We start from the raw sequence: 105,513 nt of genomic DNA, 5'->3' as shown, positions 1-105,513 counted from the left end.
GTCTGCCACCTTCTGTTTCAAGGGCTGCAAATTCTGGCAGTGTGCTGTAGGATGACCGGTCTGCTGAAGGCCTGTTAATGCTGGTTGTGTGGTGCGTTCTGTGCCTCATGTCTCCAAAAGCCACGTGCTGCTGTGTCGTCCTGGGCCTCCTCCTGCTGCTGTGTCGTCCTGGGCCGCCTCCTGCTGCTGTGTCGTCCTGGGCCTCCTCCTGCTGCCATGCCGCTGCTGTCTGGTCCTGGCCCTTCACTGCTGTAGCCAGACCCTTCATGTGTTTGCCTGCTGCCTTCATGCTGAACCGCTGGATACCTTGTCTGCTGGCTGGACTTTCACTCTGCTGGCTGGCCTCTCAGGCTGTCCTCTTTCAGTGCACTCTTTCAACATGGACTGCCTGGGGCCTGGACTTTCACTCTGCTGGCTGGCCTGTCAGGCTGTCCTCTTTCAGTGCACTCTTTCAACATGGACTGCCTGGGGCCTGGACTTTCACTCTGCTGGCTGGCCTCTCAGGCTGTCCTCTTTCAGTGCACTCTTTCAACATGGACTGCCTGGGGCCTGGACTTTCACTCTGCTGGCTGGCCTCTCAGGCTGTCCTCTTTCAGTGCACTCTTTCAACATGGACTGCCTGGGGCCTGGACTTTCACTCTGCTGGCTGGCCTGTCAGGCTGTCCTCTTTCAGTGCACTCTTTCAACATGGACTGCCTGGGGCCTATGCCTGTCTACTCATTGTATACTGACCAGCGGTAATCTATGTATTACAGTATCCAAGCTATTGGGGTGCCACTTCCTGTTTCTCCGTTCCTAGGTAATCATGCTTTGCCAGTACTGATAACACCCACTACCTGCATATGTGTAAATACTGCTGCTGGTGGAGTGATGTAGTCCGGAATTGGATCACTTTTGATCTATTAGCTATCTAGTACTTGCAGATAATGAATACCTAGGAACATCAATTGTATGCTGTTACTGCTGACATAATACTTGACTATACCCTGCAGAATGTTGTCAGGAGCTAAATATCCTGTTTAACCTGCCACCTATTGTGTCCTTGTTATGTTCCTAATGTGCTGTTGGTGTACCCCCACCACACCTTGCATGCTGTATCCCACATTGCACCAATACTGAGTGTTCAAACTGGCCCCTGCCTGAGGTTCAGTATTGCAACATGTGCACCTGTCTTTCACATACCTTACAGAGTAAAACATAGGGGAGTACCTGACATGTCCCTGACAGTAGAAGAGGTATTGTTCCTCAGTACAGGGAATGTACAGTAATGGAGTGTGCTGATGTATGCCAGCACTCCTGATCTGTGAGGAAAGGGGAAGGGGTGGCCAGCTGTGTATTGCAATAGCACTGCTCATGTCATGCACTGTTGTCAGTGAGGAGTCCAGACATGGATATCTGACCAGGGTTCAGTATTGTACCTATCTCTGCATGACAAACACCACGTAAGTAAGGCTAACTGATGCTAAGGTACTAGCCGACGTTGCTTCCTAGATAGTCTCTCACCTGTGCAGGTAAATGGAAGATTGCTTCCACCACTGCTGGGTGACTGACCGAGAGGTTGCCATGCACGACATCCATGATAGTGGTAGCGCATGCACACTCTTCATTTCCAGGCACCATTGGCATACAATACTGTGTAGGCCTTTCCAGCTGTACATGCTAAGCATGTACCCTGTGCAATCTCATATATCGTTGTACATCCCCACCATGGCAGCATGGTTGTGTGCCAGGAAAGCCATCCTATAGTCACGCTTTTAGCATTAAGGTTGTGGGCCCCTGACAAGTGTGGCAGGGGAAGGGTAATGTTGCTATCTGCATGCTGTGTATTAAAGCAGTTGCACAGACTGTCAGCAGCCAGCTAAGTGGGCTGTTAGTCGTATGGAGAGGGGACAATATTAATGCAAATCTGTCATACCTGTTTCCAGGGTGCAAGCGGTGTAAGGCATGGTCAACAGGCCTTAAGTGTGTTTAGCGGGTGTCCATGTGCACACAGATGTGGTGACTGCTGGTGTGCAGTCACTGTTACTCACCCATATAGGATTTTGGGGGTCTGAAAAGTGCAAAGATCGCAAGAAGGGGTCCCATCCGTAGTGGCACACATCCCTCTGGTGCCCTCTCCTAGCTGTGGGGTGTGCATGGAGCCTCCATTAACTGTTCACATGGTGGACATGGGCCACCATCTGATGCCCACACTGTGTGGTCCACAGTCCTACAGTGTCTTCACATATGTAAGGTCGCTACACACACATATGCAAGCCACTCCCCAAGGTTGACTGTCCTTGGTGATAGGGCATGTTGATTGGCCAACCAGTACAGGGCAGTCACAGGTATCGGTCACTTGTGACAGATATTCGTTAGACATAACTGTCCCTCAACAGTACAACAATCATTCACATGCTGCAGAACTCCAGTGGACTTTCCTTCCTACAGGTGTGCAGTTGCGACGGTTACAGGTAAACAATGTTGCTCACACACATCATTATCAGCAGACATTTTACACAGACTGTGTGACCTGTGTCACCATCAGGTTATGTACCCACCTCACCCCCGTTGTGCTACATACTCTGTCGTGAAGCTCCTGTACCTGCAAGCCTTTCTTGAGGGACATCATGTGGATGGGACGCCTACCCTCCCAACGTAGCAATATGGGTGCATCTATGTCACGCGGAGGGACATGTAGGCCCATGTGTGGCCCATATTCCCTATATGCTTGCACACAGCGCAGTTAGCAGTACTGGTAAAACCACTGTGCACTATATACTTGGGAAGCAAGGTAAAGGGGTCTTCTACACATATAATCTGTCAGGCAGTGCCACAGGTCATTCAGCATGTGGAAACAGTAATGTTCTGCTGATAATGATGTGTGTGCAACATTGGTTAGCTGTAACCTTCTGACCAGCACACCTGTAGGGAGGGAAGTACACTGGGGTTCTGCAGCATGTGAATGATTGTTGTCCTGTTATAATTCAGTAAATTATAATGAAGATCTGTATCACTGGGTGTCACACACTTCTGTACTCATGTCATTACTAAGGACTCTGTTGGTGCACCCATGGAGGACACAATCCATGACTGATGGTCTGCCACTGTACGTGGACATCAGGAAGCTCTCACCTGTCGAACTCTTGCCATACATGGTGTACGGTGTTGCCTCCATGTCCATGCCACTGTGTGGCCTGTGTATGTACTGATTCAGAGGCCAAGTGCAACACTGAACACTGTAATGGTATTTGTCAGCGCCCTTAGGCACATCTTGCTTCTCTGACACATTCCACCTCATTAAGAACAGGTAGCCATGTCAGAAGATATAGCATGTACCGTTCAGCCTGTTTAACGTCTGCGCACCCAGCTAGTGGAAATCCAGGACCACACAACTGTGGTGCAGCAGGTAGCACAATTGTTAAGGATGCACATGTGCTTGGCCAAGTGTGAGGTATTTGAACACTGTGGCCAGCCATGGCAGGGGCTCATGGCACCGTTGGCCCTCCTTATATACCCTTGTGGAGGACATCGCTGGGTGCAGCCAGGTCGCATGCTGCCAGACGGGTGCACCCTCATAAGGTACAGTACATGTAGGCTCCAGGTGTACATTTGCATGGTATCATGGTTGAGGGGCAAAGCAAGAGTGGATGGTGGTGAGGGAGGGTGTGTTCTGCAGAGCCTAGGTACCACCTGTACCCCGAGATGCCATCCTGGTATGGGCTGGTGCAGTGGGCAGCACCATCATTGTCATATAGTGGCAACACACCAACCTGTGCCATTCACACAAGCTGGGTGGGATGGGTTTGCATATATTGTGGCCAGACTGGGGGGGAGGTAGGGTTGTGGTCAGAGTGCAGACCGAACATCATCCCAATTGGTCACCTTCCTGCCCAGTGTACCATTGTACCGTACAGTATGAGGGCGACAGTGCAGTGTATCCTACATACCTTATGAGCCACAAATGCTTCCAGTATTATGATAGAGCCAGCCATTAGTTTATCACCCTGCCTGACCCGCTGTCGTCCTCATCACTGCAAGTAGCAAGCGTGGAAACCGCTGTGGCTGTACAGTCATGGGTACCAACTAGTCCATCATCACTCACACCCATGCACGTGCTGGTGTACCCAAGAGCTCTGGAATATGGTGCGCATAGGTTGTGTGCTGAAAGCCTGGTCGCCTCTATCCAGACACATAGCAGACGGTCATTGTTCCCGCTCATTGTTCACCGATTCCTCCTATTCCACACCCAAGTTTGTTGCCGCACAGGGGTCGTACACATGTTAGGAAAGGAGAGTGGCCCGTACATCAATAGACCTCATCACCTGCTTAGCCGTACATCGGAACCCCTTCATGCACACATTGCACCCTGTGCAACCTCCATCAGCATTCTGCAACCTCCATATGGGCAAGATATGGGTAATGTGGATTCAGCCACAGCCTTCGGCTCTATGGACAGTTTCACATGTGTGTATTGACGGCCTTTCTTGCCAATCAGGCCCTGTGCTGGAGGTCTGTGTGATCATCTGTCATTAGTGACATTAGTTAGTCATCATAAGCAGTACGGCAGCTGTGATGAGGGCATTGGTAGAGCCTATATGATTATGATGATCTGTGTTTGCACGAGCGTCAATGACTGTGTGTCTGCTCACCAGGAGCGTGCTGTAGGGGTACAAATGGATGGTCCGAGGTGCTTCCACTGTCCACAACATGCCTTATGTGCTATTGAACAAACTGCAGTGGGTTACGTGGTAGCAGCCACACCCACATCAGCACCTTGTGTAGCTGTGACCCATTTGTGGGTGGTTGTGCAGGCCATCTGTTGAGGCCCTGCCCGAAGAGGCACTCTGTTACAGTCCAGAGAGCCGCATAGCCATTTGGCCCAGATCCCTATGTTTGACTACATTGCAGCCTGCTACTTTCTGCACCTTATATACATTGGAAGGGCACCTGACACCACATTGAGGGGCACTGCATCATAGTGCCTTCTACCTGTCAGTCCTCTTGTGAGGGCTCACACTTCAGTAATGGCCATCTATCACTCAATAGAGCAGTATACACATGCATGCATCCTTCCTCTGCTAGCCTGGCCGATCAGCTGTGTTGCTGGTCACGGGCCATCCGCAAGGTGGCTGCCAACAGTCAGGCCATCACCTTTGTAGCAAACAATGCGTAATGTGGCTGGGTAGCCCCATGCCACAGCTCCGTGCAGCCAGCACTGCTGACACTTTCTTCAGGTGAGATGTCATGACAGGAGTATGTCCGGCATGCATTACATGGTGGCTGTGTGTCCCAACAGGGGACATCTATATAATGAGGAGTCTGACAGCATGTGTGTGTGCTGCTTCCAGGAGCATGCATGGCCAGGTGGCTCTTCCTTGCTTCTCAGGTGCACTGTGTTGATCAGTAACTCCATCAGATAATGTGTGCCATATCTGGCATGACACAGGTGTGTGGTACGCCTTGGATGGCAGAAGTGCACTGCACAGCAACCCAGAGTATGTAGCAAGTGCTTAGCCCAATGGCACAGAATAGGTATCACACATACAGCACCTCAGCAGAGGCTTGAGCCAGCCCTTCGCCACCCTATTATGGCCTAAACCCTCTGTGGTAGGGCATCACCCCAAACAGTTGTTGGCTGGACACACGTAACAGGTGAGGCACGTAGCAGACTGAAAGGAGGTCTGCACATTAAACTATGTCCTAACCCATCGGTGGGCAAAAAAGGCTTCTGGGGCAGGGTTCTGTCCCATGCCAACCTTAAAAGTGTGTCTGTATAAGGTGTTGGCGAACCTGGCTGCCCCTGAGTGTGTTTTCATGCCTTCGTGCACACGCACATGGGGGATCAGGTCTGAGGTCTGGATCTATAGCCACAGGTATACCATGGCGAAGAGCCACATTATGGAACACACAGCAAAGCAGGATGATCCGAGCAACCTTGGGGGGGCATACAGTAACGCTCCCCCACTCTTGTCCAAACATCGGAAGCGGCTCTTCAAAAGGCCGATGGTACGTTCGATGACCGAGCGGGTAGCACGTAAGGCCTCATTATAGGCCAGCTGTCGCGCTGTGGCAGGCTGGAGGATTGGGGTCAGAAGCCAGGGCCTGCATCCATAGGCTGCGTATGCATATATGTGTATTTCATGGCACGAAGGACATAGATGTACTATGGAATTCTGGTGATAAATGACTTATAATGTATGTACATAGGGAAGAGATTACAAATACTGATGTTTGTGTCCCATGGGTGTATGTGCTCAATACAAACATGCAGTAGAACCGGATGGCACGAGACAGCCCATTCCAGTTTCCCTACACCTTATGTGTCTGGCTTCAGGATTGCTTTGGCACACAGCTGGTGTGTGGCTATTAGGCGTTATAGCACGTGAAGGACCCCTAAACAGTGAGATGTATGTCAGCTCTGTGTATGCGGTTGGTGCATTACCCCACTGTCCTTACAGATGACATCCCTGTGTTCAAATCATATGCATTATGCACTCCAGTCATTGTGTACTGACATATGTGCTCAAGTACACCTTCTCTGTAGGTATGCATACCCAACAACATACATGGTGTCAACTGGCTGCCCCTCAATGTGCACAACTGAGTAGAAGTGTTCATGCAAAGTCTCAGGAACGTCAGGAGCTCACTAACACCTGTGGATGTGAGCTGCCCTTACATGACAAGTCTCGATTCATCTTGCACACTGCCAGTAGCCATGGCTACACCCAATATGTGTAGGCTGTCCACCTGTGCAGTGAGGTGACCAAGCCATGCCACATACAGGCCTTACAGGGGCTTCTGTATAGTTTGTGCTTGGCAGCCAATAGTAAGTGGTTGGGTGCATGAGCCATTCCACCACTTTCGCTAACACAATGTGCCACTCAGGTCTGTTGTGATGGGGACCTGTGACTCCATCCCGACAGGCGTCTACATCACCTTTGTGTGCCATTACAGAGATGACCATTGCAAATATGTTATATGTATGTTAACGTGGATCTTACCTACAAGCCAACCATCGCCATACAGGCCATCTTCGAATTTGCGAAACAGAGCTGATTGCCTGAGTATGAAGTAATCGTGCGCTGATCCCGGAAAGCTGGACATCACCGAGAGGATCTGCCTTCCAGCATCACACACCACTTGCACGTTGAGGGAGTGGAACTGCTTTCTGTTGCGGTAGGCTGCCTCCGTCTCACGGGGTGGAACGATGGCCACATGAGTGCAGTCAATAGCTCCAATGACATTCGGAAAGCGGGCAATGTCATGGAAACCACGCTTGAGCTCCATCAGGTCCTGCTGTTGCACGGGAATGCTATGTAGCAAGGCATGCGGTCCATAACAGCTTCAATGACCTGGTGCAGACACCGGGAAAAGGTGCTCTGTGACATCCCACCCACAACAGCTACCGTGGATTGGAAGGAGCCACTTGCTGTGAAGTGCAGGGCGGCCAAGAGTTTGGTCAGGCCGGGGACAGCACGGCTCTTTCGGGTTCGAGGCTCAAGGGCACGTCGTATGTCTTCATATATTTCCATGATGGCACGAGCGCTGAGGCCATATCTGCTGATCACAACATCCTCTGGCATACCCAGCAATGAGGTTCGTGGAAGATAGATCCGCTGCCTGTACCCACGGCGACGTCGACCAACGTCCTGGTGTCTGCGTCGGGCCTGCTCAGCCATGGGGTGCACCTGCCCCATACACTGTGAATGTGTGAAGCAGATAGACCTACTAAGAACAGGCCTTTTTATTGGGCAGCTGTACCTTTGTAGGTCTGTGGGGATTGGTTTTCCACATTTTCGTTCAACGCGATACTAGCATGGTGCGCGCTGTGCGCCACGATACACTGTATCGCATTTGAAAGGGTTGTAGTTATTGGCCGCGTTAGGAGCCGCGCTAACACCGCAGCTGTTTTCGCGCCACGCGATACGTCCTCCCTACTTTATATTTGCCCCGCCCCAACTCCGCCCCCTGAATACACTCTCTCAAGAGCTGCCTCAGGAGCTACAGAGGGCGAAATTTTTTAAATATTTTTAAAAACAAGATACACATATATATAACATATGTAAGTGAATACATGAAACAGTTAGTGACATACATAAATTGAAAGGAAGCCAAATAGTGTGCACATATTTTCCACAACACCCTCATCAATAAAATAAACAATTTTTGTGTAAACAAATCCTATACAACAAAACAAAATGTATGTCTAATATTATTTGAATCATTTATTCACCAGATTCAAAGCAAGCCAACATCTTTGGTAATCATATTCTGGAAGGACAAGATATCAAGTAGCACATTGTAGCTGAAATGACCAACACATTTAGTCGAAACATGCATATAAGGTGTTAGAAATGGCAACATAACATATTCTGTATTATGATCTTATCCTTTTGCAAAATCATGATTACTGCAAAGAACCTAGAAAGCGGAAGAGGCAACCCAATAGCTATGGTACAGCTTTAATGTTAGAGCTGATGTCAGCACAACTATGTGATGGCAAATGAAGACCCAGGCAAACCATGTTGAAAGAGTGCACTCTCAGGGGGACAGCCTAAGGACCATGGCAGCAAAGTTCAAATAGCAGGCAGCAGGACCAGGACCAGACAATACAGCATGGAGGTAGCAGGACCAGGACCAGAGAGTGCAGCAGGGTAGGGGTGTGCATTCGTTTTCGACGTATTGGCAATCCGCAATGTATATGTCCCTATTAATTGTATTTGTGGGGTCACGAAATGTATGGCGAAACCTCACGAATACAACGTATCTAATAAATAAACCTCCCACCCTCCTGAACCAACCCAAGACTTTCCAAAAGTCCCTGGTGGTCCAGCGGGGGTCCTGGAGCTATATCCTGCACGCGGGCTGTCGGCTGCCGGTATTCAAAATGGCGCCGATAGCCTTTGCCCTCACTATGTCACAGGGGCTACCAGTGCCATTGGTCAGCTCCTGTCACATGGTAGGAGCAATGGCCGGTCGGCGCCATCTTGTGCTTCTACCATGTGACAGGGGCCGACCAATGGCACCATACTTTTCGCCATTTGTTTCGTCTCCCCCAAGACTTGCCAAAAGTCCCTGGTGGTCCAGCGGGGGGTCCTGGAGTGATCTCTTGCACTCGGGCCGTCAGCTGCCAGTATTCAAAATGGCGCCGATAGCCTTTGCCCTTACTATGTCTCAGGTGCTATCGGTGCCATTGGTCGGCCCCTGTCACATGGTAGGAGCACAAAATGGTGCCGGCCGTCCATTGCTCCTACCATGTGACAGGGGCCGACTAATGGCACCAGTAGCTCCTGTGACATAGCGAGGGCAAAGGCTATCGGCGCCATTTTGAATACTGGCAGCCGACAGCCCGAGTGCAGGAGATCGCGCCAGGACCCCCGCTGGACCACCAGGGATTTTTGGTAAGTCTTGGGAGGTCAGGAGGGTGGGGGGTTGTAGTTAATTAAATGTAAAGAGTTGATGGGGGGGGGGGGGGGTTTTGGGAAACGAATACATACGTAACTAATGAAAGGATCAGGGTCCCCCGAGAACGGATGCAATGGATTTGGCACCCCACGAATACGAATATCAAATGGGACGAATCCGTCCCTGCTGCACATCCCTACAGCAGAGAGGCAGCAGGATTAGGACCGGAGACTAGAGCATGAAGGCAGGAGCCCCAGGACTGGAGAGTGCAGCATGGAGGCAGGAGATAAGACACCAGCATGAAGGCAGCAGCAGGATAATATGAGAAGAGACACCAGCAGGACTATGACTGGAGACCACATCAAGAAGGCAGGACTACCTGCAGAGCATGGAGGAGGGCATTACAAGTAAGCAGCAGGACAGTACAGGTGGACAGACCATCCACATCAGCAAGCCAGCACAGGAACTCTATAGACAAGATGGGCTCAGCAGTCTTCTTCCATCTAGCCAGCATAGAACTCTGGACAGTGGATAGGCCTGGCTTGTTGGACAAGTCATCTTTGAGTGACATTTTAGAGCCTTTACAACTTGGGGCCTCATGGCCATTTTCCTCATCTGGGTTTTTGGATGGTTGGGGGTGGCATATTTTTGCTGAACCTACCCCTGGGGCTTCCCGAGAGTCAGGGACTGTTGCATGGAGTGAACTCCTGGAAGGATGGGAATGGCACGGGTGCAGGCTCTGGTAATCATAGAAATGAAACATAGAAACATAGAAATTATGGCAGAAGAAGACCAATAGGCTCATCCAGTCTGCCCAGCAAGCTTTCACATTTATTTTCTCATACTTATCTGTTACTCCGACCACTGAGTTCAGGGCCCTTATTGGTAGCTTTTTTATTCTAATTTCCTTCCACCCCCACCATTGATGCAGAGAGCAGTGTTGGAGCTCTATCAAAGTGAAGTATAAGGTTTAATGTTTGAGGGTAGAATCCGTTGTATCGAGCAAATTACCCCGATGTTTGTATACTCATATTGCTCAGATCAATGCCTTGTTAAATGTTGGCTGGATGTAAATCCTATTTCTTCATTCCCCCCCGCCGTTGAAGCAGTGAGCTGCACTGGATATGCATTCAAAGTGAAGTATCAGGCTTACTTTGTTAGGGGTAGTAACCGCTGCAATAAGCAAGCTACTCCCACGCTTATTTGTTTACCCAGACTGTGCAATTCAGTCCTTGTTAGTTGTTGACTGAATATAAATCCTCTTATCTTCATTCCCCCCTGTCGTTGAAGCAGAGATAACGTTGAAGCAGAGATTTATGCTGGATATGCATTGAAAGTGAAGTATGAGGCTTAATTGGTTTGGGGTAGTAACCACCAAAACAAGCAAGCTACTCCCATGCTTATTTGTTTACCCAAACTGTGCTAACTTGTTGGTTGTTGCCTAAATGCAAATCCTCTTTTCCACATTTCCTCTTGCCATTGAAGCATAGAGCAATGTTGCAGTCGCATTAACCGTGTGAACATTTATTGAATAAGGGTATTATTCACCAGATAGTAGCCATCATTCCCGCAAGCCACCCCCATACCTCTTCTCTTCATTCCCATCCTCCAGGCTTTATGGATCCACAGTGTTTATCCCATGCCCCTTTGAAATCATTCACAGTTTGGTCTTCACCACTTCCTCTGGAAGGGCGTTCCAGGCATCCACCACCCTCTCCGTGAAGAAATACTTCTTGACATTGGTTTTGAGTCTTCCTCCCTGGAGTTTTAAATCGTGACCCCTGGTTCTGCTGATTTATTTCCAACGGAAAAGGTTTGTTGTTGTCTTTGGATCATTAAAACCTTTCAAGTATCTGAACATCTGTATCATATCACCCCTGCTCCTCCTTTCCTCCAGGGTATACATATTTAGATTCTTCAATCTCTTCTCATAAGTCATTTATTTTATTTATTTATTTAAAATTTTTATATACCGGCATTCATGTTGCAAACACATCATGCCGGTTTACATATAACAGGGGTGTACAATGAACAGTTGAATAACCTATTAGTGTAGAAGGAAGCAGTTACAAATAACAAGGTAATAGAACTGGGAGAAGAGAAGAAAAGGGAGAGAATTAGGTATAGGTATTTACATTAGTAATAACATTTTTACATGTGGAAGTGGTAGATCTGGCTGAATAGAATTAATCGGTGTCCGGGAACGCTTTTTTAAATAGCCAGGTCTTAAGTCTCTTCCTGAAGGTTGGGAGGCTGGGCTCCTGTCTTAGGTCCGGTGGGATGGAGTTCCACAGAAGGGGGCCGGCTGTTGAAAAGGTCCGATCTCTCAAGGTAATGTGTCTGGTAGTTTTGGCTGGGGGCACTTGAAGAGATCCTCTGAGTGCGTCTCTTGTTGGTCTGGAGGAGTTATAAATTTGGAATGGGACTTGTAAGTCGAGTGGGGTGTGTTGATGGATGGTTTTGTATATTATGGAAAGAGATTTGTAGAGGATTCTAAAGTGAACAGGCAACCAGTGGAGATCTTTTAGGATTGGAGATATATGGTCCCTCCTTCTGGAATTTGTCAGTAATCTTGCCGCAGCGTTTTGTAACATCTGAAGGGGTTTAGTGTAGGAGGAAGGAAGGCCCAGAAGGATAGAGTTACAGTAATCGATCTTAGAAAAAATGATAGCTTGTAGAATGGTTCTGAAATCCTGAGTGTGGAAGAGTGGTCTAATTCTTTTTAGAACTTGGAGTTTGTGGAAACAGTCCTTGGTGGTTCTGTTGATGGAAGCTTTGAGGTTCATCCGGTTATCAATTAATACTTCTAGATCTCTCACCTGTGTAGTAGTTGGGATAGTTGGAGGATTAGAGATGGAAAAGTTATCTGGGGAGATGAGTAGCAGTTCTGTTTTAGAGGAGTTTAAAACTAGGTTTAGGTTAGACAGGAGATGTTTAATTTCGAAGAGACAACATTTGATGAAGACCATCCACCTTATTGGTCGCCCTTCTCTGGATTGCCTCCATCCTGTCTCTGTCCCTTCGGAGATACAGTCTCCAGAACTGAGCACAGTACTCCAGGTGAGGCCTCACCAAGGACCTGTACAAGGGGATAATCACTTCCCTTTTCTTACTCAATATTCCTCTCTCTATGCAGCTCAGCATTCTTCTGGCTTTAGCTATCGCCTTGTCACATTGTTTCGCTGACTTCAGATCGTTAGACAGTATCACCCCAAGGTCTCTCTCCTGCTCTGTGCACATCAGCCCTTCACCCCCCATCGAATACATTTCTTTCGGATTTCCACACCCCAAATGCATGACTCTGCACTTCTTGGCATTGAATCTCAGCTAATAATATCAACTGACTCAATCGTTATTCGTTAACCAACGAGCTCAATAATAGATATATCTAAGTACGTTAGGTTATTGAAATTTCTCCAATAGACATAAATGGTACCGATTCATAAATGTGCTCATGAGTAAGTGACTCTCACATTGATTCTCATAAGGGAAGTATCTCTGTCATTTTTACTTAAAAAGAAAAAAAGAAAAAAGTAAAATAAGCAAAATATAAATTGAAAATACATGGGTAAAATAGTGACCAATGATTAAAGATGATCCCTAATGCGGCTTGAGAGCAGATATGCCAAAAGCTAGCGGGATGGTATGAGAGTCACTTACTCATGAGCACATTTATGAATCGGTACCATTTATGTCTATTGGAGAAATTTCAAAAACCTAACATACTTAGATATATCTCATATATTGAATTCAGCTGCCATAACTTCGACCAGTCTTCCAGCTTCCTTAAATCCCGTCTCATTCTCTCCACTCCTTCTGGCGTGTCCACTCTGTGGCAGATCTTAGTATCATCCACAAATAGACAAACCTTACCTTCTATCCCATCCGTGACGTCGCTCACAAAGATAATGAACAGGACCGGTCCCAACACCGACCCCTGCGGCACTCCACTCATCACCACTCTCTCTTTAGAGTAATTTCTATTTACCATCACACATTGTCTTGTCCTTCAACCAGTTTGCTATCCAGGCCATCACCTTGGCACTCACACCCAAGCTTCTCATTTTATTCACAAGCCTCTTGTGTGGGGACCATATCAAAAGCTTTGCTAAAATCCAAGTAGATGACATCAAGCGCTCTTTCTCGATCCAATTCCTTAGTCACCCAATCAAAAAAGTCGATCAGATTTGTCTGACAGGACCTTCCCTTGCTGAAACCATGCTGCCTCTGGTCCATCAATTCTGCTGCTTGTAGATAGTTCACTATTCTTTCCTTCAACAGTGACTCCAATATTTTTCCCACCACCGAGGTGAGGCTAACCAGCCTGTAGTTTCCAGCCTCTTCTCTGCTCCCACTCTTGTGACACAGGACCACCGTTGCTCTTCTCCAATCACTCGGCACCACTCCTGTTTCTAGGGATCTATTAAACAGGTCTCACAGCGGAGCCGCCAGCACATCTCTGAGCTCCCTCAGTATCCTGGGATGAACCTCATCAGGCCCCATGGCTTTGTCCACCTTCAGTTTTCCTAGCTCTTCCCATACATTCTCTTCCATAAATGGAGTTTCATCCATTCCACTCCCCTCCAGTTTCTTGTTAACTAGCGACGGTCCTTCTCCGAAGTCTTCTTTAGTGAACACCGAACTGAAGTATTCGTTTAATATTTCTGCCATTTCTTCATCTGTTTCCATCCATTGATCCTTTTCACCTTTCAATTTCAGTATACCACTTTGGACTTTTCTCCTTTCACTGATGTATCTGAAAATTTTTTGTCACCTTGCTTTACCTCTTTGGCAATCCTTTCTTCCGCTTGACTTTTCGCTTTCTTGATTACTTTCTTCGTCTCCCTCAGTTCCACCAGATATTCTTCCTTGTGATCCTCCCTTTGGGATCCTTTATATTTCTTAAATGCTGTTCTTATATCTTTTATTTTATCAGCCACCTCCTTTGTGAACCAGATAGGTTTCATTCTTTTCTTTACTTTTCTAGCATATATATTAGTCGCTTCGGTAATTGCTCCTTTTAGTTTGGCCCACTGTTGTTCCACATCTCTCATTTTCTCCCAGCCTTCTAGTTCTTCCTCCAGGTACTTTCCCATTTCAACAAAGTCTGTGTTTTTGAAACACAAAACCTGGGTCTTTGTGCGACTTCTCCGTATCTTATTAGTGATATGAAACCATACCATTTGATGATCACTGGTGCTGAGGTGGGCACCCACCTGGATGTTAGAGACATTATCTCCATTAGTGAGCACTAAATCGAGTTTAGCTCCCTCATAGGTTCCATTACCATTTGTTTGAACAGAGCCCCTTGCAGGGTATCCACTAATTCTCTACTACTGTTAGATTCCGCAGAAGGGATTCTCCATTCTACATCCGGCAGATTAAAATCTCCAACAATCACCACTTCTCCCTTCTTCCCCATGTTTTGAATGTCCTCAACTAGATCTCTGTCTAGTACTTCCATTTGATTTGGAGGTCTGTAAACCACTCCAATAAAAACAGATGCCCCATCATTCTTTTTTAGGACGGCCCATAAAGCTTCTTCTTTGCCCCATCTTCCTTGCAGCTCGGATGCTTGGATATTGTTTTTGACATAAAGAGCCACTCCTCCCCCTTTTCTGTCCTCTCTGTCCTTCCTTAATAAGTTATATCCCGGTATGGCCGTATCCCAATCATGTGAATCCATGAACCACGTCTCCATGACAGCAACAATGACAAGTCCGCCTCCACCATTAGGGCTTGCAGAGCTGGGATTTTATTGCCTAAATTATGAGCATTTGTGCTCATAGCTTTCCAGCTATTCTGGTACAGGTTACTGCTTTTCTTGGACTCCCTTTGTGATTTATTTAGCTGGCTTTTGTTATCTCCTTTGCCCTTTTTTATTGCATTTGTATTTGGGGGGTGACATTTTAATGTCCTACTGTCACCCCCGTCCTCTAGTTTAAATGCCTTATGACATAGGATTTGAATTTATCTCTTAGGATCCTTTTTCCCTCCACAGACAGATGTAAGCCATCTTTGACAAAGAGCTTTTTTCTGTTCCATATACGGCCCCAGCCCCCAATATATCCAAAACATTTTTCTTTACACCAGGATTTGAGCCATACATTGAAATTATCAATATGGCTTAGCCTCTCCTTCCCCTTACCATGAACAGGTAACACATCTGAAAAGGTAATGGTTGTCGCCATGTGACTAATCTGCTTCGCTAGAGGTGGAAATCTCTCTGTACTGCTTGGATGCTGTTACTAGCAAGATCGTTGGTTCCCAGATGGATGATAATATCAGCTTTAGAATCTTTGCTTTCTTCTTGGATCGTTTTGACTATCTGAATAGCATTTCTGCCGGCCGATGATCCTGGAAGGCATTTGACTGTAGTATTTCCCTCTAGAAGAGTTCCCAAATTAGTGCCTCTGATGATAGAGTCACCCAGCACAATGAGCTTTTTTCTTTGGTTATTGATTGTATTTTGGAATTTCTGTATGCATTGGGTTTCTTCTTTCTTTTCAGATACTACGTCTATCTCTTTCACCAGAGCTTTATACTTATGTGATACAGATAAGGCGTTTTGTACTTGTGTCACTTGAGAGAGCGTGTGTTTCCGCATCACCGGTCTTACTCTAGCAGAGCCCACTGTGATCATGTTTATTTTTGGGTTCCTTCTTGCCCTGTGTAAGTGTGTGTGTTGGGGGGGACGGGGACATGTGGGCTGCGCAGTTGTGTAGAATGGGTGTCTGTGGGTCACAGGACTTATCCTATCTGAGCCCACTGTAAACCTCTTTTTTCTTGAGTATTGTGTTTTGGTTTTTTTTTTTGCGGTAATGAGGAATTAATTTTGGATTACTGTGAAGTGGGTGAAACTTTCTTTATTGTAGCTAATTCTGCTTTAGCTTTAGCCAGCTCCTTTTTGAGGGAAGAGAGTTCTGAACAAATGGGGCAAGCCCTAAGTTTCCAGATAACTTTCCTCAGTATAAAGGCTCCACAATTGTTGCATAGGATAGTTTTCATTTTGGTAAATTTGATAGATAACACCTGAGGAATTACCAAATTTCCACCCTATATTGTTGCCAATTATGTATTCAGGCAGACTATAACATTAAACCAACCCCAGGGGTGGGTGGGTACAGGGGCAGGGAGGGAGGGAGTTAAATAGTTAACCCTTGGTCAAGGTTGTTCTCAGGACCTTGTATCTGCAATTGAGTTTGAAAGACCCTCCCCCTGATTGACTTACTTAGCTAAACTTAAACTTTTTACTTAAACGTTTTTACTTAGCTGTCTTCTGGCTGAGCACAGCCCACAAGGGATCTGATTGCCTCTGATTGTACCCTGCTGGCTATATGAGTCAGCAGCCCCCAAGCTAGTTACAGCAGAACTCTTTCTGGAATTTTTTGTCCTTTGCTTTAAATTTATGCCCCCCAAATAATATCTAAACAGAGATTATTAGTGACAGCTAAATCCAAATAAAGAGAGATCTAGAAGTTTTTTTTTCTTTTTTCTTGAATATTAAATAAACCCACAGCAAATGAATAAAACAATGTCAATATCTAGAAAGAGAGAGATAATAATGAAAGCACAAACAGCAATATATTATTCATAGAAGCCCTAAAAAATAATTATAAATTAATAAAACAGTTATTCCTTAGCTGGACACTGGAACAGTCTGTCCTGGCTGAGCACAGCCCACAAAGGATCTGATTGCCTCTGACTGTCCCCTGCCTGCTCTATGAGTCAGCAGCTCCCAAGCTAGTTACAGCAGGACTCTTTCTGGAATTTTTGTCCTTTGCTTTAAATGAACCCCCAGCAAATTTATGCCTCAAAAATAATATCTAAACAGAGATTATTAGTGACAGCTAAATCCAAATAAAGAGAGATTTAGAAGTTTTTTCTTCTTTTTTCTTAATCTTTGAATAAGTTATGTAATGGCAGATTTATTTATTTATTTATTTATTTATTTAGAATTTTTATATACCGAATTTCCTGTTAGGAAACAAATCAATCCGGTTTACAGGTAACAGCAAAAATGCCTCGGCACGGGAAACAGTGCCCTTGGCTTTACAAGAAACATATTAAACAAGGCTTTACATATTAAACAAGGCTTTACATGTAACATAATGAAACAGTACCTATTCGAAGAATCAACAAAAGGCTTTGCATGTAACATAATGAAACAGTCATGTTGTGGATGGAGGTGGAGATGGTGGTTACGCCCTGCATAAGGGCTGATGTCTGCGCTTGCAGGGCATTGGTGTGGGTAACCTGAGCCCTCTTCAACTGCACCAGCTCTGCTCATATATGGTGCAGATGGAGTCCATGCCTCCTCTCGATGCAGTCGAGCGTGTCGTGGACTGTGCACTCCAGTGCTGCCAGTCTTGTGGTTGGGGATGGCTGGGGTGCTCTCTGTGGCTCCGAGGCTGGCATGTCTGGGCTGATGAGCTGATATTGCTGAGTGTCCAATGCATCCCGCTGGTGACGTGGTATGCTGGAGGCAGGTGGAGACTGCCAACTTGGTCCCATGGCATCAGGCTGGAGAGGTTTAGGCTCATGTCAAGGTGGAGGGGTGGGCCAAGGGTTGGAAGTAGCTGGGGCTCTTCTGGTAGCTGCTGCTGCAGCTGCTCCTCCTCTTTTCTTGCTCCACCGTGTCTGAGCATCCACTTGCAAGGCTGCACTTATAGCTGGTGCTGGGCTGCTGGATCCTGGGGCTGTGCTGCTGGTCCCTGGGGGCTTCATAGCTGGCACCACCAGTTTCCTGAGCTAGAGCTGCATAAACAAAGACATAAGGTATGACTGCTAAGAAGTGCACATGTACTGTTTGGAGTAAGATATGCGCTTTGCATCAATCAATTTATATGAGCATCTTATGCCAAAATATGTGGACATCTGTAGCCAACTTGACATTTACAGGTGATGTGAACTTACCAGCCCTGACTCACGTGGAGCCCAGGGCCTCGTCCATCCCCTTGAAGAAGTCTGGTCCCAGCCGTTGAATGAGGCGCTCCTCCATGGGGCTCAAGGCTATCAGGCAAGGGGCTCCTCCTCCCGTCTTGCACAGATTCTTGTTCCAATTTGCCACCTTGCTGTTCAGCTGTGCCTTTATGTCATGGTAGTGGTAGGCCACCTGCTCTCCGGTCCTTTTCATTCTGCTGTGCTGGAATATAGCCTGGGCAATGGTGCGCCATATCTGGCCTTTGGCTGCCCTGGATGTCTTCACGGCACGATTCCCAAACAGCATGCTGTAATTCTCAAGGACCTCGGTGATGAGCATCTCATTGTCTTCAATGCTGAACATGTATGTATGAAGATGAGTCCAACCTGCTGCCTGGATGCCAGATGAGCAGGTTGCCACTTCCGCCTATGGAGAGATGTCACTTTCCTTGCACTCACTCCCACTTCCTGCTCCTCTCCTTTGCTCCCCCCCCCCCCCCCCCCGCACCACCCTGCCAACTCCCCCCTCCCCTCTTTGTCTATCCTTACCTTGCCATCCTCCTCCCGCCACACTTGCCTGCCTATCCCTTTCCTCCTCCCTATCTCTACTTCTTTCCCTTTTCCTACTCCTCCTACTACAACTCCTGCCTTCCTCCCCCCTCCTTCCTCCTCCTCCTCTCCCTTCTCTCCTTACACCTTGCCTCTCCTCTCTCCTCATGCCTTCTAAGCTCAATCCTCTCCAGCACTCTGCACTCCTCACCACCAATTCTCCCCACTGCCACACCCCTCACCATCACGCCTTCTTGCCACCACTTCACCATCACCACCAAACGAAGACAAGCTGACAAACTTGACAAACCAAAACATCCACATAAGATATAGACAAGAGACAAAGGTTAAGGTAAACAGATGGGAACAGAAGACATGACAACTCACTCAGAAATCGCTATCCACTAAATCCACTAAACTCCAACCAAGAACTCACCTCCTCTCCTCTCTTTCCCACTCCTGACACCCTCAAAGAGACAGCTGCAGGAAGCCAGTATATATATATATATAAAGAAAGAAAATAACTTGCCAAATGTAAAATGACTTGCAATGTATAAAATGACGTGTGTGCATTAATGCAACACTTAACGTGATACTGCATCACACAACGTGATAAATTATCATGAGCTGTGCAACTTACCTACGCGATGCGGTACAGCTGTAATTTCCCTAACCATTTGTTTTCCATTTGTTTTATCATGGATGATAACGTGCCATATTTCTGCTTTATTTATAATAGCATTTTGATTATTCTAGGCTTTAGTTTGCTGCATCCTGCAACTATTCTGGCCAGCTACAAAAGTTGCAGCAGAGTCTTAGGTTCCCAGCCAATCTGGAAGGTCTGTGGCTCCTGTAAACATAAGCTACAATCTATTCAGAATTCCAGTCTGGGCTTCATTTAGGTTTGCACTCAACTGATATAGAAGTCTGTTCTGGTTTATATTTTGTAGAAGACACAGGTTCCCTTCCTTCAGGGATAAACAGGAATTTATAAATCAAACAACTTATGCAAGTTCAATTGCAGTACTTACAGTTCAGATATACAATAATCCAATTCTACACCTTTATAGGCACAAATACACTCAAATAGTTACAAATGCCTTCCTGGAGTCCCAATATCATAAGCCCATGACTCAAGTAGTGAGCGAAAAGAAGTATATTGTAGAAGAGATGAGAAACAGCTGTTGGTGTTTGAGATAGTTGTGAGTGGATTCTTGGGCCGGTGGCAGATGACCACGCCCCCGGGGGAAGATCCCAAGAGGGACCACCGGTCAGGCTCAGAGTATGGAGACAGACACACACTAGTTCTTTTATTAAACAGTATATTGAACCACTAGAGGTGGCAGTAGTGAGCTGGAAGTGCCCGGCAGGGCTGTAGTCCCTCAGGTACTGGAACAGCGATCCTGGATAACTGAGCTGTAGAGAAACTAAGTATAGTGAGTAGGCAGAATATGCAGAGTTCAGGAACAGAACCTTGACGGTAACACTCACATAATAGTCTCTAGAAGTAGTCCAGGTGTTGGAATGAGTTAGGCCCTCGAGGAGCGAGTACCTGGTTCCAGGGAAAGCTCTGAGAGAGAGGTGGTAACTCACTGGTGTAGTAGGCAGCGATGACTTCCAGGCAGAATAAGTATTCAACAACCAGTCTGGGAACATGGGCCCTCAAGGAGTGAGTACCAGTTCCAGACTGTGACCTGAAAAACAAAGAGAGAGCGAGGCCCCCGAGGAGCGGGTACCCCTGGTAAGTTCGAGGAGGCAGAGTAGCTTAGGTAGAGTAACCCTTGCTAACTCGATTAGTTAGCGATTTCTAAGACCTTATATATCTGGTACTACTGACGTCATCTCAGGGGGATGCCCCTAAGGTTCGCGCCTTTGCCGGTACATCAGTCGGGGCCACGCCGCACGCGCATCCTTAGGCCCTTGTGAAACATGGCAGATTGCAGCGTCGAGCCGCTCCGGAGACGCCAGAGGAAGACGGCAGAATGACGCCACGGCAGCCAATTCCACTGGAGCAAGAGGGAGTTGCCAAGGAGGTGAGGAGGGCGGAGTGGAGACCTCGGGCAGTGACGGTCACAATAGTATCCCCCTTCAAAGGGCAACTTCCTCTTCAGGTACCAGGCTTAGATCTTGAAGGATGCGCGAGGTGGAACTGATGAAGCATCTCCTGTCCAGTTTATTGGTCTGAAGCTCCCAAGAATCTTCTTTGGGGCCGAAACCTTCCACTTCAGAAGGTATTCAAATGTCTTGCCTCATACGAACATCCAGATCCTCTTCGACCTAAGTCGTCTTCTGCATTGATGACAGGTGGATCTTTTGGAAGACATTTTGCTGCGTATTAGTGGTTTCAGATGAAAACGTGGAAACCGTTATGAATATCAGCAGCAGTGGATGAGCTGCTAGGACGTCACTGAGCTTCAGTGGAAGTGGCGGTGTTGGGAAAGGTCCATAGACCACTTCAAAAGATGACACAGTAGTGGATCTTACAGCTTGCTGGAGGGACTCCTCACATCTTCCACTAGATGTATGAGATTGAAGTTGCCTTCTGCTCCTGGGTCCATTGGGGCAGGAGTCTGAACCATGACAGGTCCGTGAGTCCAAGGGACTGGAAGAGAAAGCGGAGGACTGGGCATGGTATGGCCTAAGAACAGTCCTCCTGTAGGACTTAGGCCCATCTGTTTTCCGGACAAATAGAGCATGTAGAGACATCATGGTCGGGCTGACCACAGTACATGCAAAGACCGCGCTTATTCCGAAGTCTTTTTTCTTTGGAAGTTAAATGTCCACGACCAAGTTGCATCGGTTCATCTTTATCTACAGCAGGAATTACTGGAACCATCCGAGGTGCAGATATTGCACTAGCCTGTTTCAACCCAGGTAACATCTTGGGCTGGAGTTCCTTCACCTTGACCTGGAGCCGATGATCAATCCGAGTGGCCAAGCGAGTCAGGCGTTTCGCAAGCAGCCAGCTCTTCTTTTAAACGGGTATCCAGGCCTCTCCAAAAGAGTGTCTTGAGACATTTGGAGTCACAGCGAAGTTCTGCCGCAAGAGTTTTGAACTCGATGGCAAATTCAGCCAATGATCTGCTGCCTTGCTTCAATTCCACCAAAGCAGAACCGGCTACAGCAGTACAAGCGGGGTAGTTGAAAACGGATTTAAACAAGTCCATAAATCCTTCTATGTCCTGAAAAATGGGATTCTTGTGCTCCCACAAGGTAGATGCCCAAGACAAGGCCCTACCATCCAGGTATGAAAGGATGTAGGTGGACTTGAAAAGAGCCGTTGGAAATAAAGATGGCTGTAAAGCAAAGTGCATGCAGCACTGGTTTAAGAAGCCCCGAGCCTTCTGAATTTTACCAGAAAAGTGGATAGGAGCCGCCAGTAATACAGCAGGTTTTAAAGTTACCTCCTGTAACTGACCTTCTTGGTTGGAAGCTGTGCCTTGAATCTTCTGTGTGTGTAGCTGATGAAACGCTGGAGTAAGTTTCTCCAAGGCGTCTTGCTGCTCCACAATGCGCTGGGCCAGGCCCGGTATGGCCTGCAAAGCACTGCGTTGTGCCGGATCCATGGAGTTAGCAATCTGTTGGTGTTTGAGGTAGCTGTGGGTGGATCCTTGGGCCGGTGGCAGATGACCACGCCCCCGGGGGAAGATCCCAAGAGGGACCACCGTTCAGGCTCAGAGTATGGAGACAGACACACACTAGTTCTTTTATTAAACAATATATTGAACCACCAGAGGTGGCAGTAGTAAGTTGGAAGTGCCCTGCAGGGCTGTAGTCCCTCAGGTACTGGAATAGTGATCCTGGATAACTGAGCTGTAGAGAAACTGAATATAGTGAGTAGGCAGAGTATACAGAGTTCAGGAACAGAACCTTGACGGTAACACTCACATAATAGTCTCTAGAAGTAGTCCAGGTGTTGGAATGAGTTAGGCCCTCGAGGATCGAGTACCTGGTTCCAGGGAAAGCTCTGAGAGAGAGATGGTAACTCACTGGTGTAGTAGGCAGCAATGACTTCCAGGCAGAATAAGTATTCAGCAACCAATCTGGGAACATGGGCCCTCGAGGAGCGAGTACCGGTTCCAGACTGTGACCTGAAAAACAAAGAGAGAGCGAGGCCCCCGAGGAGCGGGTACCCCTGGTAAGTTCAAGGAGGCAGAGTAGTTTAGGTAGAGTAACCCTTGCTAACTCGATTAGTTAGCGATTTCTAAGACCTTATATATCCGGTACTGCTGATGTCATCTCAGGGGGACGCCCCTGAGGTTCGCGCCCTTGCTGGTACATCAGTTGGGGCCGCGCCACGCGTGCGCCCTTAGGCCCTTGTGAAACATGGCGGATTGCAGCGTCGAGCCGCTCCGGAGACGCCGGAGGAAGATGGCAGAATGACGCCGCGGCAGCCAACCTTCCACTGGATCAAGAGGGAGTCGCCAAGGAGATGAGGAGTGCGGAGTAGAGACATCGGGCAGTGACAGTTGCAACAACAGCTACCCCAACAGGTTCTAGAAGCACCCAGGGAGGAGAAGGGTTACCTTCCCTGAAGAGCTAAACTGTTGGAGAAAAGAGGGACGAGACTCATAATGGGATGAAGTGTGCCATCTTGGAAAAATGATCAATTACTACCCATATTACGGTGGTGCCATTAGAGACGGAGAGATCCATGATAAAGTCAATGGACAAGTGGGTCCAGGGTTCCCTAAGAGTTGGCAACAGCTGTAACAGCCCCCAGGGTCAGTCATACAATGATTTTTGCTATGCACAAGTAGGACATGACTTGATATAGGCCTTGATGTCTTGCTTTATCTGGGATTACGTATATTAATCTCTGCTAGGGTAAGACAAAAAATCTCAAAATCTATTCCTAACAAAATCTCACCCTAGAGTGTATTTAAACAATTTTAACTATTTTGGGAAAAAAAACAATTTTGAAATTTATTTTTTTTTATTAAAACTTTTTTATGCAGGATGGGGTAAGTTTCATACATTTTGATGCATGCCTCCATGGCCTTGCTTCAAAAAAAATTGTTGAATAAAATAGTGAGTAGGAGGGTGGTAAGTTGATGATTATAATATAAGAAAATTGAAGCAAGGCCGTGGAGGCATGCATCAAAATGTATGAAACTTACCCTATCCTGCATAAAAATTAAAAAAAAAAAAATCCATACTATGAGACTACCCAAGGAAAAGGAGCTCCTCTAGCTCAAAGAGACATTTTGCCAGTTTAGCATAGAGACTATTCTCTCATAGGCTTTGCAGGATGATACAAACGTCTCTTCAGTAGGAACTCAAGGTTTTAGAAAAAATCATTATGTCATTCAAGTAGAAGATAACATAAGTATACAGTAGATCATGAAAGATCTTGTTGCCTATTTTCTGGTGTTGCAAAGCCCAAAGGGTATGACCAAATTGTTACGCTTGGGCTCCGGACAGGAGTCGTGCACACCACCCAGCAGCGTGGCTCCAGGTGGAGAGAGACAGGAAGCTCGAACAGAGTCAGGTACCAGGCTGGGTCAGGGCAGGCAGCAAGAATCAGAGTCTGGGTTCAGGCTGGGTCAGGGCAGGCGGCAAGTGGCAGTGTCAAGTACAGGCTGGGTCAGGGCAGGCGGCAGTCAGCAGGGTCTGGGTCCAGGCTGGGTCAGGGCAAGGCAGGTCAGAAGGCCCGTAGGCCACACACACACACACACACGGAAGGCCCGTAGGCCACACACCAATAGCGGGGCAAGGCAGGTCAGGAGGCCCGTAGGCCACACACACACAGAAGGCCCGTAGGCCACACACCATAGACGGGGCAAGGCAAGTCAGAAGGCCCGTAGGCCACACACACACACACGGAAGGCCCGTAGGCCACACACCATAGACGGGGCAAGGCAGGTCAGAAGGCCCGTAGGCCACACACACACACACGGAAGGCCCGTAGGCCACACACCATAGACGGGGCAAGGCAGGTCAGAAGGCCCGTAGGCCACACACACACACACGGAAGGCCCGTAGGCCACACACCATAGACGGGGCAAGGCAGGTCAGAAGGCCCGTAGGCCACACACACACACACGGAAGGCCCGTAGGCCACACACCATAGACGGGGCAAGGCAGGTCAGAAGGCCCGAAGGCCACACACACACACACGGAAGGCCCGTAGGCCAGGTATGGAAATCAAGGAAGAAGGCCAAAAGGCCGCACAAGGCAAGGCAAGGAAAGGAAAGGCCCGAAGGCCACGCAAGGCAAGGCAAGGCAAGGATAGGCCCGAAGGCCGCGCAAGGCAAGGCAAGGCAAGGATAGGCCCGAAGGCCACGCAAGGCAAGGCAAGGCAAGGATAGGCCCGAAGGCCGCGCAAGGCAAGGCAAGGCAAGGATAGGCCCGAAGGCCGCGCAAGGCAAGGCAAGGCAAGGATAGGCCCGAAGGCCGCGCAAGGCAGGCTAGAGCAGGGAGCCCAGGTGAGCTCGATGCCGAAGCACCGAGGCAACTGTCAGGCAGGGTTAAGAGGGCACACCCAGAGCATAGAGTGGACATAGGAGATGGACTGGGCCTGTCAGGAAAGCCAGCACTAGAGGGACCCCTGGTGGTGAGGCGGTAGCACAGCAGCCACAGCCGAAACAGACTGGGCCTGTCAGGAAAGCCAGCACTAGAGGGACCCCTGGTGGTGAGGCGGTAGCACAGCAGCCACAGCCGTAACAGTACCCCCCCCCTCAAGGCCTCCCCCTCCTCCTGGATCCCATCTGTGCAGGAGGTAATCAAGAATAACGGGAGACCACTCCGGGGGTGATGCGGCAGGGTCAACTCCTTCCCGAGGAAATAAGGCAGTCCATAACCCCACCTGGGGTGATAAGGCAGACACAACCCCAACCTGGGGCAGAAAAATAGTCCATAACCCCTCCTGGGACAAGGCGGCAGGGTTAGACCCCTCCTGGGGTAGCAGAGGCGGTGCAGATTTCCATAACCCCTCCTGGGGTGACAAGGGGAACACAAACCCCACCTGGGGCAGAGAAATAGTCCGTAACCCTTCTTGAGGCGATAGTAGGACCGGTCCGGACCCTTCCAAGGTCGGCATTAAGACCGGTACAGGCCCCTCCAGGGGCGGCAGCTGGGCCAGTACAGCAGGCTCGGATCCTACTCGGGCAATTGTAGCAGGCTCGGACCCCTCTCGGGGCGTTGTAGCAGGCTCGGACCCCTCTCGGGGCGATGAAGCAGGCTCGGACCCCTCTCGGGGCGATGAAGCAGGCTCGGACCCCTCTCGGGGCATTGTAGCAGGCTCGGACCCCTCTCGGGGCGTTGTAGCAGGCTCGGACCCCTCTCGGGGCGATGAAGCAGGCTCGGACCCCTCTCGGGGCGTTGTAACAGGCTTGGACCCCTCTCGGGGCGATGAAGCAGGCTCGGACCCCTCTCGGGGCATTGTAGCAGGCTCGGACCCCTCTCGGGGCGTTGTAGCAGGCTCGGACCCCTCTCGGGGCGTTGTAGCAGGCTCGAACCCCTCTCGGAGCGATGAAGCAGGCTCGGACCCCTCTCGGGGCGATGAAGCAGGCTCGGACCCCTCTCGGGGCATTGTAGCAGGCTCGGACCCCTCTCGGGGCGTTGTAGCAGGCTCGGACCCCTCTCGGGGCGATGTAACAGGCTCGGACCCCTCTCGGGGCGATGAAGCAGGCTCGAACCCCTCTCGGGGCGATGAAGCAGGCTCGGACCCCTCTCGGGGCGTCAGCAGGACCGGTATGGACCCCTCCAGGGGTGGCAGCAGGACCGGTATGGACCCCTCCCGGGGTGGCAGCAGGACCAGTTCAGCAGACTCCGATGGCTGACTCAGGAAGTCTGTCAGTAGGACTGGTTCGGACCCCTCTGAAGACGGCAGCAGGGCCGGTTCGGCAGGCTCAGATGGCAGAGTTAGAAAGTCTGTCAGCAGGGCTGGTGCGGACCCCTCCGAGGACGGCAGCAGGGCCGGCTCAGCAGACTCAGGCTCTTCTCGGGGTAGTGCAGCAGGTTCAGATGGCAGAGTAGCATGGTTAAAGGTAGTGTGCATGGAAGACACAGATTGTACTGCCGTGGGCTTGATACCTCGAGCCAAAGTCTGATGCTCCTGATTTTGTTTCTGGAGGAGCAGTTTAGAGAAGGCACAGGCAGTTCTAGGACGTCTAGGGAAGGTGCTCGTTAGTGTCCACTTGGCAGCTGTGGGAAGCTGAGCCCTGCTAGAGTTAATCAGCTCTCTCCGTTGTAGAGAAACCTGTTCCCGAGGCTCTAGCACTGGTCTCACAGAAGCCTTCTTGGCCAGGTAAGTCCTGGGTTTTTCTACCCACAAACTGCCAGCAAAAATGTCTGTTTTAGTTGAGCCAGAAACAGAATACTGGTTAGGAGAGCTGATAGCTTTTTCTAATTGCACAGCTGGTCCTAGAGCAGAACAACAGGGGCAGGGTTTGCCTGGAGGTAACAAACACGGGAGACAGGAGCATTTCCACCACCCTGGTTTAGGAGCCAGACAGTTCAAACACTCCTGATAGACAGAGACATTTTTCTTGTTGCAGTTATTGCATGACCAGTGTTCCTGACCAACAAGTTCACAGGCTAGACAGTTCTGATAGCTAGGATAATTCAAAGTTTGACAGGAATTGCAGGTATAAAACTTTAAAGAAGGAGGCATCTTGAATTAGTGAAAAGTTGACTCACCGGCAGGACACAGACCTATCTCTTCCCCTGGAAAATGTGATGGCTTCGGCATACTGTTACGCTTGGGCTCCGGTCAGGAGTCGTGCACACCACCCAGCAGGGTGGCTCCAGGTGGAGAGAGACAGGAAGCTCGAACAGAGTCAGGTACCAGGCTGGGTCAGGGCAGGCAGCAAGAATCAGAGTCTGGGTTCAGGCTGGGTCAGGGCAGGCGGCAAGTGGCAGTGTCAAGTACAGGCTGGGTCAGGGCAGGCGGCAGTCAGCAGGGTCTGGGTCCAGGCTGGGTCAGGGCAAGGCAGGTCAGAAGGCCCGTAGGCCACACACACACACACACACGGAAGGCCCGTAGGCCACACACCAATAGCGGGGCAAGGCAGGTCAGGAGGCCCGTAGGCCACACACACACAGAAGGCCCGTAGGCCACACACCATAGACGGGGCAAGGCAAGTCAGAAGGCCCGTAGGCCACACACACACACACGGAAGGCCCGTAGGCCACACACCATAGACGGGGCAAGGCAGGTCAGAAGGCCCGTAGGCCACACACACACACACGGAAGGCCCGTAGGCCACACACCATAGACGGGGCAAGGCAGGTCAGAAGGCCCGTAGGCCACACACACACACACGGAAGGCCCGTAGGCCACACACCATAGACGGGGCAAGGCAGGTCAGAAGGCCCGTAGGCCACACACACACACACGGAAGGCCCGTAGGCCACACACCATAGACGGGGCAAGGCAGGTCAGAAGGCCCGAAGGCCACACACACACACACGGAAGGCCCGTAGGCCAGGTATGGAAATCAAGGAAGAAGGCCAAAAGGCCGCACAAGGCAAGGCAAGGAAAGGAAAGGCCCGAAGGCCACGCAAGGCAAGGCAAGGCAAGGATAGGCCCGAAGGCCGCGCAAGGCAAGGCAAGGCAAGGATAGGCCCGAAGGCCGCGCAAGGCAAGGCAAGGATAGGCCCGAAGGCCGCGCAAGGCAGGCTAGAGCAGGGAGCCCAGGTGAGCTCGATGCCGAAGCACCGAGGCAACTGTCAGGCAGGGTTAAGAGGGCACACCCAGAGCATAGAGTGGACATAGGAGATGGACTGGGCCTGTCAGGAAAGCCAGCACTAGAGGGACCCCTGGTGGTGAGGCGGTAGCACAGCAGCCACAGCCGAAACAGACTGGGCCTGTCAGGAAAGCCAGCACTAGAGGGACCCCTGGTGGTGAGGCGGTAGCACAGCAGCCACAGCCGTAACACAAATACTCATAACGTCCCTCGCGAGTGTTAAATGCTGTTTCTCTATCCATTACCAGACTTCATGCAGATGGGGTTGTATGCACCCCTGAGATCCAACTTTGGCACTCTGTAGGCGATCAAAGAGATCCAACCTTGGCACTCTGTAGGCGATCAAAGAGTTCCTTTATTAGGGGTAATGGATAATGGTCCTTCTTAGTGATGACATTCAGGCTGTGGAAATCTATGCACGGCCTGAGTGATCTGTCTTTCTTCACAATGAAGAAAAACCCAGCCCCTGCCAGAGAAGAAGAAGGGTGGATACATCCCAATTATAGATTCTTCTGAATGTAGGTAGACATGGCCTTGGTTTCTGGGAGAGGCAATGGATAAACCTGTCTGTGTGGAGGCATAGTCCCTGGGATGAGTTCAATGTCACAACCGTATGTGCAATAGGGAGGGGAAACTTCAGCATTCTTTTTTGAGAAGACATCCTTGTAACCCACATACTGAGGAGGGAGTCCTGAGCGTATAGACGCCATGGTGAGTGGATGAAGTGGGTCTACCAGCATCAAACAGGAGTCTGTACATTCGCAGCCCCATCGAGCAAGTTGTAAGGCAGACCAAACAAAGTGTGGTTGATGCTGCTGGAGCCATGTCAGACCCAGGATGATAGGGTGGATGGCTCTGAAAATCACGAGAAGACTGATTTTTTCCACATGCAGGAGGCCAATGCGTAAGGTCACAGGTACTATGGTCATGGTGACCTGGCCAGGCAGTAGGTCTCCGTAAATAGAAGAGATCACCAAATGAGGGGTCCTGTGGACTGAGGGTATCTGGAGTTGGTTGACTAGTTCTTTTAAGATGTCGTTTCCTCTGGAGCTGAAATCGACAAAAGCCTGGGTGGAGAAACAAGTGGAGCCCAATTCCAGTGTGACTGGTAGAAGCAGTTGGGGAGCCGGAATGGTAAGGCCTAGGGTCATCTGCCCGAAAGATCCTAGGCATTGAGTTTTCCCAACCTCTGTGACATTGAGCTAGGACATGACCTCAGATAGCACAGTAAAGACAGAGTCCCTGCTGTCTGTAAAGGAGCCAAGCAGGAGCACCCCAGCTGCATTGGCTCCTTTGGAAGCGAAGAGGTTGGAGGTGTGGCAGCTGGGGGTGAGAGTGAATATTGAAATTGATGCGCTGAGACATTCCTATGTACAGCATGGGTTTCTCAAGCCCTCTGCTGCAAGTGGTAATCTATTTTGCTGATTAGGGCAATGAGGGCCTCTAGTGAGGTGGGAAGATCCCGGGTGGTAAGTTTGTCTAATCTTCCCTAAGAGGCTTTCCAAATATATGGCAACTAGAGAATCCTCAAGCTAGTTCAGCTTGGATGTCAGAATTCGGAATTCTACCGCATATTCCCCTAGAGTTCATGAGCATTGGCAGAAGTGGAGCAAATCAGAAGCCATCGCTGCTGCGTGACCTAGCTCCTTGAAGATGGTGTGGAACTCCTCCATGAATTATTGAAGGTCAAGCAAGAGGGGGGTCCCTTCACTTCCAGAGGGGAGATGCCCGTGCCAGTGCTGTTCAATGAAGCAGGGAGAGGATATACGTAGTTTTAGCTTGATTATTAGGGAATAGCGGTGCTGCCATTGGAAGTGCATTCTGGCCGTCAGTTTAATCCCTGCTTGGGGTCCCTGGCATACTGGGCGGCTGGATGTGGCAGCGGTGCTGGCACAGTGGAAGTGTCATCTTGTTAGACTTGCAGCAGGTAGGCTAAACTGGGGATAGCCTGCAGAGAAGTCAAATCCGCTGAGTTCATGGCCTCAGCAACCTGTTGTATTTGTGGACCCTTTATCCAAGGCAGGATTGTCTCTACCTGCAGGGAGGAGCCCTGAAGGTTCTCATCATTGGCAGACAGACCTAGGTAGAGCAAAGACCAGTCAAGACCTTCACCTATACCTGCCCATATTCCCCTCGGGTTGAGCCTTTGGTTGGCAGGGCCAGCAGGACTTAGGTGGGGGTCTTTGCTGATGGCAGGGGCTAAGGTCCATAGTAAGCTGAGTCCAGCCAGGCAATAGACATATATATCCGGGGTACAAGGCATTGGTCAGAGGCAGACAGCGGTCAGTCGTATTCAAGGTCCAGGCAATAGTCAGAGGCAGACAGCGGTCAGTCATATTCAAGGTCCAGGCAAGGGTCAGAGGTAAGCAGCAGTCAGTCATATTCAAGGTCCAGGCCGAGGTCAAACCAGGTATCCGTCTGAGGGAGGAGAAGAGGGATGGATAGGCATGATGGGCAGATAAGGATTGGAACAGGCAGGCAACATGGACGGAGCAGACAGAGGTGAAGACTGAAGACAAACTAGAGACAGCTGAATGAGGACTGAAGCAAAGCTGGAAAGAAGATTGAAGATAAGGCTGGAACAAAAACTGGGATGCTGTGAAGCAACACGCACTACCTAGGAAGTAGTTATACCTGTGGCTGAGGCGGTGAGGGAGAGGCAATAAAAGCTTTATATAGTCCAGAGCATGGCTTGTCATGCGCTGCAGAGGTTTTCCCACCTTTGGCCCTTTAAATGGAATGAGTTCAGGCGTGTGCGCACCTAAGGGGGAGCATGGCTCAGCGGCGTTGGCAGCTTCCTGCTGAAAGGATCATTGGCGGCATCTTGCTGTGTTGAAGTTCAGCGTCCCATCACAAGAATGACTGGAAAAGCCCGGCAGCATCAGGAGCCAGCGGGGATGGCCTGGCCAGGAGAGTGAGTGCAGCGGTTCATGGGAGAAGCCCGTGGTCTGCCAAGTGTAACAACGGGTGTATAAATTATATCATTTTACAATATGCACATCAGCAAATTATAATCATATACCTGTGCCAAAAAATGTATGTTGGAAAAACACAATGGACTTTACGAACTTGCTTGGCTGAACATAAAAGCTGTGTCTACAATAAGAAGAAAATGTTCCCATGGTGTAACATTGCATATCTAATAGACATCAAGTCCAGGGTCTAGGCAGTTCACGATTGATCTTGTTCCACAGCATCCAAAGGGGGCGACAGAAATCAAAATTTATACAGACTAGAACAAAAATGGATTGGCCCAAAATATGTTGATCAAGAGACAAGCTATGACGTGAATAATCCCATCAAGAACATTGGTCATGCAAATTCGCAGGAAGCACATCACATATAGGAGACCAATCTCTTTAAAGGTTTAAGGAGAAACATGACTGGATACATTTTAAAACCTTCAATGAGCGTATAAACGCAACATCATGCTGTGATTCCTTGTGTGCCAGCATAGCTGTTTGGAATATATGAGGCTTTATTGATACTGGATGCTTTAAGTAAGTGTTTATAATTAACAGTATTGAATTTTAAACGTTTGAAACTACATATTATGTTGGCATTGCAGAAACTACTTAACAGGAGTAATCTTGTTCAATCACTCCTGATTTCCGTCACTGTTTGCATTTTGCATGTAGCAGAAAATTCAAACTTCTTTCTGGAGTCACATAGCCCTTTTTAGTCCTGACTGCCAGTCACTTTGGAATCTCACCCCAGTCAGGACAACAGACAATGCAGAAAATGGATCATATTTCCTTTCTATAGATATCAACCAAATCTGCAGGTGGCAGAATGAGATCTCTTGGGTTCAAGCTAGCCACGAGGCAAACATCATAGCTATCATGCATAAGAACCTTTGGGGCTGCCACATTCTACTGGTTGTATCCCACTCTTGGTTGTTTTTCATAATGATTTCATGGCAGTCTAAACAGTGAACAAACAAATTAATCAAAAGAGAAAAAGAATAGCTCAATAGAAGCAAGAATATTTCATGTGGCTTGATGGCTCAGTGGTAGGGTATAGGAGATAGGGATTCAAACTCTTGATGTTTGCATCAGCCAGAGCTAGGAATAATGTGGGTGTTAGCATATATGCTGGCCAGCCATGAACATGGAGAAACAAAAATTATTGCAAACATTTTAAGCAAGTAGAACAAGTTCTTCATGATCACTACAAATCTGTTATGCCCAAAGGGAATTCCTCTGTATTATAGGGAAATGATGACAAAGCATAAACAGGGTTTTGTTTGAATTTCAGTTGCAGTAGTGGAGTTCTCCCCATTTTTTAGGCCCCATAGCCTAAATCAAGGGAAGTGGCATTCTTTTTTGAGGATCTGGCACAGAAGTAGAGTGGCAAGAGACATTTCCCATCCTGGGCCCCCAGCCTGGAACAAGAATAGACTCTGCCATGACCAGCACCTCACAGTCTGGAAGAGATTTGTCTTGGAGGTGGGGAAGAGGAGTTTATGAGAAGAATTGTTGTTTTTTTCCTTTGTGAGATATTTGTTTTCTTGGGAGCCTGCTCCTGTCTAAGAAGGATTGTCACTTCTACCTTGGAAAGTCAGGAAAGGGCTGTGATTCCCTCCATCCAGCTAAGAAGGGACAGCAGTGACCTGACAGTGAACATTAAAGAGGAAAGTAGTACTTTTTGCAGAAAGTCTTGTTCCTGTTTGTTGTGAGAGGTTTTTTGCCAACGGTTTCTGGCCGCTAAGTTTGGATTTTGAACACCTTTTGGGACTTTTTACCCCCAGAAGTCCAGCTTTTATCATCCTAGAAAGAAAGAGGAGAACCCGGCTTTACTAGGAGACAACTCTCTATCACCCAGTTCTGTTTGCCATCCAAAGGGACACTGACTCAGCTAACAAAACTGAGAAAGAGGCACTTTTGAACTGTTTATTTATGTGTGAAGATTATCTGGAGAAATTTTGTTGTGAATTGGACTTTCAGTATTTCTGGTCTGTAGTACCAGAAATTGCAGCATTTTTCTTCAGTGTTATGGATGCCTTCAAACAAGGACATCCCAAGCATCAGTATTGTGAATCAAAAGAATTGAAAGGAAGTGAGAGACTACGGGTGGGTCCCCACCCACCGTGAGCCTAGGACCCCGGAGGTTTATTCTCATCGCCGGATCGAAACCCTGGCACCCCCGGTGGCCTGCTGTGAACTGTGTGCAATGGGAATAAAAGTCTAATGTGCACGGACTGGGATAGAGACCTCAAGATGATAGCGTCTGACGATCTGAGGACGGCAAAGCAATGTGACAAGGCAGTGGCTAAGGCCAGAGAGATGCTGGGCTGAACAAAAAAGAAACATTACCATCAGGAAAAAGAGGGCGATGCTGCCCTTGTACAGGTCATCAGTGAGGAGGCCTCATCTGGAGTACTGTGTTCAGTTCTGGAGACCATATCTGAAAAAGGACAGAGAGAGGATGAAGGCGGTTCAGAGAAGGGTGACCAAAATGGTGCTGGGCTTGCACCTAAAGAGATATGAGAAGAGACTGAAGGACCTAACTATGTATACCCTAGAGAGGAGAGAAGAGACAGCAGGGATATGATACAGACTTTTAAATACCTGAGAGGTATTAATAATACACAGGAATCAAACCTTTTTTTGATGGAAGGAATAGTGTAAAACAAAAGGTCATAATATGAAGCCCCAAGAAGGCAGAGTAAGGACTTAACATCAGGAAGTATTTTTTCACAGAAAGGGTGGTGGATACATGGAATGCCCTCCCGGAAGTGGTAGTGAAGACAAAGACAGTAAAGAAATTCAAAAGGGCATGGGATAAACACAGAGGATCCAGGTGGCTAAAGAATGGAGATAAAAAAAAAGGGGGGTAACTCCTGTGGACTAGGGTAATCTGCTCAGAGCAGCAGGTGCCCTAAGAATGAAATAATACATAAATAAATAAAAATAGTTTGCTGGGCCCACTGGTTGGCAGACATCTACTAATTTACTATGACCTGGTGTGAACTGAGATGAGACAGGGAACTGGGAGCAGGACAACCGTATGCCCCTGTATTCTGGGAATTCTCCAAAGAGGGATTACAATAGTAATCTACATGTATGTGCTGTGTTTGTTTATCTTATTTCTAGGTATCCTCCCTATGCTAGGAAATCAGTATGTTCCAAGTATTGCTGTCTTTAGAATCCTGCCTCCTGATGCTAAGCTGTTTTAGCTGAGACATGGCTTTCTACTTTTGCAGGTTTGCATTTGTTCCCTGAGGTTCTATCTCCGTTTAATGTTACTCCACCCCTAGCCCTGCCCCCTTGATGACATCACAGGCTGGCAGAATTTAACTCTCCCCTGCTGATGCAGGACAGCATTTGTTAGTCAGCCCTGCTGTTCCTGTGTGACTCTGCCTCCTGATAACCAAGCTGTTTCAGCTAAGACATTGCTTTCTAACTTTGCAGGTTTGCATTTGTTCCCTGTAGTTCTGTCTGCCTGTTTGCTGTTGCTCCACCCTAGCCCTGCTCCCTTAATGACATCCCCTGTTCATGCCAGAAGCGCCATGCACATATTCATCATGCGCTCAAAGGAGCACAAAAAGAAGCAGCTTCTTTATGTGCAAGTTTGTGTGCGATTGTGTGACCCCATGGGATGCTGTTATATTTAGACCTTAGATAGTAAGGGAAATATGTTTTTGTGAATTTTTTAATTTGATGTTTTTTGTACCCAGAATATTCCTGTAATAGTTGGACAGGTGAGCTAAGGGTTATTACTGAAATTATGTCATGATTATGCCTGTGATAAATGTTTGATATATCCATCATTAATGAAATATGAGGATATTGTGGTTGACACATATAATCTTACTATTGCTTATTTAAATGCATGATCTATGAATAAAAGGGATATTGAAGTGGTTGACTTATTGATACAATTTAATGTGAATGCTTTATTTACAACAGAATCATGGCATGCGGCAACAGATGTTATGCTATTAAATAATGTGTACCCTCCTGGATAAACTCACTTATGAGGGAGTGTCTAGGGAAGCAAAGTATGAGGGTGGTGTGTTAATCATTTTTAAGAAAGAGCTTAGGATATCGAAATAAGCATTAAATGATGTCAATTGTTTTAAAAGTCTGCTTATTTAGATCCAGGAGTGGACCTTCTGTTTTTATTTGTATGCCACCTGGTGAATTAGTATCTGATTTAGATGTAATAGCTGTTATTACTTTGTTGCAATTGCAGTACTGTAATTTTATTAGGTGATTTTTAACTTGAATTATGATGATATACAATTCTCAAATGCGTAAAAAATTAAATTGTCAGTTGACATATTCGGTAGGATCCAGCTAGTTACTGCTGTACTTGTGGACAGTTGGACCAAGGCAGGATTTGCTCTACCTGCAGGGAGAAGCCCTGCAGGTTTCCACCGTCAGCATGTGGACCCAGGCAAAGCAGAGACCAGTGAGGGTCTTCACCTTTGTATACCAGCCCACGTTCCCTCGGGTTGAGCCTTTGGGTGCAAGGGCTGGCAGGACTTAGATGGGGTCTCTGCTGATGGCAGGGGCGAATGTCTGTGGTAAGCTGGGTCATAGGCAGGTAACAGTCAGCCGTATCCGAGGTCTAGGCAACAGTCAGAGGCAGGCAGCAGTCAGTCATATCCAGAGTCCAGGCCGAGGTCAAACCAGGTATCCGAGGGAGGAAAAGACGGATGGCTAGGCAGGATGGGCAGGCGAGGAAAGGAACAAGCAGATAACTTGGATGGAGCAGTCAGAGACAAAGAAAGACGACAAACCAGAGACAGCTGGATGAGGACTGAAGACCAGGTTGGAATGAAGACAGAGATACAGGGAAGCAGCACGCACTACTTAGCAAGTAGTTGGACCTGTTGCTTAGTGTCAGGCAGAGATCCGGGCTAGCCTTTTACAGGGCAGGCTTGGTAATGACATCTAAGGGCGCCACAAGGGTTTTCCCACAGCGGGCCCTATAAATTTTGTAGTGTTGGCGCACACATGCCCTAGGGAAGCCATCGGTATCTTTGTCTGACAGCGGGATGTGGCATCATGCAACCACGTCGATGAGGGAGGAAGTGGCTGGTGAGACCACACCTTGAATACTGTGTACAATTCTGGTCGCCGCATCTCAAAAAAGATATAGTTGCGATGGAGAAGGTACAGAGAAGGGCAACCAAAATGATAAAGGGGATGGAACAGCTTCCCTATGAAGAAAGGCTGAAGAGATTAGCGCTGTTCAGCTTGGAGAAGAGACGGCTGAGGGGGGATATGATAGAGGTCTTTAAGATCATGAGAGGTCTTGAACGAGTAGATGTGACTCGGTTATTTTCACTTTCGAATAATAGAAGGACTAGGGGGCATTCCATGAAGTTAGCAAGTAGCACATTTAAGACTAATCGGAGAAAATTCTTTTTCACTCAATGCACAATAAAGCTCTGGAATTTGTTGCCAGAGGATGTGGTTAGTGCAGTTAGTGTAGCTGGGTTCAAAAAAGGATTGGATAAGTTCTTGGAGGAGGTCCATTAATGGCTATTAATCAATTTTACTTAGGGAATAGCCACTGCTATTAATTGCATCAGTAGCATTGGATCTTCTTAGTGTTTGGGTAATTGCCAGGTTCTTGTGGCCTGGTTTTGGCCTCTGTTGGAAACAGGATGCTGGGCTTGATGGACCCTTGGTCTGACCCAGCATGGCAATTTCTTATGTTCTTATGTTCAGCCAAGGATGTGAGAGTGGAGGTTCAAGGGGGTAGCCCATGGACCGCCAAACATAATGGTTACTAGTGCTACTCATCAGGTGGATCATATCTTAGATTGGATTTTGGTTGATGATCAAACTGTGGTTTACAATTTGATGTCCAATGTTAGAAGTATATTTCTTATTGTACAAAACGTTGATTACAAAAAATGTGATAGATTTAATAATCCTCTTTCGTTTATTTTTTATTTTTCTTTTTTTAAAATCCCAGTTACCATATCTGTGTTCTTATTTTCTACTTCACGGACCTTCATAACACCCCGTGGATGGAAAGCACTATCACTCAATATTTTTACCGCTTCGGGGTTATTTTTAATAATTGGTTCAAAAGTCCACAATTTTTCTAAATTTTACTCATTTTTCCATTTCTATAATGCCTGTAAGCCTTTTCTTAAAAAGTCCCACATAGATTAAATGCAGAATAAAGAATGAATCACTTCCCTTTCAATGAAGTTGTTGTGTCCGTCGGTTCTCGCCGCCCTCTCTCCGCCCTCCTTACCTCTTTGGTGACTCCCTCTTCGCCCGTGGGAATTTTGGCTGCCGCAGCGTCCTTCTGCCAAAGTTCTCCAGCATCCCCGGACCGGCTAGATGCTGCAACCCGCCATGTTTCCTGGAGGCCTAGGGGCGCGCATGCAGCACGGCCCTGACTGAAGTACCAGCGATGGCGCAAACCTCAGGGGCATCCCCCTGAGATGATGTCACCCGTGACGGATATATAGGGTCTTAGAATTTGCTAACAGATTAGTTAGCAAGGGTTCGGGTTACTCTACCTAAGCTACTCTGCCTCCTCGGACTTACCAGGGATATTCGTTCCTCGGGGGCCTCGCTCTCTCCTTTGTTTTTCAGGTGACAGTCTGGAACCGGTACTCGCTCCTCGAGGGCCCTTGTTCCCAGACTTGCTCCGTATTCTCTTCTGCCTGGAAGTCATCACTGCCAATTACATCAGTGAATTACCATCTCTCTCTCAGAGCTTTCTCTGGAACTAGGTACTCGCTCCTCGAGGGCCTTTACATTCCAGCTCCTGGGCTTCTATGAGACATTTTGTGAGTGTTACCATCAGGTTCGGTACATGAACTCTGCATACTCACTATAATTCAGTTTCTCTACAGTTCAGCTTCCAGGGATCGCTGTTCCAGTATCTGAGGGACTACAGCCCAGCTGGGCATTCCAGCTCACTACTGCCACCTCTGGTGGTTCAGTATACTGTCTAATAAAAGAACTAGTGTGTGTCTGTCTCCATACTCTGAGCCTGACCGGTGGTCCCTCATGGGATCTTCCCCCCAGGGGCATGGTCATCTGCCACTGGTCCAAGGATCCACCCACAACTCTCCTAAATAACAGCAGAAGTTCCAGCATTCAAAGTCTAATCCAGAGTCTAGTCTGACATGATCATGTTTCGCTTCATCAGGAACCCTCCGGTATCGAAACTTGGTATCAGGGATTGTTCTCCTTCATGACTTCAACTTCTCCTAGAAGAAAAATTCATATCACCACCACGCATTTCGGGGACCCAGTACCTTCACTTTGCAAATTGAATGCTTACCCTCGCGCGGCCATCTCACTGTGCTTACATGGCCTGGGAAATCACCTTTCCCAGATCACCTCTATGTACCTTTTATACGCATGCTTGCAGCTTAACAAGTAATTGGCTAGATGAAAGCCCTACACTCGTCCCTAATCATGGCACTAATTATATGCATTCAAATGAAAAGAGCCCATTCAATCTCACGGTTTAATCCATTCGGGGAGACTGATTGCAGCTGGAAAATCCAGCATTGCTCATGTTGCTTCAATTGCTTAACGCGGTCTCCACCCCACCAATGAGATTGTATGAGTTCCAAAATTGTCCATCTTATATCTTCAAAACTGTGATGGAATTCATTAAAATGGGCAACTAAGGGAGCCTCTATCTTTCCTGTTTTCAAACAGTTCTGGTGCTCGATTAGCCTAGTTCTGATTAGCTGCTTTGTCATCTCCACATAGATCAATTTACACGGACAGAAAATTGCGTATACAGCAAAACTCGATTGACATGTGGCTTCACTAGGTAACATAACCTGTTGGCCCATATGTAACTCAATCATTGTAATAGAAGATCTCAATAGACAAAGTCCACATCCATCACATTAAGTACCAGTATTCATCACGAGAAAAATGAAAGGAATAATCTTCTACGTTATGACAGCTTCCATCCTGTTAATTTTAAGAAAAATTTGCCTGTAGGTCAGTTTCTACGGTTGCGACATCTATGCACGAAACAAACAGATTTTAACATCCAAGCCAAACAAATGGCTGAACGGTTTTTACAAAGGGGGTACCCTGTGTCATTTATTTATTTTTTATTTAAAAAATTTTCTATACCATCGTTTAGTAATATACCATCACAACGGTTTACACTTCGGCACAAAATAGGTTGGTTTGGTTTCTAAGTTATCCATGGTGTGCCAATATTTTACGGTTACATAGTTCAGTAATATACTCTAAATGAGAGATGGGTTGGGGTTACCATTTATATGATTTTGGGAAATCATATGTGTATACTGTTTCAATTTAATATTTAATAATGGGGAACAAATAATAAAATTGTCAATTTTCTGTTTGTTGGTGACTTTCAGCTGTATGTCTTGTTAGTCATTGCTCTCATTGTGAAATGCTTTTTTGAAAAGCCAAGTTTTTAGGTCTTTTTTGAAAAGCTTTAATTCTTTTATTAATCTCAGTTCAAGTGGTAATGTGTTCCATAATAACGGTCCTGCCAAAGATAGAGCTCTATCTCTCATCTGGGTCAACTTTGCTGTTCTGACTGAGGATATGGTTAGCAGTGCTTTATTGGCCGACCTGAGATTTCTTTGAGGGACATGTAATCGTAAAGTGGTGTTTAGCCAGTCGGCGTTTTCGTCATTGATTAATTTATGAATTGTGCAAAGTGTTTTGAATTGTACTCTCTGTTCTATTGGGAGCCAGTGTAAATCCGCAAGTGTTTGGGTAATATGATCTCTTCTGCCTTTTCCAGTAAGTATTCTGGCAGCCGAGTTCTGTAGTATTTGCAGTGGCCTGATTGTGGTGTATGGTAAACCTAGGAAGAGTGTGTTGCAGTAGTCTGTGCTGGCAAATATTAGTGCTTGTAGTACTGTACGAAAGTGTTCCTGTGTTAGTAATGGTTTTAGTCTTCTAAGGACCATTAGTTTGGCATAGCCTTCTCTTACTTTTGTTGATATGTGTTGTTTAAGGCTGATTTCGGTGTCCATAATAACTCCTAGATTTCTAACCTTATCGTTGAACTCCACTAATTTATCATTTTTAAGTTTGATGGGATTTTGAATTCTTACAATGTTTTTTCATTCCAGGTGTATAAATTCCGTTTTTTCTATGTTAATTACTAGCTCCATTTGAGATAATAGTTGTTTTATTATGTCTAGATACATCATTGCAAAGTTCAGTGTTTTCTCAATTGACTCTTCTACTGGTAGAATTAGTTGGATGTCGTCAGCATATATGTAGTGTATGATACCTACCTAGCCCTGCTAGTAGGTGGCAGAGGGGGAGCATGTAAATGTTAAATAGAGTTGCTGAGAGTGCTGAGCCCTGGGGGACTCCTGTTTTTAGGCCAATCTTGTCTGATATTGTGTTTTTTATCTTTACCTGATAGGATTTGTTTGTAAGATAGGATGTGAACCAGTCAATTGGTTTTTTTTGTAATCCAGTTTCTTCCAGTCTTTTTAATAGTATGTTATGGTTCACTGTGTCAAATGCTGCGGACAGATCCAGTAGTATTAAAATGTAGTGTTCGCCGCTATCAAATCCGCGTAGTACAGTATCTGTCAGTGAGATTAGTAATGTTTCAGTGCTATAGTGTTTTCTGAAACCATGTTGTGATGGGTAGAGTATGTTATTGTTGTCTAGATGTTCTGCTAATTGCTTTTGTACTGCTTTTTCTATTAATTTAGCAAGCATAGGCAGGTTTGAAACCGGTCTATAGTTACATAGGACGTTAGGGTCATTATTTCTTTTTTTCAGAATTGGTTTGATTATTGCATTCTTCAGTAGGTCTGGCATTACTCCTTCATTGAGTGATAGATTAATTATTTTTGTTAATGTGTAGGAGGTTATGTCAGCTAGTTTTTTTATGTCTGTGGTTGGAATGGTGTCAATTATATGTGGAGCAGGGTTTAATTTTTTTATCAAGGATTCTACTTCGGTTTGTGATACCTCGTCAAATGTGGAGAACTGTGTCACATCTCTTTTTTGCATTTTGATTTCTTGTTTATTTAGGATTGGAATCTTAGTCCTAAGGTTAGTGATTTTGTCTGAGAAAAAGTGTGCTAATTCATTGCATTTGCTTTCTTGTGGTGTTTGGGGTGTTTCTGCTTTATCATTGGTCAGATTTTTTACTATGTTGAATAGTGTTCTTGGGTTATTTGAAAATGTTTCAATTTTTGAACTAAAGAATTGTTTTTTTGTGTCAAGAATTACTTTTTTATAATAAGCTAGTTGTTTCCTAAATTTAGTTAGGTTATCTGTAGATTTGTCTTTTTTCCACTTTTTTTCTTTTTTCCTTAGATTTTGTCTGATTTCCTTTATTTTTTCGTTAAACCAGGGTTTTTTTTTGTTTGGGCTCGTGTATTTGCATTAGAGATATGAGAGGAACAATACTACTCATCTGCTCCAATCTTGGTCGATCTCACTCATGTTTAAATTCAAATAATAGCAAATTCAAATAATAGCAATCTATGATCTGACTATGGAAGAAATATACTTCTATTATAAAAATGTAATTCTCCCTAATGAATCCAAAAGTTATCATACAAAACGTAGATTACAAAAAATGTGATAGATTTAATAATCGTCTTTCGTTTATTTTTTATTTTTCTTTTTTTAAAATCCCTGTTACTATATGTGTGTTCTTATTTTCTACTTCACGAACCTTCATAATACCCCGTGGATGGAGAGCACTATCACTCAATATTTTTACCGCTTCAGGGTCATTTTTAATCATTGGTCCAAAAGTCCATAATTTTTCTAAATTTTACTCATTTTTCCCTAGGGAGAGCGAGATCGACCAAGATTGGAGCAGATGAGTAGTATTGTTCCTCTCGTATCTCTAAATACTGTGATAAAAGCGATCATTGAATATATTGACAGAGACTGGGAAGTTTTAACATAAAAGCAAAATCTAAAAAAATGATGTTATAATTAAAGCAAGTTGACCCCATACCGCATTGGAGTCTGTGATACTATACAGACCCTTAGATTGAGGGGCCTACATATATACTTGGCGAAAAGCTTTCATATTAATTATTGACCGGTGGTACTATTGGTTTGAAATTGTGTGTATACATTTAAGGTACACTGGAATACAGTGGTGTGTGGGTAAAAGGTTGTGATTAACTCTTCAAATAAACCATTGGTTTTGGTTTAGTTAAATCTGCTTTGGCTAAACCAAAGATTAAATCAGTTATAGTCCCTGAGAGTAATGCCCTTGCAAACTATATATTGAAAAGTTAAAATTTTTAAAGAATTGTTTAAAGGAGATAGCATTGGATAGTAATGGTGTTGATTTACTTTGTGAAGCTGCAGTAAAATGGAAAAGTTTTCATTTAATTCCTGTTAAGGGCTTAGAAGATGTAATAACAAAGGTGAAGGTGAAGAGATGCAGTTTAGATCTATGGCCTTTCTAGAGAGGTAGAAATATGTTAAATATCTTTGCTGAACATAAGACGTTCCACATTCTTTAAAAAGGGTGCAGTGCAGAAAGATGTCACTCTCTCCCCTGCTTTACTGACAAATTACCACCCTATTTCAAATCTGTGTCCTTTACCTAAACTCTTAGAGAAATGGATACTTTTACAGTTAGATGATTACCTTAAAGATAATATTATATATAAAAGCTGATTTGGTTTTAGGAAACAGCATGGTACTGAGGCATTAATATTGTCTTTTTTGGATGAGTTATATTGTAGCCTAGAAAGCAAGAAAACTGTAATATTTGATTGGATATATAAGAACATAAGAAATTGCCATACTGGGTCGGACCAAGGGTCCATCAAGCCCAGCATCCTGTTTCTAACAGTGGCCAATCCAGGCCTCAAGAACCTGGCAAGTACCCAAACACTAACAAGATCCCATGCTACTGATGCCAGTAATAGCAGAGGCCATTACTTAACTCAACTTGATTAATAGCAGTTAATGGACTTCTCCTCCAAGAACTTATCCAAACCTTTTTTAAACCCAGCTACACTAACTGCACTAACCACATACTCTGGCAACAAATTCCAGAGCTTAATTGTGCATTGAGTGAAAAAATAATTTTCTCCGATTAGTCTTAAATGTGCCTCTTGCTAACTTCATGGATTGCCCCCTAGTCCTTCTATTAATCAAAAGTGTAAATAACCGATTCACATCTACTCATTCAAGACCTCTCATGATCTCATATCCCCCCTCAGCCGTCTCTTCTCCAAGCCGCACAGCCCTAATCTCTTCAGCCTTTCCTCATAAGGGAGCTGTTCCATCCCCTTTATGATTTTGGTCACCCTTCTCTGTACCTTTTCCAGTGCAACTATATCTTTTTTGAGATGCAGTGACCAGAACTGTACACAGAACTCAAGGTGTGGTCTCACCATGAAGCGATACAGAGGCATTATGACATTTTCCATTTTATTAGCCATTCCTTTCCTAATAATTCCTAAGCTTTTGATATGATCTGTCACAGAAAGCTGTTGGATATGTTTTGTTCTATTGTTTCTGGTGGAGTAATATTAGAATGCTTACATCATACTAGCAAGATAGTAAGCAACAAGTTTGTATGGATGGAAACAGTTCTGCTTGGATTTTGAATCCCACTGGGGTACCAAAAGGCTCTGCTCTATCGGCTGTGCTATTTATATCTTTATGCAGCCTTTGGGAGAGATTTTGTACTCTCCGGGTTTGATATACTAGATATATGCAGATGATATCCAATTTTACATACCAAGTGAATCTAGGGGAGTACTGCCAACACACCAATTTGTTCATAGTTTTGGGGCAGTGAAAAAATGGTGTGATAATGGGCTAGGGCTTCATTGTGGTAAGGTTTCTGTTCTCTGGCTAGGTAACAAATCTGTTTTAGACATGCCATTTTCAGTAAAGGTCAAGAATTCATCTATTTGTCTTGTTGAGGAGACTCATAACTTGGGAGTAGTATTGGACTCTAGTTTGTCCTTATTAGTGCAGGTTAGGAAGGTTGTCAAGTTGTTTAATCAGGCCATTAAGGAATTTGCTCCCATTTCAAGAGTTTAGGCTAATGGTTCAAGCAATTATTCTACTTAATTTGGATTATTGTAATTCTTTACATGTAGAGATTCCAAAATAAATGACCCAAGTAGTACATTTGGCAGTACAAAATGCAGCTGTGAGGTTAATTTCTGGTTTACAGTGAGACGTGAATATTAAACCATATTTAAAGAGCTTCAATTGGTTACCAATTGACCAGAGAGTACAGTTTAGGATTTTGACTTTACTTCATACAGCTATCTATTCTGATGTATACTGTCTAGCAGATAAAGTTTCTAAATATACTGCTTCACCAGCATTGTGCTCATCCTCACAACAGTTTCTTTTTGTACCTGCTGTAACGTCTCATTTGAGCTGAACGAGGACTAGGGCCTTTTTGATAAGGGGCCTGAATTTATGGAATACCTTGCCTCTTGATGTCCATAGTGAGCAAGATTATTTAAAATTTTATAAGAAAGTGAAAACTGCTCTTTTTGCAAAGGCATTTGCTGATTCAGAAGATTTTGGTATGTCAGTTGATTTTCTCGCTGGTTTTAAGTGTTTGTCTTTCTTTTAGAAGATCTGTTTTTATTGGCTGGTTTTTTTTTTTATGTATTGTTATGTACGTATATTGTAATCTGCAATGAATAAATACATAAATAAATTGCCAGTTTTAAGTTCTTATGTCCCATTCTTCCACCCTCAGTCATATGCTGCAAGTTACATTTTTCTGTGTAAACTATCTTGTGGCTTTCCTAGTAAAAGGCAAACTATCACATGACAATAAATAAGTAAATAAAAACTATTTTTATTTGGGGCAAGGGGCAGAATCTCAGTTATAAGTCAATGCTATGCATGCAGCATTACAGGTTTAAGAACATGTCATACTGGGTCAGACCAAGGGTCCATCAAGCCCAGCATCCTGCTTCCAACAGAGGCCAAAACCAGGCCACAAGAACCTGGCAAGTACCCAAAAACTAAGTCTATTCCATGTTACCATTGCTAATGGCAGTGGCTATTCTCTAGGTGAACTTAATAGTAGGTAATGGACTTCTCCTCCAAGAACTTATCCAATCCTTTTTTAAACACAGTTATACTAACTGCACTAACCACATCCTCTGGCAACAAATTCCAGAGTTTAATTGTGCGTTGAGTAAAAAAGAACTTTCTCCGATTAGTTTTAAATGTGCCCCATGCTAACTTCATGGAGTGCCCCCTAGTCTTTCTACTATCCGAAAGAGTAAATAACCGATTCACATCTACCCATTCTAGAACTCTCATGATTTTAAACACCTCTATCATATCCCCCCTCAGTCGTCTCTTCTCCAAGCTGAAAAGTCCTAACCTCTTTAGTCTTTCCTCATAGGGGAGTTGTTCCATTCCCCTTATCATTTTGGTAGCCCTTCTCTGTACCTTCTCCATCGCAATTATATCTTTTTTGAGATGCGGCGACCAGAATTGTACACAGTATTCAAGGTGCGGTCTCACCATGGAGCGATACAGAGGCATTATGACATTTTCCGTTTTATTCACCATTCCCTTTCTAATAATTCCCAACATTCTGTTTGCTTTTTTGACTGCCGCAGCACACTGAACCGACGATTTCAATGTGTTATCCACTATGACACCTATATCTCTTTCTTGGGTTGTAGCACCTAATATGGAACCCAAATTGTGTAATTATAGCATGGGTTATTTTTCCCTATATGCACCACCTTGCACTTATCCACATTAAATTTCATCTGCCATTTGGATGCCAAATTTTCCAGTCTCACAAGATCTTCCTGCAATTTATCACAATCTGCTTGTGATTTAACTATTCTGAACAATTTGTGTCATCTGCAAATTTGATTATCTCACTCGTCGTATTTCTTTCCAGATCATTTATAAATATATTGAAAAGTAAGGGTCCCAATACAGATCCCTGAGGCACTCCACTGTCCACTCCCTTCCACTGAGAAAATTGTCCATTTAATCCTACTCTCTGTTTCCTGTCTTTTAGCCAGTTTGCAATCCACGAAAGGACATCGCCACCTATCCCATGACTTTTTACTTTTCCTAGAAGCCTCTCATGAGGGACTTTGTCAAACGCCTTCTCAAAATCCAAATATACTATATCTACCGGTTCACCTTTATCCACAAGTTAATTAACTCCTTCAAAAAAGTGAAGCAGATTTGTGAGGCAAGACTTGCCTTGGGTAAAGCCATGCTGACTTTGTTCCATTAAACCATGTCTTTCTATACGTTCTGTGATTTTGATGTTTAGAACACTTTCCACTATTTTTCCTGGCACTGAAGTCAAGCTAACCGGTCTGTAGTTTCCCGGATCTCCCCTGGAGCCCTTTTTAAATATTGGGGTTACATTTGCTATCCTCCAGTCTTCAGGTACAATGGATGATTTTAATGATAAGTTACAAATTTTTACTAATAAGTCTGATATTTCATTTTTTAGTTCCTTCAGAACTCTGGGGTGTATACCATCCGGTCCGGGTGATTTACTACTCTTCAGTTTGTCAATCAGGCCTACCACATCTTCTAGGTTCACCGTGATTTGATTCAGTCCATCTGAATCATTACCCTTGAAAACCTTCTCCATTACGGGTACCTCCCCAACATCCTCTTCAGTAAACACCGAAGCAAAGAAATCATTTAATCTTTCCGTGATGGCATCTTTCTAAGTGCCCCTTTAACCCCTCGATCATCTAACGATCCAACTGACTCCCTCACAGGCTTTCTGCTTTGGATATATTTTAAAAAGTTTTTACTGTGAGTTTTTGCCTCTACTGCCAACTTCTTTTCAAATTCTCTCTTAACCTGTCTTATCAATGTCTTACATTTAACTTGCCAATGTTTATGCTTTATCCTATTTTCTTCTGTTGGATCCTTCTTCCAATTTTTGAATGAAGATCTTTTGGCTAAAATAGCTTCTTTCACCTCCCCTTTTAACCATGCCGGTAATCGTTTTGCCTTCTTTCCACCTTTCTTAATGTGTGGAATACATCTGGACTGTGCTTCGAGAATTGTATTTTTTAACAATGACCATGCCTCTTGGACATTTTTTACTTTTGTAGCTGCTCCTTTCAGTTTTTTTCTAACAATTTTTCTCATTTTATCAAAGTTTCCCTTTTGAAAGTTTAGCACGAGAGCCGTGGATTTGCACATTGTTCCTCTTCCAGTCATTAAATTAAATTTGATCATATTATGATCACTATTGCCAAGCAGCCCCACCATCGTTACCTCTCTCACCAAGTCCTGTGCTCCACTGAGAATTAGATCTAAAATTGCTCCCTCTCTTGTCGGTTCCTGAACCAATTGCTCCATAAAGCTATCATTTATTCCATCCAGGAACGTTATATCTCTAGCGTGATCCGATGATACATTTACCCAGTCAATATTGGGGTAATTGAAGTCTCCCATTATTACTGCACTACCAATTTGGTTAGCTTCCCTAATTTCTCTTAGCATTTCACTGTCCATCTCACCATCTTGACCAGGTGGATGGTAGTATACCACTATCACTATAGTCTTCCCCGACACACAAGGGATTTCTACCCATAAAGATTCAATTTTGTATTTAGTCTCATGCAGGATGTTTATCCTGTTGGACTCTATGCCATCCCGGACATAAAGCGCCACACCTCCTCCCGAGTGCTCCTCTCTGTCATTGCGATATAATTTGTACCCCGGTATAGCACTGTCCCATTGGTTTCATGTACAGAAACTATTTTCACTAACCTGTACTATTACTATATTTAACTTGAAGAGTGCTTACGATTGACTACATATGAACTTTTTATGAGAGATATTCATTCACCTTTTCTGTTCTAAAGGATGGAAGATTCAACAGTGGAAACGAATAATACTACTGGAATAAAACAAAATAGAGTAATGGCTGTTGAAGAATGGATAATGAAATGGGAGCAAAATGAGATTGGATTTCATGACAAGCAAGTGCACAGGTAAGAAGATATTATCAGATCACTTTTTCGAAATAATTAAATTGAATTTTCATTAAAAGCATTTATAGATCATGTTGCGTTTGGCAGTCTGCATGTGTCCCCCGCAAACTGCTGCCCTTACCTCTGGGCCTGACATCACCAAGGAACAGCCGTGCAGCCGCACAGCAGGTCAGCACACTTCTCCAGGCCCGACACTTCTGATGCGACGCACAGCAGGACGCTGCCAAGGAGCAGCCATGCAGTTATACAATAGGCCGCCACACTTCTCCAAGCCTGATGCCCCTGATGCGACGCATGTCTTGACACCACCAAATATTCCCCAGTCTCCCTTAGGCATGCACGTGCCCGATGTCTCTAGATTTAAAGGGCCCATGGCAGGAAATCCCCTGTGGCACCTAGTGATGATGTCATAGCCTCTGGCATATAAAAGACCCTTTTCTTACTTCAGTTCTTGCCTCAGTAATAGGTCTCCCTAGTGCCTAAGTAAAGTGTGTTGCCTCTGTGTTCCTTTCTCTGCATCCTCCAGCTTCTGAGTCTTTGTCTCCAGTTCCTATGTCTTCAGTTCCAGTATCTTCATACTTTAGTTCCAGTGTCTTTGTCTCCCATTCTAGTGGTCTTGTCTTGTTCATCAGTCCCAGTGGTTTTCTCTTCAGTGCTTCAGTTTGCCTTGCTTCCTATGTTGTTCCTTGCCCAAATCTCCTGCCTCTCTGTCCCACCTTTCCTATGGACAGATTCCCGATATTGACCTTGGCTTGACTTCTGGACATCTTTGAATGCCGGCTGCCACTGACCGCTGCCTGCCTCCTGGACATCCTAGAATGCCATTGACCATTGCCTGTCTCTTGGACATTCTTGAACAATGCCTGAAACTGACCCTAGACTGCGTCCAGATTTGCCTGAAACTGACCCTAGACTGCGTCCAGATTTGCCAGTGACCTCAACAGAACTTCTGACCATCAGCAGAGGCCTTCACCTAAGTACTGCTGGCCCCACCACCCAAAGGCTCAATCTGAGGGGAACATGGATTGGTACAGACGAAGCTCCAGTTGGGCCTCTGCCTCATCCAACTCCACCTGCTGATGGTGGGGACCTGAAGGGCTCATCCTTGCAGGTTGTGCCAACTCCACCTTGGTCCATGGGTCCAACAGCTGGCCTATACTGCAATTGCCAGTCCCTACTTGATTCGCCGGGGATTCCCGGCAATGCCATGGCTTCCTGAATCAGTGCCATATGCACTTTACCTTGCAGACATCATTGTTCCCAGATGATCTCACAAAGACCACCTACATCCTCTCACTTTTGGATGAGAAGACCTTAGCATGAGTGTCCCCCCTCTGAGAGGATGCAGGCCCTCTGTTGCGCAACTTGCAGCAATTTACAGATCTGTTCAAAACAGTCTTTGAGGAACCTGGCCAAATGCATACTGTGGGTTCAGACTTACTCCACCACTGCCAAGGTACCAGAACTCTGGCCAAATATGCCATTGCCAGACCAAACTCAACTGGTGGGAGAACTGTCTTGTTTCTATATTTCTGGAAGACGTTTCTTCGAAAATCAAGATTAGCTCGCTGCTCGGGACCTTCCAGCCTCACTGAAAGGGCTCATTAAATTAACTGGGAAAACTGACTGATGACTTGTTAGGCGGCCCGGCCATGGGAGACCATAGCCGGCTCCTCCTACCTCCTTTTCCGGTGTCGGAAGTTTGAGCGGCCTCTGCATGGCCCCCTCAAGGAAGGCACCTAGTTCCGTCGGGTTCCGCAGCTACTGCCGCCGACCCTGCACTATCCTCTGTGGCAGGGGGGCCAACCCCTGACTGCTTCTTCACGGCATTAGGCCGCAGGATGATGCTTCCTGCAATCCTCTCGGGGCAGGGCCTTCCTTACACGTGCAGCCACGCCTCCTGCATTCTTTTAAAGAGTCAGATGTACCAAATTTAGTCCAGCTCTCTGGATGACGTCTGAGGCCTGGGACTATTTAAGGGAGCTTCCCCCTCCAGTTCCTTGACTTGGCCACGAGTCTGCTCACCTTGGTGAAGTCTTCTGTGCTTCATAGTGCTCTGAGACCTGTTCCTGCCTTCCGAGCCTTGTTCTTGTTCCTGCTCCTTCCCTTGGCTCCCACGGATGGATCTTCTGGCTTCTGACTTTGGACTGGCTATCGGCGACTCTCTGGCTTCTGACCCCGGACTGGCTCCCAATGACTCTCTGACTTCCGATCTTGGACTGAACATTGGCAATTCCATCATCTCCACAAGGGCCCACCTAAGACCAGCTGGCCCCATGCCCCCAAGGGCTCAACCCGCGGGGAATGGGGTTGGTATTGGTGAAGCTCCAGCCGGCCCTTGCTTCAGTTCAGCCTCGCCTCCTGACGGTGGGGACCTGTGGGGGTTCGCCTCCTCATATAGCGCCAACTGCCCCTCGGGCAAGGGGTCCACATTCTCCTCCGGCTACACAACATGACTACAGTAGAGGGCATGGAAGGTTCATCCTCTGCATCAAAACATTACTGTGGTGCCCTGGTTCCAATGGCCAAGCTCACCTCCAGCCCCAGTTTCCTCAACCTCATCCAGAGAACCTATTCAGATGGGCTGCAGCTGCCTGGCCCCTGAAGAGATGCTCCGCTGTAGGCAGTAGGGCTTGTGTTTATATTGTGCTGGCTGGGGCCATCTCATGGCCAAATGCCAGCTGAAAGTGGGAAACTCCAACGCCTAGGGTCTGGTTTGGAGATGACCCTGGACCTTACTGATCCAGCTCCCTAGCTACTGTTCCAGCTCCCCAGCTACTCCGGATTCCATTATTTTCTCCACCCAAGCATTTGTGGACTCAGGTTCAGTTGGGAACTTCATAATGAGGAGCTGATGGATCAGCTCCTCATTCCCACCACACGAAGGAACTCTTCTTTAATAATCTCTTCTATAAATGGAAATCCTCATCCTGGCCAGATTACCTTAAGTACCACACTGATAACATTAGGCACAGACCTCCTGCACCATGAAAGAATCACCTTCCACAATTCAAATGGGCCACCCTACAGCTCTCCAGATGGGACCAGAATACATGAATTTCTGCCTAAAGTAAGTGAGACCTCCTCGCCACCTGGTTTTGACAACAGCACTAGCAAGGCTGCCTCTGCACTATGCCAACTTCAAGGACATCTTTTCCAAGCAAAAAGCTGAGTCACTGCCTCCTCACCGCTCATACAACTGTGGGATTGAACTCCATGAGGAAAGGTTTACTCCTTGTCTCTCCCCAAGACTCAGACCATGACAGAAGGAGTTTTACAAAGGATGATCAATGACATTTTCCGCGACCTAATTTAGATTTGTGTAGTCGTGTATTTAGATGACATATTAATTTTTTCTCAAGACCTCAGCACCCACCGCCGAGATGTGCACACAATCCTGCAGCGCCTGCGAGAGAGCAACTTGTTCGCCAAGCTGGAAAAGTGTATTTTGGAGTGTGAAGAACTCCTGGTATTAATAGGGATAGGGCACTGTGTGCAGGAAGATCACAACACTCCTGGTATTAATAGGGATAGGGCACTGTGTGCAGGAAGATCACAACACCCCTGGTGTCAGGGTTAGGGCACTGTGTGCAGGAAGATCACAACACTCCTGGTATTAATAGGGATAGGGCACTGTGTGCAGAAAGATCACAACACCCCTGGTATCAGGGTTAGGGCACTGTGTACAGGAAGATCACAACACCCCTGGTGTCAGGGTTAGGGCACTGTGTGCAGGAAGATCACAACACCCCTGGTATCAGGGTTAGGGCACAAGTTCTAGTCACATTGACTGATCACATTACTTTTTTTGTCAAGCTACCAACTGTTTCCATTTCCCATCCCCCATATATTGTCAGTGGGAACCTTGGTAACATGAATAAATAAGAGGGCAGCCAATAGGAATACATATTCATTCCTAAACTGACCTTAACTGACCTGAAAAGTGTCAAATTGTATCATTTTCTGTTAGTGCGCACTAACTCCAATTAGTGCGCAATAATCGGAAAAAACGATTTTTTAACTAAAAAATCGTGCCAAACATGATTTTCTTCTCCTGCTAGATGATTTCAATCGTTAAGACTATAGGGCACACAATTCACATCTCTAGTATTTTCCACCTATTGTTTCGATGTAAACCGATATGATGTGCATTCTAATATTGGTATAGAAAAGCTGTTAAATAATAAATAAATAAAATAAATATTGGGTTCCGTGATAGGAGTCGCCATCCAGCATACATTTTTGGGCAATACCTTGAAATCTTCAGCTCAGTGTGTGGCAGAGGTCAAAAAGGCAAAGAGTATGTTAGGAATTATTTGGAAAGGAATAGAGAACAAAATTGAGAATGCCTTTGTATAAATCCGCGGTGCTACCACACCTTGAGTTTTGTGTACAGTTCCAGTCCTCCCAAAAAGACAGCAGACATGGAAAAGGTTCAGAGAAGGGTACAAAAAAAAAAATTAAGGGGATGGAAAAGCTCCCTAATGGAGAAAAGCTAAACAGATTAGGGCTCTTTAGTTTGGAAAAGAGATAACTAAGAGAGAGCTATGACAGAGATTTATAAATCATGAGTGGGGTAGAAGGATAAACTGAAAATGGCCATTTATCCTTTGAAACAAAACTTGGATTAGGGGACACTCCATGAAATTAGCAGCCAGCAGAATTAAACCAATCCTAGGAAGTATTTTTTCACTCAGCGCATAGTCAAGCTACAGAATCTGGTGCTAGAGCATCTGTTCAAGGCAATTAACATAGTGGGGTTCAAAAGAGGATTGGACAATAGAGATGTGAATCATGTGCCCTATCGTCTTAACGATTGAAATCGTCTAGCAGGAGAAGAAAATCGTGTTTGGAACGATTTTTTAGTTAAAAAATCGTTTTTTCCGATTAGTGCGCACTAATCGGAGTTAGTGCACACTAACCGGGAGTTAGTGCGCACTAACTCCTGGTATCAGGAATAGGGCACTGTGTGCAGGAAGATCACAACACTCCTGGTATTAATAGAGATAGGGCACTGCATGCAGGAAGATCACAACACCCCTGGTATCAGGGATAGGGCACTGTGTGCAGGAAGATCACAACACCCCTGGTATCAGGGATAGGGCACTGTGTGCAGGAAGATCACAACACCCCAGAGGAGTGAGGGTCAGGCAGCTCCCCCCTGTTTGTGAAGCCAGCCTCTCACTAGTAATGCAGGGAGGGAGCTGTCTCAGCCTTCACCATCCTCCCCCCCCCCTCACCCACACACCATTCACTGGCTGGGTCATGGGGGAGGGGAGGAGTGAGGGTCAGGCAGCTCCCCCCTGTCTGTGAAGCCAGCCTCTCACTAGTAATGCAGGGAAGGAGCTGTTTCAGCCTCACCATCCTCCCCCCCCCCCTCACCCACACACCATTCACTGGCTGGGACATGGGGGAGGGGAGGAGTGAGGGTCAGGAAGCTCCCCCCTGTCTGTGAAGCCAGCCTCTCACTAGTAATGCAGGGAGGGAGCTGTCTCAGACTTCACCATCCTCCCCCTCCCCTCACCCACACACCATTCACTGGCTGGGACATGGGGGAAGTCAGGAGTGAGGGTCAGGCAGCTTCCCCCTGTCTGTGAAGCCAGCTTCTCACTAGTAATGCAGGCGGGATAGGGCACTGCATGCAGGAAGATCACAACACCCCTGGTATCAAGGTTAGGGCACTGTGTGCAGGAAGATCACAACACCCCTGGTATCAGGGTTAGGGCACTGTGTGCAGGAAGATCACAACACTCCTGGTATTAATAGGGATAGGGCACTGTGTGCAGGAAGATCACAACACCCCTGGTGTCAGGGTTAGGGCACTGTGTGCAGGAAGATCACAACACCCCTGTTATCAGGGATAGGGCACTGAGTGCAGGAAGATCACAACACCCCTGGTATCAGGAATAGGGCACAAGTTCTAGTCATATTGACTGATCACATTACTTTTTTTGTCAACTACCAACAGTTTCCATTTCCCATCCCCCCAACCATCACCTCAGTTGGAACCTTGGTAACATCAATAGATAAGAGGGCAGCCAGCCAATAGGAATACATATTCATTCCTAACTGACCTGGAAAGTGTCAATAATTTGTATCATTTTCTGTTAGTGTTCCTGAGTTTCCATTTCCATTTCCCATCCCCCCAACCATCACCTCAGTGGAAACCTTGGTAACATCAATAGATAAGAGGGCAGCCAGCCAATAGGAATACATATTCATTCCTAACTGACCTTTACTGACCTGGAAAGTGTCAATTTGTATCATTTTCTGTTAGTGCGCACTAACTGGAGTTAGTGCGCACTAACACGATTTAACGATTTTTAACGATAAATCGTTAGAATTTCTATTGTATTGTGTTCTATAACGATTTAAGACGATATTAAAATTATCGGACGATAATTTTAATCGTTGAAAAACGATTCACAGAGTTGATGGGCATTAATTGATGTTACTGGCTAACTTTGCCTCAGGAATTACAATGCTATTTTCCCTCTTGTATTTGGAAAAACATACAACATATTATATAAATGCTGACTTCTGCAAAGGAATTTTATCAATAACAAAAAAATAAAAATATTTTTTTCTACTCTGGGACATGTAAAATACTGCAGTTCTTTCTACAATACCAATCGCCTTACCAGGAAGACATGGAGGCCGATATTCAGGAGCCATTTAGATGGATAACAGTAAAGTTATCTGTCTAAATGGCTAGCCAACGATATTGCCATATGCATCTAAATTCTAGCATACAACAAGATGTGCGCTTACAATTTAGGCGTATAAGTTGAAGGTGTTCCAGGGGTGGGAGGTGTTTCTGGGTGACTCAGAATTTCAGAGTTAGCCACATAAATTATGCGGCTAACTCTGGATGGCCCATAGGGCTGTGCTAAAGTTAGCCAGTCAGACATAATCGGCTAACTTTAGGGTAGCTGAGAACTTCAGTGGCGCAGACCCCGTTAAGTTAGCCGTGGCTGAATATCGGCTTTTAGTTTTTGTACTTCATTCACGCTGGCAGTTACTGTGGTATATTTCATACAGTAAATAATGAATATTGTTTGCCCACTACCCTATTGAATAAAAGGTCAAAATGCAAGTGATGGTGAGTAAGACATGATTGGATGGTAAGTTAAGTTTAGCTGCTTACAATTTTTTTTATCTGCAGGTTATTAGAAAGGAACTTGGATGCTTTCCTGAACAACAGGACCAAACTCAGGATATTTTTCCCACTTTGTGGAAAAGCAGTTGACATGAAATGGTAAATTCAATTTTCTTTTTCTCATTAGTTCTGTTTCTCTTTGCAGTTTTTTCCCACCTTATCAGTTCAAAAGAACTACCCAAAGCAGCTTAGATTTTCTGTATTACATAACAAACACAGAACGGAAGTATAGTCTATATCAAACTAAACTTATATTCACATACTTATTTATTTGTTTTTAAAGTTTATATACTGCTACCTCCAAACTTTTGTCCAGAATGGATTTACAAAAAAAAAATGCATCCATAATCATTACATACATGTTCAAGATAAAAATTAATAAAACAATATTTACAATTAAGAGAAGGCTTCACAAAAATAAAAAGCTTTAACCTTTTTCCTAAAGCGTTTTAGGTCATGTTCAGAACTCATTTCAACAGGTAATACGTTCCATAAAGTGGGACCAATATTCGAAAAAGCACAGTCCCGAGATTGCTTCCATTTAAAATCCTAAGTAGCAGATACTGACAGCATTTGTGTTCCTGATGTCTTTAATGAGTGAGTAGGGGTGTACCATTTTAACCATTCAGCCACAATGCAAGTTTTCTCAGAATGCAAAAGTATATATATCACAATGAGAATTTTGAAAGCCAATATAGTCCCCGCAATATGAACTAACCTATACCAACACCACTTAACTTATGAAGCGCAGCATCCTGAACAATCTGTAAGACCTGCAGAAGCTTAGCCAATAATCCCATGAAGAAGCTGCTGCAGTAGTCCAAATGACCAAGCACCAAAACCTGGAGAGTAGTTCTAAACAAGTCATCAGCAGAAATTTCAGAGGCCTTAATTTGACTTAGAAAAAGCCACCCGTGGTACTTGCTGCACATGAGGCTTCAAAGTTTACTCCAAATCTATTTTAACTCCTAGAATAGCTGAATCTTTATTTGACAGAGGCCTTAAGCCTTCTTTGGGTAGACCCATTCCAACTTATAATACCTTGGTCTTATTAACAATAAGGGACAATCCATTGTCTGCTGTCCGATCCTGGATATTATGTAAGCAATCTTGAAAATACAAAATTGATAAGCTACCATTTTTATCACAAGAAATGAGCAATTGCATATCATCTGCATATATGAAATAGAATACCCCAGGAATCTTAGCGGTGCACTTTGGGGATGCATTTTATATGTTGAACAGAACAGAGGACAACGGGAACTCCTGTGGAACTCCAGAATTCAAGCTACACCACGAAGAAGAGGAGGCATTGTCTTCTGTCCTGAAAAAAAGAAGAAAATCAAACTAAAACAACTCCTGAAATACCAGCACCACATGGCAGTGATAATAATAATACTTCATGGCTAATGGTGTCAGATGCAGCTGATATGTCGAGTTGATCATTTAGATTTCCAAAGAACCATTCAACCAGCAAAATCTTCCATGATTTTAAAGTGATAGCACTTTGAAGGGATACATGCAGCCAACCTGGAGGATCAGATTGCCCAGTGCTTTGCACGCACTTCCTACACAGTAAATCACCTTTGTTTGAAAGGTATTCCATCTACTCATAGAGGCAGTTTTCAGATTGTCCACAGGTCACATGCCCCTGCTCTTTCTGTGGGGGTAGATTTTTGCTGCAAAAGCAGACATGAAGAGCTGTAAATGCCATCTCTGTGCGAACTTGTCCCCCGCCTGACCTGAACATGTGCCCAGGAAAGCCTTCTCTTGAGATGGGTGTGTATGTGGGTGAATAGTGCATGGACTTCTAGTCGCATTGAGAAAAGGCAGTTTTCAGGCTGCCGATGTATGCTAGTAAAACACTTTTATTGCAATAAAGTAAAGCATTTATTGCTTTGAGACTTGCCCTCTAAACATCAATCCTTGAGCATGTTTATAAATGAAGTCCAGATTTTGCAGATGGAAGTGTACTGCTGGTCTTTTAATGTTTCAGGTTGGCGGACATGGGACACAGCATTACTGGGGTGGACATAAGCGAAACTGGACTGAAGGGATTTTTCATTGAACAGAATATTTCTTACATTGAAGAACAAGTACCGGAGATTCCTGGAGCCAAAGTATTTAAGGTTTGAGTCTTGATTCAGTCTTACACAGCTAAAGCCTTGCTGAAGTGTAGCTAATAATTAACCTATGGATAAGCCAAGCTTTTGGCAGATATTGGAAAGAAGAAAGACAGGGTCATTTGTAGAGTTTTAGGCATCTTTATATTTTCTCCGTGCTTCAGGTATTGAACTGAAAAGCTGAAAGAATCAAATGTATTTATTTGATTTATATTCTGCCTTTCAGGCACTTCAAAGTGGATTACATTCAGGTATTGTAGGTATTCATCTTTTTTTATTTTTTCAGAGTGGCTATTGCTTTATTACTGTGAGACTATATGTTCTTAAGTGCCTTGGAGCAGTGGTTCTTAACCCAGTCCTCAGAGACTGCCTGATGAGGATGTGCATTCATTTGTTTTGTTTCATTTCAATTAGTGTGCACTAAAAAAAATGTAATGCATATATAATTCCACCTTCCCAGGTGGTCACCTTCCCAGCCCTTGAAAGCAATTTCCCAGCTCCGTTAGGGTGGGGAACACGCTCTCTCACAGGCCGATACAGTACAGTGCGCTCCAGTGGAGCGCACTGTTAACCTGCATTTGGACGCGCGTTTTGGACGCCCTAGCTTTACCCCTTATTCAGTAAGGGGTAATAGCGCGTCGAAAACGCGCGTCCAAACCCTCCCCCCCCCCCCGAGACTAATAGCGCCCGCAACATGCAAATGCATGTTGATGGCGCTATTAGTCATTCCCATGCGATACAGAAAGTAAAATGTGCAGCCAAGCCGCACATTTTACTTTCAGAAATTAGCGCCTACCCAAAGGTAGGCGCTAATTTCTGCCAGCACCGGGAAAGTGCACAGAAAAGTAGTAAAAACTGCTTTTCTGTGCACCCTCTGACTTAATATCATGGCGATATTAAGTCAGAGGTCCCGAAAGCTAAAAAAAGTTTTAAAAAAATTTGAAATTGGCTCGCAGGTTGAAAACCGGACGCTCAATTTTGCTGGCGTCCGGTTTCTGAACCCGTGGCTGTCAGCGGGCTCAAGAACCGACGCCGGCAAAATTGAGCATCGGCTGTCAAACCCGCTGACAGCCGCCGCTTCTGTCCAAAGAGAGGCACTAGGGACGCGCTAGTGTCCCTAGCGCCTCTTTTTACCGCGGCCCTAATTTAAATATTTTAGTTTACTGAATCGCGCGCACAGGACACTAGCGGTGTTCCCCCCCGCAAACTTTACTGTATCGGCCTGAAAGTTTGTGCGCGGGGGGCAGGCTCACTTACAATGCCAAACCAGTCTGAGAATAACATAAGATGCAATATCCACACCAAAAATTGTCCTTCAAAGAAAAACCAGTTTAATGAAAATCAACCAGTTCAGCAAAAGAGGGGAAAAAGTAACCTACAGCCCACAGTTCTCAGTTCCATTCAAAAATACAAAATGTCAGAAACCCTTCTGTCATGGTCAGTAAGGCTGGAGGTCAGGGAGCACCCCCACAGAAGCTGCAGGACAGGACTGGAGCTGGTCTTCTGCCTATCCAACCCCCTCCCCTTCATGTTGAGCCCTCTAGGGGCTTGTGTTCTGTGGAACTTCATGGTACCGATGGAGTTGAGTACAGGCATAGGCTGGACAAGGCAAGGCAGGCTGCAAGCTGAGGACAGGCACGGGCTGGAAGCTGGATACAGATACTGTCTGGGAGCTGCGCACTGGTGGTGGCTGGGAGCTGGACACAGGGCACAGACTGGGGCTGGATACAGAGCACAGACTAGACCAAAGACAAGGACAAGGACAGGGAAACAGACAAGGGACTGGACAGGGCGGCACAAGACAGAACAAGGACAGGACTAGACAGGGATAGGATTGGACTAGCAAGAACAGGCAACAGAAAACAGGGAAGTCCTCCAGGCAATGTTTGGGTTGAGTAACAGCATTACACACATAAAAACAATGTTATGGTATGGACACAAACTGAACAATAAAATAGCTTTAAGCAGATTTCTGTTTGTTACACTTAATACCTGCAAAACTGGATGGTCAAAAGGTAAGTCTTTTGTCTTTTCACTGCTGCTGGGTGTGCTGTGGACCAGCCAAACAGGTGAGGGTTGAGCTGGGGATTGGGGATTGGGGAAAACAAGGAAAAGCCCATTTGGGAGAAGAGAGAAGCCAAGAAGGGGTCATGGGGTATTAGGGACAGAGGAGGGACAAAGATCATGGAGGGGAGAGGAATAGGAGACAGAGGGGCCATAGGGATAGGAGGGAAAGGGCCATGAAGGTTTAGGAGGAAGAAGACTCAGGAAGTGGCCATAGGGGGGAGGGGAAAGTTGGGAAGAGGAAAGAGCAGGCCCGCTGGAAGAAGAGCCAGGATTGGAGGCCTTCTCCCACATTTCTGCCCTGGGACCCTGTAGGCCTAATTTCAGACCCCACCACAACACCCGTTCAGGCCATGCCACCACCTTTAACACTAAATGTTAAAGCACATCAGCTAAATTTCACTTCTTCCTCCCATACAACTGTTTTATGTGCTGGTGCCAATTATTTTTAAGATGTCAGTATATGGCTTGACAGTCTGAATCTTTAAGGTCTTGTTTTGAAAAGATTCCAGTGCTTTACCATTATCCAGAACTATGCACTTGTACAGCATGTACCAAAAATCTATATTTCCAAGCCTGCTCAAACTTTTCAAACCTATGTTGAAAACTACCAAGGATGCATATTTTTTAAAACTCATTTGGAGAAGAAACTTACAGAATGGTGCCTACTACTGTTTAGAAGAAAAATAAGAAGATAAAACTTGCCATTCTGGGTCAGACCAAAGGTCCATCAAGCCCAGCATCCTGTTTCCAACAGTGGCCTATCAAGTCACTGGTGTCTGTGGGCTGCTCCTTATGTGGTTAGTCTTAGATCTATACAATGGTATCTTATGAGAGAGGCAGCAAAAAGGAGAGGGACTTTTAATGGCAGAGCACCTTTCACACAAAAGAGGTTGGGATCATAGTAACTGGGACCAGGATTATTCCGGATAGTGAATATTTCCACATAATGGAAGTTCCCCCAAATGTTAAAAAATAGGCAGAGGAACAACGACTATACAAAGTGCAACTGTTTATTGTGTAATACATAATACTAGTCATAAAAGCTGGTCCAAGGACTGTGAAATACTATGAAGTATAGGAAATGCGTAATTGAGATGTGTGGTACTAGAAAGTGCATGCTGAGCTTGGTGTGTACTGTGTGGTAGTTAAGGAATGAATTTAGAAAGAAGGGACCAGAGCCAAAGAGTAGAACCAGAGAGAGAGAGAGGCAGAGTTCAGTTCCCATACAGAGAGAGAGAGAGAGACAGGGGCAGAACTGGAAAGTACTGGGAGGGAGAGGGGTGGAGTTCAGTTCTGAGTTCAGTTTGCATACCTGCAATGCAGGTGCAGAGCAAAATCCCTCTTTAATCTAGCTAGAAATAATGGTTCAGCTTGCATGTCATGAGGGTAATTTTATAACTCTTGCAAAGCAGGAAAGTCTACATGCATGTCATATACACAGACGTTTCCCAGGAGTTTCAAAGCAAAGTTAACATGCATTCATTTGCTTTGAAAATCCTTAATTGGCCAGCTATTCATGAAATTGTCCATGCACAAAACTATACCTGCTTCAAGTAGGGTATAATTTGTGGCTGATAGCTTATGAGAATAGAAAAGTACTTATAAACTACTTTCGAAAATACAAAAGTATCCCTGCCCCAGCTGCTTACAGTTCAGAAAAGTACTTGCAAAACCGGACTACATGTGTGCTTTTATGTACTCAACCCCACACACCCCAGCTGATTTTCAAAGCTCCACTTAGGTGCATAAAAAAAGTTCCTCTTCATCCAGTCAGACCAGTCCAGAGAAATGGGTTTATGCTCACCAACAAGCATATGGAATCAAAGAGCAAAAGGTTTGCTGAGGTCACCTTTTATATGCATCCGTGCTGACCTCAGCCTGCCAGTATTCTCTGTCTCCAGCAGATGGTAGGTAAGATCCTGTGCTGGAAGCACAAAAATACTATCCCTGCAGCTTGTTCTGATGTTGATGATTTTAATAATTATTGACCAATCTCAAATTTGTTCTTTCTCTCTAAAATTTTGGAGCGAGTTGTTAGGGGGCTAGGGTTAGGGACAGGGAGTACTTTTTAGTGCTCCTGGACCTGACAGCGACCTTTGATACAATTGATCACACTTTACTGTTGAAAAGATTACAGCAAATGGGAATTGGGAAAATTCTGTTGAAATGGTTTCAGTGTAGGTCATACTCAGGAAATTGTGGTTGGTGGTTATAAGTCTTCTCTCTTCTCATTAAAAGCAGGTGTACCACAGGGTTCTGCCTTGTCAGCTATGCGCTTTAATCTTTACATTGTTCCCATAAGTAAACTTTACATGGATGAAATCCAGTTTTCTATCCCTTCAACAGAATTTCTGCAAGTTTAATAAGGTTGAGATCTTGGTTAATGGAGAATAGATTATTATTAAATTAAAAAAAAACACAGAAGTTCTTTACCTTGTGAGAATATCTTCTGAACAAATTCCATTCCCATTGTTTCCAAAGCTTATAATTGGGTGATCCTTATTTATTTATTTATTTATTTATTTAACATTTTTTTATATACCGAAGTTCTAGTAACAATGTTACTAATCACTTCGGTTTACATATAACATTGGAGTGACTTAACATGTGTGTCTTACATAGAACAGGAAAATGAACTTGGAGAAAAATTGAATAAATAACAAATAACATTAAAACAACAACAATAAATAACAGCAATCTTATAGACAGGCGATTAAAATGAATCAATTATGAATAAGGTGTCTGCAAAATTGACATGAGGGATTGGAAAATTAATTCTAGAGTTGTTGAACTAAGTGGTATGATATGAGATTGACCTGGAGGGGGGAGTTGTGAAGACAGCTCAATCGTAGGCTTGAGAGAAAAGCCAGGTTTTAAGTCTTTTTTTAAAAGTGAGGGGGCATTGTTCAAGCCTGAGATCAGATGGTAGAGAGTTCCAGTGGATCGGACCTGCAGTGGAGAAGGCTCTTTTGTTTGATGAAATTTTGAGTGGGGGGGGGGGGTTTTAGAGAGCCTTTTTGCGCTGATCTCAGCGGACGGGAGGAAGAATGTAGCTGGAATGGGATCCTGAGGTCTAGGTATGAGGCTTTGTAAATGGATTTATGAATGGATGAGAGGGTTTTGTAGGTGATTCTGTATTTTATAGGGAGGCAATGGAGATTTTTTAAAATTGGAGTTATGTGGTCCCTTTTTTTTGCTTTGGTTAAAATCCTGGCAGTGGCATTTTGGAGCATTTGTAGAGGTTTTAGGGAGATAGCTGGGAGCCCAAGTAACAGAGAGTTGCAGTAATCAATTTTAGAAAATATGATTGCTTGCAAAACTGATCTGAAATCCTGGGGGTGCAGTAAGGGTCTGAGTCTTTTTAGAACCTGGAGTTTGAAGAAGCATTCTTTCACGGTGTTACTGATAAAGCTTTTGAAATTCAGTTGGTTATCCATAGTGACTCCTAGGTTTCTGACCCGGGTAGATAGAGGTGGTGGTGCCAAAGGATGTGTGGTGGAGAGTTGGTAGTTGCCTTCTTGGGTGATTAGGAGGTATTCAGTTTTGTTGGTATTCAGAACTAGGCAGAGATCAGCAAGGAGATTGGATATGGAGAGGAAGCATGAATTCCAAAAGTGAAGAGTTTCTTGCAAGGATTTGGTGATAGGAATAAGAATTTGGACATTGTCAGCATAAAGGTAGTGGGTTAGATTTAGCTTAGAAAGTAGGTTACAGAGAGGGAGCAGGTAAATGTTGAATAAGGTCGGGGATAAAGAGGATCCTTGAAGGACGCCAAGGTTAGAACTGATCGGTTGAGATTCATAGTTGTTGATCTTAACTTTATAGAACCTGTCTTGTAGGAAGGATTTGAACCAGTTGAGTGCTGTGTTTTTTATACCAATCTCTGCTAGTCGGTCTAAGAGGATCTTGTGGTTTACAGTGTCAAAATTAGATGTCCTTCTGGACATCTAATTGACCATGAACCCCCAAATTGCTAGAGTGGTAAATGTGGCATTCTATAAATTGCATCTTTTACGTAGACTGCAACCGTTTTTGAGTGAAGTGGATTTAAAAATCAAGTTGCACTCTCTTGTGATTGCTTCTTTTGATTATTGGAATTCCCTTTATTTGGGTTTACCTAATTCTACTGTGTGTGCCATGAAATTGGTACAAAATACGGCTGCTCATATTTCTGGGACTGCTCTTTGTCACCATATCACTCCTGTTCTGGCCAAGCTTCACTGGCTTCCCATAATTTGGCACTTCAAATTCAAAACCGCTATGCTTGTGTTTAAAGGAATTCATGAATTGGTCCTCCTTCCTTTAATGCAGTCTATGGTCTGATTCTCGAAACTTGCTTTGTATTCCCTCATTCAAAGCAATTAGGTGGATGAATTTGGGGAATGCTTATTCTATGTGCAAGGATCAATTTGGAATTCTCTTCTGAATATGGTCAAGGTAGAACCTTCACTATTGAATTTTAGAAAACTTGTAAAAGCATTCTTTTTTGTGCAAGCCTTTTCTAATGTGAGGGGATGACTTTTGTCTTGCCATTATACTTGGTACTTAATTTTTAACTCCATGTTATGGTTTTAAATGGTTTTATTTGTTTTGTTTTGTTTTTCTCTTTCCTCCTGGTGTACGGAGCTCAGGTTGGGGTTAATAATATATATAAATAGATGAAGGGAGGTCCGGAAAGGAACGAATGAGAGGGATAAAGGGAAGGCAGGGGAGGGGTGAGGTGAAAAGAAAGAAAACAGGAAAAAAAGAGAAAACAAAGGTAGTGATTAACTTTGAAGGATTAGTAAAGAAGGGGATGTGACTGTACTTAGTTATGTTAAGAATTTGATTACATTACCAACGGGATGATTGTAATGGGCACTGGGAAGACAATTGATAATTGATTGTAGTACTGTCTGTATAATTTGTCTGTTCGCATTTTATGATTATGAACGTTACACCATAACTGCCAAGAAATGGTGATTGGTGGCCTAGAAATGTTTTAAATAAATAAAACCGGTCTTAAAGCAGGCCTTGCCTGGCACTTCAGATAGTGGCTTGCAGCAGTGTCATGGAAAGATCAGTTTTGCACTTGTTGAGGCATTTTTAAATAATACCGTGGAAACTGGTAATTCAATTTTGGAAGCAGTGTCTCTGCTAGAACCTGACCCTAGAACCAAATTTCCCACTATGTGCACTGAATATTGCAAAGGATAAGAAAGAGAAGGTTTCTCTCTTGAATTTTAAAAAAATAGTTTTAGGAGGCAGCTCCTGAGGCGAAAGTCCAGCTCTCACTCCCTCAATTGAGCAGGGCCTTTAGATAAGAAAGTAAGGAGGGATCCTCAGGGACAGGTACCTCTTGAGGCACCTAATTAATTTTTTGGGGATACAACCTTTGGTTTTAGAGATAAGCAGCATCTATCACAATTTTATCAAAGTTGGGTCCAAATTATGTCAGATCAGTGGGTCTTAGAGATCATGCAAGAGGTTTATGCCCTGAAATTCTCCCGTCCAGTTTCAGATGCTTTTATGGCTTCCCCTGGTCACTCTGCCTAGAAGCAAGAATCTGCAAGAATGATGCTTGGGTGCCTCCTCTGCTTGAAAGCTATGGTAACAGTTCCAAAGGCACAATGGGAGCTAGATGAGTATTCCATTTGTTGGAAGGGTCTCTGGGGACTAAAGACGCCTGCCGGCAGATACAAGGGCTCTCAGAGTCCAGCAGCATCTTAGTTCGTCTTAACCGAATGTCCTGGCTTGGTAGTACAGCAGTCGCTTATGTAAAGCGTGGCAGCTCTAGCCTCACTCCAAAAAAAAGAAAACAAAAACAAGAAGAGCAAGGAAAGGGGAAAAACCCCAAAAGGCTAAACTGAATTCCATGCAGTCACTGCATTGCACAGCTCCATATATAAGGAGTTCCTCTCCCACTTACAAGGGAGAATTTGTCTAACTCACAATACACACCACCAAAACACCAGACAGGGCAAAAGACCTGTTCCAGGGTCACCTTGCAAACTCCTAGCCACTATTACTGGGAAGGTACCCAGAACAACTCTCCTCTCTCTCCACCTCGAGTTATTCTTACCATCCAGAAGCTGCATAACATCTTTTCCTCAATCCCAGGGTACCCAGAAAACAAACAAACAAACAAACAAAACTGAAAAACAAAATGTGTGTATCCTTAAGCCTGAGGTTGTATATCGACTAGGGATGTGAATCGTTTTCCATATCGTCTTAACGATAGAAATTGTGTGGCAGGAGAAGAAAATCGTGTTTGGCACGATTATTTCATTGAAAAATCGTTAAAAATCGTTTTTTCCGATTAGTGCGCACTAACTCGAGTTAGTGCGCACTAACTCCCCGTTAGTGCGCACTAACTCGAGTTAGTGCGCACTAACTCAAAATGATACAAATAGACACTTTCCAGGTCACTGAAGGTCAGTTAGGAATGAATATGTGTTCCTATTGGCTGGCAGCCCTCTTATCTATTGATGTTACCAAGGTTTCCACTGAGGTGATGGTTGGGGGGATGGGAAATGGAACTGGAAACTCATGAACACCAACAGAAAATGAAACAAAGTGTTCACACTTCCCAGGTCAGTAAAGGTCACTTAGGAATGAATATGTATTCCTATTGGCTGGCTGTGCTCTTATCTATTGATGTTACCAAGGTTACCACTGAGGTAATGGTTGGGGGGATGTGAAATGGAAACAGTTGGAAGCTTGACATTTGATGATCAGCACTCACGTGACTAGAACTTCTTTGTTTATTATTTTTGTTAGCAGGCACCTGAAATGCTAGTGCATGTTGAATTTGCCAATCACTGTGCATTTTAGAAAGGTGGTCCTGGCTGGAACTGTACACAGTTCAAATATATGTAATTGATTGTTGGTAAGTGTATTTTTTAAGTAGCCACACTGGCACAAGTATGTTTACTTTTCCTCCTACTTAACTCACTAACTCAGCTTTGTAAGAAGGGCTTCTCTGCTTGAGTGAGGGTCAGGCAGCTCCCCCCTGTCTGTGAAGCCAGCCTCTCACTAGTAATGCAGGGAGGGAGCTGTCTCAGACTTCACCATCCTCCCCCCCCCCCTCACCCACACACCATTCACTAGCTGGGACATGGGGGAAGTCAGGAGTGAGGGTCAGGCAGCTCCCCCCTGTCTGTGAAGCCAGCCTCTCACTAGTAATGCAGGGAGGGAGCTGTCTCAGACTTCACCATCCTCCCCCCCCCCCCTCACCCACACACCCTTCACTAGCTGGGACATGGGGGAAGTCAGGAGTGAGGGTCAGGCAGCTCCCCCCTGTCTGTGAAGCCAGCCTCTCACTAGTAATGCAGGGAGGGAGCTGTCTCAGACTTCACCATCCTCCTCCCCCCCCCCCTCACCCACACACCATTCACTAGCTGGGACATGGGGGAAGTCAGGAGTGAGGGTCAGGCAGCTCCCCCCTGTCTGTGAAGCCAGCCTCTCACTAGTAATGCAGGGAGGGAGCTGTCTCAGACTTCACCATCCTCCCCCCCCCCCCTCACCCACACACCATTCACTAGCTGGGACATGGGGGAAGTCAGGAGTGAGGGTCAGGCAGCTCCCCCCTGTCTGTGAAGCCAGCCTCTCACTAGTAATGCAGGGAGGGAGCTGTCTCAGACTTCACCATCCTCCCCCCCCCCCCTCACCCACACACCATTCACTAGCTGGGACATGGGGGAAGTCAGGAGTGAGGGTCAGGCAGCTCCCCCCTGTCTGTGAAGCCAGCCTCTCACTAGTAATGCAGGGAGGGAGCTGTCTCAGACTTCACCATCCTCCTCCCCCCCCCCCCCTCACCCACACACCATTCACTAGCTGGGACATGGGGGAAGTCAGGAGTGAGGGTCAGGCAGCTCCCCCCTGTCTGTGAAGCCAGCCTCTCACTAGTAATGCAGGGAGGGAGCTGTCTCAGACTGGTATCAGGGTTAGGGCACTGTGTGCAGGAAGATCACAACACTCCTGGTATTAATAGGGATAGGGCACTGTAAGAGATGACTGTAGTAGATTGAATAAAGATCTGATGTTTCTGCTCTCCTCACACCAAACAAAAACAACACACAAGCAGAGAAGCCCTTCTTACAAAGCTGAGCTAGTGAGTTAAGTAGGAGGAAAAGTAAACATACTTGTGCCAGTGTGGCTACTTAAAAAATACACTTACCAACAATCAATTACATATATTTGAACTGTGTACAGTTCCAGCCAGGACCACCGTTCTAAAATGCACAGTGATTGGCAAATTCAACATGCACTAGCATTTCAGGTGCCTGCTAACAAAAATAATAAACAAACAAGTTCTAGTCACGTGAGTGCTGATCATTACATTACTTTTTTTTGTCAAGCTTCCAACTGTTTCCATTTCACATCCCTCCAACCATTACCTCAGTGTTAGCCTTGGTAACATCAATAGATAAGAGCACAGCCAGCCAATAGGAATACATACATACATATTCATTCCTAAGTGACCTTTACTGACCTGGGAAGTGTGAACACTTTGTTTCATTTTCTGTTGGTGTTCGTTAGTTTCCAGTTCCATTTCCCATCCCCCCAACCATCACCTCAGTGGTAACCTTGGTAACATCAATAGATAAGAGGGCAGCCAGCCAATAGGAACACATATTCATTCCTAACTGACCTTCAGTGACCTGGAAAGTGTTTATTTGTATCATTTTCAGTTAGTGCGCACTAAATCGAGTTAGTGCGCACTAACGGGGAGTTAGTGCGCACTAACTCGATTTAGTGCGCACTAACACGATTTAACGATTTTTAACGATAAATCGTTAGAATTTCTATTGTATCGTGTTCTATAACGATTTAAGACGATATAAACATTATCGGACGATAATTTTAATCGTTGAAAAACGATTCACATCCCTAATATCGACTGCCTTGGAATTCCTCTAATTCCCAGCTAGCCAAAATCATCAAAAGCTGACCTTAGTCAATGTCCATCTCACAGTTTGTTGTTGAGTCTACCTCCATCTCTTCCATAGTGAGCTCGGCCTGCTGCTGTATGGGTTTATAAGCCTCGGTTTCAGGGAAGGGCATAGCCCAGGATTGGTTGGGCCCTAATTCCCTGCCTGCTGCTGCAGGTGGATTGCCTAGGGGTGATCAGATCCACCACCTTGAGCTTGTTCCTGACCTAGATACAGCCTCATTGACTTAGACTCCACTGGTGTCTTGTGTTGGAGCCCAGCCCTGGATTCCCTTTTCTTGAGTCTGGCTTTATGTTTCTGTGTGTCTTGCTGTATTATGCATTACAGCAGGACCCTACCAAGTCACACATTTCTTTTGTGGTTTCCGAGGTAGAGAGATCTTTCCGTCCCAATCTGAATGTGAAGCAGGTCAACAAGTTCATGTGAAAGTCTAATTTCTGAATGGCGACATTGAAACTGGTTAATATGGCAGTAAGGAAAGGAGTCTTTCTGACCTCCTTGGATCTTACAGAGGCTTATCTTTATGCTTCAATAAAGAGAGATTATCAGCGCTTCCATTGTGTTGTGGTGCTGGGGTGACACCTTCAGTTTCCAGCCTTGCCCTTTGGGTTAGCTACTGCTCCAAGAATATGATGGTGGTCATAGTGACAGCAATGTGAAAGGAAAGGATTTTGGTGCATTTTTATCTAGACGATTTGCTGAAAAGGGGAAATGTCAATACAGGAAAATACAGTGACCACCCAGAGGGTAGTTCAGCTTTTACAGGACTTGGACTAGATAGTCAACTTCTCCAAGATTGGAATGGAGAAGTAGCCTAATGGTTAGAGCAGTGGGTTGGAAACAAGAGAAGCCAGGATTCAAATCCCATTGCTGCTCCTTGTGACCTTGGGCAAGTCATTCCCATTGCCTCAGGTTCAAACTAAGGGGGTCATTTACTAAGCATTTTTTTCCCATAGACACAGAATGTGAAAAAATAAACTTTTGAAAATAGGCCTTTTAGATTATAAACCCTCTGGGGATAGGGAAATTCCCACAGTGCCGGAATGTAATCTACTTTGAAAGTGACTGAAATGTGTAATATAAATCAAATAAACAAATACAATAAAGAACAATTTATAACCTTCTCTGACCCTGGAATATCTAGGAGCCCTATTCAACACAAAGACAGGCCATATTCATTTGACAGAGCAAAGGATTCCAAAATTGAATCAGCTGAACCTTTCATTGCTATCAGTCAGGAGTCCAACAATGTGCGGTTTTCTCTGCATAGCATTGGATCTGGTACTTTGGATGAGGATGTGCCTGAGACCCCTTCAGAGAGCTATGCTTCTAGATAGGATTTTCAGTCTAAAAAATGTACGCCAAAAGACTGCCAGTGCCAGTCCGGATATGTTTGTGACGGTGGTTAAATTCCAAAATTTGGAATTAGGAATGGATCTCAAACCCCCAGTCTGGGTGTCTTTGACAATAGATGCCAGCCTGGTGGACTGGGGAGCATATTGTGTGGGACAGATGGCTCAGTGATCACAAGAGGAAGCAAAGTGGACCATCAGTTGTTTGGAGGCCAGAGCAATTTGGTTGGCTCTGCTGCTATTTGCACCTCTGCTAAGAGGTCAGGCAGTCAAGATAATGCCTGACAATACCACAGTGTGAACCATCAGGGAGGCACCAAAAGTCCTCGGGTGTAACAAGAGGTGGTTTTACTGTTCCAGTGGGCAGGAAGGAATCTGAAGATAAATTGCAGCCTTGCATATATAGCAGGTGTGGAGAATATTCAAACAGACTTTCTCACTTGCAATTTATTTATTTATTTATTTATTTATTTTTCTATACCGGTGTTTGATTTTACATATCACATTGGTTTACATTCAACCAAAAAATGTAGGAAATCGGGCATTTCCTTTGTTTAATACATTGAACATTTGTCTAATACATTGAACAATTGTAACATGGAAGTGGTTAACAAGAGATATGAATGGAACATGGAAATGGTTAACCAGAGAGAGGAACATTAATGGAGGTCAAAGTGAAAGGAACTCATCATATTGTAGTCAGGCGTAGGATTTACGTCTTACAGTTAGGACAAGGTAGAAGAGCTTCTATTTTACAGTGGTCGAGAACGAACGCTATCACTTGCCGGACCCACCCTGTGGAAAAAGCTCTCCACAGATCTCAGAACAGACCCATCATCCCAATCCTTCAAGAAAAAGCTTAAAACCTGGCTATTTCTCAAAGCCTTCGCTGCAATAACATGACCAAACTCCCACACGAGAACAAACCCCTACAGCCCAGTCAACAACCAGCCCCCTATCAACCGACATATACCCTTACTATTCTATTAACCTCTCACTAACCACTGAGACTCCAATGTAAGATATTACTTCTGGGCCTGACCACTGACTTGCAATGTTGTCAGCCCTGGGGAATGGCTATTGTATCAGACAGCATTCTATCAAATAGTAGCCAGGTGGGGAATTCCACTATTGGATCTCATGTGACCATCAGGAATGTGAACGTGGAAAGATTTTTCATCCAGAAAAGGGAAAAATGCTAGTCTGGACTCAATGCTCTGATTCAGAATTGGCCGACAGAGGCAGTTCTGTACATGTTTCCTTCATGGCCCTTGAAAAGGAGAGTGATTCAGAGGATTTTGGGACTTTCAGGCCTGGTAATTCTTGTGGTTCTGGACTCGCCAAGGCACCCTTGGAATGTGGAGCTTGTACAATTATTGAACAGAAAATTGTTGAGGCTTCCTCATCACAGAGAGCTGCTCTCTCAGGGACCAGTTTTGCATGAAGATCTAGCTTGGTTTGGTCTTAAGGCCTGGACCTTGAGATGGCTTGTCTAGTTACAAAGTTTGTTCTCAGGGGATGATGAATATTCTTTTAAAGACTGGGAAGTCTTCTACTTCATTAACGTATGTGAGAATTTGGAAAGTTTTGAACATTGATACACTAGTAAACTGCTGAGTCCCAGCAAGATGTCAGTGTCAGTGGTTCTGTAATTTTTGCAGGAAGGTTCTTCTAAGAGCTTGGGATTTAATTTCTTGAAGGTACAGGGGGCAGCTTTTGCCTGCTAAAGGGGGCATGTATATGGGGTAGACTTATGTGCTAGCATTAAAAGGGCATTAAGCTCATTAGATCTCTAGTAAGGATTCCTGTCCCATCTTGGGATCTGAATTTGATGTTGACCTTTTTTCTCAGGGTCACAGTTTGAGTCTATTAGGGGAATTTCACTGAATGTGCTAACCATGAAGGCAGTTTCCCTAGTGGCTATTTGCTCAGTTAGAATGATATAGGAGTTACATGCACTTTCTTGCAGAGAACCTTTTTATGTCGGTAATAAAAGATATAGTCTAGATTCATTCAGTGCTTTCTTTTTGCCAAAAGCAGTTACAGCTTTTCATTTGAATTAGGCTGTCTGTTTGCCTATGCTTAGTAAACATACGGATGTGGCAGCAAATTGATTGCTTCACAATGTGGATGAAAAGAGGGTTCTTTTGAGATATCTTAAGAGTTCAAATGCCTTTAGAATGTCAGATCACTAATTGTGTTGTGCAGTGCAGTTAGGAAAGATGAGGCAGCTCTCAAGACTTTGATAGCACATTGAATTAAGGCAATCATTCCAGCAGCATATATGAATAGCAGGAGGCCCATACCCAAACAAATTATAGCGCATTCCATTAGGACTCAGGGGCAGAGCTGCAGTTAGTTTCTCTTTTGGAGATTTCTGAGGCAGCGACTTGGTCTTCCTTACATTACTTTTCAAAGCATTATAGCTTGGATGTGAGCACTAGACAGGAGTCCCCATTCGTCTCCGAGTTGTTGAAAGTGCGTTCTGAGGTGCCTCACCCTGTTCAGGAGTAGCTTGGGTACATTCCATTTGCCGGATTCGTCTGACTGGATGAGGAAGAAGGAGAAGTCAGTTCTTACCTGATAATTTCCTTTTCTTGAATCCAGTCAGATCAGTCCTGGACCCTCCCTGTGCTGTCAAACTTGTATAAATTTGCATAAAGCTTTCTGTTGGATTGTGAGCTAAAGGATGGAATCTGTGATATTTCTCCTAAGCAGGTGAGTGCTTTACAGAGTTGTAAATGGTGTTCCTGCTTCCTAATGGCTGTTATTTCTTTTTAGAGGTCCTCTGGTCACAAAAAATAAGAAGGCAGAGGGAATTTAAGTTTAAATAAATATGAACGAATTGAACTTTCCAAAGCTTAGCTTGTCACAGATAAAACTGGCAAGCTTAAAGCAACACAGATGCATATAAGGGATGACGTCAGTGAACCTTCCTATCTCTGTCTCCATCCGTTGATCGATGAGCAAAACCCATTCACCTGGACTGGTCTGTCTGGACTCAAAGAAAGGAAATTATCAGGTAAGAACTAATTTTTCCATTGATGTGGCTAAATCACTTTGAAAATCAAGCCCAATAAACAATACACTGTTACCCTGAAAATTCACTGCAACTTATGCAGACTGGGTGCTGCTGTATGGGCTGAATTTTCAAAGCCATTTATGTTCATAAAACCCAGTTTTATGTGGGTAAACAGTTGTATTAAAATAGCCCTGGAGTCAGCATACATGAAAAAATATGCATATAGCCCAGTTCCCTGTGTACTTCTATGCAAGCTGCAGAGCTGCGCTCCTGGAGGAAAGTATTTGCATAAACTTCATCACACTGGTTATACCCTCTGAAAAGGAGGTGGAATTTGTGTGCTGCAATGCGTGTGAATATACTCAGCCAATTAACTGAGTATTTTCATAAAGAACTTCTGCACGTAAGTTTACTTTGAAAATACTCAATAAAGCCTGAGACCTGGTCAGTTCTGAAAGCAGATGCCGGTACAGTATGCCTCTCATTTGAAAGATAGCCTTTATGAGGATTCAGTTTATCTCTCTTATTCAGAAACAATGACAAAAAATGAATATTTCATTTCACCTCAGTGTTTTAATTTGAAATTTATCAAGCTTTGCCCCTTTTGTTGCAGAGTTTGTCTGGGAATATTTCACTCTACTGCTGCAGCATCTATGATTTTCCCAGGTAAGACTGAATAGTGTTTCAGAAATCTTATGATTGCCACAGAATGTCTGGTTTGTGACTCTTCTGAGGTATCACAAAGCTCGATCCCTCTTGTTTATCCGGTAATACACCAGATTTCAGGTCCAAAGAGTCAAACTGAAGACATAACTCCTTTTTTTTTTTTTTTTTACTTCCCTGCTTTTCCATATCGCACTTCACTGACCCATCTGCTATGGTCTTGATATAAATCCCAATATACGAGTGAAAGCCTGCTGCTTAAAATCATTATTATGCACTAAATCAAAACATTTAGCTTGTACCTTGTTAGAGATAGCTCAGATAACACTGTGATGGCTACTAAAGCCCATCACAGACAATAAATTGATTAGAAATCTCCCTGCTTATGAGAAACAATACATTGAAACTGACTGAGAGCGTATAAAGAATGAGCAAGCATCTGTTTCAGCCTGCCAGCAGTGAACTCAAGTTTACTTTCCAAGTCATTTGGGGTTGAGCATGCTGCAGAGGAAGAGCTCACAGCCTCCCCCAGGCACACTGCCTCTATCAATGCCTTCTTTTATTTTCTTTTTGCATCTCTCTCTTTTCCCTTTCCCAGTTACCCAATTTTCACATATTTATAATATTTCTAAAATATTTCTTTATTTAGTAGCATAGTGCTGTTCCAGTAACCACATTAGTCCTGGAGAAAAAAGGAGTCTTACCAGTTAGTGATGCCTTTTAACTCAAGTAGAGAGAGAACCTCTAGTGGAGTGAGACATAAGCTGTATGATCTGCTGAGACTAATTGAGCTACTGTGAGAGTTAAACCATGAAGGAGGAAGTTCAGAGGACTAGACACTAGGAAGTTCACATTCAAAAGCATTTAGCCACATAACTCACAAGTTATCCAGCTGAATTAAGATTTGGGTACTTATCCAGCTAAATTATAGCCAGCTAATAAGTTAGCCAGATAAGTTAGGAATGTTCTGGGAAGGAGTTGAGTTAGCCAGCTAACCAGATAATTCTGGTTGGGCCAAAGAGCCATTATAAAGTTAGTTGGTTAAAAGTAGCTGGCTAACTTTAAGATAGGCAGCTATATCCAGTTGTGTGACTGCTATATCCAGTTGTGTGACTGCTTTTCCATATCGCACTTCACTGACCCATCTGCTATGGTCTTGATATAAATCCCAATATACGAGTGAAAGCCTGCTGCTTAAAATCATTATTATGCACTAAATCAAAACATTTAGCTTGTACCTTGTTAGAGATCGCTCAGATAACACTGTGATGTGATGTACATTTATCTAGTTAATTTTACTATCTAGACAGTGACTGAATATGGACCTCAACATTATCAAACCCTAACAGTGTTAAATCCTTAAGAATCTTACATTTAGAATGATTTTCAGCTGAATTTAGGGATATTAAATTTAGGACTGCAATTAATTTCTTATGTGTTAGGACCCCATGTTTAATGAAATTTCTCTTAATATCTTTGTAACCTAACCTAATCTCGAAAGACCAGATAGTTTTATCATTTTAAGAATCTTAAACTGTGTTAAGCCCCACTACCTTTAATGACTATGGTAAATAAAAATGCAATTGATAGTCCAGTGGTAGGATGGGGGTTGCACATGTACCATTTGGGAAGAGGAAATAACATGCATGCATGGTGCAAATAACAACTAGCTCTCAGAGAATAAGTATGGTCTCTGGTGATTACAGTAACAAACCTAGAGGAGTTGAGGCAGATAGAAGAAACCTTCAGGGACATAGGGGCCGATGCAATACAGCGCGCTCAGCCGAGCGCACTGTTTAACTCGCTGTCAGATGCAGGTTAAATAGGCGCTAATCCACCCCCTAATGAAATAGGGGGATTAGCGCCTATTTAACGCACGTCCGACGCGGAGTGAATGAGTTAGCACTCATTCCATGCAAGTGCATGTGAATGAGGCTATTTATCATTCACTCCAAATGCAAAAAGATAAATGTGATGGCAGAAGGGTAAGGAATTGCCTCTGAGGAGAATTGCGAAGGTTCTCTGAAGTAACAGAATACTGACAGTGTAACTTCTGGGAAGAATTAGAATTGGAACTGTGATTTTTGTTGACTAATATGGAAGGAAAATGGACCTTGAAAAAAGGAAAATTGGTTCTTACCTGCTAATTTTCATTCCTGTAGTACCACAGTTTAGTCCAGACTCCTGGGTTTTGCCTTCCCTTCAGCAGATAGAGACAGAGAAATTTTACTGACACTGCCACATAACACAAGGTACCACCTGCAGTCCCTCATTATTGATCTTACCCAAGCCAAAATGCAAACAAATACCAGCACCATAAGTAACTAACATCCCCTAAACAAGCAGTGGGAACTGGAAACCTAGAACAGATAACCATGTCCACACAAAACCCTATGTAGGACTAACAAAACCTGTGCCATTCTTCAGAGTAATCACAAAAACAGATCGAGGGGACTCTCCAAATCTCCCTTTCCTCCAGTGGGCAGGACTCTGGACTGATCTGTGGTACTACAGGAATGAAAATTAGAAAGGTAGAACCAATTTTCCTTTCCCTATATGTACCCAGATCAGACCAGACTCCTGGGATGAACCAAATCTTCCCTAAATGGGATGGGAATGCGATAGTCCTGCTTGAAGTCCACTTTCACAAAAACCTAGGACCTCTGGGGCCTGGACATTCAAACAGTAGTGCCTGGCAAAAGTGTGCAATGATTTCCAAGTAGCCACCCTACAGATCTCTTTGTTAGGATCCTGCCGTGGACCCCATCCTGCAGACAGGCTCTTCACCCACCAGATGCTGGCCCGACACCGTGGGATCCCTTCTTGAGGCTTAGGCCGCCTCTGGACCATGCTGCCACCCGGACTGCTGCTTCTGCCTCTTCGTGGCTGTGTGCCACAGTCACTCTTCCTTCACATTGGTCTTATGACTGTGCCATAAGACTGAAGCCCAATTCGGAGCCACCGAAAGGACGGGTGTACCCTCTCTCAGCTCTGGAGAATAAATCTATGTCTGAATACATTGAAGAAAATCTCCAGAAAGGGTTTATTTGACCATCAAAATCGCCAGCCGACGCAGGCTTTTTCTTTGTGGGGAAGAAGGACGGTACCCTACGTCTGTGTATCGATTATTGAGGTCTAAATGAAATCACGATCAAAGACAGTTACCCCTTACCGTTAATCTCGGAGCTATTTGATAGACTGCAAGGGGCCAAGATACGTTCTAAGCTTGACCTGAAGGAGGTCTACAACCTCATCCACATTCAAAGTGGCAATGAATGGAAAACGGCCTTCAATATGCGAGACGGCCATTTCGAGTATCTTGTAATGCCGTTCAGGTTGTGCAATGCACCCACTACATTCCAAAATATGATGAATGACATCTTGCGGGACCTGCTATACAAGAATGTGGTGATCTACCTGGATGACATACTAATCTTCTCCCAGAATGTGGAGACCCACAATGCAGATGTCAAGCAAGTGCTTCACCATCTCCGCGAACATCGGCTGTACTCCAAACTCTCGAAGAGTGAATTTCACAAATGTTCAGTGCATTTTCTAGGCTACATTGTGTCTAAGGAGGGTTTTCAAATGGATCCTCACAAACTTGAAAGTATCCAGAATTGGTCTCAACCCACCAGCCTGAAGACCTTGAGGAGATTCCTGGGGTTCACCAATTATTATCGCAGTTTTATTAAGAACTATTCTTCTTTGACTGTACCCTTGACAGCAATGACCTGTAAGGGTGCCAACGCTTCAAAATGTTCAACGGAGGCCATTTCCGCGTTCGAGAAATTGAAGACTGCCTTCTCCACTAAACCGTGCTTGCGGCATCCAGATCCCAACAAACCCTTTATTGTCGAAGTTGATGCTTCAGATGTGGTGGTAGGGGCTATGTTGAGCCAAGCGGGAGACTCAAAGACCTTACAACCCTGTTCATTCTTCTCACGAAGATTTTCTCCAGCTGAGAAGAACTACAGAATCGGTGACAAGGAGCTCCTAGCTATAAAGCTTGCATTTGAGGAGTGGCAGCCATGGCTCGAAGGCGCTCAACATCAAATAACCATCTTCACGGATCACAAAAACCTTGTGTATCTCAGCCATGCACCACTTTTGAATTACAGACAGGTCAGGTGGTCTTTATTCTTCAACTGTTTTGATTTTGTGCTTAAGTACCGACCGGGAGATCGAAACACCATAGCAGATGTGCTGTCATGCTCATTTCATTCAGAAGATGTGCATGATGAACCTCGGCACATAATAGATCCGAAGAAGATATCCTTAGCAACCAGCCAGTCCGCTTCCACTGGTGATGCTACCATCTCTCATCCAGCATCATCTACTGGAGAGCCATCTTTAGAAGTGGATTTTGGACATTCTTCAACATCACCACTTCCACTGAATTCCTCAGTGACGTCCACAGCAGCTCTACCCATTGCTGCTGATATCATCAATAACACTCTGAAAGATTCTTCCAAATCTCAAGATCCATCTGTCACCATTTTAGAAGACGAATTAGAAATCAAGATCAAAGAGATTCTGGATGTTCGCATCAGAGGCAAGAATTTTGAATACCTTCTGATTTGGGAAGGCTTCGGCTCCGATTTGATCACTTGGGAGCCTCAGACCAATATCTTGGACAAAGAGATGTTTCATCAGTTTCACCTTGCGCATCCTTTGAAACCTGAGCCTGGTACCCGAAGAGGGGATCGCCCTTTGAAGGGGGTACTGTTGCGTCCGTCGCTGCTCGATGCCCTCACTTTGCCCTCTTTACCTCTGTGGCAACTCCCTCGGGGTCTGATGGACGGTTAGCTGCCGCGGCATCTTCTTGCCGTCTCCCTCCGGCGTCCCCGGACCAGCAGAATGCTGTGGATCCGCCATGTTCCTGATAACGTAGGGCACGCGCGCTCCAATTGATGTACCAGCAAGGGCGTGAACCTCGGGGGCGTCCCCCTGAGATGACGTCATCCGCTTCCAATATAAAAGGTCTCAGTATTCGCTAACGAATCGAATTAGCAAGGGGATTGCTTCGGCTTTTCTCCCAAGCTACTCTGCCTCCTTGGACTTACCAGGGGTACCTGCTCCTCGGGGGCCTGGCTCTCTTTTCTTTATTTCAGATTGCAGATAGGAACTGGTACTCGCTCCTCAAGGGCGCATGTTCCTGAACACTCTGAAGATTCTCTACTGCCTGGAAGCTATCGCAATTACAGACATTTGTGAATTACCATCGTGCTCTCAGAGCTTTCCCTGGAACCAGGTACGCGCTCCTTGAGGGCCTAACCCTTTCCAGCTACTGAGCTTCCTAAAGACCTTATGTGAGTTTTGTCATCCAGTTCTGGCTATGAACACAGCATACCCTGTCTACTCACTATCTATAGTTTCTCTACAGCTCAACCCTGGGATCGCTGTTCCAGTACCTGAGGGACTTCAGCCCTGCCGGGCATATCAGCTCACTACTGCCACCTCTGGTGGTTCTACTAACCTGTCTAATAAAATAATTATCTGTGTCTGTCTCCGTACTCAAGCCTAGCCGGTGGTCCCTCTCAGGATATCTTCCTGGGGGCACAATCATCTGCCATCGGCCCAAGGATCCACCTATCTACATTCCTCTACAGCTGAGTGCTGTCTCCAAGCACTCCGCTGGTAACAGATTGCTACTCCTCCATCAGGAGTCTTCAGCAACAGATTCATAACAGATTGCTACTCCACAGTCTAAACCCTAACAGATTGTTTACTACTCCCTCTATAGGAGCTGAGCATATCAGATTGCTACTCCTCCTTCCACAGGAGCAGATTCATTACAGATTGCTAACTCCTCCCTTCTTGAGGAGTAGATCATAACAGTTTTCTAACTCCTCCCTCCTCAGGAGCCAAAGCATAACAGATTGCTAACTCCTACTTCCTCAGGAGCCGATTCATAACATAAAATTTAAAAACCACCAAGACAAATTTAAACGAAATACAAAATAAAATACGTAAAACAACAAAGTACAATAAAATAGAGCAGAATCTAATTTAAAAAAATGTGAAACAAAAATCATGTAGAATTCAGATGAGGGAAGGCTTGTATGAATAGATGAAACATAAGTGCCTTCCTGAACTTGAAGAGCTCTTTCTCAAGGCGAATATTAAGTGGAAAAGAGTTCCAAAAGCAAGGGAATGTTACATCGGCCGACCACGGAACCCATGGCCGGCCTTTCTCACCTCCTGCCGCTGCCGGAGCAAACGCGGGCCCTTCTGCAACGTGGAGGGAGTGCCTCCTAGGCTGCCCTCCTCTCAGCGGCCCTGCCTGAAGGTCTTGGCATTATGGTGCTGTGCCACTGCCATCCCTCCCGCGGTTCTGCCTCGCGGCAGATACGCTGCCACCGGCTGCCTCCTCTTCCGGGTTTCTCAGGCACGTGCGCACGCCCCTCACCCAGACTTAAAGGGCCCGCGGTACACGGGGGCCGCTGGGCCCTTCCAGGTGTTGTCAATCACCAGGATTATTTAAGGCCAGATCTGACAGTCAGAGCTTACCTTTGCAACAGGCTCCCTTGCACCCTATTGCCTCCAGGCGACCCTTCTCGTTCCTGAGTCCTTTTACCTCTGGATTGTTTCTCTGAACTTCAACCTCTGCTCGCCTGACCATGCCATTGACTCTCTCCGAACTTCAACCTCTGCTTCACCTGACTACGATATTGCCTATCTCCAGACCCAGACCTCTAATTCGCCTGACTATGCTATTGACTATCTCCATGATCAGATCTCAGCCTTGCTTACCACTGCTTTCGGATTGCCACCAGCCCTGACTCAAGCCTGCTCATTGACGCCTCTTCAGCTTACTCCCTGGACGTAGTTTATTCAGGCTTCGGCCTGCTCTTGCTCGAACGACCCCTGTCTGCTTCCGTTCCATTGGCACCCGAGTTTCCAGGACATTATCCAGTCCACTGCCATTAGCAATGATAACATGAAATAGACTTAGTTTTTGGGTACTTGCCAGGTTCTTTTGGCCTGGATTGGCCACTGTTGGAAACAGGATGCTGGGCTTGATGGACCCTTGGTCTGACCCAGTATGGCATATTCTTATGTTCTTAAAGTAAGACTGTACCATCTCTCACCTGCTGTCTCTGGGCTGAACCAACTTTTACTTCGACTACACACAGAGGTCCACCTAAGTCCTGCCGGCCACAGGAAACGAGGGCTGGTATAGGTGAAACTCCAGTGGCCTCTGTCTATCAGCCCACTCCACCTGCTGATGGTGGAGACCTGTAGGTCCTTACCTATGGGTTATGTCAACCCCACCTTGGCCCAAGGGTCCTCCCCCGATGCAACAGGGAATAAATAAGAAAAACAAATTTCTCTAAAACTTTCAAGATGAATGTTTCTAATAGAGGGCAACACTAAAAGCTCTTGCTGTGATAACCAAAATGGACAAGAAGATAGATAGGGGGAGATTACAGATGAAAGATAAGATGGAGTGCCCCAGTGCAAGGCTTTGAAAGAAAGACATCTTATTTTGAATTGAATACGAAGGGACACCAGGAGCCAGTGAAGCTCACCCAAAAAGGGAGTTACATGGTCAAATTTGGATTACTGACGATGACCCTAGCAGCAGTGTTCTGTGCCAGTCGAAGTCTTCTGAGTTGGATAGTGGAAAGACCATGTGGCAGAGCATTGCAATAGTCAAGTCTAGAGAGCACAAGAGAATGGGTTAAGATTTTAAGATTAGAACTGTCCCAAAAAGATTGGCGATGACGTATAGACCTTAGAAAAAAATAAGTAGTCTTAAGAACATTAGAGCTATGGTTAAAGAATTTGAGTTGACTGTCAAATGTTATACCTAAGGTAGTAACTGTATTCTTGACTTATTTGGCACAGTCTGCCATAATGGGAGCAGGGAAAGAAGTAAACAAAGAGGTGCAAGTGAACCAGATAGCTTCTGATTTTAGAGAATTGGCTTCAAGTTTTAAAGAGTGTAACCAGTCAGAGACTTTGGATAGACAATTATTGAAATCAGAAAGTGTGCTGGCAGCTAGCAAGGATTTAAATGTCATCACCATAAAAGTACCTGAGAAATCCAAACTCTGAATTAAAGTAGCCAGAGGGGCAAGATATACTTTATAGTCTGTTTATTCTATGTGGTGAAGGTCTATCTGCATTCTGCATGTGTGACCAAGGTGAAGTATTCTGCTAGCGTATAGTTTCTATGTAGGGATCTAAAGCAGCCTGGCTTGTTCTGTTTTCCTATTAGGAGGTGAATTGGTGTTGTAGGACCTGTTAAAGTAGGGCTGTTTTCTGAGTGCTGGCATTTAATGCTATTTTGGTATGGTAGGTTTACTATATTGTAATTGAAATTCAGTTTACTCATGGCCATCTGAAGGCCAAGCCTTCATCCATTGCACTTTATAATAGACCTAATACCATATGGGTTCCACATGTATTTTTTTTGCAAAGTTTTCATATAATAAATATGTTGTAAGTGATATTTTTATCTTAGAGACTACTTTGAATGCCTTTTTTCATGTAAAATCTCTCTTTTGGGATTGGGGAAGTGATTTATAAGAAATTTTAAAATAAATGCATAGGGGTAGATTTTGAAAGGGGTACGCGCGTACGATACACGCATACCCCTCGAAAACCTACCCCAACCCCCCCTGCGCGTGCCGAGCCTATTTTGCATAGGCTCGGCGGCGCACAAGCCCCGGGACGCGCGTAAGTCCCGGGGCTTGCAGTGGAGGGGCGTGTCGGGGGCGTGTCGGGGGGGCGTGCCATGAGTGACGTGGCGTTTCGGGGCGGGCTGCGAGTGACGCGGCATTTCAGGGGCGGGCCCGGGGGCATGGCGCCAGCCCGGGGGCATGGTCGAGGCCTCCGGACCAGCCCCCGGGTCGGGTGATGGCACGCCAGCAGCCCGCTGGCGCGCGCAGATTTACGCCTGCTTTCCGCAGGCGTAAATCTGCCAACAAAGGTAGGGGGGGGTTTAGATAGGGCCGGGGGGGGGGGGGGGGTTGGTTAGGTAGGGGAAGGGAGAGGAAGGTAAGGGGAGGTGGAGGGAACAGGCAGCTCGTGCTGGGCTCGGCGCGCGCAGGTTGCACAAATGTGCACCCCCTTGCGCGCGCCGACCCCGGATTTTATAAGATACGCGCGGCTACACACGTATCTTATAAAATCCAGCGTACTTTTGTTCGCGCCTGGTGCACGAACAAAAGTATGCCCGTGCGTACATTTATAAAATCTACCCCATAATTTTTAATTATGCGTGGGGAGGGTGTTGCGTACGTGGACCCTTGGACTGAAGTGGAGTTGATGCAACCTGAAGGAGGAGCCCTGTAGGTTCCCACTGTCAGCTGCCTGAGCTGGCTGTGGCAGAGGCTCAGCTGGAGTTTCACCTATATCAGCCCTTGTTCCCCTTAGGTTGAACCCTCAGGTGCCAGGGCCGGCAGGATTTAGATGTGGGCCTCTGCAGTGGAGGTGAAGATCTGTTGTAGTCATCAAGTTACAGGCCAGTGTCCAGGCAGGCCGAAGACAGGCAGAGCCAGAAAAAGGCAGCATTCAGGGCAGACGGCTTTCAGCAGAGTCTAGGTCCAGGCAATGGTTGATGGCAGGTGTAGTTCAATCAAGGTCAAGGTCCAGGCAGTGGTCAGTGGCAGGCAGAGTCCAATCAAGGTCTAGAGGCAAGCCAAAGTCAAAACCAGAAATCCAACCAAAGGGAGCCCAGCAGGAGAGGCAGGCAGGAGACCAGGAACACAGAAGGCAAAAGGCTGAGGAACAGAACTGAAGACTGACCATGAGAAAGCAAAGACAAAACAGAGACTAGATATGAACAGGAGTGGGTGGTTTCAGACCAATGATTATTGATTATATATCAGTAAATATGCCTCAAATATATTCTTATGTGCATTCTTAACGTCTGAGGTCTGTTCCTCCCTAGCAATTAATTAATTTGCACATTTTGGGGGGGGATATTTTGTTGCTCATAAAAAATGAAATTTTTTATGAGCACTGCATGGAATTAAAATATGGGGTAGTACCCTTTCATTTTTTATGATCAACAAAAAATCCCCCCAAAAAGTGAAAAAAACAACATTTGTGGGACCCATGATTATATATGACTGATACTGAGGTAGAAACGGCATAACTAAGTAACCGCTCAGTGTTATGAAGGTCCCTTAATTCTATTGAAATGTCTTTTGTCTCAAAACTTAAAATAGCAAATCTCTTATCCAAGTGATTTTCTCTTAATTGATTGATACACTGTTGGGTTTAGACTTTTCTTGTGTGATTATTCAAATATGTATCATTATACATTAATAAAACTGAAATTATTTTGCTGGTTCGGAAACCATCTCAACAAGTGCCTGATTTTTTGGTTTTTAACTCTCAGACCCTTTATATAAAAAATGAAGTCCACAACTTCGGGGTTATACTTGATCCTTCCCTCGCCATGGACTATCAGATTAAGGCTATAGTATGCTCTTCTTATGCAAAGCTGAGACTCCTCTGTCACTTAAAACCTATGTTTGAACCTACTGATTTTCGAACAGTTCTTCAGTTACTTATCCATCCCACACTTGATTATTGCAACTCCCTTTACATTGGTCTCCCACAATATTTAATAAAATTATTACAATTGGTCCAAACTGCTGCAGCACGACTACTCACAGGAATGGCACAATATGATCACATTACATCCATTCTCCAAAAATTACATTGGCTTCCGGTTCAACAACATATCCATTATAAAACTGCTGTGATTATTCATAATTTACTAAATAATGTTAGCTCTCCCTGGGTCAGCTCCATTTTGAAAATTTCTACATCTTCCAGAAGTCTGCAATTACTTGATGTTCTATTGGCTTGCCTAGCACATATTGCACACACACGAGAAAGAACTTTCTTGATAGCAGGCCCCATAGTTTGGAATTCATTACTTGCTGATTTAAGGCATATAAAGGAACCTAAACAGTTTAAATCAGCCCTGAAAAACTATTTTTTTTAAATTGTCTATGCTTCTTTCAGTTAATGTCCTAATTTTGCTGATTTACATTACTATTAGACTATACAGGTATTTTTTTTATCTGTATTTTATTATTTGATTTTATTGTTTGACTCTGTGGTTTTTATTTTGTTTGTACATTTGAAACCCTCCCCAATCTGTGGAAGGCAAGATAAATAAATATTTTAAAATAAATAAAGCAAAAATGTGTACATACTATATAAAATATGGTAAGTCTACCTAACAACATGTTCATGTATCAAAAAATACATGCCATGTATTTTAAACATAGCTGCGTATGTTTTGACTTATCCAACTTAGTGGCGACAAATATCCAACTAAGTAGTACTGTGTTGACTTATCTTGCTAAGTAGAGTTGTTTAAGATTTATCCAGCCATGTAAGATAGCTGGATAAGTAAAAGAAAAGCGCTATATAGGCTCATAAGTAAGATAGACAGATAATTGGTGTTTGAAGACTTATCCAGCTATCTTACTTATCTGGCTATGTAGCGCTTTTTAAGATTTATCTAGATAAGTGGTGAATATCTGCTATGTGCGCCTATTTGTACTCCTAATTTCATCATTTTCAAAAAGAAATGTAACTCACATATTTTCCTTAGCATTTGTTGGCTTTTACATGCGTAAATAATCAAATTTTATAACATGCGCACATGAAGGAAATTCCCAGTTCCACCAGTTAGTCCATCAGTATGCCCAGTCTCTCTCTAGGTCATCTGGTTCTTCACCCTGCACTCCCTCCAGTTTAACCAAACCCTTCACCAGTCACTATTTGCCTATAAAGAATTATATTATTAGCAGGTGTAAATATGCGCAGGTAACAACTGTATACAGGTAGTGTTCAAAGTTTTTAAAATAGCTCCTTATCAGCTCGATCCAGTAAAGTCCGCGGGAGAGCGGACGAACGCCCGCTCTCCCGGCGCGCGCACCGGCCCCTCGCCGGTGCGCGCTATCCAGTATTTAAATGAGGCGACGCGGTGCAAACGGGGAAAAGGAGGCGCTAGGGACACTAGCGCGTCCCTAGCGCCTCCTTTTGGCCTGGAGCGGCGGCTGTCAGCGGGTTTGACAGCCGACGCTCAATTTTGCCGGCGTCGGTTCTCGAGCCCGCTGACAGCCACGGGCTCGGAAACCGGACGCCGGCAAAATTGAGCGTCCGGTTTTCGGCCCGACAGCCGCGGGCCGAATTCAAAATTTTTTTTTATTTTTTTTTTTACTTTTTTTTACTTTTGGGGACCTCCGACTTAATATCGCTATGATATTAAGTCGGAGGGTGCACAGAAAAGCAGTTTTTACTGCTTTTCTGTGCACTTCCCTGGCGCCGGAAGAAATTAGCGCCGACCTTTGGGCGGCGCTAATTTCTTAGAGTAAAATGTGCGGCTTGGCTGCACATTTTACTTACTGGATCGCTAGGGAATACCTAATAGGGCCATCAACATGCATTTGCATGTTGAGGGCGCTATTAGGTGCCGCGGGCGGGCCGCGTGTTTTCCTCCCCTTACTGAATAAGGGGTAAGGGAAAACACGCGTCCAGAGCAGGGTGACAGTGCGCTCCGACGGAGCACACTTTACTGGATCGAGCTGTATATGTGAAATATTGATCACTGTCTTGGAACACCTCTAGCCCTCCCCTTTTTTTTTATGAGCAAATATATTTGTGCGCTATTACTTATGCGTGTATGCTTGAGGTTTATAGCATAGTGCTTACACGAATATACACTACTTCTGCATACATGCACTCATTTTAACATGCACAACTATTGTAATATTCATCTTTAAGTGAGTATCTGAAGCAATGAAAGCTACAGTGATTTCCCAAGGTTACAAGGAGTGTTAGAGGGAGAAATAGGATTTGAACCCTGGCTTTCCTGTTTTCCAGGCCATTGCTCTATCTCACCTCCCTCACATCTACACTTTTCTTTTGTGATATCCTAGCAGTTCCAGTGGCTCAGAGAGTACAGTAGCACTAGAAATCCCACTGCAAACATCCAGCAATACTGAATGGTGACCTATATACTACTAGGTATTGTGATCTCCCACAAACGCAGTATCAATTCAAAGCATACATTAGTTTGGGGTATATACCATGATAGCAGAATAATTCATCAGGTATTTATGTAGTGGTTTCAGTGACTACATCCATATACGAATTGTATTATTAACAGTTTTTATCCCCTACAGAATTGATGTCAAGTTTGATGGTATCTGGGATAGAGGAGGACTGGTAGCTGTTAACCCATGTGACAGAGAATGGTCAGTATCTGAGATATTGTTTTTATTTCAGTTAATATGTTCTGTAGGTTTCCAACTATGTATTTCTACAGCACAAAATGTACTTTTGGGGGGGGGGGACATGGTCTAAGCCTCTCCCACCTCTCCTCCCAACACACGGACAAGCACACACATTCTGCCTTTCCTCACTTACCTCAGTCGGCTGATCTCCAATCCTAGTAATACTTCCTTTCTACACCCTGCCGTACCTTATTCCGTGGCTTCTCTTTATTCTGTATCTTCTTATCCCCCCATCAACCCCCCCCCCCCCACCCACCCACCACAACCAGTAGTGGACGATCAGGGCCTTGAAAGGATTCACTGAATCTCCAGTCCTGACCGTTTTCCCTTATTTCTATTTTTTTTTCTTTTCCTTTCTTTTCTTATTTTTATAAGTCGGGCAGGGAAAAACCAAACCCCTAACTGAACCAATGCTGCACTCAACCACCACTGCCTTACCCCCACAGCCGGCAGTAAGAGTCACGTATAAGTGAACGTCGTCTCCTGCTGCCACGGGGGCCGATCTTGGAGCTTATCGCGAGATCGGGCCCTTGACAACAGGAGTTCATGTTGCATTGATCGATGCTGTACATGAAGAACCTGTGATCTAGCAGGGCCATTGCCATGGAGCCCATCCTGCAATGGATGAAGAAGACCTGAGACCCAGCAGCCACCAGCAGAGCCCAACCTGTTAGTGGCTGAAGAAGAGTCCCAACAGGCTACTACAGGAAGCAGAGGGGGGCTGAATTACAGAGGATTTGTGACCCGGTGGCACGGCGAAAGAGTGAGTGAGAGAGAGCATGAATGTGCCTGAGAGCGAGCAAGCCATTGAATGCAAGAGAGTGCCTGTGTGTGTGTGTGTGTGTGTGTGTGTTTGGTGCAGAGAGCCACTGAATGTGAGAGAATGCCTGAGCATGTGTGTGTGTGTGTGTGAGTGTGTGTGTGTGAGAGAGAGAGAGAGAACCATTGAATGTGAGAAAGTGCCTATGTAAGTGTGTGTTTTTATGGAGAGAGCCACTGAAGGTAAGAGAGTGCCTACTGAGTGTGAGAGAGCGCCTTTGTATGCATGTGTGTGTTTGGGAGGGAGAGAGAGCCACTGAGTGTGAGAGAATGCCTGGGGAGGATGAAACAGAGTGTGAGATAGTACCTGGGTGGATGTGTGGAAGGGAGAGAGAGCCACTGAATATGAGAGAGTGCCTGTGTATGTAAGAGCCAGAGTACGAGAGAGTGTCTGTGTGTGAGGGAAAGAGAGACACCAAGTATGAGAGACTGCCTGTGTGATTGTGAGGGAGAAAGAGACACTGAGTGTGATTGCCTGTATGTGTATATAAGAAGGGGAGAGAGGCACTAAGTGTGAGAGCGTGCCTTTGTGTGTATGTGTGTGCAGAAGAGAGAACTACTGAGTATGAGAGAGTGCCTTTGTCTGTGTGAGGGGGAGAGAAGTCACTGAGTGTGAGAGAGTGGTTTTATATGTATGTGTGTGTGTATGTGTGTGTGTGAAGAAGAAAAAGCCACTGAATATGTGTATGTGAGTTAAGAATGTGTGTATGGAGGAGAGAAAGAGAATAAGGTTTGTACACCCCCCAGCCCCCCAGCTAATCCAGGAACATCTCAAGGTGACTGGAAATCAAAAGTATGGAGAGCAGAGGATTTTTAAAATCCCTTTTACTTTTAATTGTTGAATATTATTTGATAGGCCTGTTGTTTTTAAATGTTTTATTGATGTTATATTTGCAGTAGTGCTCTTTCCTGGGTAGGGTTGTTGCTGTTTGAGTACTGGGAGTTAGTGTTGATTTGATGTGGCAGATTTATCTCTTGAGGTAAACTGTATTCTTGGCAGGCTGTGAAGGCTTTTATTGGAGCTTTGTAAGTATCCCAAATATTTTGTGTGAGCTATTGAAAGACCAGGAGACCAGGTTCGAGTCCCGCTGTCGCTCCTTGTGACCTTGGGCAAGTCACTTTACCCTCCATTGCCTCAGGTACAAAAATTTAGATTGTAAGCCCTCTGGGGGTAGGGAATTCCTACAGTACCTGAATGTAAACCGATGTAATATGTCAGATTGAATATCAGTATATAAAAATAATAAATAAGTAAATAAATAAATAAATAAATAAATGTCCCTTCTTTAGATGTGAATATCTCTGATCTGACATCTGAAGAACAGGGCCTATGTAGTTTCAAAAGCTCTTGTACAATATTTTTAGGTAAAGGTATTTATTTTGCAGGCAATTTTAGGAGCCTGGCTTGTTCTGTTTCCTAATAGATGGTGTATTGGTGTTTAAGGGCCTATTGTAATATTGCATTGTTGCCTTTGTATACATAAGGTTTTTACAGATTGAGTACTGTTTTGGTATGGGAGGTTTACTATATCATAATTTGTTTATTCATGGATTTCTGAGGGACAAGCCCATACCCAGTGCATACTACAAAAAGCCTAATGCCATATGGGTTCCGACTGTCTTCTGTATGTTGGCGAAAGGGGCCAGAGGGCGCGAGACTGCTGAAGGGTTGTGGGGGAGGGGAGGGGAGGATAGAAGGGAGCAAGATTATTGGTGACTCAGGTGGGGAGGGGAGCTGGAAGTGGAAAAGGGGCTGAGGGAGCGAGACTGAATTCCCTAACTATAAATTTCACCACATGCCCCTGATATTTACCCATTTCCTGATGAAATGGGCTCTGGCCTTGAAAGCTCATACCTCAATAAATTGGTTAGCTGTAAGGTACCACTCGCCGCTTGTCATTTTCGCTGCACCAGTCTCACTTGGCTTTCCCTCTGAAGATTTTCACCACTAATACACAATTCCAAAACACATCCGTGTATTTTTTCTTAGAGAAATTGTAACAAAAAAAAACAAAAACCCAGCAGCAGCAATAACTAGTTTTGGAAGAGAAAAGGATATGTGTAGTCTTATGGGACGGAACAGGTAAACAGGGGATGGTTGTTTACCCTTTCAAATAATACTAAAACAAGGGGACACGCCATGAAACTGACAGCCAGCAGATTTAAAATAAATTGTAGAAAGCACTTTTTCACTCAGCGCATAATCAAACTGTGGAATCTGTTGCCAGAGGATGTGATCAGGGCGATTTGCATAGTGGGGTTTAAAAGAGGTTTGGGAAATTTGCTGGAGGAAACGACCATAATACATAATTAACCCTGGGAGTGAGTAACAAGAATTAGATCTACTTTATGGGATCTGCCGGTACTTGTGACTTGGACTGGCCACTATCGGAGACAGCATGTTGGGCTCGATGGATACAGAATTTCGTATCTTTCATTATATTGCATTATACTTTTGCAAAATTTAAAGTCATATGGGAATAGTCACCCAAAGGGCATGCCCCTGACCTACGTACTAATGCCCACTTTTAGACAGGAATACTGAAAGTCCATGGTTTTTTCTAGAATAATTATCAAATTAGATGGTAAAACAGGGGTGACACATAATTTAAGGATTCAAAAGTATCTTCTCCTCCCAGATTTTGCCCCCAACAACTCTTACCTCAATGGTATCTCTTCCTGGGGTGGATGTGCAGGATGAACTGCACTGGTCCTCTTTCCCCACCAGGTTGCATCCAACCTTGTATGTCTCTTTCTCTTTCCTCTCTTGCCCCTATCTCAGTCTGTTCCTTCATCTTTCTCCCTCTTGCTGGCCCGGCCTGCCCCTGTGCCTAAGCTCATATCCCACATCCCGGTCCATATTTCTCCCTCTTCTTTCTCCCCAGCCTAACCAATATCTTCCTTTTTTTTTCCTTCTCTCTATCCGTCTCCTAGACTGCACCCTTCCTTCCATTTTCAATAAGCCATAGAGCCTGCTTTCTCCTCTCCTTGTCTGCCCTCCTTCCTCCTTCCTTCCTTCTTTCACTTCTCACTCCCCTTTCTCGATTGCCCCCTCCCATCTTCCTTGCTTGTTTCCTTCTCTCTCTAACTCTCTCCTCCTTCCTCACTTGCTTCCCTCATCCCCCCTCCCCAACCTCTCTCACCTTTTCAATCCCTCTAGTACAGTTTGCGTGCGCTCAGCTGTGTAAACTCGGGCCACCCAGCGCCTGCAGTGTGTGTGGTGTTATGGCGATGTTTCGGCCCGGACCATCAGAACAGCACAGGACTACCAAACCCACATACCTCAAACGTAGCCAACTGCGATACAGAGACTTTATAGTGTGGGGGGGGGGGGGGGCAGGAGACATAGAGAGCAGCAGACCCAGTTGGGAGGTGGGGGGAAAGGAGGAAGAGAAAGAATAGTGTTTACTTTTAAGTGCACTGCATGCCATGTAAGTACTTTGTTCAGATCATATTATATAAATTGGACAATTTTTTTTTCTGGTATAGGTCCTGAGGATTTCATCATACACAGTTGTAGCGTTTGTTTGTAGGCCAATTTTTGCTATGACCCAGTAATGGTATTTAAAAATTGAAGTTTGTGTGGGGGAGGGAGGGCAGAGGGATGCATGTACTGTAAAACAGTACCAAGAGGCCATCGATATGCAAACTTCAAGCCCTTATAACAGCGTCTGACGCAGGATGCAGAACTCCTGTAGCCGGCTCTGCTGTTGTGACATTGCTGCTATATTTTTTGCTTCCTGGTTTTTGTGGGCTGTCCCATTGGTTAAATAAAGGGCTTATCCAGTCTCAGAAGTGCATGTGCTACGATTTTGTGTACTGTTCATGTTGATCCAGTCAAAACCCACAAAATCTTGTTTTCTCTCATAAAAGTTTTTTCTCAATTGTATTTTTGTAGCTATGCAAATGTACTGCTATCCCTAATGGAGAAAGAGTGTCGTTATTTCTTGGTTACCGTTTCATATGATACCAGCTTGCATGGCGGTAAGAGCTCCTCTTTATTATATATTAGCACCAAACTTAAGCTCATAGTATTGGAAATAATTTTTCCTTCAGCACAAAATGAGTGAAACCATTGTGAGAATAGGGGCCTTAATGTGTAATAATTTTCCCTGCAGAGTTCCTGGTTGTTTTCTGACACATTTTTCTAGAAGTAAATCCCAACTACTGCAATGCTGAGAGTAATATATATATCCTAGAACATCCAAGCTATTTGAAACTATTTCTTTACAAGCACGTAGTTCAGACCAATCTTAATTCATCTCCATCTCATGTATCTGTACATCTTGGAAACAGGAAAAAAATTGTTAATGGTCAAAGTAGCCATCAATCAAAAGGACCATAGTTCCACCTTAGTATTTCCCATTTTCAATCAGTAGCCATATTTCAAAGTCAGCTCTCCAAAAGAAAATTAAGAGCAACAACTTCACTTTTAAACATTTTTTGTCTCAACTGTGTGACCCGAAACCTCCTTTAGCAATATCAGCATTAAAATTAATGACTACATGAATTAAATGTATTTTTTTAAGTATTTTCAATAAATTCTAGGAACTATGTTTCTGTTTGTAACCCTGGGCTGATAGTCCCGGATAAGATCCCAGGAACCACACCTCAAACACAGTCTTTTAAGTAATAACGTCCCTTGTTATTTTACCTGAATGTCCAAGATTCTATGAGCACAGAGAATCTTACTTCCTAGACCTTGAGTGTTGATCACCTTTAACTCAGTAATATAATCTATGGTATACAGCACTAATAATCACATTGTGGTAAACAGCAATGATAACACTGGAAGCAAAAGGTGGTTTCCAACTTCACTTTTATGGAGCAAAGATGGAACATTAATGAAAATGGTCAGTTACAAGTTATTCTGTCAATCCAATTACAGCTCTAGTTCTTCTCATAAATATATGACTTTAAACTTCCAGTTAATGTATGATGTTTCAGAAGTCAATTGAATCTTTTATTCTTGATCCTGCCCAATTTTTGGGGTGGTTTTGGAGCTTCCTCCCAGAATTTGGTGGATAAGATGATAATTTCCCAATTTAGACTTCATTAAATTAAAGTCCCATTTTTCGAACCTTCAGTCCAGTTGTTTCATTACTGTCCTTACTTCCCTGTTTGCACCTGAATGGCACTGCCTTACTCCTTTCCTCCCTGGTTATCTCAGTTAGATGGGTGTGGACACTCCAAATGCCCACACCCATCTTTACATTCTCCTTCTCAGGACTTCCATTAGTCCATCCGTGCTCTCACATGGAGAGACTCTGCTCCTCTAGAAAGTTAGGGGCAGATTTTAAAAGCCCTATGCATGTCAAGCCTATTTTGCATAGGCCTGGCGACACGCGCAAGCCCCGGGATGCACTTATATCCCGGGACTTGCAAAAGGGGCGGGGGCGTGGCCAGGGGCTTCCATAGAGCCTCTAGGCTGGAGGATTGCGAGTCGGCACTCGGCCAGCACACGCAACCCACGCCTGCCCAGAGGCAGGCACAACTTGAAAAATAAAGGTCAGGGGGGGGTTTAGGTAGGGCTGGGGGGCAGGATAGGTAGGGGAAGGGAGGGGAAGGTGAGGGAGGTGGAAGGAACGTTCCCTCCGAGGCGGCCTCGGAGGGAACAGCGAAAGCCATCGGGGCTCCCCTAGGGCTCGGAGCGCACAAGGTGCACAGGTGTGCACCCCCTTGCGCGCGCCGACCCCGGATTATATAACATGCACGAGGCTACGCGCGCATGTTATAAAATCGGGCATATAAATCTACGCCCGCGCATAGGTATTAAAATTTGCCCCTTAATACCCTGAGTCCCTGGATCCTAAAGGTTGCAAAAACAAAATCTTCAGAAAAAGGAAAACCAAAATATTTATTTATTTATTTATTTAAGGGTTTTTATATACCGTGGCTCGTTAGCAAACATCACCTCGGTTTACAATGAACATAAATTAGCAATAAGCTTTACAATCCAACATAATTAAATAGAGATACATCACTGATAACATTAAATTATAATATAATTCAAATAAACAAAATTAAACTAAATTGACAGGGGCGTAAAGAGCTGGAGTATCAATTAATGGTACATTATTAACAGTACAGATCTTACAAGGTCAGAATTAAATGATGGCTAAATAACAATATTAATAATATTGCAAGTAAATATGTCGCCAAAGTGTGTTTAGTGTTATTAAGCAATAGATAGATTGGAATGGGAAGATAGAATTATATAAATGTCATGGGCATGCATAGAAAAATTGTTAATTATACCCAGATTTCATGTTTGGTGAGTGATTGGGATGCTGAGACCATCAAATTGGAAAACTGATGAGGTATTGTACAATGGAAATCTGTTTAAGATATCCATTTCAGAGAAAGGAAGTGTGAACCAACTTCCTCCTCAAAACAAAAAGTTTCTAATGGGTCATCCTAAACTTATGTGAATGCATCCTTACTACTTTTCCTTTACCCAAGCCTCAGACTTAGAAGCCCTAGGATCCTTCCCTAAGTAAAATAAACATACCAGAAATAGCATAGCAACATGCTTCCCCCTTCAAGGGAGAACACAAATGTCCACACACTAAGATGGTGGCAGTGATTTATATACTCTGACAGCTCACCATCTCAAATTCCACATAGGGGAATTACAACCCCTCACTAACTATTCTGTTCTCTCCCCACACCAATGGTATACTCCTGCTGGTTCCTGGTAGAGATCTGGGAGGATCTCTGCATGTTTAATATTACACTTTTTAATAAAATAAATTAACCATAGGCAGGATAATTTTCAAAAGGGCTATTTGAAAACTGCCCACCCTTTAGGCCGGTAAAACTCCACGCATTGTCCAACAGTATGCAAACAACAATGCACACAGTTTTGCATTTTCAAAACTATGGTGTTTTCTTTTTTTTCCTGGGGAAAAAATATCTGCAGAAAAAGCAGGTGCAAATTTTGGCAGGTATTTTTTTCCTTGGAAACTGCTTCAAAATCCATAGAAAAATGTACCCACAGACTTTGCACCTGTCCATATATGGGCAGACTGGATGAACCAATTCTGTCATCATTTAAGTATGTTACAGTGTAACATTGAAAAAATCAACCTAATAATTGAAGATTGACCGACGTGCCGCAAATGCGCAGTAGAGACCAGCTCTACTGCGCATGTGCGGGCGAGCACGTCGGTCTCAGCCAGCGTCAGAAAAAAAAAAACATGGCGGCGTCGAGTGGCAGCGGCGGCAGGTGGCAGTGGCGGCGTCGGGTGGCAGCGGCAGCGGCAGTGTCGGGTGGCAGCAGCGGCGGCAGCGGGCGGTGGCAGCGGGCGGTGGCAGCGAGCGGCGGCAGTGGCGGCCAGTAGCGAGGGAGGGAGGAGAGAGAGAGAGGGAGGGACGGACTGAGTGAGTGGGAGGGACTGAGTGAGGGGGAGGGAGGGACTGAGTGAAGGGGAGGGAGGGACTGAGTGAGAGGGAGGGAGGGATTGAGTGAGGGGGAGGACTGAGTGGGAGGGAGGGAGGGACTGAGTGAGAGGGAGGGAGGGAGGAGTGGGTGAGTGTGTGGGAGGGAGGTAGGGGGTGGGGAAGAGTGAGGGGAGAGGGAGAATGAGGGAGAGGTGAGAGATAGGGATGTGAGTAAGTGGAAGGGTAAGAAGTTGTGGAGCAGAGAAAAAGGGAGTGGAGGAGGGCTGAGGGGGAGGGGATGGGATTGAGAGAGGGTGGGGAGTGACTGAGGGAAGGGGCGAGAGGTGGGAGTGACTGAGGGAAGGGGAGGGAGGTGAGAGTGAGGGGAAGGAGGCAGTGGAGACAGAGGGTGAGTAAGACTGAGGGGAGGAAAGGGGAGGAGTGAACGAGGGGAAGGGGGAGAGAGGGAGGAAAAAATGTAGAAGGGTGCTGTGTTAGAAAATGGACTGAAAAAAAAATGTAATGTAGCCCGTTTTAACGGGCTTAACGGCTTGTATATTTTATAAACAATACTTTCTAGCTTGCGTAGTCAGGAAGCTATACATAAGGATAAAACATTTTTTAGATTATATAATTGAAAAGAGGAAGGCAAAAAGGGGAACAGTAAGAATTTAAAGGGAGGACAAGTTCAGTGGTGAGGAGGATCAGAAGAAAGCAGAGATTTTAAACCAATCCATTTGCTCAGCATTTATACTAGAAGGAGATTGCAGTCCTTTATGTTTTCACATTCGATACTCACAGAGTGAACACATTTCTGTTTACAGGGAGGATATATTTAGGGTGTGGGCACAATTGAAAGTAAATAATGCTGGACTTCTGGTAATGGCTGCCTGCTGAGAAGTCACAGGAAAGTGGTGCTTTCAGGGCTGCGACCATAAAACTGATTATTTCACAGCACATCTTTAAACTCTGCATGCAGAATTCATCAGTATTTAGGGAGGCATGCAAGTGTATTCACCTGCTTTTTAATTGAAGATTTTTTTATTATTAAAATTAATTTTAATAAAATCCTCTCGTTCTAAGGGATAAGGCTAAGCAGGTAGACACTAAGATGTTAGCTGGTACTGAAGTTTACTTCTTGGATGTAAAATCCCTTACCTCCAGGCACTCCCGGCATTGCTTCCTGTAACATGCTGCAAACTAGAGCCTGATTGAAACCACCTGCACTTCCTGAAGCCTTTTTATAGGCCGTGCAGCCAGCACTTCTTTGGGCACTGACTCATGATGTCATCTCAGTTCTAGTATAAAAGGAAGCTCAGTATTATCACCCAGATCCTCAGCAACAGGTCTCCTGCTGTGCTCCTGCCTACAGTGCTAGTTGCTTTGTGGTCCTGAGTTGTTCCTGGCCTGCCATGTTCCAGGGTCCCTGCCTTGCCATGCTCCAGTCCTCCTGCCTTGTTCCTACCTTGTCATGTGCCAGCCTTCCCATCCAGTCCTGCCTTCCTGTCTCACCTGTATCTCTCTGGTCTTCTTCTCCTTGGCTCTGATCTTCAGTTGCTAACTTTGGACTGGACACTGACCTCAACTTGCCTGCCACTTGCCACGACCTTGCTTGGACTTTAACTATGCATTTGCCTGCTGCCTGACTTGACCTCAGACCAGACACAAACCTCGCCTTGCCTGCCACCTGCCACAACCTCAGGTCAAACTTTGACTACTCTTACTCTACCATCAGCCTGTAGCCTGCCACGTGAGAGAGTCACCTCACGGTACTCCTTCCCCACATTGGCCCAAGGGTCCACTCCGTGCCATGTTACATTGGAGTTTAAGGAAGACTTAAATAAAGTAATCTCACACAATGTCTCATTATCCTTGAGGATCAACTAAGCAAGTTACAATCCTCATTGGAAGAGATTAGAGAGGGAGTCAAAAGGCATACTCACAAAATACAAGATATCGATCAACGTGTGGAGATCCAAGAAATGGCATCAAAACAATTCTCAGTACAACTAACAGCATTACAGATGGAAAATGTGCTGCTTCAGGATCGCATCGATGACCAGGAGAACAGAGACAGAAGGAACAACATCCGGAATATAGACCTGCCAGAAAGTGTTAAGCCCTTGGAGCTAGTGCATATACTTCAAAATTTTGGCTCCCATAGGCCTTGGCCTCTCTCGTGACACTGAGCCAGTGAATGTAGAGAGAGCTCATCATGTAGGCCCTCTGTAGAATGACACACCCCACCCTCGGTCCATCATGGCTCAGATTCTCAACTACGCGATGAAAGTCAAAATAAAGCAGACATATAAGAAAGGTCAACTAGAATTTGGTGGGTAACAGATTGTTAATGTTCAATGATTATTCTAATAAATTATCGGCTGACTGCAAAGCGCTGGCTCCAAAATGTAAAGAACTGTTTCACATGGGTATCCAATGTATATTTATGTTTCCTACAAAATTGGCAGTACATCATAATGGGAGATCTTTAGTGCTTGTAACGAAAGCACAAATGGATGACTTTTTGAAAGCACTGTGAGAATGCGGTTGCTGTTTATCAACATTTGGGTGTGGCTGCCAGGGTAGAATATATATATATGAAGCAAGACAGCCCTGCTGAGTTCCATGGCTTTTTTTTTAGCTGTTATGGACATAAATATAGATGGAAAGATATAGATATTTTGGGAGTCCTTTTCTTTGAAATTATTATGAAACCAAGAAGTTTGAACATTGAGTCAAGGCAGCTTGTATAAACTATGTTACTTTATTTATTTATTTATTTATTTCATATTTCTTATATATCGCACAACAGATTCCAGATCTGGCCAGAGCAATTCATAATTAAAATATTATATAAAAATTGCAATCAACATAACAAACATACTTCACCATAAAATTATATGGGAGAGATCCCTGCTATTCTGCAGCTTTGATTTCCTTTTTTTTGATTCTTTTATCATATTGAGACAAAATAAGGAGAATTTTAAAAGCCTAGCACATGCATTAATTAGAGGATGTGCGAATATGTTGGGCTCATGCTCGCCGAGCAGTTTTTAAAAGCTTCCCGCATACACATGTAAATGCCACAGCGAACACATCTCGGAAATTTTCAAAATGAAGCAGGGAATGGCCATGGTCTGGGTGGGGCATGGGTGTTTCAGGGCGTGAAACTGAGATGTGCGCATAAATATTTACACAACCTGGCGCACGCCAATGCTCCTTGCCGCATAACTTTTACTTCTTCTAACGAAGCCATGTAAGTTGTAAAATAAAGATAAATAGGCAGATCTGTGGGGATTTATGGGTTGGAGATAATTGGGGGGGGGGGGGTGAAGGCTATTAACCTAGGGGAGTTTGGAGGACCTCACTCAACTGGGTGAACTGAGGATGAACTGGGAATACTGGGAATAGCCTTGGTGTGCACCCCTTTTAAAATCTCCTGATTTATGCAGTAGAAGTGCATTTGCATGCACTTATGCGCACCCTCTTAAAATGTGGTACACATGTGCGCACGGCCGGACTATTTTATAACATGTGCTCATATATGCGCGCAAGTTATAAAATAGCCGCATCCCTGGGTGTGGGCCGATGAATGCACACACACGTGTGCCTGCGTGCCGGTTTGAAAGTTAACATCAGTATGTGGCTGTAATGCTGTTGATCTCTGGTTGGGACTATTGGTGGAATATATATATATATATAGGGATCATGTATCTTTTCATGTTGTTCTGACATAACCCCACCAGAAGACAATCCATATGCCTTTATTCACTTATATAATAAGAATTATACTTTCAGAGGTGAATATTCATATGGAAGCGAGCCGAATAAGTAGTACTTATCCAGCTATAAAATGCTGCTAAACATCCTGTTATGGTCTGGCTGCTAGATAGCTGGATAAGTCACTTGCGGGCCGATACAGTAAAAATCGTGGGAGAGTGGGCAAACACCTGCTCTCCCGGCGCGCGCACAGGACACTCTCCTGTGCGTGCAAAAAGAGCGGTGGCTGTCAGCGGGTTTGACAGCCGACGCTCAATTTTGCCGGCGTCAGTTCTCGAGCCCACTGACAGCCACGGGTTCGGAAACCGGACGCCGGCAAAATTGAGCATCCGGTTTTCAACCCGCGAGCAGCGGGCCCATTTAAAATTTTTTTTTTTTTAACTTTTTTAAACTTTTGGGGCCTCCGACTTAATATCGCCATGATATTAAGTCAGAGGGTGCACAGAAAATCCCTTTTTACTGCTTTTCTGTGCACTTCCCTGGCGCCGGCAGAAATTAACGCCTACCTTTGGGTAGGTGCTAATTTCTTAAAGTAAAATGTGTGGCTTGGCTGTAACGTGCGGGAATACCTAATAGGGCCATCAACATGCATTTGACGTGCTATTACCCCTTACTGAATAAGGAGTAAAGCTAGCGCGTCCAAAACGCGTGTCCAATTGCGGGTTAACAGTGCACTTCGCCGGAGTGCACTGTACTGTATCGGCCTGTTATTTGGCTATCTAGCTAGCTGGCTGAGATGTGGGCGGCAGTGGGCAGATTGAGGGGGGGGGGGCACTACTTAGCTGAATAAGTTATCAGGCTAAGTAGCGATATTCAGCTGTGCTGCTGAATATCCCATCTAAGTTAGCCGGATATGTCTATCCAGCTATCTTAGCTAAACTTATAGGATCTGAATATTGATCCCTCAGTTTTTATGTTGTCCTTTCCCTTAACTTCTGACCATGACTTTAGAATTTGGTTGATTAGCAGGGTCCCAGGTTCTTTGCATCTTATTGCCAGGGTGTTTTCACCTATCTCTGTATTCACCAGCCTGTTCCACTAATTTTCCGTATTTGCTGCTTTTCTGTATTCCTGCTTGTCCTGTATCTTTCCAGTCTTACATCCCTGTGATGTCGCCTTTTCACCTGCATCTTCTGGTCCCATTACGTCTCCTGTGAGCTTTCACTACCCTCTTACTGTCAAAAATCTGCTTGACCCCCATTATTTTTACTTTCCCACCTCAGGGACGTGACTTTCTAAGGGCCAGGCTGCCAGTCCAGTAGTGATACTGTGCTCTGCCATGCAAGAGGCCTTAGTTAAATTCCCAGGCCTGGTTACAACTTCTTGGACCAGGGACCTTCTAGGGACCCTTCCAGCATTCATAGCCCCTGGGAATGAGGGAGACCCAAACATTGCACGCCAGTGACAGCTGGTAGCCAGACTCAGCATGCATTCCTACCAAAGGAAGCTGCAGTATGTGCCGTCCCCACCAATGGACAGGGCTAATAGAAGGAAGGAGGTATAAAATGAGGAGAAAAGCTGTGAAAAAAAGAGTTGTGTAAAATGAAACATGTGACTGTTTGCTTCTTGTCCTGCTATCTTTTAAATCTTGATTCTAGAATCCTTGAAAGTTAAATATATTATCATTCATTTCTGTGCTGCTATCACTACGCAAGTCATCCTGGGTAAAGGTGATTAAAAAATCCACTAATAACTTGCTCATGCTCTTTTTATGGCAGCCCCCAGGCATCTGAGGTGACACCAGTGGATTCCTCTTCAACAGTCAGATCACTCATTTCACCTTTAATTCTCTAATCCAAGACTTGTAAGAACAAGGGAGATTTGATGGGAAAAAAAATGTGATTGCACTCTTTCTGGTTTCCAGCCCAGATTTTATTTGTAGTGTAGAATTTGAAAGCTCATATTTACTTGTCTGTGTGTTGCAGGGCCACCATTTTATGTTTCTGATACCGAACTGGACAAATTATTTGGTGAGTTACACCGTAAAAATGTGTATGCCTAAAATCTGGGGCAGGCTCGTAATGGTAACTTATAGCTGAATCAGATTCAACAAAAGTTTAAGTCTGACCATTTAGAAATCTCTGACTGATTCAAGATCACACATTTGGGTACTGATTTAAATTTAATTTCTGACAGAAATCCCCTGGTTAGTATATACTTATGAGCTGCAAAAGACCAAATCAGTTTTATTTATTTATTTATTTATTTAAATTTTTTTTCTATACCGTCGTTAGGAAGGATCCGTCACAACGGTTTACAGTAAGTTAAGTTCACTGGCAAGTAAATCTTCTTAGTTTGGGATACTTGCTGTGGCAAAACCGTGAATCTTTTTTTTTTTGCTTCTAGATTCTGTGTATGTATGAGACAGTGAAACACGGCTCAGTGCTAAACTGTTTACCAGGGCTCATACAGAGTAACAGTTGTTGGCAAAGAATGTCCTCTAGGTCTGCCCGGTTATCCTAAGCCAGATTGTCATTGCAGACTTTTCCTGTCTTCTATTTTGTTCCATCCTTACCTTAGGTTCGCAACTACCCATATTTTTTATGGACTGCAAATCGTTGGGCTAATATCCAGAAGTCAGAGCGAGAGCTAAAATGTATTAAAAAAAATGTCTGAAATTTAGCTCTCCAGCTTTAGTTCTCCAATCCTCCCCCACCATGAATAAGTATTGTCCCACCACAGTAGGAAGAGCAGTTCAAACAGTCAGCCAATAACTTGGTGCCTCGTCAGCAGCCTGTGTGTGGGGGCAAGCTGGCTGTCTTAGAGTGCACATGCACCACCTGTGAACAGTGCGAAGGGAAGCCGAAAGGTCGCGGCGATGATAAATCCAGCCCTGTCCTGACTCCTGCCCGAGTAACTGCCTGTTGTGGCTCGGGCTGAGCGTTTCTGCAGCGTGGCCAGACAGGTCAACTGCCGAGCTGCCGCCACCACGAGGGCTGCAACCCACATCACCTCCCCCAGCCGTTCCAGTCTCTCTCTCTGTTCTGGTCCAAGTTTTCCTCTCATCCTTTCCCGCTGCTTGCATTTGCTGGTAAAAGTTCTTCACCTTTGCACTGCCCAATCAACTGCACAGCACATGTTGGATGAAGACCTGACAAGAAAGGGGGAGGCCTGTCCCAAGCAACACCAGGCAGAATGGTCTCCAGCCTCCGTTCCTCTCCTTCTTGATTCCCTGTGGTGCAGTAGCGACCAGGATGGGTTTTGGGTGGAGAAGCTGTCAGACTCTGCCTGAGGCTGTTGTGTGTGGTAATTCCTAAATTGATCTGAGGAAGAGTGCTGGGGTCCAGTCTGAGGTGGGGGGTGAGGTGAGGATGAGAAAGGGGAAGAGAGCTGGACTTCAGCCTGGAGAGGGGTAGAAGAAGGGGAAGATATGTAAACCACTTTGGGGTCCCTTTGGGGGAAGAAAGCGCTATGCAAGCCCACATCGAAATAGAAAATAGATTAGTGTTGCATAAGAATATCATTTAGAGTTTTGTTTGACAAATGTATTAAAATATCTGCTTTTGTGTCAATGGGAAGAAAACCTAGTGCCTCTGACTTCCTGTTGTCAATGAATATCCTGAGGCCAATATTCAATAAACTGTTTAGTGGACAAGTTATCTGGCTAAAGTTAGCCAGATAACTTGTCCCATATATTCAGGGGGATAAACATCCCGCTGAACAGGGCTTAATTTATAGGAAAAAAAATGAAGTGGAACTGTGGAGGGGGGGTGAGATGGGTGGGGCCAGGGACAGGTGTGAACACTTTTACACACACACACACACACACGCCATGCGGCTGTCCTTGTCTCAGGATAAGCAGCTCCAGCACTCTCTGTTCTCTGCATCTTCCATGGCTGGGGGCTCATAAATAATCCACGCAGCTACTGGCTCTGTTCTGTTTGCTCAGGGGAACCAGAACTGATCAACATTTTCGCCTCTGCTCCGCTTTCTTGAGTCCCCAAAAAAGGTGGCAGAATGCCATTGCCATTGCCCTAAGGGACATCCAAGCACAGCTGTAGCAGTTAGAGGAGTCACCCCCGGTCCAGGCCCAGGCAGTGATAGCAGATGGCTTTTGTATCTGTGATCAACATTCAGCACTCACAGATGCAGGTCTTGAAGCCGTTGACCGTAGGCTTCTTGGTTTGGACTTCACCATAATCATCTTTGGTTTCTTCTTTCTTTTTATTTTTTTTAAGAACTGAAAAGTTCTGTTTGAGGGGTTGCCATGACAGTAAACAGCAACAAGGCAGCAAAAAGTCACAAGGCAAAAAGTTGAAAGATTTATGAGAGACTAGGACAATGACTCATGGCTCACAAGGTAGCATGCGTGAGTGGGAATGTGCATGCTCAGTAAAGTCTTTCCTGAACTCGGACAGCTGGATCTGTGTTGGTGCTGTTGGATGATGTCAGTCACATGTAATGGCTAATTCATGCCTGGCCGTTGACAGAGAACATCACAACAGACTTGGAATAGCTGTCCAGTCTCCAGTGTGACTGCAAATTTTGTACTACCAAGCTCATGTCATCAGTTACTGCTGTAACATAACTTGTACTTTTCTGTTCCTTTACAGGCATGTTCTGCAGCATGAAGTATCTTGGAAAGATTGAGTCACTTATTGAGATGCAGAAAATGTGGGGACTAGATTATTTGTATGAGATTCTTTATTTGGTCACTCAGAAGTCCAATCTTTGCTGAATCACACTAGAAAAGAAATGTGCAAAATATCTCTACAGCAATCCCTCACTATACAGAAGAGATGCATTCCTGCAATTTTTTTCCATAGATCAAAATTCTGTAACTTGAGATCTGTTTTCCCATTGACTTCCATTATAGGCCTGGAGATGCGCTGCTATGTACACCTAGGAAAGTATTGCTATTATGCTCCTGTATAATAAAAATGCCTCCCATAGGATGTTAATTAACATAGAATACTGTTTTCAGTTATTCTATCACTCATTTTTTACTCATTTTGCTCCTCTTCAGGTTCTTTTCTACCTTAGAACATTTTTCTTGCTTACCCTCATTGGAGAAACCTGCTCCAGCCTCTTTACTCTGCTTTGGCACTGATAATTTTTCACCTTTGTTTCTTTTTAATTATCACACCCAACTATTGACATGTACCTCCTTATTTAATTTTTTTAAAATGTTGATATTTTAGAGCTTGTAAAATAATCATTGAACTTGAACAGGTCAGATTTCCATTCTAGTGAGTCTCTGCTGACCATGTATGAAATTTATCTCTGAAAATTAAAATTATGATATATTGACATTCTGTTAAGTTGTTATGTTCAGGTATGGTTGTGGACCCTGGATCGTAGTGAGAGCTGATTCCACCCACAGGGAGGAGTCCTGTGGGGACTCACCACGATAGGCGTGGCCTCAGCTGAGACGGACACAGATAGTAATGAGACTTTATTAGACTGGAATGTAGGTGAAGTACCCACCAAGTGGGAGGAAAGACACAGTCCAGAGTAGTAAGGTTACCAGTGATGATATCCCCGGTAGTGGCCCGCAGAGCGGGGTATGCCGGGGAACTCCTCCAGATGATACACTTCTCAGGGTAGATCCGGTAGTGGCCCGCAGTGCGGGGTATGCCAAGAATCACACTGTCGTTGGTAAGAGAAGTGCAGGAGGTCAGCAGAGCTGGGTAGATGAGGGTACTCGCTCCGAAGTGTAGAAGATGGTCTGCTGAGGCAAGCACAGTAATGGCCCGAGGCACGGGGTACACCGGAGGTTCCGTCAGCAAGATGGTAGTAAAAGATAGCGTACTCACAAGGCTGAACGAGGCTGTGTCCCAAACAAGAGTAGATGGATTCTCCAGGCAGGGAGGCCCTCCGAGGAGCGGATAGCCAGAATGCAACAAGGCCCCCGAGGAGCGAGTTCCTAAAGCGTTCAAGTCCCAGAGTCAGGAACGAGTTCAGAGTAGTAAATAGCGAAGCGTCTCCAAGTGAAGTGGAATTCAGCAGGCAGGAAGTCCTTGCTAACTCGTAGGGGTGTGCATTTGTTCCCTACGAATTGGCAATCCGCAACATATAGGGACATATTCGTTGTATTCATGGGGAACCAAAACGTATCGCGATTCACCACAAATACAACAAATCTTCACCGAATTATTTGGCTGTCTAAAGGAGCCAATTTAAACAAACCCCCCCCACCCTCCTGACCCCCCCCAAGACTTACCAAAACTCCCTAGTGGTCCAGCGGGGGGTCCGGGAGCCATCTCATGCACTCACACCCTGGGCTGCCAGTATTCAAAATGGCACCGATAGCCTTTGACCTACTATGTCACAGGGGCTACCGGTGCCATTGGTAAGCCCCTGTCACATGGTAGGAGCAATGGATGGCCGGCGGGGGTCCAGGAGCGACCTCCTGCACTCGGACCGTCGGCTGCCAGTATTCAAAATGGCGCCAATAGCCTTTGCCCTCACTATGTTACAGGGGCCGATGGTCCCGCTGGACTTTTGGCAAGTCTTGT

The 105,513-nt window shown here is 44.9% G+C and overlaps 1 protein-coding gene across 1 annotated transcript; it reads left to right on the top strand.

The window, feature by feature from the left end:
* Nucleotides 1-34,882: 34,882 nt before the first annotated feature.
* LOC115085108 (thiopurine S-methyltransferase-like) lies at nucleotides 34,883-104,291 on the top strand. Its single transcript, XM_029590729.1, has 9 exons — nucleotides 34,883-34,963; nucleotides 48,349-48,477; nucleotides 55,643-55,735; nucleotides 57,633-57,765; nucleotides 73,747-73,799; nucleotides 86,963-87,034; nucleotides 91,791-91,876; nucleotides 100,981-101,025; nucleotides 103,609-104,291. The coding sequence occupies exons 2-9, from the start codon at nucleotides 48,350-48,352 to the stop codon at nucleotides 103,731-103,733; spliced, it is 735 nt and encodes a 244-aa protein (XP_029446589.1). The 5' UTR covers nucleotides 34,883-34,963; nucleotide 48,349; the 3' UTR covers nucleotides 103,734-104,291.
* Nucleotides 104,292-105,513: the final 1,222 nt, after the last annotated feature.

The sequence above is a fragment of the Rhinatrema bivittatum genome, chromosome 2 (genome assembly GCF_901001135.1).
Source record: "Rhinatrema bivittatum chromosome 2, aRhiBiv1.1, whole genome shotgun sequence".
In the NCBI taxonomy this organism is placed as follows: domain Eukaryota; kingdom Metazoa; phylum Chordata; class Amphibia; order Gymnophiona; family Rhinatrematidae; genus Rhinatrema; species Rhinatrema bivittatum.
Note: the sequence above shows the minus strand (reverse complement) of the source record. Positions and strands in the feature narration are given on the sequence as shown.

Coding starts and splice junctions, on each gene's coding strand:
- LOC115085108 (XM_029590729.1), top strand. CDS start 48,350: ATGGAAGATTCAACAGTGGAAACGAATAATACTACTGGAATAAAACAA. Junction 48,478..55,642: donor CATGACAAGCAAGTGCACAG/GTAAGAAGATAT, acceptor TTTTATCTGCAG/GTTATTAGAAAGGAACTTGG. Junction 55,736..57,632: donor AAAGCAGTTGACATGAAATG/GTAAATTCAATT, acceptor TTAATGTTTCAG/GTTGGCGGACATGGGACACA.